This window comes from Mercenaria mercenaria, chromosome 19 (genome assembly GCF_021730395.1).
Source record: "Mercenaria mercenaria strain notata chromosome 19, MADL_Memer_1, whole genome shotgun sequence".
NCBI lineage: Eukaryota > Metazoa > Mollusca > Bivalvia > Venerida > Veneridae > Mercenaria > Mercenaria mercenaria.
Genome location: NC_069379.1, coordinates 44,563,196 through 44,707,374, shown reverse-complemented (window position 1 = coordinate 44,707,374; position 144,179 = coordinate 44,563,196). Strand labels below are relative to the sequence as shown.

The window sequence follows — 144,179 nt, the reverse complement described above, 5'->3', positions numbered from 1 at the left end:
CCTAGCACTGTGGTGCACAGGAAAAAATAAAAAGCTGCAACTTCAGTGAGAAAAGAAAAAACAAACACAACTTGGATTTATAATGAGTTAATATACAGACAGTAATTCACTTTAGTAGGATTTAATCAGTGACTGAAAAAAGAAAAATATTTAGATTTATAAAAGACTGGGATCAATATTTTACATGTTGTAGTGATGAAATATTCTGTTATATTTCTTCAGGAAAATTGCAAACAAACTTTAAATAAATGTTAGATTTCTTTTTGTTAACAAAATCGCAACTAATTTGACAATAAAACGTATTAAATAATGCTAGTTTTAGTCTTTTTTTCAATTTCTTAATCGTTGGGATAGCGTTGGCATCCATCTTTGGCCAACAAAGAAACAGAGTTGGCCCAACGTTGGACCAACCATGAAGGTAAATGATAGACGAAAAATGCTGTTGGCCCAATGGAGGGCCAACGATGAGTGTAGGATATAAGTTGTTGGCCCAATGGAGGGCCAACGATGGGTGTAGGATACCAGTCGTTGGGCCAACGGTGTACCAAACGTTGGGCCAACGTTGCGCCAATTAGCAAAATGGCGTTGGGCCAACGTTGGAAATCTTCGTTGGGCCAACGAAGAGTCTGCCGTTGGCCCAACGTTGGGCCAACGCATGTCTGCTATCTGGGGACTACACTCGTCAATTGCCGTCCTGGGGAGTCCAGATAACGCGCTTATAGTCGCATATCGACGCTACAGGGGTAGAAAATATGACGACTATAGTCGCATATCGGCCCCAGGGAGTTAACTTAGTTGGCCAAAACTTCATTTGCACAAGTGTCAACTGCTATCTCATATCAAATTCGAAACCAAACTTATTAAATAAACTTATTGTGGTAAACTTCGTATCCTTGTTATAACATTTTAGAAATTTTTTAATTCACCACAAGACTTTTGTTCAGGCTGCGACCCAGCACATCTTGTGTTACATTATAAAAGATAATATGTAAGCCTTAGGGTAGATTTTAGAGCACTAAAACACAGCCTCAGAGCCACGCATTTGCAAAGTGGGCCCACAACAAAAAGAAGCTGTAACGGATGAATATTACAGACATGATGCTTCAAAGATCCAACAAGTACATTTGAAATTGATACAAAATATATACATAGGGGGCAGAAGGGGTAAGGGATAGAAAGGGGGTGGGGAGGAGGGTGAAGGGGAAAGTAGACCATGGATGAATATACACAGGAAATGCTATGTTCCTTAATCACAGTTACACTACAACGCAAACCAAATTAGCGCAGACGTTCATGTACCAAAGATAAATACAAACAACCACATCCAGCTAACCAATATACATAAACAAACAAGTTAGATACAACAACCTCGGTAGCCTACTGATATAGCGTCCGCTTCGAGTGCGGAAGGTCGTGGGTTCGATCCCCGACCGCGTCATACCAAAGTGGTACTAGCAGCTTCCTTGCTCAGCATTAAGAGGGTAGTGCTAGGACTGGTCAGTCCGGTATCAGTATAATGTGACTGGGTGGGGTATCATGTCACGTGTCTACGGCGTGATATTCCAGTGAGGCAGCTGTATAAAGTTGAGCATTGTGCTCGTTGCTATAAGTAGACACCGTCGTTTATATGACTAAAACATTGTTGAAAAAGACGTTAAACCCGAACACACACAACAACAATCGTGTAACGCCTTAGGATTCCGGCAGCCAAAATAAAGATGGGTACGACACCTTGCTCATAGTTAAAGGGGAGATAATGTCAAAACAAGGGAGCGCAATTGGCAGGGGGGAGGATGGGGGCAATGGAGGGTGGGGCGGGTGAGGTGTAAAAAGAAAAATGCTAACAACAAACAAGACAACCTACGCCACACAAAATACAAAACAGATATACAAAACAGACAGAAAACCAGTTGCAAATAGGTTCATCACTTTGGAACAGTCAGTAACCTATACAAAGGAAATTTGAGTGTGTGTGTGTTCGGGGTGGCGGGGGGAAGGTGTTAAAAGCGTTTACGGCATGTCAATCTCGCACATACCCTATATCGTGAAAGCCGGTAATATGGCGCAGCCGGTAATATAGCGCAACTGACGTCGTGAAAATACGTGTAAATACGCGGGACGTTTACGTTTTTAACGCACCTGCTGAACAAAACACGTTCAGCTATGTTAACAAGTCTATCTGCGCAGGCGAGAAGTCACGAAAAATATCAACTAACCTTGCACAACATTTATAACAATTTTGGGAAAAATAGTAACCATAAAACAATATTCGTTAGTAAGCATCTTTTGCATTTTTTATTGGTCATTTAAACTGAGGAAATCCAGAATCTTTCTCCGAGATCGGCCATTTGTATGCATGTACACAACAAATGATGAAATGTTTTTACGTCATACATGTCACACCTCTATCGATACGCGCATCGGTTGTTTTTGAACCGCGTATAAAAAGCAATAGGCCTAGACCTATAGTGGGAGTAATGAAATATTAAAAGTATCCTGTGTGTTTCATTTATTTTTAACGTCATCACATGGTATCAGCTGCCAAAACTTATTGCCAAGTCCTACGACAAAGCTTTGTCTGCAACCGCTTATAGAGTGCTTTTAGAACTACCGGAATATGTCCGTTTTCTCCCGATGCAGTAATTAACAAGCTTCCTAAGAAAACAGCAGATACTGACGAAAATACCAAACAGCTTTCTAGAAAACAAAGAAAAGAATTTAAAAAAGTAAAATAGATCTTTATTTAGAAGGCAATACATCTGTTAAGTACTTAGACTTGAAGAGACACTTTTAAAGGAAATAGACCCTAACAAGACTAATTAACAATACCACAACAAGAAAACTGTTTATTCCTAAACGTGTCATGTCGAAAAGGAACTAGTCAAGAAGAGGACCTAATGCCAAGTCAAATGTTGTGTGTTTACCAAATGATTTAAGTATTGAGGACGAAGATGTAGATGATGAAGTTTGTATTATATGTATTCAGAGGGTACCCGGCGCATTTAATTTGAGGAAAACAATTAAAATTTTACAGTGGGGACAGTGTAACAGATATGATGGATGTGTTCACTTAGAGCATTGTACAAATATCATAAGTCTTGGGTAAAAGCTTACTTAAGTCGGTAAAAAATTCTGGCGGAAATTCTGAATAAATTTAGAATTAAAAATTACAGGGTGTCTTCAGTCAGTACTTACGATTTTCCCACTCTTTATACTACTTTACCTCATAACTTAATAAAGAAACAACTTACTGCCCTAATTCAAAAGACTTTTGCCAGGGAAAATGCTACTTTTCTCGCTTGCAATTTCGATAAAGCATTTTTTACTAGCTGCATTGTAAAGAATTTTACTATGTGGACCTGTGACAAAGTTTGTAAAGACCTTTCCTTTTTATTGAACAATATTTAGGACAGGCTACCTCATTAGTATAAATTATGTTAAAATTGCTTCTGCAATATAAACGATAAACGTATGTACCATTACTATGACTTTACGTAAAGGTGGAACAATTGCGGTATGGTAAATGTGTATGTTACCGAATGTGACCAATTGAAAAACTGCATTCTGACACCACATTAATACATTTGCTGTAGGGTTCCCGAGAATTATAACTCCCAAAATATGTAAAAGGACGGGATATGATAAGGACCAAAAATGGCCCCCATTAAATATGCATTTAAAACAACACCATTCCATTGGTAATTAACTATATTTTTCAAAATCTACTAAGATATAATGACCATGTTTAGGGGGGTTGCGGGTGTCCGACCACAGCTGATGATTCAGAATGCCTCATGAGGGCCCCGTGCCAAGTTTGAGGTAACCTCATGGGTTTAATCTCACCCGACTCTTTAACGTGTATTTTAATAATATATATCCCTGTATGTATGCATACCGCTGACACGTTATTATATATTGTAATTTAAATTTTTGCGGTATTTGCAATGTCAATTAATGACGTATTTTTGTCAATTGCTGACGTATTTTTTTTCCATAGTATGAGCAGTTGTATCGTTTTATAATTGATACACTGGTATAGGATTGGAAGATTTTACCAGGAAAACAATATCCTGACGCTAAAGCGCTTTCGACCCGAAGGTCTTCTTCAGTTGCTATAAAATCTAAATCCTACGTTAGTAGAATCTTATGGATTTGTATTAATATTTGCATTCATTTTTCATTTAAAATTATTAATCAATATATTACGTGGATTCACGTTAGATTTTATTAAAGCCTGTTATTGTGTTAATGCTCTGTCAGGGTAGGTTCCTGAATATCCAGGTGAAACCTGGTGTAAGTGAGCTCCGCTACGAGGTAGGTTCTCGTTATTTTGTATAGCGTGTAAAAACGAAATAGTAATGCAGGCTTTTTTTGCATTGTTAGTAAAATCTAACAAACAATAGATTTACTATCTCCAAGGTATGCTATAAAGAATAATGTTAGCCAAAATAATTTAGCTGGTACACAGTCTACATTAAAATATAGAACTGATTAATAATACATCGTATTCTACCCATATAGCTCTTTAGCTAGGGACTACGTGTGAGCGGTATGTCGAATTTCAATCACACACGTAAAACACTTGGGGTGAGATTAAACCCCGTGGGGCAACCCCAAACTGGGCACGGGACCCTCATGAGGCATTTTGAACCACCAACTGTGGTCGGACACCCGCAAACCCCCATACTATGTTGTTTCAGGGACCCAGATTATCCCGAGGGCGGGCACCCCTTAACCTGTTACGCAGGGGTTGATGGACCTCAAAATGCTGTCCTTTCAAGCTCATACAATACACAAGAGCTGAAGAATAATTATTACAAACCTATGATTAATGAATACAAGGAAAAGAGCAAGAAGCAGACTACTGCATATCACCACAAAGCAATGCTATCGGAATTTCAATCAAAAAATCTAACACCTGACGGCATTTTTACTCCGATTATGCACACACTAAGACAGAACATTCACGCTCCTTTTAAATATAATGCCGATTTCTCCGAAAAGCTATCTATAATCGCGCAAGGCTGCGCATCTGAAGTAAGAGATTTACTCTTACAGCACTGGACAATAGAAACCAATAAACTTAGAGATGAAACTGTCGAAATTCGGGCCAAATTAAAAGAAAAAGAAAGTTTCTTACAAGAAAACGATCGATATAACTATCAAGAGGAACGGCGCTTAGCCGACACTGAAATTAAAAATAAAAAAAATTCACTATGGCGGACTAGAGAAAACAAATTTAATAAAAATGGGAAAAGGCAATCAGAAACAGATCTTAATTCACTACCTACGAAAAAAAGAATGAAACAAGATGGTGTTAAATTATGCACACAACAGGTTTCTACTACAACAAAGATCTCGCCGCAAAAATACCCATATGGTACAGATAATCTACGTGTAAATAGAACACCGACAGCAACCTGGTCGGACGATAAAATGAGATCACATAACGACAGAAAAACTACATGTAAAGAGCACACATGCTGTGAAAACCACACGGAACTTGACAGCTTACCGGTGGAATTCTTAAATGAGCATTTGCTCTCGCCATTTCCTGATGAAAATACATTACTTACCAATATTTCTAAACCAAATGAAAAACCGCAGTATAACAAACGGAAATTATCATTAATTCTAAATGATAATGCAAAGAGACCAAAACACAACATTGTATGCAATGAATCGCCAAACAAAAATACAGAAAATAAAGCTCAAATTACGATCAGTACAGAAGCAAACCAAATAACTCACAATGACAGTCTAAGCTTTCCGGATGCATCATCATCGGAAAGTGACATAGACGAGGACCCTTATCAAACAAATTGTGAAATAATCTATAAAAATGTAAAAAACACAGACTCAGAACACCTGTACACAAACGATCTGATCTCGAACTCACAAATTGCTAAAATTGTGAAACAGGTATTACAAGAGGATAACGATAGCTGACTAGGTACAAACATATTAAATATTAGTGAAAAACACCAAGTTGACGTGACATTACACAATGACTGCAATTGTCCAATCAAGAACATAAAACTAGACAAGTACAGTCGAAAAAAAGCGCACAACCGCAGGTACAGTCTAAACAAAAGACTTCAAAGAAAACATAAACAAATCAATTTAAAGAAATTTATGGCGGTTGATAAAGCGAAATCGTACATAACGAACTTATCTGGGTATCATTTAAATGATGATGAAATACTAGTGTTAGGAAAAAATCTGAAATTTGTCCCTACACCGGACCCTCCAAGAACACGTGAATTGATGCGAAATTTTGATGATTTTGCTCAAAAAATGAGAATAAAATTATGGGCTTATGAAAACAAACACAGACTTAAGAAACAGCAGGCCCTATTCATAAATAAACCAGAGAAAACAAACACTCTTTCGGACAATAACACTCTAGAAAACTTTCTTACGGCTACAAAAATAGAAATATCCGATTTACATCAGCTGAAATTTAAAAAAGACAAAGCAAATGCCGTGAGAGCAAAATACAATATAATTACAAACAGAAAGTTTAAGAAAAGAACAAAGGGGAATTTCTCTCCTCAGTTAAGATCTGCCTTAAAATCCCTAAGAAATAATAAGGACCTAGTTATTAAAAAGAGCGACAAAGGAAATTCTACTGTCATTATTAGTAGAGAAAAATATATAACGGAAGGAATGAGACAATTAAATTCTAGTGTACACTACACAAAAATGACGAGGGATATTACACCCACAATTATCAAAGAAGTACATAACGTACTTATAGAACTTGTCAGGAAAAACGAAATTTCTGAAAAACAGTTCTATCACCTAAATCCAAATTACAATCCTACGAAAACAGCAGAACTTTATTTATTAAATAAAATACACGCAGACCCACCCACTAAAGGAAGACCAATTATATCGGCAAATGAGTGTCCTGTTGAAAAAATATCTCAATTTGTTGATCACTTTCTGCAACCATTCGTGCTTCAACAGGAGACCTATATTAAGGACACATCCGATTTTATTAGAAAAATTGAAAAAATCAGAGTACTTAAAGACTCCTTAATAATCACCCTCGACTACGAAAGTATGTATACGAACATTATACATGACGAAGCGGTTGACTTAGTTAGACGCACACTGTCACAAAACGACAGTAAATACACAATGATTAAATGTATTAAAAGACCGTCATTGGAGTCCTTCACGAAACTGTTAGAATTATCTATCAAATGAAACAAGTTTAAATTCAATGGAGAAAATTTCTATCAGTGCAGAGGCGTAGCCATGGGCCATCGCGCCTCTCCAAATATTTGCGACATTGTCATATATCACCTTGAGAAAAAAATGCTTCATATGGCCAACGGTAAAATATTTACGTGGTTAAGATTTAGAGATGACGTATTTGCTATATTTACGGGAAACATACACGAGGCGAAATCCTTCTTTGAAAATGCAAATAAGCTACACAACACGCTTAAATTCAAATATAACGTGTCTTACACAGAAGGCATCTTTTTAGACGTCATTGTGTTTAAAGAAAAACGCTTTAACTCCGAGAACATATTAGACTTTAAACCGTATACAAAACCGAGTGATAAGTTCCAATACATACACCGTCAATCGTCACACCCAGAAAATGTATTTACCGGCCTAATCAAGGGCGAACTCTTACGTTTTGTGAGAACCTCTACAAATAAAGAAGATTACGAAATTAGAGCGCAACTATTTAAAGAAAAACTTATGAGTAGAGGGTACAGCAAGCACGAATTTAATTCAATATATGAACAAATAAACCATTCTGACAGACAAGAATATCTTAAAGAGAAACCGAAATCGATCAAAAAAGTCATACCCCCAATACTTGTCACAAAATACAACCCGCACGTATACGGATTACGGGCGAGCTTGATCAAACACTGGGAAATAATTGAGAAGGATCCATACTTAAAAAATGTCTTCCCAGATAAACCAATGATCGCATTCAAAAGAGAGAAAAATTTAAAAGACTCTCTAGTAAGAGCGAAATTATCTGATACACAGTCAGATTCAGATGACTTAGAACAACTGATAAGTATTATTTCAAAAGATAGCAAATAAATAACCTCTATGAAACAGATCAGTGACTGACTTGTTTACCGATTGATCGACTGAGTGATTGACTGACTGATCAATCAATGGTGTAACTGACTGATTGATGACTGTCTTACTGTCTGACTTCTTGAGTGATTGATTTATTGATCTATTGATCGACTCTGTATGATGCAGACATGGTGGTTGACTTTTTAGACTCTAATACGAGGGCTGATTGATTGACTGAATGAGTACTGACTGACTGATTGAATATATATACGTATGCATTAAATCTACTGATTTACTGAATAAATGAGCATTCTGTTAATGTGTGTTAAAAAAACGGAATGAAGGGAAATTACTTAAACGAGGAATAATCTGATTGATAAATGGGCTGATTTGCTGATTGATTAGTTGATTGACTGACTGATTGAGTTGCTGATGTAAGAACGAACAAATACCAACAAATGACATTATGTGAATGAACTAAACGGTTATACACTGCAGTGACACCTGCATTTCTGCTTACGCATTTAATATCTAAATGAAAAAATGATGATTGATTAAAGCCTAACCGACTGATTAATCATGTATTTGATTGATTGATTGATTGAATGAATAAGGATGATATCTAAATTAAACAATCATCAAGTACTTGTTCGAGCATAAGTGAATGATCCTTCACTGACTGCTTGATTGAGTGATGAAGTGATTGACTGTTTGGTTGATTGATGGACTGATGATTGAGTAATTGATTGATTGATTGATTGATTGATTGATTGATTGATTGGCTGTTGAATTGATTGATTGACTGACTGTTTGGTGGTTCTGTTTGTTATTTGATTGATTGATTGATTGATTTAATGATTGATTAGTCGATTGATTGACTGACTGATTGACTAATTGATTGATGTGCGGATTGATTGATTACATCAGCAAATAAATGCTCACGAATCTCAAGAAATGAAACATAAACAAATTAACAAAGTATTGACTCATTCCTGTGGAACAGAATTAATAAAATACAAACAACATAAACAATAAAAATGAAATCTGATTAAAAATTAAATAAATCATAATCAACGAAAAGATGAAAAGGGAATAAACGAAAAATGTGTTTAAACCTTTCAAAATGCGATTTTATTCAAAGTGAAGTATAAGTGACTGAATTGATAAAGTCTGCTTATTACGGACAAAAATTATTAACCTATATAGTTATTCGATACTATATCTAAATATGATACATAATGAGCACATGCCTATTCCTAAATGCTATTTTAGTGATATTACAAAATCGGTATAGAATTGATGCTTATAACCTTCCAAACTACATACTACTTTAATATGTTTAAAAAGTTCAATAAAACTTTTTAATTTAAGCAAAAGGGAAAAGAAATTAAAGTTAATAAGAAACATGAATTTAATGAATTAAAAATGTGTCTCCGCCTATTTTGGCACATTAACATCTGGATAATATGATAAAAGGGATATTGACGGATATTCCCTACTGTGTTATCCAATGATTTTTAAGCTAGGGCAGAAAACTGGGATCAGATACCAAAGATATGCTCTGATTGGCTAATCACGTTGACCAGTCGAGATGGACCATACAAGACAAGTTTACTTTTAAAAGGAGTAATTATCTTGTTTGTTCAAACATCTTACAAACAACTGATTAAAATGCACTCGCAAAGACGTTCGTTCAGAGCCAGAGGCAACGCTAGCCGTAGAGGTAGACCGACACCTTACTCCAGAGACCTTGGACTGCATCTTCCTAAGGCTACTCCGCCAGAACTCTTAAACCATGATGGCACGGACAGAGAAAAAGTGGTTGCAAAAGCGATCGATGACCAACGCCTTGCCAGAGACTGGAAGACGTACTTCCAAAAGTCACTTGAGAAACGATTTTTCTTTCCACGACCGACTAACTGCCATCTTGCGCCAAATAAGGAGGCTCTCTGCAGTAAAATCGATGAGGTTTTAGAAGAAACGAAGACTAAATGTAGGGAAATTATTGACCTACATCTACAGGCGTTCGAAATGGAAGCCAAGGAAAGAGAAAACAACCCTACGGAAGAAAAAGACTTGGTCCGTGATATGGCGAAAATGATCCAAGAAAAGCAGGACGAAAATATGACGACAATGGTTGCTTTGATAGCCAGGACTCTGAAGGAAACAATGGCGCAACAGACGCCACAAAAATAGCCGCCAGAAACTGAAATTTCTTACCCAGCCCTTTTCAGGGCTACCCACACAGATCGAAAGTGGGCCTCTCAGAATATTGTCACACAATAAAATACTGAAAACATAGTCCAGACCTTGATAAACAGTCCAGTAATAAATAAATAAATAAACAAATTAATAAACAAATAAATAAATAAGCAAATAAATAAATAAACAAATAAACAAATAAATAAACAAATAAACAAATAAATAAATAAATAAATAAATAAATGAATGAATGAATGAATGAATGAATGAATGAATGAATGAAATCTGAATGGACAAAGAAAAAAGGTCGGAATAAATAAAGTCTGACTATTAAACAAAAGCTAAAATGATTATGTAAAAAAAAACGAAGAAATATAAAAACCAAAAAAGACAAAATAATTTAAACATATAAACGGAGATAGATTATTTAAAGACATGCTAAAATAAAACAAACTAATTGGGTGTAAAAACATCTCCAGATTAATTAAACCAATAGACATAATTATAGAGACGGGGCGAAATATATTTTGTTGGTGGTATAAAACATAAACAAGTGAATTTAAATAGTTTGACAAACACATATAAATCTTCAAAAGAAAACAATTAAATTTACGGGTCTTGTCATATGCTAGTGCATTACAAAGCTTACTCAGGATTGTCTTATTACCTAACAGACTGTTCAACAATATTTAATATGTTAATCCGAAAGCCGTAACATACAAAGTTTGCTGAAAATTAACGCAATATAGACGTTTCACGTGGGATAATTTGATTAGGCGAATGTTATTTATTTAATCAACCGCGCCTTAGAAAGAATTCTTGAAATCCTTTCACCAGTATACACTTACGAAACAACGACTGATCAATTAGTCTATCAGTGGCGGCCGCCTTTGAGAATCACCGTCACGGGTGTTCATCTAATACATCAATTAGTCTGCATTTATACCATATGATCTTGAAAGAATAAATCTCACCATGACTAATAATACATCACTAATATCGATTTATGTGGTGTCCGCAAGAAATACTTAAAATAGCCTCACAGTCTTATTGATTCAGAAGAACTGTGCATTTGCCAAACATACTTGGCATTCTTTTGTTCTAGAAATACATACCTACGGAATAGATCTCTAACGTTTCTTAAAACCTTTTTTTTGTAATTTGTTTATTCTCCAACTCACTATATTTATACGAGAACCTACCTCGCTTATAGTGATTACAAATTATCCCAGAAATTTTCTTTTTTCTGGGTTTTCAGGAACCTACCCTGATTTATCTTAAGTGCATTTATTTAAAGTGCATGTGCATACAAGCCATTTTAGGCTTGCTCTAGAAATTTAATCTAGAGCGAAGGAACCTACCCTTCAAAATTATATAAACCTTACGCCACACCAGCGTAAACAGTTATATGCACTTACACATATACAACAAATTGTAGAAAAGGCTATAATAAATCGGAACCCACATAAAAGTACCGATATTTGATATATACTGAAAATATCTCATACAATTTAGGATTCAGATTTTATAGCAACTGAAGAAGACCTTCGGGTCGAAAGCGCTTTTGCGTCAGGATATTGTTTTCCTGGTAAAATCAGTAAATCCTACTTGATTTTAAGTGTAAAACTAACCCAGGCTGGGGGTATATGATACACTTTTTACTGACTTTAAACCGCAAATATATTTAAAACTTATTCAGTGAGAACCAGCTTGTCTTATACGATTAATAATACATCGTATTCTACCCATATAGCTCTTTAGCTAGGGACTACGTGTGAGCGGTATGTCGAATTTCAATCACACACGTAAAACACTTGGGGTGAGATTAAACCCCGTGGGGCAACCCCAAACTGGGCACGGGACCCTCATGAGGCATTTTGAACCACCAACTGTGGTCGGACACCCGCAAACCCCCATACCAGACGTCGGTAATAAACCAAAAATAATTGATTATTACACCTATCTAAGACTTACGCTGAAAAGATATTTGATCATTTAGAATGGGGGTATAGAAAACTATTTTGCAATATATTTTATTTTATATTGCTGAACCCTATAAATTGTATGTCGTCACAATACACAGTGATCCAACTTCTTGAAACAAATTTTTATTTTGTATTCTAAGACAGAATAATCGTGCAAAAACAAGGAAAACAAGGGAGATAACTCTTTCATGTAAGGACGACCGAAAACTCTTTAAAGAAATAAGATTTTTTTTTATTTTATACATCTACATAGGCATATTCTCTACTTATTATGTCTGTTTCGTTTTATTTCGTATCAAGAAAATTTCTAAAACTAAAATCCAAAACTTTCATTTCATATGCGTTACCATAGCAACATAGAAACAGTTTTGCATTTTTTGGATTTACAGTATACATGATGAAATATTAACTTTTAAAAAACATTTTTGCTTCTATATCTCCTTACATATTTAGTGGGGTTTTTTTTTGTTTCGTATACGGAATGGTCTTCTTGTGTGACATTCGTATAAAACAAAACCTTCGTCGAATAAATCAGGAGGCAGGACTTTGTCTTACAAGTTTACATTTTTCATATTTTCGGTGATTTTTTATTTAAATATGTAATGAAGTATATTCATCAAGTAAGTTGAAAAAACGACAGTGTTCATTTTACTTGAATAAATAATATACGAGTTGAATATCATTAAATCCTTACCACATAATTCAAACACGTACCCGCAGAAATGTCGCCGGAAACGAGTTAGATCGGTATTACAACTATGGAAGCATATCTATGTAGTTTATTCCAATTAATTTCTTGGATTAAATCAAAAACGTTTCCTTTGACACGAAACTATAATATCAATATGAGAAGCACCAAATATAAATTAGCGTATGTAAGATCATTACGAAGGAGTTACATGAAAGGCACGTGCAGTTTCCCGCCAAAATGCTCTTATATATGTAACGTAAATGCTTCCGATTTCCTGCAAAAGATTTTGGATTATAGATGAAAGAAAATTATTTGATTTTAGTCCATTATGTTATATTCCAATTACAATTGTTGCATTTATATTATATATTGCGTTTATATTAAAATCAGTTTACAAGACGACCTGGGATATACCCAAGTAGTAACATTTGTATGCGCGCATGAAGACATTTGATTTTATTCTAATGGTATCGAACACTGAATTCATTAGAGCGGAAGGTATAAATTGTTTACAAAATAACAATAGGTCATGGTTGCACAGTGAGAAGCAGATGACCTGGCTTTCCTCTGGATTACCGCTTTTCCTTTCCTCGAATAGAAAGACAGACAGATTCGAGACAAAACGGCTGCAGCGATAAAGAACTGGCATAGTTGCTCAGTACGCACGTGTTAGTCTAAGAAAACATCTGCGCACGTGCCCACGTATAAGCTAATAAGTGATGTCTATAGTAAGCTTTCAATCATGCCGAGTGATATGTGCGCAGATGTATTTTTTATACTAATACGTGCGCAGATGTTTAATACAATTACGTGCGCACGTAACACGTAACGTAATTCTTATTACGTGCGCAAGTAATAGATATTACGTGAACACGAAGTAACTAATACATGCGCACGTTTTAGCATGACAAAACATCCATTCCCCCCTCTGTGATACCTTAACTACATGTATATACATTCCTCGGTTTTTTAAAAATCATTACTGTTATTCTAGAAAAGAAAGAGAAAAAACGCAACAGCTGTATATGTGCCTTCATTTCAAAAGCGTATTCATTAACAGTGCAGAGAGCCTAGCTAGTCCGGGCCCGCTTCGATGAATGGATTCATCAGGAATGAAATGTCGAAATTGATTTATATAAGTTGAAGAACTTGCTTCGCAAGCTCAATAAGGACACCGCAGATTTGAGGATCGCAGGATCGCGAGTGCGATCCCCGGGCGAGGCTTTCTTTTCTTCTCCGTGACGATTTGATAGGGGGTATTGTGACTATAATCATTCGTCCTCCATCTCATAATCATGTGGGGAAGTTGACAACTACTTGCGGAGAACAGGTTTTTACTGGTACGGAATTCAGGAACTCTGATTAAGTTAATTGTCCGTTACTGTTAAAAAACGGCGTTAAAACGCAAAACAAAACAAATCACAATCAACCTGCAATAAATTATTAAAACAATAATAAGATGACGCGTCTTTCGATATTTAGACATTTTTAAACACAAATATAGCTTAGCTATTGTGTTTTAAAAATGGTTATATAGGGATTTTATCTTTTATTCATAAAATAAAATATTTCACACCGGAAATGACATGTCAGTGACATTGATTGACTCAACATACATTTATTTATGAAACTTCGTACGGCGATGAAAAGGAGTATGTTAAAATTGATGAAACAATTCTGAGTTGTTGACTTACTATTTTTCATACGTCATAAAAAAGAGGTATAAAAACACATGTTTATAACTTTATCACAGACATACAGTAAAAGAATAATTGACTAATTATAGAAATAACGTGGTTAAATAGTTTAAAATATTTTAACTCGGGGCTAAAAATATAAAATCTAAATATGGTCTGCAACTCATCATCAAAGAATAGTACTTTCTGTCGTTTTTGATAGAAAAAAAGTTTAACTGGATTTGTTGGGAATCGATCTCGCATACCACTGACACTAGGCATAAAATTTCATTTCAACCGTCGTGCGTACCGTTTGCGTCAAACTACCTCATAATTTTTCATTACTGTAAAGAACTATCTACCTGTGTCTACTAGTTGCGGTGTGCATGAGGTATCTTTCTTGTCTCTATAACATTTATGTAAACAATAACAATTTTCTTTTTAAACAACTTTAATTACACTTTATTCTTTCTTTTAAAATGCCGCTTGAACAAAATCAACTTGAATATAATCCCGAAATACAGTTCAAGTAGTTCTAAAACATGTAACTGATCATTAAAATGTCTAGATCTACTTTCAGTTTCACTTTTGCATTAAACTCGTCTCTAAACATTTAATTTTCTTATAAAAACAACTCTTGGTTATCAGTTTCATGATTATAGAACAAAACTCCCGCGTATCTGTTTGATGCTCGATTGCTTAGAGATGAGCACGTTATCCTGTTTCCTTCAAAGAAAAGTGAGGCTAAAAATTGCGAAAAAAGTGGAAATTCAATATGAGCCGGACCGAGTGTCAAGCTGATTTTTTCTGAAAATGTATATTTTAGTAACCTTATTTCCTCAGCAAAACTTCAGCTTGACACCAGCTCCGGCTCACAATGAAATTCGAGCATGTAATGTGTAAATCGTGTGTAAAAACGGTAAAAGTCACGGATCTCGAGTATTTTAAATGTCTGAGTCGTACAAATAACTTGGTTTTGAAGTTTTTAAAAGTCATAGTTTTAACGATTATGATCTTCTTTTTTGTTTTAGACAGTTAAAATTTCAATTATGGAGTTTTCATGTTCTAATTACTTAGGGGGGCCATTTCGCATTATCTTATCATATCCCGTCCTTTGACTGAATATTTCAAGTAGTAGTTACAAGATATACATCACCATCGTGTTTGTGCCGACTGAAAATTTGCAAAAAGAAATTTTCTAATTTCTGGTCTAGAGCTGAGAACTTTTTGTTCCATTGCTCCTCGAGAATATCGTATCGCGAACGTCTTTTACCCGACGACGATGTTTTCTCATGTCTGTTCTTCGGCGTGGAAAGACTCTCCGCGTCCGAAATCAATTTACCTTCCTCATGAAGTTTATTCTGCACTTCCACGTTAGCCATAAACACTAAACACAGGAGCAAACTAAAAAATCAACCGGCCTGATCGCCGAAAAAAGGAAAGTGAGGACACATGTTTATTACCGGAAGTTGAACGAAAGGTTTACTTCCGGAATAAGGGGAGCGAATTTTTACAAGCCGAAACTAGAAATCAATACCGTACTGTCAGGTAAGATTATTTACGAAATAAAATCTATATTTTGGTTTGAAATACATGATTTTATTTAAAGCGCGTGTGAAGACTGCCGCCTTCTGTTAGCTAAACACGTCCATATGTTTCATACCCAGATGTGAACCACTAAATCACAGTCTATTTCTTAATGAAAGGGAATGTAAGACAGAAAGCATTTTACACAACTTAGTCCTCTTAAACGATTGCATTTGATTAAATGATCAGAAATGAAATAAATAGTTCTACGGAAGTTAATTGGCTTTCCAAAACGGGGCTACAAATATCAGAACGTTTGGTTGTACGATTGCTTACAGACGTCGCGTCGTCATTCTTTCGTGATTACACTAGACATTAATCATAAGACACTTCCATGATGATGCATGCTAGTATAAATATATGACGTAAGTTGAAAAGTTTATCTATAAAAGCTTAAAAAACAGTTAAAGTAATGCAAAACTGAATCAGTGTAAGCAATGACAAATACAAAATGTGCTTATATGATATAAATAGGAAATTAGCAGTTTCCATTTTGGTATGTACTACATTGATGCGTTCGAAATACACACCACTTAACATTTAAAACACGAATATATTTAGCTGTTTTATTTCACACTATGGCCATAGACCTTTAGGATAATAGGTCAATAAAAACTCTGTAAGACTTTTTCGTGCTTTGTGTGATTAAATTATGTTCTGATGTCAATTTTCTTTCAATCTAAAATATTCATTTGTCAGATATAAAACAGTTTGATTAACGTAAGAAATAAATCGCGACTTATTACTGTTCATTTGAGTATATCTTTAATTACGTTAGATTGCAAAAATATACAGAATGATACACAACATGCCATTACAAAGAGTAAAACAGCTTTGTTAGATTTATAGAAACAGTTCACTTAAAATATCACACCCATGTCATTATATAAATCACGCTGTTAAAAATATCGCATTTTAATTAGATATATAAAAATTTTAGTTCGATTCCTGCGCATCTGAGCTCTGAATTGTGATAAATCAGGTGAAAATTGCTCGACGGTCTTCTTTATTTTTATTCTTACATGGTCATTGAAATTTCATGATAAAATTTTGCTGGGCGTCATTTCTCCAAGTAGTAATAAACCGGACATCATGCCACCATTTGACGTCATAATGGACTTCATAATGCTGTCTTACCCGTTCGCGCGTCAACCGTTGTTTATCGCAGATTTTAACACAACCGAATTCATTTTTTCTAGCTGATTAATATGTATTTTTATATATCAATACATTTTCCTGACGTCACAATTATTACGTCAGTCGCACAGGAAAAGAAATCAACACATATTAGAAAATAGACAAATACTAGTATTTGGTGGATGTCGTCAAGTATGTTCTTTAAAGTCCTTCGTAACGTGTTAGAATCGAAATAATATATCAAATTTAGTGATTTGCTCTTGTTTGTCATCTGATGCGTATAATTATATCACTCGAGCTACGCCCACGTGATATTAATTCTTATTTCTTAAATATACAGATTGACTACTTTCTTCTTTGTTTAACATGCTATAGCTATGTCAGAATGTGCACTTTATTTTATGGTAAATCGCCATGCATTATTCCACTCAATTATTCTTTTTGAGACCACGAACCTTTTAATTCAAATACATAAGTGCCTGGATACTTGTAACTAACCAATGCGACAAATATGCACAATCTATTTCTACTTACCGATTACCTCCCTTCTAATTGCGTTAACTGATTGTTTTTCAGGTAAATGATATATTCGATTGCGTATAATGTCACAAAAGTGTAATAAGTGATGTTTTAAGGGTTTGTATTGAAAAATGAGTATTATATTACAAACATTTTATGGTAATTTTGATAAAAAAGAAGGACCGGTAGCTGTTTATAAAACACAATGAATATGTTTGTCTTTTTCTGAAATATATTATTCATTTACATTATTTCAATTTTGCATTCCTATAAAGATAAATAATACAACAATTTTGTCAAGATTCATTAAAAGATATAACTACTAAGAGCATTTTTATCAAAATAATGGAAGTCGTTGCGCATGGATAAACATGATAGTAAACCTGCGTTTAATACTACAAATAGCAAGATATTAACACAATACACTTAAATCCCAAAAATCTTTATTAAAAATTGAGCGAAATATGACGATTTAAACAGAAATTTGCTGAAAATATCCTTTACATATGAGTTGTCTGCCCCTGAAGGTGCGAAAAGTCAGTGTTCCATATCCAGATTTCTATTTGACATAACCTTCAATCATTTTATGTTCATGGCTGGTCTCTACTAAAAAGTGCAAGATCGAATGACTTATAAGCCGGGCTATATAGTTTACGAATACGGATGTACAGTATGGGTACGGTACGGGATTAGAGGATTAGAAACAGCTGTGACTCATTGCAGAGTTGGAGCACCGGTATAAATTACAGACCGATTGAAGCAATTTGAAATAAAAGTACTTTAAATGAATATAGTTTGTAGCCATGGTGATACTTGCCCTAGCCGTTAGTAAGTATATTATACATACATGTATTATACATTAAATGCATGCGAACATACAATAATTTGCGAATTTTTGCCGTACGCGACATTAGGTAAACACTTCCGAGCATGTACAGAAGGCCTATCCAACTCTGCAATGAGCTACATCGATTAGAAACACAACCAAATTGGCACGCTGTTAGGGTAAATATCGACCCGTCCGGAAAAAAACTGTAGCGAGCGCCTTTAAAGTTCCAATAACAGTGTCTAATAGAACATACCTCTAGACACCGAGCTATATTGAAAACACCGGATAATTATGATAAATAAGATATATCATCGCATACAATCATCATTAAATACCGAATTTTCATAAGCCTTAACATTTTACAGCAAGTATACGCCACTTTGCTTCTGGTTCTCACTTTAAAAGCATGAGCTGCTTACATCACAACAAACAATATTATTTCATTAAGCAATGGACTACTTACGTCAATCCGAAAATTTTGCATATGGCCCATGCTGCACCGAACGACAAGTAAGAAAAATCATCACATACTGTTCCCCATGTACCATTGACTTTAAGTTCAACACGTCCATGGTATGGTCCATTAGTACCAGCTAGTCTTATATCCGTTATGTCTAACTGATATCCTGCGGGAAAAATGTTTTGTGTAACTGCAATATGGATGTTGCACTTTGCATAACTTTTACAACTTCAAAAGGTAGTTTTCCAACCAGAATATCTATTTTGATATATTTATCTTACCAAATTCATTGCTTCCATTTTTTGAACACTAAAGACATGAAGTCACAGGCGCTGCTTTTTGTATTATTAGTTATTATCTACGCAAAAGGAGATGCCAAATTTTCATTGTTAAACTGACTGATATGCTTTACATACAAGGTAAATTTGGGCATTGTGTTACAAGTTTGTTTTTCCTGTCTGTGATTTACTGTAAGACATTTTAGTACTACATTTCGAGCGGAGTTTTTTTTATAGATTTGTTCAATGTTCTTTTTAGTCTGGCCGAAAGAATGCCGCGCGATTAGGCACAATCAGTCGAGTAACAACAATATATTTGCACGTAACAAACGTTTTGATGATAATCAATTGTAAGATAAGCACTTTCGGTTTAGAAATTATGTTTAAAAAATCCATGTCAAAATTGTTCCTGAAATTTTCAGTGGCTGTACCGGATACTGTTACTCGTTGTTTCTCCCATATATAATTGATAATTTATCTAAGATTGTGACAATAAACCTAAAAATTGTTTGCTCTGTTGTTCAATATCTGAAGATGGTTACTTCCTTTATTTTCAAAGAAATGAATAGTAGTATAATTTCGAAAACAAAATGTTTTTTTCAATTCTTGTAATTTTTATGGTCAAACTGTAGTACGAGGATTTTGATCAGATCAGTAATATAAAATAATATCGATGTACAAGCCACTGTCAAAACACTTCTTACTCTTCTTACAGTACAAAGCAATCCTGACAATATAGTAACATAACGGTAAAAGTATCCTTAAAATAAGGCTCTCACCGGATTATGCGGTTTGTGAATAGTTTGTCACCGTGATGATTATAAATAAAGGTAAAAGTTTACTGTTGAAGGCCAGTTTATGACTCGGAGATTACCACTCGGGAGTAGAGGGATGACATCCAATAATAGTTGAGTGAAAAAAAAACAATCTTGCCGCTAAGACTATTCATATAATAGAAAACACAGAAATCTACAGTAAGATAACTTTCAACACAAAGCTAGAGAAAAGTCAACACTTATGCTTTAAATGTACTGTCTCTACATGCCACAGTTCCATTACACAGTACACAATGACGTAAGGTTAATTCTGTATGTTGTACAAGTATAATTAGCTTTCCAATTAATTCTAATTACCACAAATATTGTTCATACAGAAATCCATTGACAGTTCGATAGGAAAAATTGACGAGAAGATTAGAATACCGAGAGATGTTAAAGCAGACGGATATTGAAAATGAAGTTAATGAATAAAGGTAAACGATAATGCTACTGGCAAAGCACACATATTGCTTTTTATTTTTGATATTCTTTGAAAACCTAAATTATTTCTAATATAAATAAATGCGTTTAAGCAATTGCGTTTCATTATGTATTGAAACAAGACACTTATCGCACATTTAAGACTTCACAAAAAAGATAAAATTTTAATAGAAACATATTAGACTTAGTACGAAACTTAAAAGACTCAAAAGCTTGAGTCCATACTTTTTGCAATTTGCTAAACATGCAAGTCTAACGCGTTTGTAGCGCTTTATTAACTAATTTGCACTTAATATTACTGCATGAAATAATGTCATTTAATAATATAGGTTAAATGTTTTTTTCCTTGGAGTAAGCGTATGTCGTATGAAAACTACGTATAAAGGCCATTTTTATTGAATGGTTAATTGGAAATACGATTTGAATTAATCAAAATGCACTAAAATATAACAATTATACTATTTTCTAAATGCAATAAAAACCGATGTTGTAATAGCAATACCATCATCAGCGATTCATGCTTTATATTACTTTGGACACGCTGTCACAAGTTTCAGCTTTTTGTAACACATTTTAACTACATTAATTTAACAATGATGAACACTGTATACATAACTGATTAAGCCTACACTGTGTTTCTAAGATCAAACCTATTACATCTATGTCGATGTCATGCATTCCCAATAGTATAACTTGCTTAATGAACTGTTTTAACTCTATACCTGTACAAACAACAGCTACATCGTCATAATGCGTACAGTGGTTTGAAACTTCATAACTGCAAAGGTTTATGTGAGTTTCTGTACCCATGCAGTTCAACTTGTCGACGTATATTGGACCGTTTCCTCTACCGCTGCGATGCTTGGCCTTTGTGTAAAAGCTGCTATATCTGTTCAAGTATAAATATACATACATACATACTGAGTACTGTAAATGATTTCCAAACCTTTTCATAAACATACATTACCAGAAGAGAAATCTTTATTCCTGCACAAATGTTTACAAAAAAAATAAACAGAGGAAATTTACATAATTATAATTAATTTATTGTCGATTTTAAGGTTTGTAATTTGCAGCATGTACATCATACACGAGTCACCCTAGCTACATGCTTGATTTTCTCAGCTGCCAGAGATAGCATATGTGCTTAGCATATAAAAAAATTACACTAAACTTATTATAATACTATTTAAGGTATCTTATATATAATATTCAAAGTATTATCCGGTAGATTTATATTTTTATTTAGATTTTATCTCACAAAATTTGTTCATTTAATGACATTGTACATTTTTGGAAGAGGTCAAATCTTATCAAAATTAACTATTTACATTTTACTAGTATTGAATATGTGTTCCTATTTACATTATCAGCAGATAATCTACTAATGTACCGTTAAATTCGTGTATGTTAAAAAGAGTAATAAAAATGAGCTTTAATATTAAGTCAGATAGTCGTCTAGAAAAATCCATAATTATATATTGTTTCCAGAACTATACACAAAATTAAAAGATGAAATAAGAAATAAATACTTACTCCAGTCCAAACATTTTGCAAATAACTGTTGCCTCTGCAGAAGCGAAATTTGTGTCACAAATTGTTCCCCAAGTTCCATTAACTAGAATTTCAACACGTCCTTCGGAAGGTCTTCTACCATTTTTTAACTGAATTTCACTAATATTGAGTGGAAAAACTGTAATGAATATGAACTGAAATTTACATAGGACGTTTAATAACTGTCAACAACGACCAGAGGCAAATGGGTTTGTAAACCCCAACCTTTTGCACCAAGAAAAACAAAAAGAAATGACTATGACCAATCATCAGTTTCTGTTTAAAGACCACTGCATCACTGCGACCTTGACCATAGAGGTACCGATTTAATGCAAAAAACACCCACCGCCATACACACACAAACACGCAGTATAGGGTAAACGCAGTTTTTTTCGTGCCACAACATCTGCAGAATTCCGAGTAAGTCTGCAGATGTTGTTTTACAAAACAATTGTACGTTTTTGCTCTACAAAACTAAAGAAAAACAACAAGACTATTTTTGCGATATTTTTATCGAAATCGGCCTTTTCAGTTTGATATGGACACATGTTTTATTTATACAGTTCCAGGGCTTACAGTAATAGTGCATTTTTATACATAACGATTTTTCATTTATATGTGTAGCATGCCTTGACATGTTTTTCTTTTTAAATATTACATATATGTAAGTAGTATAAAAGTGTGTATGTGTGTGTGGGGATGGGGGGGGGAAGCTTCGGGTCCCGAAGATTTGCCCTTTGAAGCACCAAGATTCCTAAAAGTCTGCGAGTATGCCAGAAACAGTCGCAGACCAGTGCAGTTGACTCGGGAGGGTCCCAAAATGCCAAACCTAGTCTTAACTCGATTGACACCAAGATTCCTGAAAGTCTGTGAGTTTGCCAGAAACACTCGCAGGCCAGTGCAATGGACTCCGGAGGGACCCAAAATGCCAAACCTAGTCTTAACTCGATTGGCACTAAGATTCCTGAAAGTCTATGAGTTTACCAGAAACACTCGCAGGCCAGTGAAATGGACTCGGGAGGGTCCAAAATGCCAAACATAGTCTGCGAGTATACCAGAAACAGTCGCAGACCAGTGCAATGGACTCGGGAGGGACCCTAGATTTCAAAACTGGTCTTAACTCGATTGGCACTAAGATTCCCGAAAGTCTGCGAGTATATTAGAAACAGTCGCAGACTAGTGGAATGGACTCGGGAGGGTCCCAAAATGCCAAACCTAGTCTTAACTCGATTGGCACTAAGATTCCTGAAAGTCCGTGAGTTTGCCAGAAATACTCGCAGACCAGTGCAATGGACTCCGGAGGGTCCCAAAATGCCAAACCTAGTCTTAACTCGATTGGCACTAAGATTCCTGAAAGTCTGTGAGTTTGCCAGAAACACTCGCACACCAGTGCAATGGACTCCGGAGGGTCCCAAAATGTTAAACCTAGTCTTCACTCGATTGGCACCAAGATTCCTGAAAGTCTGCGAGTATACCAGAAACAGTCGCAGGCCAGTGCAATGGACTCGGAAGGGACCCTAGATTTCAAAACTTTTCTTAACTCGGTTGGCATCAAGCTTCCTGAAAGTCTGCGAGTGTGCCAGAAACTGTCGCTGAATAGTGCAATGGATTCGGGAGGACCCCAAAATGCCAAACCTAGTCTTAACTCGATTGGCACCAATATTCCTGAAAGTCTGCGTGTATAGCAGAAACAGTCGCAGACGAGTGCAATGGACTCGGGAGAGACCCTAGATTTCAAAACTGGTCTTAACTCGATTGGCACCAATATTCCTGAAAGACTGCGAGTATGCCAGAAACAGTCGCAGACTAGTGCAATGGACTCGGCAGGTTCCAAAATGCTAAAACTAGTCTATTTTAAAGGTTTTAGTGTTTAAATTTAATTTTGAGAAAAAAAAAATCACGAACAACTCTGATTGATAAATATTTTATTTCCAACAATTATTTTCACCTTCTTCTTATTCGGTTGTAATCATCTCAATGTGCATTGTATTTAATTTAACTTTATATGTTAGTTAATATTATTGAAAGTGCACTTTTTGTATAAATAGTTACAGTTACAATCTGATACCCTGTACACAATTGATCGCTCCATGCTTCACTTCTCTAAATCTGCTTTTCTCCTGTTTCAGAATCTTGCTCCGAATCTAAGTCGTCTTCTTCATCCAACTGAGGTATATTGAAAGTGCGAAGAATGTTATCAAACAGAAATCTCCTCTTAAGAATTGCGTACTTTAGTGCCTCATCATCTCATAACCTTCTGTTTCAATAAGCTGATGTATGGTGCCCATTATAGCTTTATAAAGGGCATCATTTTTCATGGCGTTGAACCAAAGTAGCTTCTTGCCAAATGCATTCATAAGGGCTTTTCTGTATGTACTTTTCATGTCCTGGAAAACTGTTTCTTTTGCATCATTTTCGCTGATTTCTAAATCTTCTTTTAAAAGTTCAGCGACTTTAGAATCATACTGCCACTGGCATTTTGAAAACGCCTCTTCCACAACTTCGTCCCATGGATCAATTTCCATAGACTCCTCCTCAGTTTTCATAGAGGTATCATCACCCTGATCATAATCGTTTCCAACTGGCCCAAAAATGTCTTCTTTGTCAGAAATACCTGACATGGATACTCATAATTCCTCACTACCTCCTCATACCTCCTCATTGCCTCCTCACTGCCTCATCATACCTCCTCATACCTCCTCACTTCATCCTCACTGCCTCCTCATTGCCTCCTCGTACCTCCTCACTACCTCCTCATTGCCTCCTCACTGCATCCTCATACCTCCTCACTGCCTCCTCATACCTCCTCACTACCTCCTCACTGTCTCCTCATTGCCTCCTCATACCTCCTCACTACCTCCTCATTGCCTTCTCACTGCCTCCTCATTGACACATAGTTGAAATTGGTCAGTAGCACGTATAACATGAAATCATTGAATCGTGAAATTGTAAACATCATGAAATTAAAGTGTTGAAAGGGCTGTATTTATACAGCTTATTGAAACAGAAGGTTATGAGAGTGATGAGGCACTAAAGTACGCAATCCTTAAGAGGAGATTTCTGTTTGATAAAATTCTTCGCACTTTCAATATACCTCAGTTGGATGAAGAAGACGACTTAGATTCGGAGAAAGATTCTGAAGCAGGAAAAAAAGCAGATTTAGAGAAGTGAAGCATGGAGCGATCAATTGTGTACAGGATATCAGATTGTTACTGTAACTATTTACACAAAAAGTGCACTTTCAATAATATTGACTAATATATAAAGTTAAATTAAATACAATGCACATTGAGATGATTACAACCCAGGCCTAAATCTAGACGCTTAAACGGCACCTCTCTCAGCAAAATCCTCGTTCTGAGATGTATATTCGAATGGTTCTTCCGGCAGAACAGACAACAGCTATAGAGAAGAGCATGCTTGAGCGTCAATTGAAACCAGAGAGAACTCTCGTCGATCTGGAATTGCAACGAATAGAGGAAGTCAAGGAAAAGAGCAAGCATCATATTTCAACACAAAAGACAGATTTCTTATTCTTACGACCAGTGCAGTCTGTCTTTTGTGTTAACCCTAACCCTAACCCTCAGAAGAATATTTGCTCGAAGATCTCCTTTTTAACTTTCTCGATTTCCTATCCATTGTACCGAAGAATTCCTATCCATTGTACCGAAGAATTCCATTTTTAGTGAATGCTCGCCCGTATCTCTTGCTAGCTGAGCTGTGAATGTCTTTAAATATAAAGTGAGACCGTGTATTTATCTATCAGTCACTTGTTTCAGAACTTTTATGTTTATGATCCAAGAGTCTCCTTTTTCAGATGCTTGAGAAATGCCTGACGGTTTTCAAACACGTAGTCGCAAAATTCATAGATATTAGAATGATACGCGCATGTATGCCATACTCTAAAATGGTTTAATATGTTTCTCTAACACAAGAAAAAGTAATCGCATTTCTTGCATTGAAATATAACGTTCTCGTTTCCTTTACTTCCCATAGTGAGGATAACGGTCTCGCTTTATAAACAACTGACTACACTGTCTAAACCAATCAAATTGTACCCTGTCTCACAGCTGCTTCTTTTATACACCTTCAAGTCGCATTTAATGCCTCATTGCCTCCTCACTGCCTCCTCACTGTCTCCTCAAACCTCCTCACTGCCTCCTCACACCTTCTCACTGCCTCCTCACTGTCTCCTCATACCTCCTCATTGCCTCCTCATTCCTCCCCACTGCCTCCTCACTACCTCCTCATTGCCTCATCACTGCCTCTGAGCACCAGCGTACGCGGTAGGATTTTTTGCATTGAAATAATATCGCTGTAAAATTTCCTCCTTCTCTTTATTATCCATGAGTAAAGTGACACATGTTAAAGCGCCCCAGCAAATGGTAAGTTTAGCATGGAAATGTGTCTTTCAAAGGCAATAAACAAAAGATCCGCTTCACCAGTGATTGGTGGAAAACTTGCAAAAATTAAAATTGTTGAAATACAATATCACTTCATAAAATGTCACATTGCTCTCCCCTTAAGGTTTTCTTCTACATACAACAAACTCGTATAAGCAAATATTACCATGAGCAAAAACATCTACATGGGCAAACATATCGGTATGTGTAAAAACAACGGTATATGCAAAATTTCGGTATGTGTAAAATTTCGGTATGTGCAAAATTTCGGGATGTGCAAAATTTCGGTATGTACCAATTTTCGGGATGTGCTAAATATCGGTATGTGCAAAAATATCGGTATGTGCAAAATTTCGGGATTAGCAAACTCCTCAAATAGGCAACATCCTCAAAATGTGCAAAATCCTCAAAATGGGCAAAATCCTCGCCCTCGACCACTCCATTTATACCTACTTATGTATAAGAAATGTAACCTCCCCTTTCTTATATAATCAATATACATATATAATGTAAACTTTTGATTTACATGACACTATTTCTCTACACAACATGCATGTGTAGTGAGTTGCTGAAAGAACAAAACGTCGGCCAGAAATATTCATACCTATTTATTTTGTAACCAAACCTAGAAAACCTATGATTTGCACCCCGCCCCGCCGCATCAAAACTTGATTAACACGAACATTATTGTTTCCAACATCCATATAAGCAACAAAAATATATTTATAAACATATATATATATATATATATATATATGTGTGTGTGTGTGTGTGTGTTTGGTGAGATATACAAATAGACGAAGACATATCAAAATATACCTTCTGTTCATCAAATGTAAAATAACTGTGGAAAAATCTTTCTAACTTAAAAGTTTGTAGTTCATACCCTTTCCGCTTCGATATGTGTATGCTTAACACAGCATCAGTAGGCTGCATAGTCCAAAACTACTATAAATCTTGACAGATGTGTGAATTTCATCCTAAAAATTGACAGCTGTACACCAAAGCGGGTGTTATTGCATAGAAAACGTTTTCAGTATCAAGGTTATGCAGACCATGACATTTAACCCATAAAACCAAAGCAATAGGCATAAATAGTTAAACCTTTATTTAAAAAGAAGGTATGTGTAAGTACTTTTTATCATACACATTCATTGGTTTATCATTATCGAAACCTCATATCAATTGCTACATATTGTCCTTTTGCTTTGTTGTCTGAGAAGATGTTCAATAAATGGAATTTAGCAATTACACATAATTGTATAAGATTTATTTTAAACACACTTTCGTCATACTACGGTGCAATAACTGTTAAAAAGCAAATACTCTAAACATTTATATGTAATTGTACAAAAGGATACTCACTTAACACAGACTTTTCTAAATAATATTTCTTTTTCGTTCAAGATTTAAACTCATAACCAAAAGGATAGTACTTTTGGGCTCAACCCAACTAAGCTAATACTATTTGTATTATTGGAACCACTTACCTTCTACAATCCGAGCTACAAAATATCTCACAGACGCTGTGTGTGTTTTGTTGTAAATCTGTAGACAGTTATATTTTTAATCGAAACAAGTTACTAACACTGACAAATATTCAGTCAGTTGAAATGTAATATTGAACACGCATACAGTTAGAATACATACGCTTCTAAAAACGAACAAATTATAATAAAATAATGACAGAAATATATTATGCTCCATACCATAAATTGGAGTGCATCTTTGTTTCTCGGACCAACTATTATTGTTCAGACATTTCATTTTTATCTGGAATGGGTAGAATCCTGTATGACAAGTTACTGTTAATTCGGTTCCATTGAATGCTACTGGATATCCATTATAAATGTCTGGTAAACCACAAGCTGACCAAAAAAGAAAATACAAAGCAGAACATCGCCACATATTGTAAAAGATATACTACAGAAACGCAAATGAAAACCTTACAACATTCTCATAGCAAAAATGTTGTATTAAATAATTACAATAAAATAAATTCTGTGTTAAGAATCTGAACGATCTGTTCTTCAGATTAATTCAAATATATAAGCTGATAAACACCCTGTAGTATTTTAATCAATCGCTGAATGCGTTTGTAAGTGTAAAAATGTTTTTCTGTATTTTTTGTTTGTTTGTTTGTTTGTTTGTTTTCTTAAGTAAATAAGACTTGTAAGACTTAAGGTTTTGTTTATTATTGGTTTGTTAAGAATTCATGGTCATATCAACCAGTATAGAACAACAGTGTTATCTGTCGGACCTAATCTTTTTAAACTGACATAGCATCATTACAGAACAAGAGCCTGAATATTCACAACATCAAATAGTATACATGCAATATTTACTCGTACCTGAATATTTACAACTTCAAATAGTATGCATGCAATATTTACTCGTACCTGAATATTTACAACTTCAAATAGTATGCATGCAATATTTACTCGTACCTGAATATTTACAACTTCAAATAGTATACATGCAATATTTACTCGCACATGTACATGGAGGCTCAAAATGTTACTTCAAAGCTCTTGTCGCTAAAATAACGCTAAAATATATGTACGTAATTATACATCACTTTTATACAACCATTGTCTGAGAAAAACGTCTTTACTTTCCCATTATTTTCATTTATTATGCTATTTGAAGGTCGTCTGCTTTTGATGAAACTGTTACAAAACAACGAAATAGTATGTACATTTATTTACTTACGTGTACAAGCTATGGATAAGTCGTACAGGTGAGAGCTTGAAGGACGATGTGGTGCATATAAATAACAGCTATTTACGTTATCCTTTTCTGCGTTGCAGGCTATTTGAGATATCAGTATCGGCCCAGTTCCTTCCCCATATACTGCTGTGTCAAAATACATGGCTAAGCTGTAACAAAACAAATCACTGTATGACTATATATTTTCCGTTTATTGTGCATAGTGATAAACAATTTCCACACACACAGTATCATATAAACACTATATCAGGCAAGAGTAAGTCAAGAAAGATATAAAATAATCGAATCTTTCCGATTTTAGATGTTTAGAGTTTCTGTCTTCTGACCTATTTCGTCCGGCCTTTAAAGATGTTTCACTGATAGTCTGTTTTTCGCAAAGGTATTGAAGTACTTGCGTTTTGGTACAAGCGTTTATATATATTTTACATGACATGCCTTTTATTGTCACTACATGTTTCAGCGATTCACCTGGCGGGAAGTACATTTTACACTGTCCCGTGACTTTGGAACATGTTTGGGAAAAGGGAAAGGTTAGGTTCGCCCCATAAACCGGTTGAAGCTCCACAGCCGTGTTTTTGCCGATGTCCGTTCTATGACGATGTCCAACTGCATTTATTTATTTGTTTGTTTTGCCCTCTTGTGTTTTCCTTGTATGTGTGTATGTTTTTGTGCTGGTCTTGTTTACGTCTGTATAAAGTGAGTTGTGATTGAGGGAGGCTGCAGTTTTGGGACGTAAGATATTCATCCTTGTTTTTCTTTTGTGGTAAACAAAGAACATCTTATTCAACAATGTACCTTTTCAATACAAAGTCATGTTTTCCCGTACAACCGGATAATAGAAATACCTCAAAAAGTTGCCCCCGTTGAAAGTGAATGTCATTTGAGAAAAAAGAAAATAAACACCTGCTGAAGACTACGTTTGATTTAATTATGCTATATATTTTAGTATTGAGACAATATTGCAAATGCATCAAAACGAAGGTATGTAACAGTTCTCTGAACAATGTGAGATTTCAAAGGCGATGAGCAAATACGAAAATGCAATCCCTCCTTTATGCAGTTCTTTTCTGGGATTCAGTACAAATATATTTCAAGTGAAAACCGTTTTGTAGAGAAATATACATGTTTAAAAGCTGTTCAGTTTTACTTTTGATGGTGTTAGGCCTTAGATGGCGGTTTTTGGAAGCCCTGGCGATTTTTTTTTACGCTGTACTTTTACCAACGTTGTCTTTTAATCTGTCAGCAGTGTCAGTCAATCAATAAGTATAAGTATTTTTCGAATGTATTGCTACGAAACGATGAACATTCTTCAGACAGCGATACTTTATTATCTATTTTTTCGTACCTTTCGCCATCGAACATTCAAGTGTCACAGTGTCATTTCGACCCAGATGAGAGATGTATAAAAGTTCTACACTAATACTTTCTTAAACCAAATACAGGTACAATACTGTTTTGTTATCTGCTTGCAAGCGGCGACAAATCCAGGACCCTGTGAACCAGTTCAACCAATTAGTAATTTTGATCAGGCTCCAGCCAAGCAAAATAAAAAATCAAGAACTCCAAAATTGCCATGTACAATTTGTAACAGAGGTGTAATATCAACAAATAAAGCAATGCTGTGCTCAGTGTGCAATGCAAAGTCACATTTGAAATGTATTGCCAGTGATTCTAGTGAAAATAAAATGTTTCGACCAGATACTAAGAGTGTTCAATATATTATTTTGCAGAATGTGTTGTTTAAATGAAATGCCTTTTAGCTGTGCTACACAGACAGATAAATCCTTTATAAACCTCTCTGGGGATACATCATCTTCGACATACGCTACATTACCTGGATCTTTTTCAAGATCTCTTCCATCTTCAGCATCAAAGGACCACTTCCAGTGTTTTACTGAGAGAGGACTTCATTTCATTCATATTAATGTCAGGTCAATCTTACCTTAAATGTCTGAACTGAGAATTCTTGCCTTGAAAACCGAAGCTGATGTTATATGTATTCATGTATCAGAAACATGGTTAGACAATTCTGTAACTAATTCAGAGATAAACATTGACACCTACACAGTGGTTAGATGTGACAGGGACAGACATAGGGGTGGTGTATGTTGTTATGTCAGGAATGATATTGCATTTACTACTAGACATGAGTTGAATACTTTACATGGTGAATTTGTTTCTATTGAACTTCTTTTACCCAAAACTAAACCAATGGTGATAGGGACATTTTATAGACCACCAAATCAGTCAAATTTTACTGAGTATTTTGAAAATGTTTTAAATAATCTTAGATCTGATTGTGAATGTAATCTTCTAGGGGACGCCAATATATGTTTTAAACAGAAATCTAGTTCAATATATAAGTGTTACTCCAATATTTTGAGGATATTTGACCTCCAGTATTATTATTGATCATATTTGTATAAATTCAAAGGACAAATTGAGTCAGTGTGCTACAATTTCTATTGACTTTAGTAACCATTTCATGATATTTTGCACAAGGAAAATTATCAAACCATTTTTTTCAAAACATTATTTTTCAAAAGTTAGATGTATTAAGAATTACAGTAAGGAATTATTTATTGAAAGTTACAAAAGACTGATTGGAGTAAGTGCTTTTATTCTGAAATAGTGCTTGGATAGCTTTTAAAGATATTTTTATGTCAGTTCTGAATTCAGTTGCTCTTGTTTAAGAAGTCCGATTCAAACGAGAACAGAACCTTGGATGTCAGTTGAGATTTTACATTCCATAAGGCTCAGGGATTCTTATCTTTATAAATTTAGAAAGCATGGCCTACATGAGGACTGTTCTATGTATTGTAAATACAGACATATTGTTCAAAGGGAAGTTAGAAGTGCAAAAATTTCATATTTTTCCGAACAAATTGCTGAAAACAGAAATAAACCTAAAAGTGTGTGGGAAAACTTAAAATAGCTAGGATACAAATCTTTTAAAGGTGCTAATGAAAATGTTGTGTTGATCATTGATGGTGAAAATTGTCATAGTTCTAAAAATTGCAGATCATTTCAATGAATTTTTCACAACTGTTGCATCCAAACTTGTTGATAAATTACCATGTCCTAGTCATTTATTTGATATAGATGCTGAAGCTCTGATTGAATTTTATAATGTTAGAAATACTCAAACTAGTGTTTTTGTCTTAAAACATGTATCTGAGTTCTTTGTATTAAACGAACTTAAGAACCTGAAAGCATCAAAGAGTACTGGTTTAGATGAAATACCTGCCATATTTATGAAAGATGCTGCTGTATTTTTGAAAATTCCGGTTACTTTTATTGTTAACATATATATTTCTGAAAACTGTGTACCTGATGACATGAAAGTAGCTAAGGTAAAACCTTTGTACAAGAAAAATAGCTATTTGGAAGTTGGTAGTTACAGGCCAGTTAGTATTTTAAGTATTGTGTCAAAAAATCAATGTATACAAAACTTGAAAATGTTTTAGTTGAAAACAGTATGTTTTACGAGATGCAGTCTGAATTCAGAAACTCGTATTCTATAGATTCGTGTCTAATTCACCTTATGGATCACATTAGAAGTAATAATGTCAAACGCCTATTCACAGGAAGGGTCATGTTAGATCTACAGAAAGCTTTTGACACCGTTGATTTTGAAATTCTATGTGGCAAGTTGAAATTAACGAGTGTCAAAAGTACTTACTGGTTTATATTATACCTGTCTAGTAGAAAACAAGCTGTATGTGTCAATATGGTTTTCTCCGAATACAAACCTGTTACATGTGGTGTACCTCAGGGCAGTACATAAGGCCCTCTCCTTTTCCTATGTTATGTTAATGATATGGTTATCAGTATTGACCCTGAATGTAAATTATTTTTATATGCTGATGAGAGTGCTATATTTTTTGCGCATAAAGATCCAAAGGTAATTTCTTTAAATTTAGGGAAAGATCTAGAGTCTTGATCAAACTGGCTGGTGGATAACAAACTATCTCTTCTTCTTGACAAAACTGAATGCATTATCTTTGGCTCAAAACGCAAATTAAAACTAGTAAATAAGTTTAACATTGTTTGTAGTGGATATCAGATTGAGACCTCTGAATCTGTGAAATATTTAGGTGTCACTACTGACAGCTCATTATCAGGAGAAAGCATTGTTAATAATATAATGTGTAAGGTAAATTCACCTCTTAGATTTTTGTATCGACAAGCTAAATGTTTAGAAAGTTTTTAAGCTCTGCTTTGATTCAATGCCATTTAGATTATGCTTGAACAACCTGGTATCCAAACTTAAACAAGGGTCTTAGAGGTAAGATACAAGTTTGACAAAACAAGATTGTTAGATTCATAAATGGCATGGGACCGAGGGAAAGCGTAAATCAACTTAGCCTGGCTAAACTCCTTTGAGCAAAGATCGCAACCAAGCAAATAAATAACAAACTCAGTTGGATCATGCATGTTTATGAGAGGTAACGAAGTGTGAAAAACACCATACGCCCCCTAGCACTGGCTTAAGAGGAATTCTATTTTAGTTAGTATGGCCCAAAACTGCCAGAAAATCTAAACCATCATATGGCACTTAAAGACTTGTAAAGGGATAGCAAGGATAGCCAATTGTTTTTAAGATCATTCTTTGGAAGCATAACAACACAATCGAGCAAAATAATAGCTGACTTGATTTGAGTATGTCTGTTTGTTAGATGTAGTGAAATGTGAAACTGCCCTCATAGCACTAGCACTAGATTAAACAATGTTCTGTTAAAGTAAAATCTTATGAATTACTTAAAATGTGCACTTAAAATCAGATGAAATGTCTGAAAAATATGGAATGCACACTATGTGAGGCAGTAGTGCTACAGGAATCAAGTTCTGCACGTCTTGATTAAGGTGTTACTTACGATGTTTTCAGTTTAATGTTACCTAATACAGCATATTTGCTCTCTTGTTGGCTATCTGTTATGAATAATATGTTGCTTTATAGCACATCATTTATAAATTAGAAAGCAAATGACAAAAGAAGATCATAGGCTCTCAAAAATATTTTTTTATGAATGACATTTGATTACACTTTGATTCGGAAGCAATTTGTATCGTACTTTCGAGTTTCTTGCTACAGTTTGAACTTTGGACAAAGAGAGGTCATGCCTTTGCCATAACCTTTGGTATGTAACTTAATTGATAATCAAACTTTTTTGTTATGATTGATGCATAATTATTCTTAGTAGTGTATTTCTTAATGTTATGATATATCAAGGATTATTCCATTATATACAGTCAAACCTGTCTATAAAGACCACCCTTGGGAGAGCCAAAATACGGTCTTTATTAGAAAAGGCCTCATCCAGATATCTGACTCAGGTCCCTATGATTAATCCTATAAAGCTAGAGTTAGTTTTGTTTTATGTTCTTTTCATGCTACTTTTTCTAAAATTCAAAAGGTCCTTTTCATAAACTTTGACTTTTACTCACAGGGAAAGTGAAAATATCAGCTGTATGATTATAATATTACGGATGCACAGATAGATAATATTGCATGTTTTATTGAAATTACATCCAAAATTAGAGTTACAAATAACAGAAGAAAACCTTCTTTAAACTAACAGCCAACAGTTTGAATTAATCAGTATGCGACAATTTGGGCTTCAACTTCTTCTTAAATATCTTTTTAAAAAACAATGGCAGTGGTAACGTATTTTAAAGTGTGTTACGGAAAAGTATCACACTCTCTGACTAGCAAGCAAAGAAAAATATTGTATTATTACGATACAAAATAAGTATTATTTATCATGTTTCTGGAATATTTTTTTAATAATTTATGTAATACAACAAGGTTGTTCAAATGGTAACGTAACATGTGTAATGTATGTTACATCTTTATTCTTCCTTTAATATAACATTAATTCTATGTCTGCAAACAGAAAAGACCAAATAGAAATTGGTTTTTCTTTGATAACAATTAATTATATCCTTTTATTCAGTTTTAGAGGTTTCAGAATTTCATTCGTTGTTTGTGACACTGAGTCATTTTATGCAAATTATCTGAGCTCATCCAGTTTTAAGTAAACAAAATGGCCATAAAAGTAACAAAATGATACATCAAAAAGCACTGACAGACTTTACGAGCAGAACAAAGCTGTTTCGTACATTTAAATTGATTTGAAACTTAGAAAATGCCATTTTTACAAAATACTGTTATTTTTTAATATTCTCATTAATATTTACGAATATGCAAATAAGCTAACTAATACAAAATTAATGCTATTTAAAGGCCAATGTCCTGGCTCCATTTTGCCAACATTTTTGTATCGCTAAAACTGACCAAGATATGACTGATTATCATCTATGTGGCCGTAGTTTTCCAAAATGAACGGTTGCAATGGAAATAGTGAAATTATAAAAATAGTTTTTTCGTGGGAACATTTTTTATTTTGAAAGATTTTGTCCTGCCGAACAATTTGGTACTATGAGAAAAGTCTAGGTGGGGTGCATGGTAGACCTCATTGGCCCACGTACTAAAAGCAGTTTGCAAATATTTCTGAAAAAAAAGTGTTCGGACATGGAAAAGGTCCGCTCCAGATGCGTACCTCATTTGCTCACAACGCCTAAAATGTGACCGGAAACTTGAAGACAGACAAAGGCTGTGATAGTAGAGTTATTTCTAACTTGATAACAGGTGACGAAACCTCGGCGGTGCAAATGTTTGAGCCACAGAGAAGGGCTGGTGATAAGCAATGGAAGCGAAAACATAAAAGCCAAGAGAACCATAAGTTAGAAAAAGATGTTGCACGCAAATCTTCAATTCCAATGGGCCAGACATTCAAGTGCCTTGTACACCTGGGCCCAGTTGTTCGAAACTTTAACAGACTGTTAAACTAATCGCCTGTTAAAGTTTGATTCAAAATACTAGTCTCGGTGGGAAACACTAGAATGATGTTTTAATTTTACTGTAAAGAGATTTTAGTGTTCATAATCCTTAAGTCATTTGTTTTTTTTAAGTGTTCTAAAATGTTGAAATATTACTTTCAAAGTTAATCGACTGTTAGCTTAATCAACTGTTAAAGTTTCGAACAACTAGGCTCTGGTCATACAATCACTGGACGATTCTACAAGAACCCTTTACTGAAGAAAGTGTTTTACAATTAAAAACGTCCAGGCAACGGATGGTCATGAATCCATAGTATACGCGACAAAGCCTCATCTCACAAATGCGAGGTTGTTAAGTCTTTTTGGCTTTTGAGAAGGTGGAAGTTGTAAACTATTCTCCTTAATCACCTGACCTTAGTCCCTGTATTTTGTTTTTATTTCCAAGGCATAAAAATGCATTCAGAAAATGAATGTAAGTCCAAAAGTTTTCTTGACAGCGCCATTTATCAGTGCCTCCTACTGAAACCAAAAGAAGACTATTTATCTGCTTTTCGTGATTGGGTAGGGTAAAAAGGTGAAAAATTTGTTTCGGTAAAGGGTGAATACATTTAAGGTCTGTATTTTTTATAAAACGTAATAAATCCGAACACCAAGACAGAAATCTTTGCAGGACCCTCGTAAATGTTCTTTCTCTAAGTACTCCGTTGTATGCGCAAAACACATTCAACCAGAGGGAACCGATCACAAAGGAACACGCGATATATCATAGGTTTATTCAAAGTAGCTGTACACTTACACAGTTTCAGCATACTGTAATGGCATTTAAGATATATTGTTGTCATCGCAGTTATTAGGTCGCGTTGGGACACAATTGTTGAAAATCCCGTTAAAAAATATGCAATGTTGTTTACAAACTAGTATCCCCTGACTCCTCTCAACATATTACAACGTCTTCAAGAGTATTTATAGGTGTAACTACGTATTTTAAAAAGAATCTTACGACTCAGGTGCATCTAGGCATCTTTTGGCGTCTCCAGCTGTACATGATGTGTTTTCGTACTCTGTTACGGCCGTCTTTTATTGCTAAATTAAATTATCTCTCTTTATGGGATTAACTAAGTAAAAAGGTTGCACAATACCTTCTGTTTTTAGTAATTTGTGGCTATGCCTTATTCTCAGCGTTCTGAGTGTGTGCATACACTGCACTAAGTTGATGACAAATATCCATAAGATGGAGGCTATTCCGGGATGTACCACATATGAATGAGGGAATTATTCAATTTCAGAACGAACTTTATATCATCAAATAGACTTCTTCAAAGTAGGGTGTGATACAGCGGTCTTCTGTTCTTAAGTTGAATTACCCACCTTTAAAGGATTAATAAGTAAAAAAGGTTGCAAAATACGTACGTTTTTGGCTGTTATAAGTAAAAATGTAACAAGTTAATTTAAAGAGACAAATTTTCTCAACACTGATAGCCACTTAAAAGTGTAGTGTATGCAGATTTTCAGACACGTTGAAATGTCATGCGCGGGTTTCCTACATATGTGTTGTTGAAACATTGGAATGTGGAGGCATCGCATTATATAGGTTGCCGGCATGATTGGCTAATAGGCGAAGGTGCCGTATTCTCAGGGTTTTGGGAGCGTGCATACGCTGCGCTCCGTTGCGGATAAATGTTCATAAAATCTATTGCATGAAACGAAAACTGTTCATCAACAAATGATGTCAATTATTTAGAATTTAGCGGTATATGTTGACAGTATATTAAAACAGTCTGAAAACGGGTTGTTGTGGTTTTTATAGTATTGCGTTACTCACATGTATCGGACCTGAATAAAAACTAAAAAAAACTTGCTTTGCAAAATTATTTCATGATAAATCATGTAAAGTTTATTAGAAATAGACAAAAAGTGCATGTGTGAAAGATCATTGCAATCGGGCGTCAAAAGGTATTCCAAGAGTCTACGATATATTGGTACAACCCTTGTTTGATTTATTTGACTTGATTCATGTGAATACGATCGGTTAAAATATGCCATCAGATACATTGGTCATGGTGATTGCTTGGTTTTCATCATAAAAACATGCACTATCATTATATTTTAAGATCTGGAAATGGAATATTCTTAGCATTAGATGATTAATATGATAAACTTTGAATCATTCATGTACGTGAGACCATGTAATTATTATAATGCATATGACTATCGTATTTGCAATTACCACAAAAAGGTTTTATAGTGAAAACGCTTGGTGAAACGGACAATAACTCCTCCAGAGCGATTGTCTACGATTTTAGCTTTCTGCACTTAAATGAAGTAGTATTGCATATGGAATGGAATGAAATTGTCGAAATGTTTACCTTTTTTTCTGTCACGCGGCGTTATGGCATGTACAAATTTAAGTCACGTCCAACGTTTGCTTAACTGAAATAAGTATCTGACTCTAAACTGAAGTTCGGATCAAAAGGTTAAGGAATAGTTTCTTGTTTAACGCGTGAATGGATGGAACAACTTATTTCCAGCCGAGCCCACGTCAGGTGTCATATTTACCTCCCCAGCATCAAATCTAGGCCGGTACTGCTGGAAACAGTACCAATGTAAGCATATTACCAGTACTAAACAACAGTCGGGATATTAGCCGCTACCAGGAATCGAACCCGGACCGCTGGCGAAGTAGTCCAACCTGCTGACCACTGCGCCACTGACTCCATTTCTGATAAAACGTCACTTGGCAGCAAATTGAAATTTGTCATTCCTGTTCAGCAGTACAAATTTGGGTACAAAACACAAGGCAAGCCTTTTTTGTCGCTTTCATCTTTTAATGTTTGGGATTTTTAAGAGCCATTTCAATGCAGATTATGTTTGTAATTAAGAGGGCATATTAAGTTTTAAATTGATGGTAGATTTAATTAAAAATGATTGATTATTATCAAAAGGTACGATAAGTAGAACTTTAATATTTTGTTTTTGTGACTTTAAATTTATTTGGGTCGTCTGCGAAAAATAAACGTTTAGACGTTTATATCTTCCTTGCCTAATAAAATAAATTTTATAAAATCTGGAAAATAGATCCTTCGGAAGCACCGAGAACAAGGCAAAAAGTGAAAATTGCAGACTCGATTTGATTGAGTCTGTTCATGAGCAGTAATGGAAAATGCAACACTGCCCACGCCTCCTAGCACCAGCTTAAGCAGTATTCAATCTTCAAATCTAAATGAATTGAAATCAATGATCCCGAAGGACCAGAAAATATAACAACACTGAGATGAAGTCGGGGCGACTTTTTACGGCCGCCACACAGCACTTAACACCCGCTGTTTTGAAGTAAATAAAGTCTGGAAAATAGATCCCTCGGAAGCACCGAGAACAAGGCAAAAAGTGAAAATTGCAGACTCGGTTTGATTAAGTCTGTTCATGAGCAGTAATGGAAAATGCAACACTGCCCACGCCTCCTAGCACCTGCTTAAGCAGTATTCAATCTTCAAATCTAAATGAATTGAAATCAATGATCCCGAAGGACCAGAAAGTATAACAACACTAAGATGAAGTCGGGGCGACTTTTTACGGCCGCCACACAGAGTTTAACACCCGTTGTTGTGAAGTAAATAAAATCTGGAAAATAGATCTCTCGGAAGCACCGAGAACAAGACAAAAAAGTGAAAATTGCAGACTCGGTTTGATTGAGTCTGTTCATGAGCTGTTATAAGACTAACCTAATATTCTCTATGTATTTACCTTGCGTCATAAGTATTGCAGATTGTTTGGGCATCATACATATCTACATATCTTCTATCTATTGTTCCCCAGTGACCATCAACGTGTAACTCGATACGACCGTCGTACAGTCCAGTGCCATTTACAAGTCGTGTGCCGGTAATATTTAAAGGACGCACTATAAAAAAACAACATTGAAGGTCTGTTAAAATATATACTCGATCTTAAGAGGATTTCAATGTTATCTTTTGTTTCAGTTACAGTGAAGATTATGTCGTGAATACTAGTCCTGGTTGCGCTTTATTTGACTTCATGTGCGTTAAAATCATTATTATTATTACAATTTACCAGATTTTTATAGCGCTCTTTTCATCTAAAAAATAGACGTTCGAAATCGCTATGCAGACTATATACCACAGAATGATATTGACACACAATACAACACAACATTATATCAACATTAAAAGGTAGTTAGCCTGAATTAGGTTTGACACTCCACATTAGAGAGTTTGAGATTTCAACCTTCGCCTTCCCCTTCAACGTCTCTCATATATATTTGGGGTAAAACGTCACCAATATGCGTGTATTTTATTTATATCAAACGTTGCTACTAAAGTTTTCCATGTAATTTCAAGTCAAGTTAAGACTTCGTTTTATTACTATGTGAAATAAAAAGCTTAGTTTCAGGATTTCTGCTTATTAAGTTATTCGATTATCCATATGTATAACTGGACTAAATTTGATGTGAAACACTATCAATAAGTATAAGAATATTGAAGTTTTTTCTGGCTAATGATTTTAACCAAATACATTGAATTGAACCTGGAAGTATGAAGTTATCAAATGATTTTGAAAAACTTTGAGATTTTGTTCAAACTTTAACTTCTACGGCATATTTGTGTCCTCAGGCGGTATTGATTATACCAAATGGGCCTTTTTGTCGTAAGAAGTGAAGTTTTGAACGTCCGAAGATGTGATATCACGAAAGTCAAAACTGCAGTCTTTGTACATCTACTCTGTCCACAAACACGACATCAAAGACTGAAATCTGGATGGAGACACATGGCATGACAGTCATTTTACTTGAAAAATGAATAATAACGCGCGATTATCATTTAGTGGAACATTTTATTTTAACTTCCAAATAGAATCAATCCGTTTCTGCCGGACACTTAATAAGACAATTGCGTTTTAATTATAAACATAAAATGGTACTAGTAAGACGGATTTTTTTGAAGTATCAGACAATTTTTAGATCTATGATATCATGATGCAAGAGGTTTCCTGTTAGCCGTGTGGGATAGCTCCATTCTTTACATGCACGGACCCAGAACATGGCATAGGGGCATTTGGGTCAATCCCCCTTTGATTCTTTACAAAGAAAATCGGTCTTGAAACTCGGTGTGACTACCCGCCACCGCCACCCACCCCTGAATGGGTGGCCCCCCTCACCCACCCCTGAATGGGTGACCCCGCTCTTAAAGTTGGTGTCCCTCTAACCAAAATTCCTTGATCTGCACATGGTGACTTGGCACGATTATATTGTGCTGTCTGAGAGTTTGGCATTATACAGAGTCAAACTGAGTGTCATGATGCCAAAACGTATGATATCACGAGAGTATCTTACATTTGTTTTAAATCGCTTGTTAAATGTATTCATAAATTGTGTTTATTGGCTCATGTTATCAACATATCTTTTAAAAGGTTAGATTTTCAACAGGAACAGTCTACAAGTAAACGCGTCTTTTAAGGAATTCGGTGTACAAAGTACCAATTCAAAGTAAAAAAAAACTTTAACAAAAACTATGAAATACTAGTCAACATCCTTTTGTGTTTGCTTCATCTCATATATTTAACTTCAAAGTATATCGAGAAATGCATTTGTTGTAGTTGATGTCTCATGCATGTTTTGTTTAAAAATATTAACTGTAATATCTTTCAAGAACACCATCAACAATAGAATACGTTGATATGATTATCATTTCTATTTCTTCTCATGTATGATTTACAATCATGCATTGTATACCGACATCATTTTATATAAAATGTTTTTTTTTTTTTTTGTAATCGCACTAATATCCATGCGATGATTATGTTAATTGAAATGTTTTTATTTATTTTTCATTTCTAAAACCTCTTGTAAAAGTCCTGCACTTTCGGACAATTGATATCAAAATTCACGAGAAAAACGATCATAATTACAGTTAAATTGAATGGGCGGATTAAAAGAGGTAAGGTTCATTCTAAAGTTTGAAATCTCAAGGAATTTTAATCGAACTTCAACTTCATACGTTAACTTCGCAAGAGACGTTGAAGGGGAAGGCGAAGGTTGAAATCTCAAACTCTCTATTAATTGGTTGGGTTTAACGTCGAACCGACGCAATTATTGGTCATATGGCGACTTTCTAGCTTAGACGGTAGAGGAGGACCCCAGGTGCCCCTCCGTGCATTATTTCAGCACGAGCGGGCAAATGGGTAGAACCACCGACCTTCCGTAAGCTATCTGGATGGCTTCCTCACATGGAGAATTCAATGCCCCGAATGAGGCTCACATCGATGAGGAGTAAGTGATTTTAAGTCAGCGACTTTAACCACTCGGCAAAGGAGGCCCCCACATATTAATTGTACTAGATATTTAAAGAACAATAAACAACAGTAAATATATTTTACTGCAAAGTCAAACTACAGTTTGTTTTCCAGTGCAAAGTTAGTTTCAATAGCCCTTGAAGAAAACGTGTGTTTTAATGATCTTTTGAAAGCATCCAAACGTTTAGTGTCTCCAATAGTGGTTTCCATGCGATACCAAAGTGGTCGTGGAAGCGATGCAATAGTATCTTGATTTCCTTAACGAGCAAGATTTAAAGATAAGTTAAATAGAAATGGATACTATTCCTTATTTCCTATTTTTGATACAACGACTAGACATGAGGAAGTTAAAAGTGTGCATATCTCTATATATATTAAACGAAAACAATTAAATCGTTTTAAAGACATAATCATATCTTTTAGACAAAAAATCTAACATAAACAAGATTATCAAACTCCACTCATGATTTCAGCGCTCTCATATGTCCACTTTTTTAACCGTCACGAGAGAGAGAGACAGAGACAGAGAAATATATATCTCCTTCCATCTAACGTGATTTAATTTGTAACTACCCTTGTGACAAGGTTAAAACATCGGATATCTTTTAAACCTAGAAATACTTGATCTTTGCAAATCTGGCTTGCTTCGGAGAAATTGCGCTCGTACTAACGACTGGTGATAAAGCCAAACCCTGTAAAGCAAGGCAATGTAAACAGGTTATTCCGTATAACAAGAATACTAGTAATAATACAATAACCCTTTACCATTACAAGCAACAGCCGCATCCCGGCTATGATCTGTACATGATACATCTAGGCTATATGTACACTCATTAAAATCTCTCTCCGCCCATTTACAGTCAAGATTGTCTATATGAATAGGACCTTTTCCTTCTCCATAGTAGTTGGAACTCCTTTGAAAGTCTCTCCAACTCGACCTGAACGTATACAAAATTCGTCTACTGCATTTCAGTATATTGAATTATATTCTAGCATGGCTCAATTTGATCGCCAGTTAAATAAGGAAGCAGTTCAAGCTCAATTATAACCTCAAACTACTACATGACGTCTGGTTCTCAAAAGTACAATGAACGTGTAAAAATGAAAACAATCAAGACATTTCTTTGGTTTTTCGTCCAATTTACCACGGTTCCCCGTTCAGATTCTTATATATTAAACCGATTCCAGCATATCTGAACTCTAACTCGTGATAAATTTGATGACAAAATCCTCGAAGACAATGAGTATCTGTTAAGACAATCCTAATATTGTATAATTTGGCAGGAACATTTTATGATACCGATGAATCTCAAAGATTTTATATACTATTGACCATTTATGCATACATATACATTATTTTGAAATGTTGAACTATAACATATTTTGTAGCTGTTTATAGACCATGTTGTTCAATACCTCTGTATATTTGAGTTATACGTAGATTGACTAATAGATTTACAGTCTGTACTTCCTCAGTCATGGATAGTCATGTCAACAAAATTGCTAGAATATATTTTAGATGAAAACAACGCAAACAAGCACAAGGATATTAGACACTCTTTGAGTGAATCTGTTTATAAGAGGAAATGAAATATACAACACACCACCTTAAGAAGACCCTTTGGAAGCATGGAAACCAACCAAGCAATATCATAGCAGACCCAATTTGATTGTGTCTATTTATGAGAGGTAATGGAAGTACAACATCTCTCACGCCCCATAGCACCGGCTTATTATCTATTACATGTTTTGTAATTTGAATCCATGATATGAAACAAATCGAAAAAAAAACAACAGAAAAAGTAACAACACTGAATCCAAGTTATCTTATACGTACTTAAGACACGCATGCAACGGTTAGTTATATGTTTAATATTAATTCATGTAGATACTGCGCGTCTGTTTGCAATACCGATATGTGATGTCGGCATATATTGATTCAAATTTTATTCAGCGGATCTTTGTTAAGATTCCTTAAATAATGTTCAAACACAAATTGATATATAATAAGCTAGTGTTATTTATCGAAAATTTAAACATTAATAAAGGTATCACATTTATTTTCACTTTCAAAACTATTTTAGGATTTGCTTACTTTAATAAATTAAATTATAAAACATACATACCTTGAACCAAATAGTAAATTACATATAGCCCCAGCCTCGCCCCAACTAAAGGATGCACTACAGATTGTTCCCCAAGTTCCATTCATCAGTAACTCAACTCTACCATCATACAGTCCAGTACCATTAGAGAGCCGAATGTCTGTGATATCTGATTAACGAACAGTAAACTAATCACCGAATACCTGTGATATCTCCTAAACGAGTTACGAAATAATCACCAAATACCTGTGTTATCTGGTAATGGAATAAAGATAAAATCATTGTAACTTTACAGTTACTATACAGTCGATTTTTTGTTTGTTTTTTTTACCAATTAAATTAATAATGGTACCAAATATTGCTTATTTATATGTCATGTTATCAGACGTGTACCTTATTTATAAGTGAATAACCTGCTTATTATTCTAATGAAAATATAAAGAGAAATGACTCCTATATGTACACTATGCATTGTTTTAAACACTTTTAAATATGTTTAAATAAACTGCATGATTTCAGTACAAGACTGCAACGGTTAATTTTTAAAACTGCATATTGTTTACAGTAGAAGTTAAAATGGGAACGGGATACGAGCTTTAGCGAGCATCCACCGCCTCCTACTTGTTTACGACCATACTACCCTTATATTGCCGGGTTAGTATATACCTTTCTTTTGTTAAATCATTTATTTTAGATGTAAAACTATGTAGGCGAATTTTAATCATGTCTTAGAACAAAAGCGATAAATTGTAAATCTGTGGTTGTAAACAAAAACGAACTCACTACAGGTGAACAACACCATACTTCTGGTTAGCCTTTAAGTAAAATTAGAAAATGTTCATAAACTATATTGCAATCGAGAAACAAACAGCAGGTGTATAAAAATGTATTTCATGTTTACAACATTAAACATAAACTTTAAGCCCATAGCAAGATACAATTTCAAGTAGACTCTTAATATTGTCAATGATTAGTTCCAATTTTATCAACCGAAATATATGAAAGAAAAAGTAAGCATATTACATGATACTCAAACGATGATATAAACATCTATAGATGACATTTTATTATTCATACTTATTGCATATATGTCATACAATGACAACAATAGTGCACGCAGACATAAAAGTAGCCTTTTTTCTTTATTTTAAATCACTTTCTGTTTATGTGCGACTAAATATTAAAGAAAAGTAAAGAAATCGGTTGAAAATATATCAGTTAAATGTAGTACAAAACTGCCGTAAGGATAGCCACCTGCGGTTTATTTCACTATTCATACGGGAAGTTACGGACGTATCCGAATGATGGCGGTTGGTTCACTGAAACCGAAAGAAACATTTTTATATCCGTCTGCATCGGTGGAATCTATCAATTTACAAGTAAATATTCCAGCCAATGTCTTCGTGAACGAATATTTTATGCGTTGCTGTAGAAAAATGACCTTCCTATTAATTTCGCTTCAAAATCTTGTCTGGCCAGTATTATAACTTTAAAGTGTCAGTCTTTAACAGTAAACACACAAATTTGTAGGAATCAACAGTCTGTTATTCACTGTGAAGTTCGTCAAAATAAGAATAGTTCGCTAGAATTTATTAAGTGTTTAACGTCTTTTCATTTGACGTTGATTTTGTTATACTTATTATAATTGTTCTTCTAATAAAATTAAACTTAAATAACGCTGTGTAATTTTCTTTCTTTTCTGCACCAATTTGATCAACGAACGATATTTACTAAATTTTGGACGGTGTTTGTATATATATTGAAAGCAAATAATACAATTTTAGACCTTATTTATCAAAGGTAAAACACTAAAATGATGAATATGATGAGTAGTCGTTTCGTACAATGGACAAATAGTAACAGTCTTACATGGCGTCCAAAATTGTGGATTTTCATTAGGAAGTTATGCTTTATATCATTATTTTAAATATTAAATTAGAAACATCAAATATGTTACTTTTATACCTGATGTACAAGATATTGATGATACAGACCACGTTTCTGCTTCACAGACACTTGTATCAATATTTGACCTGAACCCAGGTTTACATGCTGCAGTAAACACCCTTCCATCTTCTGATATTGACTTGACATATCCGTAAGATATATAAATTTCGCCACATTCTATATCAAATATATCAATTACTAGTCTGTCATACATTTAAAGTCTAACAGTCGAGCAGTATCTCCAAAGCTAAGCATTTTCTATTTTCTCTAAATGAAAATATTTGAATATTGAATCATTCACAAAAACAACAAGAAATTAAGAAACAGTTTCTTTTTTGTGAGATTATATACTGTTAATAATGTCATAGCAAAATGGAACCTATGTGAACTTTATTCTCAAACAGGATTCCTGTGTGGCCGATGAATAGCATCTTAAGTTTGTTCAGTCGAAAAAGATCAGTAGCATCACACTCATAAGTTTATCTCATAATGAATGTTTTGTAAAGCTTATAAGATAGACAACGATAATTTACAGTGGTTCGATGCATACAGTATATTAATCAATACAATAAAATTATTCTAAATCACACATGTATCAGCTACATACCTGTGCAAACAATGCTTATATCCCTTGCATGTGTGCACTCTACATTTACAACAAATTTGCAGTCCTTGATATGCTGCTCGTTTCCATTGCATTTAAACTCTTGAGCAAATATTGGGCCAATTCCCTGTCCGTAAAAGGCTCTCCTAACATATGCTGTGGCTCTGATGAATGGAATATAAAGCCGAGTGAAACTGATACATGACAGAAAACATATACATATGTATCAGTAAGTGATATAACGTAACAGATGAAAGACTCGAAGGGTGATACAAAGTTAATAGACTCAATCAAGCCGAGTCTGCTAGGTTATCTACTATGCTTCAAAAGGATCTGTCAAAGAACTGGGTTTGGTTTATAGCAAAATAGTATGTCGTATTGTTAATAAAAAATACATTGGAATTTTGATCTGTAATCTGTTCGTTTATATTGCTTTCATCCAAACAGATATCGAATACCCAAAACCTTCGGCTTTGTGACCTTTATCGATTATGTAAATGCATTTTTAAAAATGCTTAGGGTCCGAAACGTTAATGACAATAATGAAATAAAGTACACTGTAGGGTAGAAAAATTGTTGTTATATACTTATAAAAAAAGAGAAAAAACACTTTATTTTAAGAATAACGAATATTTTGAGTAGAATTAGAAATAAGATAAAATAACGAAAATCAATTTAAATACTTGAGATTCATCATTCTACACATGACTTTTGCATCATTCATGTCAAATGAGTCATCACAGACCGTTCCCCAAACCCCATTTATACTGACTTCTACACGACCACCAAATGGCCCTGTACCGTTTGCAAGCCGAATGCCATTGATGTCCAGATAATCGCTTCCTTTGAAAAAAAGGTAGAATAACATATCAACTGTGCCAGTGCTGAACACCTTTTTAAAACATGTATTTTTTTCATCACGCAAATATTTGGCAAATTCAGTCTAACATTCCTAAACATTTTTACGAACTGAAAACTGTTTTAAAATATTTTATGGTTCAACTATTTTCCATCAAACAAGTTATTTAGGACAAGAGAAAATAGTTAAAAAAATGTTAAGTATCAACTAAAATATAAAAAAGTGTTAGATAGTAAATTGATTATAACAACTTTTGACGCGGGTAGAAAAAAAATAGATGACAAATTGTGGAATACAGATAACTTAATACAAATAAAAAAAGACTAATGTTACGCAAATTATTTTTATATTAAAACAAAGAGAAATATCAAACAGGGAATGCCACGCACCAAAAGCGCAGCCTCCTCAAACCGAACCCCCCAGCACGCAAACGCGTGCACCACACACACACACACACACACACACACACACACACACACACACTCAAAGCTTACACATCAAGACAAAACGAACAACACACACACACACACACACTCAAAGCCAACACATAAGGACAAGACGAACAATAAGCATACACACACGCGCGCACACAAAGTCAACACACAAGGACAAAACGAACAAACAAAGCAACACAGTGGGGCACCGCCTTGGAACGGTCAGTGGCAAAAACACCACGGGGGAGCTTAAACCGGTTTATGGTGCGCACCCAACCTCACTCTTACCCCCACCATGTTTCAAAGACATGGGACAGTGTAAATAAAAGTAATCCCCTCCAGGTGAATCTCTAACACACGTAATGGAAACAAAAAGGCATGGCATGTAAAACACAAAAATGCTCGTGTATAAATATATAAAAAGCAAACCTTAAGAACCAAAAACGTATGTACTCAATGCCTTTTCAGAAGACAGAGCAACAAGAGAAACACCCTTAAGGGCCCGACGAAACAGGTCAGAAGACAAATATCAAAACAGTTCAGTCCTGGTAGGATTTAAAAACTGCTCATCATAGAGTCCTCCCCCTCTTCCGTCAGACGCAATCAAAGAGGGAAGCGTAGTGTCCAACTGTAAACGGGTTGAACACTAAACATGCGGTATGTCTCAAAACAGTTGGGTCGTAACCTCTTTTAATGAAACGTTTGATAATCTTTCCAAATACATTTGGAAAATTACCATGACCCAAGATCTTACGAAGTTTGTAAAAAAAAACAAAGAAAAATATCAAACAGGGAATGCCACGCACCAAAAACGTAGCCTCCTCAAAACGAAACCCCCATCACGCAGACGCGTGCACCACACACACATGTAAACCACATCCCCATAAAAAACGGGTTTAGAAATACCTTCTCGCAGAAGTGTCTTTAAATTACTATTGAATCTTAAAACTAAATCAGAATTACGATAATAAAATTTAGTAAAATATTTACGCAATTTGTAATAACGGTAGCCTTGCTGAAGAAGTTTACTTGTAATATATTGATTACGTTCATTGAAATGCTTGACATGACTACACGCTCTGGCAAACCGAATTAATTGAGAAATATATACCCCATAAGATGTAGCCTGAGGTACATCCCCATCCAAATGGGGAAAATTTACAATACTTAAATTAAAATCATCCCTCTTGTCATAAATTTTGGTATGTATAATATTGTCATAAATAGAGAGATGTAAATCTAAAAATGAAGCATCAGTATCCGAATTGTTAGTTTTAATTAACTGAAGCTCCCTAGGATAAATAGTACCCAACAAATGACCAAAAAACGGATTATCCATATTAAGAATATCATCCAGATATCGTGATGTATTATTAAATGCAGTTATAATATCTGCTTGCGTATCTGGAGAAGACAAGTATTGCTTTAGAAAACGATCGTCTTACCTGTTGCAATGCCGATTATGACATGAATCAACAATACCACAAATACCACGTGCATACTTATGTGTTTCTCGAATGCCATCTGATCTCTTCGTTCCTACAAACAAACAAAAAACAACATAAAAACATTTTCAATGACTTTAACTTCATCTTTCATCTTTTTTGCAAAAACATCTTAGTTTGCATTTAGCTTTAAATAATTCTTGGACAAAATGTTAAGGAAGCTTCCTGACCATTGCGATTTTCAAATGTTTTTTTTTTTTTTTTTTTTTTTTTTTCGTTTATTTAACACTTTACAAATGTAGCTTCAAAGGTGAGTAACTCGGAAATGCAAAAATACCTGTTTAGTTACAAGATTGCATGTTTCCATTTTACATTCCCAAAGTACCTACTTATAGAGTTGATAAGTGATCAAGTTAGCAGCATTTTCAACTGCGAAGTGGCAACCATTCAGATCACTTCACTTAGATTTGAACGTTTTTGTCTTTCTATTGCAAAGGAAACATGAACTACCACACAGTCGTGTATTCTTCTTTTCGTAATACAATATGTTAAAAAATGTTAAAAGTTTTGAAACGTTGGATACATTATTAAAACAGCTGCGCAAAAGATCTTTAAGGTATGAAAAGATCAGTTATTGTCGATCCCTGTAAACGAAATCTAAACAAGACGCTTTAAAATTTCATGGATTAAGATATTATTCAAAACGCACTCTTAAAAATGTGAAAACGTTGTAATGCGTTTAACTTTATTCTTAAAGTAGATTTAAATTACATAATTATGATGTAAGGTTAAGCTATATTTCTTTTTAGTATCTGCGCGAAAACTAAGTGAAGTCGTGAGGTACATGTAAAAAAGCGAATACATTCAACCAAGCCAGTGAATAATGTGTATTTACTTTTATATTTACATGTTATGATGCTCAAAAGTAACTCCTATGTGAAAAAAAACAATCATTTCACGAGATAAATAATTTATTATTATTTGTCCTTTAATTATATATTCATAAAGATTTTCCTTTTATACATATTTATGAAATATGAGTAAATACTTTTCTGTGCTACATGAAGCGTGACAACATTTCATGAAGCTCCTACCCGGATTAGTTTCGGATATCTAGATTCTGTCATCGGGAAAAGTTATGTATCCTTTAACATGTTTACGTCGATATTCCGTTAGAAGATAATAAATTAGACAAATGTTTTTAACGATAAATGACTGTGGTAAATTGTCAATTTAGGCGACGTTAACGTAATTTAAAACACTGGTCATGTAACCCGAGATCGTAGCCTGTCAAGTATAATATCAGAAACTCGCTCACGTTATAGCGTTTTAATTCAAACTTGCAAGAAATTCTTTTATGACAAGAATAATAAATGTTGATAATAATTTAAATCAATTAACATTTAATTTCGTAAAGAAAGTTTCTTTTAAAAATGTTGTTCATTTAATTTATCTTTTTTATTTATTTCAACATGTAATAACTTGAGTATTTTATAATTGCACGCTGTGAATTTAGTTTGACATAAATGACGTGTACAACACCATTTTCACGTACACAGATGGGAACGATTACAAATAGCAATACACGTATTGGATCAGATTTAAACAAGAAGAAGAAGTAAAAATCAAAATACGTGCATAAATGTTGAGCGTAATTATAGATAATTTTCCTTTTTCAAAACTACTAGGGCACAGGTACAGCACCGATATAAAGTTATAGATATGCACGTTTTTAACGACTCGATTCACAGTAAGATCAGTTCATCAGGCCCTAATCCTCTTCTTTGCTTCATTTTTGATATTCTTAGAGCTATACAAGCCTACATTTCATTTTGATATGTCTGTAAACGCACGCTTTTATTACAATTTTATTAATAGTACATGTACAGTATGATTGACGTGGTTTGAAAATAAACCATGATATAATGATATATATCTAGCCTATTTGAACTTTCAACAAATCAACAATTCACTGTCATATGAAAATGGAATCATATTTTTCATCATTTTCATTATTTTATTATTGTTTTTATTTTGTTTTAAATATCTAGTATATATATATATATATTTTTTTTAAACCTCAAAGGTGTATTTTAATGTGTCAAATTACATCAAACAATGTATGCAAAATGCCAACTTCCTAATTTACGTTCATATAGCTTACACGATGAAATACATTTTTTATAATATGTAACGTAACTCTGTACATTCAAGCAATTTGATTGATAAAGTCATCATCAAACAACAATAAACCCTTATATCATTTCTGTAATCAGTTACAGTGCCTCTTATTCTATGACCATGTTTCCATTTGACCTAAAACTGATTTTGAATGTTTCGGAACGGATAGTAAAACATTGAAATTAGAAAATCTGTGTGGAAACTGTTAAACCTAAAGTTATGAGGATTCAATCATTTTGTGTTGTTTAAACGGACGCATATGACATGTAGCTCGTTCAGGACTTTACTCAATCACTGCGTTGTTAGGAAGGGTTTACAAACGCACCAACAAACAAAACATCCTATTATAATGTTAATGAAATTGTTGACGCTTATATCATCTATGTCATTTTGCTACAATCTTCATTAAATATTATTTGCTATATTTGTTTTCGTCGTAAGTTCTGTGTTTAAAATCATTGAAACTTCTTACTTTCTTTAACATCTCGAATTATGGAAAATAGATATGGGGACTTTGCCTGCGAAAAGGCATCAATGTGACTTTAAATAAAATGTCTAGTATCATCTACTGTCTCTAATATACACTTAATAAACAAAAATACCGGACTTGAAATTGTTACCAACATATTCAGTTTATTTAAAAGAATCGAAATGTGTTAAGGCTCGTCTACACTATTCAAGAAAACTTGCATCAGATATAAATCATAGCAACTTGTATAGTGTAGACAGTACATTGTGTCCCCCATTAGTGTCTTTTTGAGTGGCAGTTTCCAGATAATTTTCGGCTACAAGATCTTGTAGCGTTTAGAACTCATCCTATTTTTCTTGGATGGTAGTGCTGTCAAATGCTCTGATAAAGGGTTTTTGATGAGGAGCACATGCCCAGTATGGTATTTTGTTTACATTTTTTCATTAAATGTGTATTGAGATCTAATAAAATCATCATTGAATGTTTGGCTTTGATGATTTAACAATAAACATGGCAGTGTGGACAGCAGAAAAAAATGATGTTTTAATTGAATGAAATGCTCAAAAGCCAAGTTTATGTAATTCGGTAATAAAATTATATCTAGTACTCCAGTGGAAGAGTAACATCAGCAAGTTCGGTGTTCTCAAAAAGTATTTTTACATTATCAGTGATGTTTCTCACAAGGTTACATTTTAACAAAATATGACTGTTTTATCATATTTCCTGAAATAATATCTTTTAAATAGCTTTGTTCTTCAACTGGATATGTATCACTTCAACTAGAGTTTTTTCTCAGTCAATGTTTTCACCAGTGATTCATTTTTAGCTCGACTATTCGAAGAATAGGGGAGCTATCCTACTCGCCCCGGCGTGAGCGTGAGCGTTAGCGTGAGCGTGAGCGTCACACAAATGTTAAAGTTTGCGTACCACCCCAAATATTTTCAAAGTCCATTGAGATATTGCTTTCATATTTTGCATATTTGTTTACCATCATGACCCCAGTCTGTAAAAAAGAGGAGGCAACTCTATCAAACATTTTGACTGAATTATGGCCCCTTTTCAACTTAGAATATGCTTATAGTAATGCTAAAGTTTTACTCATTGCTTATATTATACTATCAAGAACTGAGAATAGTCGAGCGCGCTATCCACTGACAGCTCTTTTTCAAATGTACAAATATTTGATCTTTATAAACACTTTGTACCGGTATCATTTCGGCCATCTTTTTTATTTACCTGTCATGATTTCCCTCCATTTAAAATAAATGTGTCTTCCAAGTTCAAGAAATATTGCAAAGCACTAATTGCTTGTACAAGATATAAATTATCTAGTGATTTATGGGCCCTACAAGATTTTCTTGAATAGTGTAGACGAGCCTTTAATCAAATACCGAATGAAGGCGATATATATTCTAAAGTGTTTTTTTTTATATTTTTATAATTTTGATATTTGATATCATATCACCTGTCATACAGCATATGGACAATTGTTTTTCAAATGAGGAAGACAATATCAGATTACCGACAAAACAGTTCTGAAATAAGCGAATATGATAGCTGCCAATAAAAGACAATAATTATTTCAGATGGATTTTTAAGTGTTTAAATTCGCCCGAGGAATAAAATTAATAGTTGAATATTGATATATATGTAACACTATTTTTTAAATCTACAACTGTGCTGTTTGTATAAAGTGCCACTATTTTAATAAAGTAATCTTTCATCTAGAATACCCACACTATTTCAAAATACTTTTGAACTACGATTCACATTTTTAAGAGGAAAAAAAACATCAGGTAATTCATATTAAAATAAAGAAAGTATTTACGTTTCGTTTACGGGTATATGATTAATTAGTACATTGTAGTCAAAACATCTAACCACACATTATACAATAAATAATTAAAATCAATATCAATGTTTAAGTTTGGCTTGATCTTATTACCGAAACGGACATACCTTGTATTATTTATGAATTCGTCTACAAGGAACTATATGTTTGACTATTACTGTCAGAAGAAGCAGGTCTGAATGTTTCCTTCGTCTGAATTAACGTATCATAACGCGACATGTGAGTGAGTTTATGCAACAACGGAACATGTATTTATTTCCCCTGTTCAATGATATTCCTGATTTACACATTATAAACACAGTATCAAACAAATTTTCAGTACAAGTATATGTTTTAACAAACGTCTGACAAATTATAATTTAATTTTTTCTCGACTTGTATACTTGTCTGCCGATTAGGGAAGTCAGCATTATTTAATGGCTGTGACTAAATACAGAGCTGGTGCACCTGTGATATATTACAGACTCCGGTATATACCGGATTAACTAAATTTGAAAGAAAACATCTTAAATGTATCTATTTTGTAACCATGGTGATACTAACCCTAACCTCTAGTCAGTATATTATGCATTTGATACACTAAATGCGTGCGAACATGCAAAAAAATGAGTAATTTTGCCGTGCGCTCCAATGGATAATAATTCCGCGCCTGCGCAGAACGGCTGCACCAACTCTGCAATGAGAAACATTCTTATTTAATATGCCTTTTTTAGGAAAGAACCACTACCGCACTATAGAACATGACATAAATATTTGCTTTGTGTTTTTGTCTTTAGTTTCATGCCGTTTGATCAACAGTATTTCAGTTATGTAACGGAGGGCAGTTAAACTAACCAGTGTTCCTGGATTCTGTACCTGTACAAACCTGTTCTCCGAAAGTAACTGCCAACTTCCCACATGAATCAGAGGTGAAGGACGAATGATTTAAGACACAATGTCTTTTATCAAATCGTAACGGAGAACATACGCCTCATCCCGAGCTCGAACTCACAACCCCGAGGTCCGTTTTCTGCGCTCCCCTTTGCAAATTAACTATCATGGGACAGACGTAAGAAAAAAAGCAAAATAACTCATGCATACAGTCTGCAATTTTTCTGAAGGACATTTAGAGCACATGCACGAAATATAATAATAACGAATCAATTTCGTATCTACTTTTCCGTAACATAATATTTTGCTAAAATCGATTGACATATCAAGTAATTTCATTCTTTGTTGGGGTTGTTCTTGTGGTAGTCAACTGATGATATTAAAATACCCGGCTGTGCAAGATATACGTGTGTAATCTTTGGAGGGAGAACGCTAAATGTTTAGCAAGCAGACAAATTAAATGTTTTACACAGTACCAGGAATGAAACCTGTATTGACACAGCTACACTACAGAGCATTATTGTGACCGCTATTCCAAAAACATTTAAAAGCATAAAACGGAGCACGTTGACAACAACGCTGGATATCAACACTATGATTTTTCTACAGCCGCAACTATTGACCAGTCGCCTATAACGCATACTTCATAATTTCTAAGTCCTACGGATGACTTACTTTCTAACAATAAAAAATTAACATTTCAAGACTGTAGTATTGCAACAAGTAAAATGATTCTTTAGGAAAAGAAGGTTCGCATAAGACAGGAACGTTAAGTTTTCATATTCATTCTTTTACTATTATTGCAATTGTTGCTGGGGCTAACTTCACACTGACAAGCATTTGAATGTGAGAAAAGAACCAAGGTGTTCCTCTCACGGACTTACACTCCACTAGAACCATCAACCGTCCGCAAACGTGCTGGATATCATAACAAGAAGCATTCCAAACCCGAGCAAGGCCTTAACCCATACTGGTAAAGGGGGGGTAATTCTAATCATTTTTCTATTCGACCACGGGTTTATATTCGAGAAAAAATAATTTCGAAAGTATTAACGACAAAACGGAATACTGTTTTTTTGTATTTGTTTGTCCGTCATTTTTAGGAAGACAGCACCAACCCATGTGAGAATGAGAGTGTTATCTTCTGTACTAGTATTTAAATAATACAGATCTTTCGCAGAAAGGAATTTATGTATATATTTGAATAACCAAAAGTAATAGTTCACATTTACTAGAATTCAGAGATATAAAATTCCGTGTTTGTTTTGCTGACATTTAAAATTTGTGTCAACATACGTTAAATTACTCCAACGTTTATTGCTTGTTTATTTGTTTAGCATAATAAATAGCTTAACTAAAGAATGGAAGTTATGATAAGATATCATTTTGATCCAAAGGATTTTCTTCGTTCATTAACTCATGTTAAAATAGAGAAAAGTATAAACTTCACAGGTCGCTCAACACGGCAAAAACGAAAATGTTAAACTCAAGTCATCAACATGTGGTTACGAAGGGGCCCAAACCTTCTAACGGTTGATATTTCACTATTTGTTTATCTGCACGTAAGAGAGGTGTATGTCTATGCATAGAGGACATGACTACTGGCGTCTGGGTAACGTTTTGTTTAAGAAATAATGTATCTCATCCAGTGATTTGTCGTTGAATAAATCATTGTTTGGAGTTCAGATGCGAAGGAATTATATCACGAGGGCGCATCTGAACGACAAACAATGATTTATTCAAGAGCAAATCACTAAATGAGATATATTATTTCGATCCTAACACGTTACCAAGGATTTTTAAGTACATCCTTGACGACATTCATTATAAATTTGCCCGTTTTCAATCGGTTTCTTTTCCAGCGCGCCGCTATGTCGTTTGACGCCATGACGTAATAATTGTGACGTCAGAACAGTGATTTGTTGTATAATAATTCACTGTTTTCTGCCTTCTTTGTTTAATAGGAAAATGAATCGGATCGTGTTAGAATCACGAACAATAAATGCACATGTATCACGCATAAGCTAAACATGTCCCAATTTCTGTCAAGTGGTAAATGTCTCCAAGCATCTGCAATTGTCTTGTAAAAAGTAAAAGATTAGAGTAGATTTCCCAGATACACAGATCTACCAAACACAGCCTGAGAGACAGACACTGCAAAGTATGTCCGCAGAAACAAAACTGTAATGGAAAGATATAACAAACGGATTGCTGAAAAATTCAAAAACAGGTATGTTTAAAATACACGCAAGGTACAAAAATGGATATGAGTTAAAGGGGTGGGGCAGGGGTGTTGGGGAAAGTGGAAATAGACAGAAAATAAACAGATAAGCAGGAAGAAACAACACAGTTGGGCTCGGCTCCTGGACGGCAGGTGGCCAAACTAAAAGGGCGGGGACCTAACCTCATTCATAGTAAAAGAAGAGAGGTGTCAATGCTTGGAGGCGATGAGGGTGTAAAGAAGAGAGGTGTCAATGCTTGGAGGCGATGAGGGTGTAAAGAAAGAACCCAATCAACAAACACGATAATATGCACAACATAAAATACGAAACAGACCGATGAAAAAACAAATTTATAACAGGGATAGCGCATTTTTTGGTGGTCTTCCTTTCTCGACTTATTCAAAATTGTATGAGGCTACGGTATGGAGTACTATCAGTTATGGAGCAGCCATTTGGGGTGATAGACAGTTTTCTTGTATATCAGCAATTCAGAACAGAGCAGCAAGATTTTTTATGGGGGTTGGTAAATACACCCCAAATGTGGCGGTAAATGGGGATATTGGTTGGGTAGATGTATATATTAAACAGTTATCATCAGTTCTCAGTCAATGGTATCGTATTAGATCTATGTCCAGCAGTAGATTGAATTATAAAATCTACCAATGGTCAGTGTCACAAATCAATACCTCATGCAAAAATTGGTCTTTTAGATTAAGAAAATTATTTATGGAAGCGGGTGTTGGAAACATCTTTGATGCGATTGACATTTCAAATATTGATACAGTGGGAATAAAAGATAAAGTATTAGAGAAACAGAATGAGAAACTTATAGACAACTGGAAATGTAATTTAAATGCTGAGAATGCTGTAAGAGGGAATGGAAGGAATAAACTGAGGACATACCGTTTGTTTAAGCAAGATTATAAGACAGAGGCTTATATTAAGTGTATTTTGCCTGGCCACCATAGAAGTGCTTATGCCAAGTTCAGATGTGGGGTTGCCCCCTTACGCCTTGAAACTGGTCGGTTTGAGGGTATTCCCCTAGAGCAAAGAACATGTTCAATTTGTAATAATAATGTAATTGAAAGTGAGAAACATGTTTTAACTGTCTGCCCACTGTATGATGACTTGAGATACAATTTGTTTCAGCATATTTCTAGTTACATACCTACTTTTAACTCATTAGATAACAGGGATAAACTGTTTATGATCCTGGGTTCCAATACTGTAGAAGTGATAAAATTTTCTGCCAAAATCTGCTATGATATTCTCTTAAGGAGAAGATGTTTTATATATTCATAGATCAATGTGCATCGTTTAAATACACACTTTTTACTGGAGATGGCTTTTAAAATGTAAATTTCAACTTTTAACAAGTCTTTGTAGATAATAGTTACTACCTTTTATCTTTTTATAATGGAAATTTTAAATTTCCTTAGTGAGTTAAACACTTTATAGAATGAAGATTGGCTCAATGTTGTTTTTTGAAAAATCTGAATTTAATTAATTATATCAGAGGAAATCACTCTTTGTTGTTGCTGTCTTAGGTCTAGGTCATTGTAGTCAAAAGACTACTGTTTATATATGTATTGGTTTTTCATTTACATTCTGCTGGGTTTAGGGCACTGCGACCTTATCTAGCTGTAAATTAGGAAGCATGCATAGAGAATAATCCTCCTCTATTAAAATAATTACTGTATAGACAGAACAAATGTGGTGTACTATACAAAGGTTAACTGGGTATTTATCAAATAAATTTTTGGTCATATTAAGGTTTGATAGGTGTTACAAGTAGAGTAGGAAGTATTCAGATACTGATAGTTGATTATTTTTGTGTAGGTCATATAAAACCATTTAAGCATTTTATATGATATGATCATCAATCAGGTTCTAGGAAAGTATAACCTTGAATACTAATCTTACAGAGCCATTTAATTAATACATAAATGTTTTATGTTTTAATTTTTATCCATGTATGTTTTAAAATAAATAGTCTCTCATATTTCTTTTAGAAAGGTTTTCATGAATATTTTATGACAATGGATGTATATGTAATGTCATGAAAAGTGAGACTTAAATAAAAAATATTGTATTGTATTGTATTGTATTTGACCGTTCAATAACCTACATCATAAAGAAAACTTTGGGTTCAAACACATTTAGGGCATGCCAACCTTGCACTAACCCTATTTTCAACAGTTAGACTCGACAGTGTAAATAAAATAACCGCCCGTTGAGAGAAGCTGTAACATAAATGACAATATACTAAATTGTATAAAGTAATACATATAAATAGTGTCAATCTAAGCTATAATTAAAGATTAGCCAATATGCGTATATGATACATAATCTGCATCCGCCCTATTCGGACATTTCAAACATGAGTATCTTGTGAACTTAATTTTCCGGAAAATATTAAGTGATAAAATAGTGAAAGATGATCAACAGAAAGATGAAACTTAAAAAACAAAAACGTTTAGGTTCTGAAGTTTATGTTACAACTTATATGGTACATGTAAACGAAACTGTTCTAAAAACAAGGAAGAATATCCAACAGGGAAAACCACATTCTAAAATCATTCTAAGCCATACACCATGCAAACTTGTGTACCACAAAACCTTCATCCTGTAAATAACACATTAAAACATATCAAATGATATCGATTATCGATATCAGTTACACAAAAATGTATTTTCGCATTAAAAAAGGTATAGAACAAGTGAAAATGTATATAAAATACTTTACACAATTCAGTGTTAATTTTTTTCTTCTTCATTCACAAAACTTGTAAAATGTATCAAAATTAATACATTAAGAAGTAAGTTACGGTTTAGTTGTTTAGATTTTTAAATCAAAATCATGTAGGTAATTTATATGTGTAAATGTGAGTTCATTGGGAATTGTAAACATACAGGAGCATAAAAGTTTGCGACGCAGAAACAACATACATATTTAAATGTTCAAAACACTGTCTTGGTCAATTTTCTTCTAATCATTTACATGTCAATAAGATTTTACAAGTCAGTTAGATTGTGCATTAGGCAACTTTCAAGAAATATTAGTTTGAAATGATTTTTAAGATTTTTTGTGCCAATTTTGAAACAGTGTGAAGGCGTCGCCATGCACATTACCTGTGTCAGAAAATATGCACATACTCTAATTTAAAGAAATAATCTGGTAAGTTTAAACGTTTATTTTCTTGTATTTACTAGTTTCTTTTCATAATTATTGATATAAGTTAAAATCAATTAGATTCAATACATGATTAAACTACAAAAATATTAATTTATTTACTTTTTAACCCGACACTCACTTGTATAAAATTGTTGACTATCTCATTAAAATGACTGTCCTGTGTACCATGATGTACCGAAACGCTTAAAACGTGTTTATATTTGATAATAGCTATATTCAGTAACATTGTTATCATTTTTTGTTTCATAAAACGGGTACTAAATGGGTACATAATTATGACTTCTTTTCCCATTAAAATATTACATAACTTAGTTTGTTTGGTGTTAAATATGAGGCTTCACGGCCTGTATCGTTTTCAATCTTTCTAGTTTTACAGTCGGGGACAAAAAATAAAAATAAGACCTTTTTAACGCGCATAGAGATGTATTTTTATATCAAAGTCAATACTATATTTCGAAATGTTTGTTTCAGTTTTACCTTAACACACATTATTACATAGGTCCTGGGAACAGCAATTATTCGAACAGCCACCATTCCCTGAAAATATAAAGATTTTAGTTTCAGAATCATGTCAACGTAATTTGTAAAACAAAATGAGACGTCAATGTATTGTGGTAAATTCTAAATATTTTTTTTTTCTCTCAGCATTACATTAGTAAAATAGTTAATAATATTTTGTCTTTGTAATATTTAATCATTAAATTTTAAAATATAAAAACAAGAGGGCCAAGATGGCCCTAGGTCGCTCACCTGAGAAACACACCATAACAGTGTAAACATGTTTGACCTACTGATTTCATGGAAAAAAATATTCTGACCAATTATCATTAAAATTGGAGCAAAAATCTTGAGTATAAATAAGTATTTTCTTTGATTTGACCTAGTGATCTAGTTTTTGACCCCAGATGACCCATATTCGAACTTCATCAAGGCTATCATTCTGACCAAATTTCATAAAGATCAATTGAAAAATACAGCCTCTATCGCATACAGAAGGGTTTTCTTTGATCTGACCTAGTGCCTACTTTTTGATCCAAGACGACCCATAATCAAACTTAAAGTAGATTTTATAAAGGTAATCATTCTGACCAAATTTCATGAAGATCAATTGAAAAATACAGCCTCTATCGCATACACAAGGTTTTTCTTTGATTTGACCTAGTGATCTACTTTCTGACCCTAGATGACCCATATTCAAACTAGACCTAGATTTCACCAAGTCAATCATTCTGACTTAATTTCAGAAATATCAACTGGAAAATATAGCCTCTATTGTATACACAATGTTTTTCTTTGATTTGACCTAGTGACCTAATTTTTGAACCCAATTGACCCATTTTCAAATTCGGCCTAGATTTCATTGAGGTTATCATTTTGACTTAATTTCAGGAAGATTAATTGAAAAATACAGCCTCTATCGCATATACAATATTTTCCTTTAATTTGACCTGTTGTCCTACTTTTTGTCCCCAGATGACTCATATTCGAACTTGACCTAGATTTCATCTAGTTAATCATTCTGACCAAAATTCATGAAGATTAATTGAAAAATACAGCATCTATCGTATACACAATGTTTTTCTTTGATTTGACCTAGTGACCTAGTTTTTGACCCCAGATGACCTGTTTTCAAACTCGGCCTAGATATCATTAAGGTTATCATTCTGACCAAAATTCATGAAGATTATTTGAAAAATACAGCTTCTATCGCATACACAATGTTTTTCTTTGATTTGATCTAGTGACCTAGTTTTTGACCCCAGATCACCCATTTTCAAATTCGGCCTAGATTTTATCAAGGTAATCATTCTGACCAAACTTCATGAAGATTAATTGAAAAATACAGCCTCTATAGCATACACAATGTTTTTCTTTGATTTGACCTAGTGACCTAGTTTTTAATCCCATATAAACCATTTTCAACTCGGCCTAGATTTCATCAAGGTTATTATTCTGACCAAATTTTATGAAGATCAGTTGAAAAATACAGCCTCTATTGCATACACAAGCTAAATGTTGACAGACGACAGACAGATGACGGACGCCGGACATCGAGTGATCAGAAAAACTCACCTGAGCATTGCTCAGGTGAGCTAATTAGTAGCGAAAACTATATACCTGAGTTAGAACTGATTACACCAGTGTGTTGACATGTCTAAAACATATAAAAACCGCAGTAAATTGCTGTTATATAATTTGGAATATTCTTTATATGCTTACATGTTCAAATTGTTACTAATAATAGATTATTACAAAACCTGACATTTTGCTGACGTCATTATAAAAGTGACGTGCATTATGTCACAACTGACAATACAACTGATACTATGTACACAGAGAGGTCTTTAACCTTTAGTCTGCTAAATTTCTAAAAAATGGACTGTCCCATTATTCAATTTGGGCAGTACCATTTAACACTCGAAGGGGTGTTCACGGAAAATATACTGACTGAATAACGAACAGTGCAGGCTGCTCGAAAGAACAGGTTGACCTTGGTCTGCTATGGTCGCAAAAGCAGAATCAATTGCCGCCAGCAAGCTATAGTATAAGCGATTGTTTTAAATCACTATTTTTATGTTGAGTTTCATTTCTTATTTAATAAATCATAATTAAGTTATTAGAAAATAACTGGTAAATTGAAGTTTTATATACATCATGTGTTACTGCTGTTTTATTTAAGTTTAGCACTACTAAATGCTAAAATTTTCTGAGAATTTTAAATGTTTACAATCCCTTACTACTTAAAGGTCAATTAATAAGTGATCAAATTACCGATTTTTTCTGGCAATCCGATTTCCATAGCATCTGGTGACTCGTCCCAACTGATGTCGTATTCAGCATACATACCTTGAAACGAACATTTCACTGTTAACGTTTTTCTAATTTTAAATTGTGTTAAGAAATCAAATCGTGGATGTAAAATATGCAAACCTAATATAAAACAAACACCCCGTAAATAATGCAGATATATACATTAAGAACATGGCAGTATTCAATTGATGTTTTGGCCTCTACAATCCACATAAACGACCGAGTACTCTGCAGCAAACCAAAATCTAGATTATTAAAAAATTCAAACCGGCGCAATGCTTGTATTCAACAAGCAAACTTAAAAACAAATATCTAACTGCGCATCTATTGTGTAGATTTGTCTTGAATAATACTAGATTTTATTTTTCTTTTTTTTTTTGTAAGATAATGTATTCAAACTATGCATTATAAAAGAAAAAAGTTCAAAGATAACGTTACCTCATCCCGACCGCAGATTCTGATTTTATTGCAGTCGTTTGGACTACTTTGCTGCTCACATTTAAAGCAAATTGGCCCCCTTTGTCCAGAAGTAAATGATTGAAAACCTAAAACAAGATAATATTCAAGGTAGTGGCATTTACTCGGAAACTGTGGACTGTGTGTCAAAGATATAACCACTATCCGAAATATTTGCAGTTTATCCAGGGCTCGAACCCGGGACCTCTCGTTTACAAGTGCCCTACCGACTGAGCTAACCGGCTATCTCTCATCTTTTGACATAAAAATTGTTGATATCAAAAACCAAGGCTTACAGAATGTTGTAAGGTAGCTTTTGATTGGCTAGCGGAAGGGTTGTCAGAACGAGGCCATCAATAGCTCGTTGTCAGATCCTATGCGTAGCGTAATAGGAGATGTACTTTAGTCAGATTGAGTCACTGTGGGACATATCATTCAAACCGCTAGCTATATATTTTTTGAAACAAATCGTACATTTATAAAAGTTTATTTTTAAATCATATTTAAACATAATCAAGTAATGTTATGAAATAAGTTTACACATTTTACGAACTTGTACCTAAATTCAAGAGCATAGAAATATTCAAAAATGTCTAGAATTTTCGCTTTGTTTAAGCAGGGAAGAAGTTTATTGTAATAAAATTTGAAAAAAGCGAAATCAGATTCTCTCAAGCTGGCTTTAAAGGCTCTGGAGAGACGCATTTTTGAAACATGTCCTTCCCTGATGGCTATTCGTTCTTGTTTTTGCCTCTTTTCATTTGATCATGCTCAAAATGTATCGACTTGAACGGCGTAATTTAATCAATATAGCTTGCTTTCAATATAAATTTTGTTAAAATATTCATCTATTTGCATGCCCTTTAAAAACAATACAACTCAATAAAAGTAACGACCTTGTTCCCGCATCCTCCGCTATTACATAAACTGTTTCTGCAACATTCTGTGCATACGTAGAGCTGCGGGGTGTCAGCAGCCTGTCCACTGGCAGTATTTTGTGAGTCACCTCTTTGCATGACGTCACATTGCTTTAAAATAAATTGCACAGTTATACATACAATGACTATTAGTGCAACAACATTTCTGCAGCATTGTATGTAGACACCTAACAACAAACTCGAATAATACTAGAGTGATTGTTGGACTATCCTCTAAACGCTTAAAAGAACTAAATATCTACGAGAAGGCCTCAGCCTTAACATATAACCCATACAAGCATGCCATATTTTTTCTCGGCGATATATGACCATTTTGGGTCGATTCGCCGTAAAACCTAACTCACTCACTATATTGGTTTTATACAGAATTTACAAAAAGGAAGCAAACTTACTGGAGGTATATTTATTTCACTAAAACAGACAGAGAACATTACTTTTGTAGTTATTTTATAAGTAAGTAAAATTTCAGTTGCAAACCTATGTCAAATATTTAAAGTATTCTTTACAAAGCGGAAACCTACCGCCTTGTCACGACATCCTAGGTTAAATCTGAAACTGCCAATGCTGTTAACGAACTGGTCCACGTAACAAACCTGTCGAAACAAAGATATCTGAGAGTGGCTGCGCATGCGCAAAACCCCGAAATTATGGCTTTGCGACAAGTAAAGATTCAGATCTGTGAACATATACCAGTGTCCATACTGTTCGTTTATCAATTTCATCATTTGCAGGAGCGAACAATATGAATCAATATCAGTGCAATATGATCTGGACCCATACAAGTCTCAAAACCCTTACGTTGGTATTCGCAAAACGGCGCTCAATTATGTTAATCAACTGTTACTCATAGTACCGTATATTTTCGCTTATGAGGCGCATTATTAGAAGTCATATTTCCAGTTCAAGAGTGGGGAGCGTCTTATAAGCGTATATTACAAGAGAATTAAAAGAAAAAGAAACCCCAGATTGAATGTCCGATGTCTGGGTGCGTCTTATAACCGAGTGCGTCTTATAAGCAAAAATATATGGTAGGTGAAAACACATTAACCGGATCTTTAATATGTATTTATGCTTATATGCAAACATCCAAAGACTTTGTTTCCCCGCTTGTTTCCCAGCATGGAGTTCTGAAACAAAACATTATTGGTAGTATATTCAGTCTTAAAATCCTATGCTGTATCTGAAGTTACAAACGACATAAAACAAGAAGTCTTTCGAAAGGAAATATTTCTACACTTCCATCATACTTATAAATACCTAGACATTTTTTTTAGCTCACCTGTCACAAAGTTACAAGGTGAGCTTTTGTGATCGCGCTTTTGTCCGTCGTCTGTGCGTCCGTGCGTCCGTGCGTGCGTCCGTAAACTTTTGCTTGTGACCACTCTAGAGGTCACATTTTTCATGGGATCATTATGAAAGTTTGTCAGAATGTTTATCTTGATGATATCTAGGTCAAGTTCGAAACTGGATTACGTGCGGTCCAAAACTAGGTCAGTAGGTCTAAAAATAGAAAAACCTTGCGACCTCTCTAGAGGCCATACTTTTCAATGGATCTTCATGAAAATTGGTCAGAAAGTTTATCTTGGTGATATCTAGATCAAGTTTGAAACTGGGTTACGTGCCATCAAAAACTAGGTCAGTAGATCAAATAATATAAAAACCTTGTGACCTCTATAGAGGCCATCTTTTTCATGGGATCTATATGAAAGTTTGTCTGTTTATATATCTTGATAATATCTAGGTTAAGTTTGAAATTGGGTCAACTGTGGTCAAAAACTAGGTCAGTAGATATAAAAATAGAAAAACCTTGTGACCTCTTTAGAGGCCATATTTTTCAGTGGATCTTCATTTAAATTGGTCAGAATGTTCACCTTGATGGTATTTAAGTGAAGTTTGAAACTGGGCCACATGCGGTCAAAAACTAGGTCAGTAGATATAAAAATAGAAAAACCTTGTGACCTCTCTAGAGGCCATATTTTTCATGAGATCTTCATGAAAATTGGTGAGAATGTTCAACTTGATGATATCTAGGTCAAGTTCGAAACTGGATCACGTGCCTTCAAAAACTAGGTCATTATGTCAAATAATAGAAAAACCTTGTTACCTCTCTAAAGCCATATTTTTCAATGGATCTTCATGAAAATTGGTCAGAATTTTTATCTTGATGATATCTAGGTAAAGTTCAAAACTGGGTCACATGAGCTCAAAAACTAGGTCACTATGTCAAATAATAGAAAAAACGATGTCATACCCAGTTCAAAACTGGGTCATGTGGGGACAGGTGAGCGATTCTGGACCATCATGGTCCTCTTGTTTATTTATTCCCAGTTCTGCGATATCCAGGTTTAAAAACATTGGCTTCGTTCTAAATATATGTAAAAAGTAACAGAGAGCATTTTGCATTAATTTTAAAATAATGTGTCGCTCCATTACACTTGATCTCGGTAGTAAAATCGTTTTGTTTAGTCAGAAGTTATATTTATGGCCGAACCTTTGCCTGGATATAGAAAGGATACTTTCTATCCAGCCTGAAATTGACTGTGGACATTTAGCAAACAAAATCGATATCCCGGTTTTCATTACGGGGATAGCCGTCATTTTGAGGTGTTCATATAAAAAAGCTGTTTAACATTGGGACACAATACTGTAAACTTTTAAAGCAGAAATTTTCGCGAGGGTTTAATTTTCGCTATATTCGCGAGGCTCTTTATCTCGAGAAAATGATTCCTTGTGTAAATATACACCATTTAATTTATTACAATTCAAATTTAAGTATGATACCATTTTTACAATTTCCCGAATATTTAACCTCACAAACATACACAAAATTTCAAATTCGCAAAATACTGACCCAACGAAAATATCTGCTTTTACAGTAATCCATCATCAAGACTACATGTATTAAAGAAATCAATATAAATGTTTTTAAGGTTCCTAGTAAGATTTGACAAATGTAGTTAAATCTGAATATATTTATCAAACGTTTTGCTTTTAGTATAGTTACATGTAACATAAAATTCTCGTACATGTAGATCCTCTATAGTGACTTGATAAAGGAGGCAGCAGAATATTTTCCAAAATGCAAAATCATAAAAAAATGGTATGCGATCATGTCAAGTCATTTACTGTAAACTCATTTAATTTCGTGGGCATGAAATTTCGTGGTTTTGGTCAAAACGGCAATTTCGTGAGGATATGAATTCGTGGACTTCAACTTTTCAACCTAAAATGCATGTGAATTTTAATTGTTCGATGGGATTAAATTTCGTGGATTGACTCAACCACAAAATGCACGAAAATTAGTCCTCAAGGAATATTAATGATTTCACGGTATTTTCTCCTACTTTACAATATGTATATACATGTACCTCGTGGATTCCACACTGGACAATATTTTCACATGTATCAGGTGATACCACATTACTACAAGCCAAGCAGGTAGGGCCTGAAAATACAAGCATAGTTTTCAGTAAGCATTTAGATAGATACTTATACTTTTCTAATTGAGCCACAGCATAAGAAAACCAACATAGTGGCTTTGCGACCAGCATGGTTCCAGACAAGCCTGCGCATCCGCTGGTCACTTTAAAAGCCTACTGCAGTTAGACAAACCGTTAGCGAACAGCATAGATCCTGACCAGACTGCGCGGATGCGCAGGCTGGTCTGGATCCATGCAAAGCCACTGTGTTGGTTTTCTCTTGGTGCGGCTCATATGATACATCTTTGAAAATATCAAACTAAGCAAGTAGGGCCTGAAAATGCAGGCATGGTTTATTCGGCTAGCAGTTTGATAGATATGTATAAATTATGTGATACAACTTTGAGAAAAAAAATCAAAACAAGATGTCTGTTCAAGGATGTGACTGGAATTGCCAAAAATCAAGTACTAGTAAGTGTAGTTGTTTGTTCGTATTGTATTGGTTGTATTGTACGCCTTTTATTGATTTGAAAATGTATTGTAAGAAAGTTGTGGGAAAAAAATTAACGAGGTTATTAATGAAAGAAAAACAGACATTGCTGTACGGCACGTTCTTATATTTCATTACTTTAAGAAATAAGAAATGTTTCTTTTTGTTAGCAATTGTAAATGAAATTACTTGATTTTAAAATGTGATCTTATATATTCTGTGAAGTTACAGGAGAGCCCATGGGAGATACAAATATTGACTGTTATGTAGAGGTTGTTGTTCCGGAGAGGTAAATTTGATAGTATATTTCAGTTTAGGGAAATTTTGATGAATCAGATGTTTTTATAGAAAGGTTTTTGCTTAAGAGAGGGCCACTCTGGAGAGGTTGTACTGTAATGCATGTTTTCTAAAATAATGATATATGGCATAGTTATTAAGGAAAAGGTACAACGCTTCTAGTGCAGGATAGCACTTTGTCTAATGATTCGACTGAAATAGTGAGTATAATCAAGGCTCTTCCGTATTTGGTACCATTTTGCACTTTTTTGCTATAATTTTTTTTATGTCAGATACTAATTCATGTTTATAAGTAGAAGCAAATGTTTTCTGCAAACAAATATATGAGCCGCGCCATGAGAAAACCAACAAAGTGGGTTTGCGACCAGCATGGATCCAGACCAGCTTGCGCATCCGCGCAGTCTGGTCAGGACCCATGCTGTTCGCTTTCAAAGCCTATTGGAATTAGAGAAACTGTTAGCGAACAGCATGGATTCTGACCAGACTGCGCGGATGCGCAGGCTGGTCTGGATCCATGCTGGTCGCAACCCACTATGTTGGTTTTCTCATGGCGCGGCTCATTTATGTTGCAAGGGTTGTCAGTTTAATCATTAGAGTTACGTTAATTTTGACATATTGTTATGAACTGATGTAAAATTAATGACTTTGCAAAACCAAAATCAGCCTGCACTTCCAAGCAGGTTGAACATGGTATGCACTACTCGCTATTCAGTTAGCAAATTTTCTATGAACAACCCTTTTATAATAAATGGTGTTGCCCAAGTTGAAGGATGAACCAGTCCATTTTAGACATTAAGCAGGCTAAATATTATTGTCACTATAACAGTTCTAGTTAGATAATAATCACCCTGTATTATTCACATGTATTGATACGTCTGATGAGATGTAGAGGTAACTCTTTATCTCGAAATGCTTTCAAATTTTTGGAATTTTCCCCTTTTAAATCAAGGTAGTGGACCCGGAATTACGTTCGGCAAATTACGTATACTCCGTATGCGCTTCCGGCATTCTCCGAAAGCTATGTGCGCGATGAGCAAGTCTTCCGTCCGGAAAATGCCGAACATAAATCCGAAATGACATGGAAATTGCCGAATGTCATTACGAGACAATACCTCAAATTTTTAAAACATATGCTCGCTACTCGTCGACAATTTATTTCATTTGTACGTTGTTTTTTTTTTAGTTTTTCGGTGAGGCCTACAGAAAATCTATGAAAATATGATATATACGTTTAAGTGTCCTAAAGCGGTACAAAGTGTCTGAGAAAAAACCATAATTATATTAGCTATTTATTTTAATTTTAATTGTTATTCAGTGATGTTTAGTTTTACTGTTTATAAAGATTTTGTTCGATATTGAAGAGTAGTTTTAATCCAATTGAAACGGAAAATTATCTAGGTCATGTCGTCACTTGAAGTTCTTGAACAAAGAAAATCTAAATAATAAAAAAAGGATCAACTTTTGGGCTGGTTATCGACTCCAAAACTTTCGCAGATACCACCGTCTACATGCATGATCACATGTTTGATTTTGGAGCACTTTTAACGCACTCGCGATTGACTGATCAAATGTATAAAAAAACGCATTTCCCTATCATAAATAAAATAGTTCTCACCGGTGTTAATTGTTGCTACTGCTGGTTTGGCTGTTGTCGCTGAAGGCGGAACTCTGTCTGTAAGGCAATAATTAACCATGCGTCAATATGATTAAAACACTTTTAACGCACTCGCGATTTACTGATTAAATAAAACTCCCTATCATATATAAAATAGTTCTCACCGGTGTTAATTGTTGCTACTGCTGGTTTGGCTGATGTCGCTGAAGGCGGAACTCTGTCTGTAAGGCAATAATTAACCATGCGTCAATATGATTAAAACACTTTTAACGCACTCGCGATTTACTGATTAAATGTATAAAAATCCCTATCATATATAAAATAGTTCTCACCGGTGTTAATTGTTGCTACTGCTGGTTTGGCTGTCGTCGCTGAAGGCGGAACTCTGTCTGTAAGGCAATAATTAACCATGCGTCAATATGATTAAAACACTTTTAACGCACTCGCGATTTACTGATTAAATGTATAAAAATCCCTATCAAAATCCCTATCATATATAAACTAGTTATCACCGGTGTTAATTGTTGCTACTGCTGGTTTGGCTGTTGTCGTTGAAGGCGGAACTCTGTCTGTAAGGCAATAATTAACCATGCGTCAGTATGATTAAAACACTCGCTCGAAACTACAAGAGGTTCTTTTCCTGCGCGCGTGCGGGGAGGGGGGTAGGGAGGGGGAGATTGAGCAAGTACACTTCTTCTAGAATGACTTTAGGTAGAACTGCAAAAATACGAGTGCACTGAAAATCATATATACATTTTTTCTCATAAATTAAAGTAGTAAATTTCAGAGAGGTAATTATCATTGTGTCATTATGAACGATACGTTTAATTTATGCTTAAATTGTAGTATTGCAACTTCTAATTTTGTTAAGAGAATGAATCTTACTTCAGTTTTCTTCATTGTTCTCATGACTTTGAACTAGATTTAACAAATGATAGTTTTTAATTACGTAGGCAGCTTGTTCCCTGAAATCCTGGTAAGCAACTGCAAGTATGGAATGGTGAATGAACAGTGGGTCTACAAGTTCCTCCATGGTAGCATCTCACTTCTTTGCAGCTTTCATCTGTAAAACAAATCGAAATTCCATAAGGCTGTAATAACAATTCTAGCATAAAACTGCTTTTCTTGTCACTTTCAGGGGTTATTATATTATTAAATTTATTTATATATATAAGTTTGTTATTGACAAGACCCCGGTTTTTTTATTTTGTTGTTCTTTTTTCCCAAATGTAGTACATGTTAATGCAATTTAATTGCATCTTTTTTTATACTCTTACATCTGTCTGTACACTGACAATTCACAAATATGTTTGTCTGTGGGATAACGCATGTTTTTTCGTGTTATAACGTCTAACTGCCAGAGCCCATAGGGCGAGGGTACCAACGTATCCAGAGGGATTCTGAATGTGTTAAAACACGGAAATATCATGCGCTAACACTATTCTAGCATAAAACGCGAATAAAAATATGAATAAATGAATACATTATCCCTCAACGTCATCAAATTTCCATGAAATGCGCGGGAATATCCGAGTTGTTGTTTCACGTTGACGTCATTTTCATTTGAATTATCCGTTTTGGGGCCGTAATACGTTTACGCTCTGTCACGGAACGCGCATATATAAAAAGATGTTATAACAGCACGTGAGTGCGAGAATCTCTGTTAACACACGTTTTCTCTCCTGTTAAAACACCCCTCCCCACCCCAAAGTGACAAGAACAGAGGTTTTATGCTAGAAGATATAAGTACACATGTACTCGTTTTTATTTTTTCATGTTCTTTTTTTCCCAAATGTAGTACATGTTAATGAACATTAATTGCATCATTTTTACTCTTACATCTATCTATACATTGCCACTAGTCACAAATGTGTTTGTTTATATAAGTACACACGTACTTGTACCTTATACATATTTCAACTCTTTTTTTTCTTTCCTTTTTGTAGCTGTAATATTGTAAACTTATTATTTACCACACATGTACTTAATTAGTTGTCATTGCTGTAAATTAAATATGTAAATATTTGCATTAGGGAAGACCCGTTACAAATCTTGCGAGAACTTGTGGGTCGACCCTTTTGCCTATTATATGTACAATTAACGTAGTTTTCTCACTTACCGGACAGAAAAATCTCTATTTTTAGAAATGCTGGAAAATCTTATCTCACATGGGTTATCCCACACTCCTGTGACGGACTACTTTATGTACTAAATATACATATTATTTATGTAAAATAATTAAAAATCAGGTACCTTTATCTTTTCTCTCCGTTCCTTATAGTGTATTTCTCGAATCAAAATTCGTTACTTTATGATAATAACATACCGTTACGCTGCAAACGATAAAACTAAAGCGGAACTTTGTTATTGCGCGTCACTGAAATGTCATGACGTCACTTCTGCTTACGGACGTCAGTTACCCGCGTTTTAAATAGTTCCATATTTTCATGCTTGTTCTTATTGTTTCTGTTGTGGTAAGTAAGAAATATAATCTATCATTGGTGTTCGGTGAAGATCGGAAATCCCAAACCTCGGGCGCACCGCTCAAGTCTTAAACTCGACATTGAATGAAATCATTGTTTGGAGTTTAGATGAGAAGGAATTTTATCACAAGGGTGCAACCAAGGTGATATAATAATAGATTTACGCATCTAAACGGCAAACAATGATTTTATTCATGAGCAAAACCACTGTATGAGATGTATTATTTCGATTCTAACAGGTTATCAAGGATTATTATGTAGATCTACGTTCTTGACAATATCCATCAAACACTTGCCTAATTTCTGTTGATTTTATTTCCAGCCCGCAGCTATGTCGTCTAACGCCATGACGTAATAATTATGATATCAAGATGAATTGTTGGATAATAGCACACAGGTTTCAGCCTTCTTTCATAAATAGGGAAACAAATCGGGGCGTGTTAGAATTAATATCTAAAGTATTCTGTACATATATTACCTTGAATTATAATTTGATAAATTTACTGGGATAGTGGCGGAAAGATATGAATTATAAAAAAATTGAAAACCTTGCAATATTATGCTGATATTAAAATAATTTATTGCGGAAAGAAAATTTAACTGACATATCCACTATCAACAACTGGATGTAAAGAAATTTGTCAATGACCTATTTTACTTTAAGGTGGAGTAATGACCTATTTCACATAAAGTAAGCGGCGTAATTGGTATCGAAAATAGGATTAAACAACATATTTATAGTCCTTGTATTTATTGCAGGAAATGTGGCAGCCACATTTCAAATAAAAAAGCATTATAAGCCTTAAAAACAGAACACTTACATTGACAATGGAGTCCATGGTAACCAGTGAAGCAGCTGCAAGCAAAGTGGGGACTGGTAGCCGTTCTATAGCAAGTACCATTATTGCAGGGATGTCTTTCGCATTCGTGAGCTGGAGAAATGAAATTAATAGTGACATTTTAGGCTACTTAATTAAGTAAATTAACTGGACTGGTTAGATAAAAAGAATGCAGTCACACGTAGTGTATTCTATGGTGTGCGACTGTCTGGTGCGTGAACTGGTGAAAGAGGCCAAATGTTGCTAAAGGATGAAAGGTTCATCATTACGAGGTGAAAATCAATTTAGAATTATCACAATAGTTCTAACTAAATCTAAATCCGCCGCCAACTGCCTATGTGGCATATCACGAGATGGACACATTGGGGAGACAATGTTTTACGTAATAATTTGACAAAACGTTTCAAGTCATATATCTATAGGAAATGACTGTGTGTAATCATGAATATGTAGAGTTAACTCTACAGCATCTATTATAATACTAAAACGTGATAACGCTACAACGTTTACTGCAATACTGAAACGTGATAACGCTATACCGTTTATTGCAATACTTTATTGTGGTAAAGCTACAGCTTTTATTATAATACTTAAACATGATAACGCTACAACGTTTATTACAATACTTAACGCTACAACGTCTGTTACAATACTGAAACGTGATAACGCTACAACGTTTATTACAATACTTAAACGTGATAACGCTACAATGTTTATTACAATACTTAAACGTGATAACGCTACAACGTTTATTGCAATACTTAACGCTACAACGTTTATTACAATACTGAAACGTGATCACGCTACAACGTTAACTGCAATACTTGAACGTGATAACGCTACAACGTTTACTGCAATACTTAAACGTGATAACGCTACAACGTTTATTACAATACTTAACGCTACAACGTTTATTACAATACTGAAACGTGATAACGCTACAACGTTTATTACAATACTTAAACGTGATAACGCTACAACGTTTATTACAATACTTAAACGTGATAACGCTACAACGTTTATTACAATACTGAAACGTGATAACGCTACAACGTTTACTGCAATACTTGAACGTGATAACGCTACAACGTTTACTGAAATACTTGAACGTGATAACGCTACAACGTTTACTGCAATACTTAAACGTGATAACGCTACAGCTTTTACTGCAATACTGAAACGTGATAACGCTACAGCTTTTACTGCAATACTTAAACGTGATAACGCTACAACATTTATTGCAATACTGAAACGTGATAACGCTACAGCTTTTACTGCAATACTTAAACGGGATAACGCTACAACATTTATTGCAATACTGAAACGTGATAACGCTACAGCGTTTATTACAATACTGAAACGTGACAACTCTACAACCTTTATTACAATACTGAAACGTCGCAACGCTTCAACTTTTATTAAATACTAACATAACATCATTGTGATGATTAAAGCATTGTTAGCCATATTAGAATACAATACTGAAACGTGATAACGCTACAACGTTTATTACAATACTGAAACGTGATAACGCTACAACATATATTACAATACTAAAAAAAGAAAACGCTACAACATTTATTACAATACTAGAAATGATAACGCTACAACTTTTATTATAATACTGCAACAAAAGACACATGTCAAGATAAAGTATCGAACTTACACGAAAACATAGTATAGTCATTATTATTACATACACGTTTCTACTCCCCGTTAAGTTACACTTGTACCGGAAACGTCAATATTTTTCCATACACTCGCGCCTAAATTTCATATCGAGTACGTGACGTAATTCGGTGTTTGTTCTTGCACTATTTTTCTATTACTTCAGTAATGTTAATCCTATATATGCAGGCTATTGAACAAATTTATGATATTTACATTATATTTATACATGTATGTGTGTATGTAATAAAAACGTTATTAACTTTGCATCGGGAAATATGCACTGAAGAACTCGTACATATTTCCCGATATAAAGCTAATAACCTATAAATAGACCTTTCTAACGTAAACGTAATTACGAAACGGAATGCTGAATCCGTAAAATTTTAAGCTAATTTGTGGTCTATGGGAGACAATTTCATCCAATAGTAATGCAATAGTATCTCCCTTAGACCATTATTTGCAAATAACATTTACGGATTCAGTAATCCGTTTCCGATTAAAGTTTACGTTAGAAATGTCTAGTACACACTGCTAAATAAATTTAACAAACTTTTAAGTAAGATTAAGAAGTTATTTACTTTCGCAATGGGTCCCTGAATATCCCGCTGGACACCTGCATGCATAAAATGGATGTGTGGTAGTAGGATGACACAAGCCGTTGTTCCGGCAAGGTTGCTGGTCACACTTGTTTACTGTATAATAAATGGTTATACGGAAGATCATTTTTATACTTTCCATGACATGTGGCATATCATTACTCCAGGTAAACGTCTAACTTACGTAATGGTAAGAGATGCACGAAATATAAAACACAGAGGGTATACATACGTGTTCAGTCTTCTAGCAGCGTGTACATGGCGTGAACTTGGGTGTTATTTTTTGTTTTACAAAAATTTAATGCGGTTTTGATGACATATTTGTATATAGGAAAATATCAACAGAATCTTAGAATGGATTTTTTCCCAATCATATGGCCAAACGAAGTGTATAGGTCCATGTGCATAACTTTTCACAATTCGCTAAATATCCATTGAAGCCTGGATATTGCTGCAATTGTTAGTTTGTTATTTTTTAAATTATTCGTCATCAAAATCTGTTTAACCCTTACCATACTGGACACGATTGATTCTGCCTTTCCGATCAGTGCAGATCATGATCAACCTGCACATACGTGCAGTCTGATCATGATCTTCACTGTTTGCTATTCAGCCAATATCTTTTTAGTAAAAAAAACCAACCTTTTTTACAGTTAATGGAACTGTCCAAAGGTACAGGTGGACAAGTTCATTATAGAAATGCAGCGATTTTAACAGTAAATGGAACTGACCAAAGTTACAAGTGGACAAGTTCATTATAGAAATGCAGCGATTTTTACAGTTTATGGAACTGTCCAAAGTTACAGGTGGACAAGTCTATTATAGAAATGCAGCGATTTTTACAGTTAATGGAACTGTCCAAAGTTACAGGTGGACAGGTTCATTTTAGAAATGCAGCGATTTTTACAGTAAATGGAACTGTCCAAAGTTACAGGTGGACAAGTTCATTATAGAAATGCAGCGATTTTTACAGTTAATGGAACTGTCCAAATTGACAGGTGGACAAGTTCATTATAGAAATGCAGCGATTTTTACAGTTAATGGAACTGTCCAAATTTACAGGTGGACAAGATCATTATAGAAATGCAGCGATTTTTACAGTTAATGGAACTGTCCAAAGTTACAGGTGGACAAGTTCATTATAGACATGCAGCGATTTTTACGGTTAATGGAACTGTCCAAATTTACAGGTGGAGAAGTTCATTATAGAAATGCAGCGATTTTTACAGTTAGGGAACTGTCCAAATTGCGGTGGACAAGTTCATTATAGAAATGCAGCGATTTTTACAGTTAATGGAACTGTCCAAATTCACAGGTGGACAAGTTCATTATAGAAATGCAGCTATTTTTACAGTTAATGGAACTGTCCAGATTCACAGGTGGACAAGATCATTATAGACATGCAGCGATTTTTACTGTTAATGGAACTGTCCAAATTTACAGGTGGACAAGTTCATTATAGAAATGCAGCGATTTTTACAGTTAATGGAACTGTCCAAATTGCGGTGGACAAGTTCATTATAGAAATGCAGCGATTTTTACAGTTAATGGAACTGTCCAAATTCACAGGTGGACAAGTTCATTATAGAAATGCAGCTATTTTTACAGTTAATGGAACTGTCCAGATTTACAGGTGGACAAGTTCATTATAGAAATGCAGCGATTTTTTACAGTTAATGGAACTTCTAAGTTACAGGTGGACAAGTTCATTATAGAAATGCAGCGATTTTTACAGTTAATGGAACTGTCCAAATTTACAGGTGGACAAGTTCATTATAGACATGCAGCGATTTTTACAGTTAATAGAACTGTCCAAATTCACAGGTGGACAAGTTCATTATAGAAATGCAGCGATTTTTACAGTTAATGGAACTGTCCAAAGTTACAGGTGGACAAGTTCATTATAGAAATGCAGCGGTTTTTACAGTTAATGGAACTGTCCAAATTTACAGATGGACAAGTTCATTATAGAAATGCAGCAGGACAAGGGTTAAACTGCTCAATATTTCCACTACTTGCATCATTTCCAGCTGATCTAACACTTACATTCACAAACGTCCCCGTGATATCCTCTCGGGCACGTGCACTTGTAGTATGGGAAATGCCTATCCGCATGACATGTTCCGTGGTTTCGGCAAGGATTTTTAATACAGTATGTACCGACTGAAAAAAATGCAAAATTTAAATCCTGGCGGCGAGTGATACTGCCATTGCGACCTGTGCAGACCAAGATCAACCTTCACATCCGTGCAGGCTTATCATGGCCTGTACTGTTTGCTGTTCAGTAAATTTTCAGTGAACACTCCTTCATGTACCGATATCCACGGTGTATGATCAAAACGGCTTCTATACGAAACTTTTTGCGTTCCGTCGCTTCTATACGAAAATGTAACGGTTTCTATACGTATATAAACACCTGTCAACAATGGATGAGACGGAGAAAATTGTAAATGATAGTCAGAAAAAACAAGTAAATTGCCAAGTAAATTGCCAGTTATAGTATTTCACGGAACACTATGAAGCATAAGGTGTAGTATTTTGCTCTTTTTCTTTGGAATTACCTTGAAGTTAACCAAAACTAAGGAAAAGAAGTAACTCACTGCAAACTTACGTGATTCAAATGTGTAAATAAAAGATTTGTTTTAGGTTTATAAAAGACTTTTACTAGTCAAGCCTCATTGTAATCGATGCAAACTCACATGTGCTTTTTCTGTGATGAAAAAAAAATTCTTACAAGGTTCCAAATGCGTTTATACAACCGTAAACAATAATCGCATGGGCTACGGTTAATATACGATATTTTGTTTTGTTCTAAAATTGTAGCAACGGCTAACACACGTAAACTTTGCACCGGACAGTATACGTAGCATGTCAACTCTTTTTAGAATTATTATCTAATATCACGGTGTATGATCAATCCTCATGATCCTGTATTGCTGGCACAAAACTTGCGGTACCTTCACTTTTTGGCATAAGCAGCGAACTTTTGTGTACACAAATAGTAAACATGGCATGAAGCTAGAACCAAATACGCCGAACAATAAGGCTTTAGATACGTCATTTGATTTTATTGATGTTATCACGGAACATAAGTAACTTCCAAGCGTCCACTTGCATGAAAACAAAATGAAAATCTTCAGCAGTTTTCGCAAAAAAATCGTTACAGTTTGTGTACTGCTGTACAAATGCAGCAATTTTTAAAGATCTGTGATGTTTTGAGCATAGTTTTTACAAATATATTCAATTCTTATCCATAGAAACAGTAAAAGCAAAGAAACTTTAAAAAAAAATCAATTTCTACTCTTAAAACACGATTTCATCAAAATATATAGCACCTATATTTTACGTATAACACTGAACTGAGGCACAAAAGGGCAAAACAAAGAGCAGGAACGTACATTAAATGATGGGGCTCTACGGAACATATCGGCGTTTGATCCTTTCGTGTGCCTTTTAAAAGTGATAATTATAAATGCTTATTACTTTCGTACCTCTATGTGTGTCTTTATTTAAATGATTAATTACTACATAATTTCTCCGCCCCTTTGTTTATAAGTTAATAGGCTTAAATGGTTCCAACTGTTTTTTTAAACGTATAACCTTTTTATTCTGTATAACCTTTTTATTATCAGGCAGTGTATAATAGGTGTGAAAGAAAATAAAATTTCAAAAGATTTACCCACAATTGACATCATCTAGCAAAATTTTAATATGATTTTCAATATAACGAACTACAACAATTCATTAAAATATATATTTTAAGAATTTATAAACATGCTGATCAATGACAATAACGACACTCTAATCATAACAAAATATCGGCCGATATAATATGAGTGTGTGAATCATAAATATAAAATTATAAATCAAAACTGTAATTTATTTCACTAATATAATGATCCTTTGTAACACAGTATATAAAAGCTGACTAGCTTGACTTACATATTCATACACGATATAATACTTAGTCCTTAATTCAGTCTCAGTCAATGTACCATTGCTCTCTAATTCGTACCAGCACTTTTCAATGCCTTTCTTTTGATTTTCGTTTTTATGCCCGAGAGAGATTTAACTAGTTTTAAGCTGAAACCGCCGCAAAACTTTATATATAGATATCATTTCGCATTGAAACCGATGCCAACAGTTTCGTTACATCTCCGGTGCCTGAATCGTATATTATCCGCCGCCTTAAAAATCTTCCTGATTAACACGAATATCAAGAATATAATCCATTTTGTTATCTTCTGTGACCAACTACCGATAAAAAAATGTTAACGCTATCATACATAGTACAGTTTCATTCCAAAACATTCAAGAACGAGGAATTTTCACTCTTCAGCGATCACTCGCACACAATCTCGGTCACAATTGTTGGCTATTTTTTAGTTATGGATGCTAACTTCGGGTAAATATTTGTTGGAAGATGTGTATAAATGTTCAACATGTTCTGTGAAATTGCATTTGAAGAAAAAATATAAATACCTTTGAAATAATCCAACACTTCTTTAAGTGAATGGTCCGGATGTTTACGTTTAAATACGTTTAGAAACCGGTCTAGTTTCTTATAGAAGCTACGGAACGCAAAGACCAGACGACCCAATATCGAACTCGTCCAAGATTTTATTGAGGGTGACATTCTTTCTTTTGTTATTAAAATTTTTACTGCAGTATAAATTACGATAAATTAAAAAATAATAAACAAGAGCTGTCTCCATAGGATGACACATGCCCCCGATGGCACTTTGAATGAATAGTTATGGCCGATGTTAGAGTTTAGGACCTTTGACCTACGGACCTGGGTCTTGCGCGCGACACGTCGTCTTACTGTGGTACACATTCATGCCCAATAACTTTAAAATCCATGCGTGAATGACAAAGATATGGACCGGACACGCCCATCAATGCACTATCATGAAATATGACCTTTAACGTCAAAGTGTGACCTTGACCTTTAAGCTACGGACCTGGGTCTTGCGCATGACATGTCGTCTTACTGTGGTACACATTCATGCCTAGTTATTTGAAAATCCATCCATGGATGACAAAGATATGGACCGGACACGAATGCACTATCATGAAAAATGACCTTTAACATCTAAGTGTGACCTTGACCTTTGAGCTACGGACCTGGGTCTTGCACGCGACACGTCGTCTTACTGTGGTACACATTCATGCCAAGTTATTTGAAAATCCATCCATGGATGACAAAGATATGGACCGGACACGGATGCACTATCATGAAAAATGACCTTCAACGTCTAAGTGTGAGCTTGACCTTTGAGCTACGGACCTGGGTCTTGCGCGCGACACGTCTTACTGTGGTACACATTCATGCCAAGTTATTTGAAAATCCATCCATGGATGACAAAGATATGGACCGGACACGAATGCACTATCATGAAAAGTGACCTTTAACGTCTAAGTGTGACCTTGACCTTTGAGCTACGGACCTGGGTCTTGCGCGCGACACGTCTTACTGTGGTACACATTCATGCCAAGTTATTTGAAAATCCATCCATCGATGACAAAGATATGGACCGGACACGAAAATTGCGGACAGACTGACAGACCGACAGATGGTTCAAAAACTATATGCCTCCCTTCGGGGGCATAAAAATATCACAAATGTGGAGGGCCTTAAATCTACAGGCACAATTATAAATTTCATTTCTGTCATTTTAATTACAGTAACTAGTTTTTGAATTAATCTTTGAACAAGCATGCCAAAATGACTGATTCATTGGTCTTAACTCTAGAATTCAGACATTTGCCTTGAAAAAATTAAGCAAGAGAAAGAAAAGAACTTGAGACTGACAATATACAATTATTTGAAAAAAGAAAAATATTTCCAAGATAAATACCACTAATAGGTTTAGCCAGGCAGAATATGCAAATATATGAAAACTCAACACAGTTATATCCCTTATACAGACTAAACAGTCTTAAATCCACTTAAACACCTTGAAACTTAATCCCATTAAAAGATCTTGCCACTGTATTTTACAAATCAAACCCACTAAAAGTCATTGCCACTGTGTTACAAACTGAACTAACTAAAATACCTTGCCACTGTATTTTATAAATTAAACCAACTAAAAGACCTTGTCAGTATTAATTAAACCTACTAAAAGAACTTTCCACAATGTATGTTACAAAATAAACCTGCTTATAAATTTAATCAAATTTCAATTGTAACTCCTGTGACAACAAAATCTAATACTGCCACTGTTTTACAATATCACTGCTTTAACTACAGTCTGTCCATTGTTTAAAAAGCAATTTTGAATTTAGTATTCAAACACTGTGTTTTACAAGGTAATTCATTCACCATTCACTCATGGTGTTTTACAAGATAATTCATTCAACATTCATCCACCCCTTTTGCTCAGTAATTCAATCATCATTCATTCACTGAACATTCATTCACTATATTTAACAGTGTTATTATAAAAAATCAGTTACCATTTATTCTATGATCCTTTATACTTGAAACATGTCAAAATTTACCTACATATTGATATTTTAATAAAAATTCAATCACTGACATTAAACTTTATTCTACCATGTCATCCCTACTTTTTGAAATTTAGATAAAAAATGTTCAAAAATCCAGGCAGTGCAGCTACTGAAAATAAAATAAGAATGTTTAAAGCACCGCGAGGCCAAAACGTCCCTTGAAATATTGTGATATGGTAGATTTCTGAAACCAGTTGCCAGTATTTCTTTATCCTACCATATCACTAACATAAGATTATTAAATGCAAGAAGTGGTAGTTTTACATGTAGACCTGTAGCCAGTTACTATCCTTATGATTAAATAACTGCCCCATTCTACCACAGACCTATAGAATGATTTTTATATGATAAATGATAAAATAACTCAATAATTAACAACAATGGTTTAAACTAAAATGCTGAAAAATATGACAGCTAAACTCGTGTCATTCTTTAACTTGCTAGTAAACTTACAATTTGTGGATTTTCTCCAAACTTCAATGGCTTAACTTGCTACATTATCATGTGCAAGCACTATGACATGGTAGTATTGCATCCTTAAGACTGTCAAGTTTGACAGTGGCTAGAATAAAAAAAATGTATACTACACGTCCAAGGTCAGCTGCCAGTCTCTATACAAGCCAAAAAGCCAAAATTTCTGGCAGTCTTTTTGCAAAAGTATCTCATCAGCAGTCAGGAACACACGCAAAATTTCTTGCACACAGCTCAAACACACTTTATTTGTTTATATACAACTTACAAAAATAATTAATATGTTAATTTTCCTATTTTTTTCTACAGCAACTATATTATTCCTATCTCTGAAATTTAGTACAAAAATGAATAAATGTTGCCAAAATTGCCCTTATAAGTGAAATGTGGTGATATGGTACTTTTCATGAAAAACCTGTAGCCAGTATTAAAAACTTAGCATTATTCTACCACATCCCTAACAGCTAAGATTATCAAAATATTATAAAGCATACAAGAAACACAAAGAAATATTATTCTATTTTTAACCAGTTTATTCATAACCAACTTTAATGTTACCAGTATCAAAGTCGTAATATTTAAGCAGTGTCAAAAAAAACTTTAATATTGTATAAACATGTAAGAATGATGTGACCAGAGATGCAGCCCTCTCTAACTGATAGATTTTCACCAAACTTTGTGAACAGCCTGGCTACAATTGTTGCACACATACAATGATATGACAATTTCTGTTACCTTGTTATGTGATCAGGGCTGACTTAAACACAATCATACAATGCACATTCATACAAACAGTGGCAGTTATAACCTTATGCTATTATCATCCCTATCTACTGAAATTTAGTCCAAAAATACATGGCCAAAACCATCCTTAAAATGTGGGGATATGGCAGTTTTCTGAAACCAATAGCCAGTTTTTTTTCTTTTAGCCTTATCCTACCATATCCCTAACATTTGAATATTTACTAAATGCAATAAGTAACCTGTACTCTGTTGCTCATGGATTTTGTTGAAACCAACCTGGCTACAAGCATTAACAAAATAAACTAGAGTTGTCACTGAAAGTGATGAATGTTGAGGCTACAAACATTGGCAGACAGCTTTCTTTATAAATCTCTTAGTATAAGTATTACATACACCTTACAACAGATTCAGAGTCTGCACATGGAAGAAAAGCTATGCAAGGAGGCCATCCCTATGAAGTATGAGCTAGTTAATGAAAATGTATTATATATATATGTAGCAACAATGGCTGATATTTCCTTTCAGTTTGTTAAACGAAGATTACAGTGGCGGAAAACTACATACTGACACTTTTTCATTGCCTGACACTTTTAACATGGCAATTCTTAAAATAGAATTGTATCAAATGTCACTTCAATTAACCAAATTTACTGAAGCATTACTCACTAGGTAATGAAAATCAATTAAGAAGTACCATGAAAGATCTAGTAATTAATGAAATAAAATTATTATAGAGCACGAAATTCATCCTATAATATTATTATAAACTCTTTTTATGCCCCCTACCTCCCTAGACACAGACCACAACAACAAGATTTTATTGCAACCACTATCCTGCTCATCATATTAATTTTACATAATCTGCCATGGTGAATCTATCTCATATGCTCGGATATTTTTCTTCGACATTGTCTTTATTTTATTTGGGTTTTACGGCGCACCAACACAGTATAGGTTATATGGCGCCAAACAGGACTACAAATTTTGGTTTCACATCTCATTGTCAAACAAAGGTAATTTCGTACCATTACATTTTATTTCTAATGATGGCTGTACTTCTAGAGCTAAGATAAAAATTTCTTGTCCCACAAATCAAAAATCTTGCACTGACTGCAAAAGAAAGCTTTAACATTCGGCATAAAGTCTGTTCCTAATTATATATATGGTCATAAATGTGGCCTCTAGAGTGTAGAGTGTTAACTAGCTTTTCCTTCGATTTGACCTAGTGAACTAGTTTTTGACCCTACATGACTCAGATTCAAACTGGACCTTGAGATTATCAAGAATAACATTCTATGTTTCATGAAGATACAGTCATAAATCTGGCCTCTACAGTGTTAAAAACCTTTTCCTTTGATTTAACCTGATCACCTATATTTTGACCCTAGATGATCCAATATCAAACTTCCAAGATTTTATTGTGGGTAACATTCTGACCAAGTTTCATTAAGATTGGGCCAATATTGTGACCTTTTGAGTGTTAACAAGATTTTCCTTTGATCTGACCTGGTGACCTAGTTTTTGACCCCAGATGACCCAATATCGAACTTGTTCAAGGTTTTATTGAGGGTAAAATTCTGACCGAGTTTCATTAAGATTGGGCCAAAATTGTGACCTCTAGAGTGTTAACAAGCTTTTCCTTTGATTTGACCTGGCGACCTAGTTTTTGGCCCAAGATGACCCGATATCGAACTCTCCAAGCTTTTATTGAGGGTAACATTTTGACCAAGTTTCATTAAGATTGGGCCAAAATTGTGACCTCTATAGTGTTGACAAGCTTTTCGTTTGATTTGACCAGGTGACCTAGTTTTTTATCCCAGATGACCCAATATCGAACTCGTCTAAGATTTTATTGCAGGTAACATTCTGACCAAGTTTCATTAAGATTAGGTCAAAACTGTTACCTCTAGAGTGTTAACAGTCAAACTGTTGATGACTGACGAAAGGATGACAACGGACACAGGGCGATCACAAAAGCTCACCTTGAGCACTTTGTGCTCATGTGAGCTAAAAACCCAACAGAGGTCCTTGTGTACATCATCAGGAACGACAACTGTTACTGGCATAAACGATAAGCTGTACAAGAGTTACCTAACTAATATCACAGTTACATTCTGACATTCCTTAACACAACACAAAGCAGGAATATTCCACACCTTATTATAAAACAATATGATACAATTAATAAAAAATAAAATCTGATTACTTAGCAATTTTCATTCATTAAATGAGCTCCATTTTGACTGTTTTCTTTTTAAGTTTTATGTTATCAGGAAGGCTATTCCAGTAAGGCCTAAAAAATAAATTCTTTGTTTCCAGTAACATGCAAAAAAGGTTAGGGTAGGTAGGTTGGAAAAACTTTTTTTTGGATTTTTCTTTGATTATTAAGGGAGACTTTTAGGAAATTATTTTTGTGTCAAAAAATGTATACAAATAGGGGTTATGCCTCTAGAGCATCAGTAAGTTGATTTATAACATCACTGACTATGTTTAAAGCATAAAAAGTGCAGTTTTGCAACTTTTTGTCAAAAAAATTGAAAAAAAAAAAAAAAATGTTCTCCAAGGTCAAAAACATTTAGGGTTGGGCCAGAAATTTAGGGTACGTTGGGATACCGGAAACAAACAATTTTTTTTTTACAACTAAATGATAGCTTGATAATAAAAAGTAGCAGACGGGGAAACTGAGGTACATGAAATCTGTTAACACTGTCTACAATTATAAGACTTTCTTAGAGACAAGAAGAAAATTATTATGCAAACAAGCTGGACAACTTTTTCAAAGATTTTGTGAACATGATTCAGTCTTAAATGTTTAACTCTGTTTTCAATATTTAGCCAGCCAGTATAAAAAACTGACTTTTCAGTATCTTTGATATAACCACAAATAAACCCGACAACTTTGTTTTGAGTCACTTGTAACCTATTTCTCAACTGTTTTAAAATTTGTAACCACTGTACAAAGATGAAGAATTATAGACAAAATGACATTGTATTAAAGATTACTAGTACATGTATAGAGTTACGTAACACAATTTAAATTTCCAATCACAATTATTATTTTCTACTCAAGATAATGAAAATTTTGGTACCAAATTTGTCATGAGTATTAAAGGATAGGATTTTCACATTTTAAACAAAAAGCTACAACTTTACTTCATAACGTAAGTCATTGCTTGAAAAATGCCTCCATCTTCTAATATCCTCTTAACGTATGTAACCTTTCGCAGGCCGTCCCAGTTTTTCATAATAAATATGTCTGTCAGCTATAGGCATTGTACCAGATACCAAGTAGTATCATAGCAAGAATTTATTGTTAGTGTGACTGGTTTAGGGAACAATTTCCAGAACACTGGTAAAAGAATACACTAAGAAACACCGCTGAAGTGTTTATTTTTGTGCATGGTGATGCTGAGACAAGAACTGGAAAATCAAGCTGTCTTCCATTTTGGAAAATCACTTTAGGATCTTTTCAAGCCAAATACACAATTTCTGTAACTACCGACTGAATACCAGGTACCGATGTGTTGGACTATTGTGCTTTTTACAGTCATAGTGTCTGAATCTTCCATGCAATCCCAGTGATCCTTTGTGCCGCTGGTGAAATTTCCTTTTAGTCATGACACAGATATCTATGTTACAGCAATTTGTGTATTATGCAGCTTTGTGTGGGATGTTTGTGGCATACTCCAATTTCAAACTAAATAAAGAAAAAATATTTCAATTTATTACATGACTGTATTCTATTGTTTCTCTGATTGGCTGAAAACGGTTCGAAAAGTAATTAGTACATATCATATCAACTTATCTTGGGTTATAAATAGTACGAAAATAAAAATAGATCGAAGTAGGTGCTTGGAAAACCAATATCAACCTGATTTGGTCTAAATTTATTCCTTATTTCTTTATTATAATAAAGTTACAATTGTAATAACAAGACTGACTTTACATTTATTCATGTAATAAAACAATTATTGACTTTTTCATAGGTTGATATCAAGATTTATCAACCCTCAAAAAGTTATATTCACCTCGCCTTTGGCTTGGTGAATATAACTCTTTTCGGGTTGATAAATCCTGATATCAACCTATGAAAAAGTCGATAATTGTATATTACTGTATATCACCCTATTGTACGAGTAAAACTGACCAGTACTTTGACAGTGTATAAAATTCAAACTAGACTGATATCTTTAAAAGTAGAAACAATAATTATTTTTATTTCTTTAATTTGTTGAAAACCAATGAATTTCTGTCAACTGAAAATCAATTATAATTATATGTACTAGACTGCCCTGAAACAAAATATTACATGTTATCTCCACCAAAACACAGATAATGCTACTGAACTTGTAAAAGTATAAGCCCTTTATAGAGAAAGCTCAAAGGGAAGGTTTGCTAAACTGTACAAATTCTTTAAATAAAGTTATTATTTTTATTATCATTATTAATGTGTATGGCAAATGCAACTGGAGTCTCACTCTGCGTATCAATTCACTTGATACTGTAATGGATGTAATAGTATAAAAGAAAGCATTAAAAGCAACTTACTTAGGTCACTAGTTTCTAGGTTAATAGTGGTAATTGTTGCCCCCTCCTATAGTACTGTAGGTTTGAAGTTGCCACAAGGAACTGCATCTGGCAATTTCTCAACATCAACCTCCTTTTCATGGCCTATTCCTGTAAAGGAGATAGAAGAAAATAAACTTTGTTGCAACTACCAGTTTCTGTATGTTTACCAGCTGATATCTTAAGTTAGTTGCAATCTTTATTTTGTAAAAAAAAAGCCTAAGAAAAGATGATACAGATCTACTTCAGAGAAATCTGCCCTTTGCAGAGATCAGTTTTCTCTACATGGATGTTGTTAACACTGGTGATACTATAACACCAGCCCTTACATAAAGTGTAGGTCAATAGTTTAATGTTGTATGACCAGTCTGTATTCATTACATGAATACTGGGCTAATCTGTCAAAACTTGTCAAAAAAAAAAAAATGTAAAATTTATTTCTGAAAATAATTTTGACTATTGACTGGCAACCATTAACTAAGTGTAAACTATCATTCTCCTTATATTTATCATAGGTCAACAGTTTATAGAAAAAAATATGAAAACATTTTTCTGAAGTCATTTGATAAAACATTTAATGAGTGGCTTGGCAGTCAATAGTTGCCCTCAGTCCTTCAAACTTGACTATTGACCAGCCAGCCATTAACCCTTATCCTGCTGGGCACAAATCTGATTTGCGACCAGTGTACATCATGATCAGCCTGCATATATGTGCAGTCTGATCAAGATCTGCACTGGTCGGCATTCAGTCAGCAACGTTTTGGTTAGCACCCTTTTTATCAGTAAGTAGCACTGTTCAAACTAAAAAATGGACAAGTTCATTATAGAAATTTAGCAGGGTAACGGTTAAACAAATATGTATTGTATTTTCAGTTGTCCAACATTCCTCTTGTTACTGATCTCTCCTCATGTAGAACATTCCCATCTTAATTTTAAAAGTTGATTTACACCTAACATTTGTACAATGATGTAAGAAAGTATTAAAGAGCTGTCCGTAAGACTGTCAATGCTTGACTATTCGAAATACTGTCTCAGAAGCAGGAAAATATTACCCAAAATGATAAAATATCTAGAGTTTTAAGCTCAGAGTTATGAGACTTGATGCTTTCACCTAGTTTTATAACCCGAAGATACATGTGAAGTTTCAACTTAATGTGAATATTTTTCTACAGATAGTAACTTGCAAACAAAACTTTAACCAGAATTTTCTATGTCCAAAAGGGGACATAATTTGCCCAAAATACATGTCAGAGTTATGGCACTTGACCAAGTGAGATCGATTATTGACCTAGAAAAAGAAAAAGTAAGTTTCAGATCTATATGTCTTATAGTAATAGCTGTATATACTTGCACGCAAAACTTTAACCAGGATTTTTTAAGTCCAAAAGGGGGCAAAATTTGGCCAAAATGCAGGTTAGAGTTACGGGATTTGATGCTGTCAACTAGTTTTATAACCCTGAAAACACATGTGAAGTTTCAATTCAATATCTGCAATAGTTTTGGAGATAGTAACTTGCATGTAAAACTTGAACCAGGAAGTCCAAAAGGGGCCATAATTTGCTCAAAATACATGTCAGAGTTATGGAACTTGACCCAGTGAGGTTGGTAATTGACCTAGAAAAAGAAAAAAATAAGTTTCATAGCTATATGCCTTTAAGTGATAGCTATATGTACTTGCAAGCAAAACTTTTACCAAGGTGTGAAGAATAGTCTAATAGTCTTCGAATAGTTTAGTTAAAAATCACCAGGCTGATAAGAAATTTCTTCGAAAGCCAACTGTGTGCCCTAGTAATCCTCTCTATTTCATTTTTTCCCCCCAAATCTAACAGTGAAAGTCCTGCTTTAAAATTAACCTAAGAGACAAATGAGTAAATGTCAACAGAAACTGAAAATTTGAGTACTAAATTGAATTATAAAACTATTATGCATAAATGAGCCACGCCATGTGAAAACCAACATAGTGGGTTTGCGACCAGCATCCGCGCAGTCTGGTCAGGATCCATGCTGTTCGCTAACAGTTTCTCAATTGCATTAGGGTTTTACAGCGAACAGCATGGATCCTGACCAGACTGCACTGATCTGGATCAATGCTGGTTGCAAACCCACTATGTTGGTTTTCTCATGGCACGGCTCAAATATTACTTGTCTTTACTTTCCTCCTATCATGAATCCTGAATGAACAACCAGTCTGCATGATGCTATCTCATGATGGTAATACCACTTAATTCTTCTACACATAGTAATGACAGTACTGTTTAACTTTTTAAGATACATGTACCTCAACAATAACTTTGGAAGAATAACTTCAGGAACTGCTACAGACTGCAGTATAAAACTGGAACAAATTGCTGGAACAAACTGCTGAACAAAACTCATCAGTAACACCTGTCAAAACAAGAAAAAGAAAAAACCTGAACAGATAACAAAAACAAAAAATAAAGTAACAAAATTGAGACTAACAATAACATGTGAAAATATTTTGCCTGGCATCAAGTTTACATTATATTTTTTAACCATATTTGGACATTATAAATGAAGGTAGCTCAGCTGCCAAAATTCTGCACCAGTACTTATTCTACATAACTTTGCTACATTATAGAATTACTCAGGTAAGGCCTAAAAAAAAATTCTTTGTTTCCGGTAACATGCTCAAAAAAAAATTAGGGTAGGTAGGTCGGAAAATTTTTTTTTGGAGAATTTCTTTTTATTAAGGGAGACTTTTCGGAAATTATTTTTTTGTCAAAAAATGATTACAAATAAGGGGGTTATGCCTTTAGAGCATCAGTAAGTTGATTTCTAACATCAATGGCCATGTTTAAAGCATAACAAGAGGGCCATGATGGCCCTATATCGCTCACCTGTTGTCATTGCACTTGAGGACCAAGAAGGTCCTCAGAAAAAATATCTAAGTCCAAAGGACAGGAACAACAAAGGAAAGAAATTTAACCAAAAAGAAAAAAAAATTCTTACAAGGTATAGAATGATATGTCAAAATACACCTAAAAATTAGAGGTACCATCCATGTTGTACCACAGAAAAGTGGTCTCGGTTTTTCCCTACGGCCAATAATAAAAAAGTTACTAAATAAGCTATTTATAGTAACGTAAAAGGGAAGTAATTAAAAAGAAAATTATTGAAATTGAACAAAAAAAAGGAACTTCATTAGTTACGGAGATATAACCATTTTAATTTGAAACAAAGGGAGGTAATTTGACATAAAATCAGTCCATAGTTATCTACCCTGATTGACTCAGTCCAACTAATGACAATAATTAAATTTCAAATAAGTCCTATAAGTACTTACAGATATAAATCCATTTTGATTACAATAAGGGGAGGTAATAAGATATAAAATAACTCTGGAACCTACGATTGGATCTGATTTGTCATGGAATCCAAAATTTATTGTTGTTGAAGATATTTTGGAAGTTTGTATCAAATCAAACCATAAATGAAGTCTCCATATGGCTGCGAAAGCCAAAATAGCCAATTTTGGACATTAAAGGGGCCATAACTCTGGAACCCATGAGGAATCTAGCCAGTTCAAGAAAGGAACCAAGATCTTGTGGTGATACAAGTTGTGTGCAAGTTTGATTAAAATCAAATCATAAATGAAGCTGCTATTGTGCAGACAAGGTCAAAATAGCTAATTTTGGCCCTTTCAGGGGCCATCACTCTGGAACCCATAATGGAATCTAGCCAGTTCAAGAAAGGAACCAAGATCTTATAGTGATACAAGTTGTGTGCAAGATTGGTTAAAATAAAATCATAAATGAAGCTGCTATTGTGCAGACAAGGTCAAAATAGCTAATTCTGGTCCTTTCAGGGGCCACAACTCTGGAACCCATAAAGGAATCTGGCCAGTTCAAGAAAGGAACCAAGATCTTATGGTGATACAAGTTGTGTGCAAGTTTGGTAAAAATCAAATTATAAATAAAGCTGATATTGTGCAGACAAGGCCAAAATAGCTGATTTTGGCCCTTTCAGGGGCCATAACTCTGGAACCCATAATGGGATCTGGCCAGATCAAGAAAGGAATCGAGATCTTATGGTGATACAAGTTGTGTGCAAGTTTGGTTAAAACTAGAGCTATCACTAAAGGTGATGAATGTACCCCCCGCATGCACTGACACAGTACATTGCAATTTGACGCACACAAGACTGCATAATTATGTGGACTGTATGTATATAGACTGTATGTATACAGTATAGTAACAAAAAACAAAGTCCCATAACTATGCAGAATATTTATCTAAAAGAATGTAACATGCACCATGCACAACTAGAGTTGGTACTGATCACTTGTGTGAAGTTTCATTAAATTGTGTGCAAGGGTTTGGTAGATTAGGCACACACAAGATTGCATATGCAGACTGTATGTACATAGTATGTTAACAAGAAACAAAGTCCCATAACTCTGCAATTTTTGTCGCTGAAAGAACCTAACATGCCCCATGCACAACTACTGTTGGTACTGATCACTTGTGTGAAGTTTCATTAAATTGTGTCAAGGGGATGAGGAGATGGTGCGCACAAGATTGTGTCTATGTATATAGTATAGTAACAAAAAAACAAAGTCCCATAACTCTGCAAATTTTTTTCCTGAAAGAACCTAACATGCCCCATGCACAACTACTGTTGTTACTGATCACTTGTGTGAAGTTTCATTAAACTGTGTCAAGGGGATGAGGAGAGATGGTGCGCACAAGATTGTGTCTATGTATATAGTATAGTAACAAAAAAACAAAGTCCCATAACTCTGCAATTTTTTTTTGGAAAAGAACCTTACATGCCCCATGCACAACTACTGTTGATACTGATCACTTGTGTGAAGTTTCATTAAATTGTGTCAAGGGGATGAGGAGAGATGGTGTGCACAAGATTGTGTCTATGTGTATAGTATAGTAACAAAAAAACAAAGTCCCATAACTCTGCAAATTTTTTTTCTAAAAGAACCTAACATGCCCCATGCACAACTACTGTTGGTACTGATCACTTGTGTGAAGTTTCATTAAATTCTGTCAAGGGGATAAGGACAGATGGTGCGCACAAGATTGCGTCTACGGACAGACGGACAGACAGACGGACAGACAGACAGACAACCTGAAACCAGTATACCCCCCCCTTACAACTTCGTTGTCGGGGGGTACAATAAAATCATTAATGAAACCACTATCGTGCAGACAAGAAATTGTTGACGCACGGACTGACGACGGACGAAGGGTGATCACAAAAGCTCACCTTGTCACTATGTGACAGGTGAGCTAAAAAGTACAATTTTGCATTTTTTTGTTAAAAAGTTGAAAAAAATATTCTCCAAGGCCATAAAAACATTTCGGGTCGGGCCAAAAATTTAGGGTAGGTCGGGATACCGGAAACAAACAATTTTTTTTTTTTATGCCTAAAGAATTAATAACTTCATTCAGATTGTTTGTTTGCAGGCTGAAAGCTGAACTGTCACATTAACCCTTATCATGCTTGACACAACTGATTCTGTCTTTGCCATCAGTGTAGATCATGATCAGCTTTCACATCCACGCAGTCTGATCAAGATCTGCACTGTTTGCCATCCATTTAAGCTGTTACTAGTACCGTCCAAACATGGACAAGTTCATTTTAGAAATGTCAGCAAGGTAAGTGTAACTGTGTTCCAGAATCCAACTCAACACCTCTTGGTGGAAAGGCAGGTTCAAAAAGGAACCAAGATCTTATGGTGATACGAAGGGTGATCACAAAAGCTCACCTTGTCACTATGTGACAGGTGAGCTAAAAACAGGGATACAAGATACAAGTACCGAGTACTAAGTACTTTGATTATAAAATGAATAACACTACTTTCTCTTTTTTAGAAAAGCTAATGTATATTTAATCTACTTAAGAAAGAGATGCCCAAAACTTGCGAAGACTTTATTCTTTCCCACAAATATCTTTTAAATTCGATTAATTTTGCTTCACTGGACTTTAAGTCACCTTTGAAACAATTCAAGTGGTCTGGAAGCTTTTTGGTGGAGGAAGAACCTAGGTGCTTCTCCATACATTATTTCAGACTAGAGCAGATATCTAGACAGAACCATCAAACGTCTACAACCCAGCTTGATGGGCTTATCATATAAAAGAAATATCCTCTTACTAGAGTTTCAAAACTCTCAATGGTAAAGGCCAAGTGATTCATGGTTGGTAACTGGTAAGTGATTTTGTATGTAGATATTAAGTTATACCTGACTATTAAGCTGCTGTATATTGTCAATGTTGAGTTTGAGTCAGTTATGAAGATCCTCTATAGTAGCCATCTTGCTTGACATTTCCTCATCTTTCCATTCTGAATACATAATGATAAAATATTTTACTGAAAAACGTGCATGACATGTCTTTAAACTTTTTGAAAAATCATTCTAAAATCATATATAAACATTCAGTGATATAAATTGTACCTAAAATAATCATGAGAAAATGGGAAACACTGTATGATTAATTTCTATTCAGAGAACAGCACTGATGCAACTCTATAGATCTTTACCAAATATAGCCTCTTATTTCTTTTACCTGTTCTGTGCACATAACTACCAGTTTCTCAACATTTATTTAACGTTGAAAGATGAAATAACTTCACACACAAAATCTTTTATCTAAATGTCATGGATAACATACACAACATCTTATGATAAAATTCACAACCTTGTGATCCATAGATCAGTGCTCTCCCTACTAAGCTAAGCACTTGGGCTCTTTTCAGTCTTTGTCCTCTTACTGAGTCCCTAAAACCCTACACAGTAAAAAAACTTACTTATGTTCCTCTAGCCTGGACCTGATCTGGTTGAGAACTTGTTGGTGTGCGCTGTGGTTCTGTAGAGCTTTAAATTCTCTGCCTCATTATGTCTCTCGTCCAGCTCAATCTTCATCTTGTTGTTCTGTTTCTGATACTTGCTGATCTGTTCCAACATTTGTCTGTAACATACGATGTTCAGTCATGCTTGATACATTTTGTAATAACATAATTGAGCTGTGCCATGAGAAAATCAACATAGTGGCTTTTGTGACCAGCATGGATCCAGACCAGCCTGCGCATCTGCGCAGTCTGGTCAGGATCCATGTTGTTCGCTAACGGTTTCTCTAATTGCAGTAGGCTTTAACAAGAGCACCGCCTTGCGGGTGCTGACGCTCATCTGATTTTTTTTTTTTGTATAATAGAAAAATAGAAATATTGTCCTACCCATGATTTTCTAAGTCTAAAAAGGGCCATCATTCTTGCAAAAAGCAGGATAGAGTTATGTTTCTTGATGTACAGTGTCCACTTATGATGGTGAAAAACTGTTGCAAGTTTTAAAGCAATTATTATAGCTTTGATAGTTTATGAGAAAAGCTGACTTAAACATAATACTCAACCAAGAAAATGATTTTCTAAGTCCAAAAGGGGAAATAATTATTGCAAAAAGCAGGATGGAGTTATGTTGCTTGCTGTACAGGGTCAGCTTATGATGGTGAACAATTGCTGCAAGTTTCAAAGCAATAGCTTTGATAGTTTAAGAGAAAAAGTTGACCTAAACATAAAACTTAACCAAGAAATCTGATATTTTCTATGTCCAAAAGGGGCCATAAATCTTGCAAAAAGCAGGATAGAGTTATGTTTCTTGATGTACAGGGTCAGCTTATGATGGTGAACAAGTGTTGCAAGTTTCAAAGCAATAGCTTTGATAGTTTAAGAGAAAAAGTTGACCTATGCGCAGGCTGGTCTAGATCCATGCTGGTCGCAAACCCAGTATGTTGATTTTCCCATGGCGCGGCTCATTTTTTTCAAAATCATGCTTGTAAATTTTATAATAACAAATTTTCAAATGCAGTTTCCATAAAAATGCTATGTAAACAAAATGACATTATGAATATTTTGTTTTACCTATTATATTAAAACAACATGTATCAATATTTGATGTTCAACAAATGCAGAGAGTTACACAAAGTATAGTGAAACAAGGCTCCTTTAACCACGGACAGCTCATGCACCCGTGCTCACTGAAGCCTTTCCTGTAATCCCAACCAGTTTCATTATATCTTCCAGTGATTGGAAACCCAGGAAAACTCAACACTCCCATTGCCACTTTTAAGTGGTGTTTTAATACAAAGTAACCTTGCTGAGAAACCATGTCCATCAACAGAACATTTGTTTTTAAAGACCATCTCCTCATTTATTTTATGTGTTGTTTAAGAATAAATTGTTATATTAAGAGACCGTTTGTGTTAAGGCACGATCGTTTGATCTTACCTTAGGAGGTCTCTTAATGCAAGTCATACTATACTTTTATATGTAGATAAATAAGTAGCTTACTCTTTTTCAGCTGTGAGCTGCATGATGGCTTTACTTTGTTCTCTGATTTTGTTCCCCAATTTCTCTTGGCATGTCTGAAAATAATATATAGATGTATAACAAAACACTTGAAAACTAAGTTTCTGAACATTTCAAATATATACTGTAATAACAATACTGTGAAATCATTAATATTCGTGGGGGACTAATTTTCATGGATTTCGTGGTTGAGTCAATCCACGAAATTTAATTTATTTATTTATTTTGTTGGGTTTAACGTCGCACCGACACAATTTAAGGTCATATGGCGACTTTCCAGCTTTATTGGTGGAGGAAGACCCCAGGTGCCCCTCCGTGCACTATTTCATCACGAGCGGGCACCCGGGTAGAACCACCGACCTTCCGTAAGCCAGCTGGATGGCTTCCTCACGTGAAGAATTCTACACCCCAAATGAGGTTTCGAACCCACATCGATGAGGGGCAAATGGTTTGAAGTCAGCGACTCTAACCACTCGGCCACGGAGGCCCCTACGAAATTTAATACCATCGAACAAGTAAAATTCCCATTCATTTTATGTTAAAAAGTTGAAATCCACAAATTCATATCCCCACGAAATTGCTGTTTTGACCAAAACCACGAAATTTCATGCCCATGAAATAAAACAATTTTACAGTGGAGTAAAGGACCTGTTTTAAGACATGTCAAGACAAAATCTTAGTAATAATTATTACAATCTCTATGTGTCCTAACTTCGACATGGCATTACAGAGTACTAGACAACTTTTGGGGACAGGTACCCATACCCTCAGGAAGGGGAATTTTTCGACATTTTAAGATGAAAAGGGGAAGTTTAAGTCATGTATATGTAACTACTTTTCACACTTATTAATACTGTTTTCCATCGTTTCTAACTAATGTGACTATATTGCAACAGTATTCTTCCTTAGAGGCACTATATAATATTAAAAGAAAGAGTTAATATCTATTTGTGTCGAACAACCTATTTTCAGGAGAATTTTCTTTTGAGAAAGGGGAAAAAAAACATTATTTTAGGAGGGGAATGGTACCCATATTCGGCCCCAAAAATGGCCAAACGAGTGCCCTGCATTAGAGAAAATAATTATTTCCCGCGCATTTCATTTAGTGTAGCTGTTATACAAGTTCAATTTGATAACGCAATACTTGACTGACTTACGTCCACGTTGGGTTCACTATTTCGACAGGGGGGGTCGTAAATTCGACATCCTAAGGGAGTTTAAAAAAAAAATATGGAACACAAGGAATTAAAACAGTTTTAACAACATTTTGTTTGTTTAAACATATAAATGAACAATAAGCGCATTTAAATAAGTGTATGCTAAACAAGAGCTGTCACAGGAGACAGCGCGCTCGACTATTTCGATGCTGGATAGTGAAACTGAGCACATCTGAGGAAACTAGAGCTATCACTGGAGTGTTTAATGACTCCAATTGTGGATGAAGATATTGCACAATAGCCAGAGTCTATGTCAAAAATATCAACTTAAAGTAATAAGGGAGGTAAAGATAAAATGTATCAAAACACTATATAAGTATATCCTAAGCAAAAAGGGGCATAATTCATTAAATATTTGTGCCAGAGTTATGCAGTTCGTGTCATATAGTGTGGGACCAGGGTGATGATGTTGATAAACTATTTTAAGTTTCACTCAAATCCATTCAGTAATAACAGAGACAGAGTGAAAGTGCATCAAAACTTTAACCTAAAATTCTAAGTAAAAAGGGGGAATAATTAATGAAAAATTGGTGCCAGAGTTATGCACCTTGCATCACATGGTGTGGTTGATGATGTTGAACAAGTATTTTAAGTTTGAATCAAATCCATTCAGTAATAACAGAGACAGAGTGAAAGTGCATCAAAACTTTAACCTAAAATTCTAAGTAAAAAGGGGAAATAATTCATGAAAAATTGGTCCCAGAGTTATGCACCTTGTGTCATATGATAAGGGTCATGATGCTGAACAATTGTTTAAGTTTGAATCAGATACATTCAGTAATAACAGAGATAGAGTGAAAGTGCATAAATTTTTAACCTGAAATTCTAAGTAAAAAGGGGAATAATTCATGAAAAATTGTGCCAGAGTTATGCATCTTGTGTCATATGATGTGAGTGATGATGCTGAACAACTATTTTAAGTTTGAATCAAATCCATTCAGTAATAACAGAGATAGAGTGAAAGTGCATCAAAACTTTAACCTGAAAATCTAAGTGAAAAGGGGGGATAATTCATGAAATATTGGTGCCAGAGTTATGGCCTTTATGTCAGATGATGTGGATGATGAGGAGTAATAGGTATTTCAAGTTTGAATCAAATCCATCAAGTAATTACAGAGATAAGTTGAAAAAAGAGAAAGTGTAAAAAAACTTTAACCAAGGTGGGGATGTGGAAAGACGCCGACGCCGGGGCGAGTAGGATAGATCTCCTTATACTTCGTATAGTTGAGCTTAAAAGATACCTATTAAATATATCTCACAACGCGTTTCGTAGTTATTTAGACAAAGTCAACTGTTCTTGGATTTCTGATTCCGTCTTGCATAATTTACATTTAAGATCTATGTCTTTATGTGTTTAATTTAAAACACACACATGACTTGCATAAATCTCTTCTCCATATAGATAATTACTAGTAATAGGGTTATTATAGCAGCTAGTAGCTAGATCTGGGATGCAGTACATATTCAGTTCAAGTGGATTTTTGCCAGATCAAATCTCATGAGCGCGCAAGCAGCGAGTGTGATCCGACCTTGCAAAATCCACGGCACAAGAGCCGAACACAAAGTCCCAAATCTAGCTACTGTTATAATGATACCTTTACCATTTTGTTTTTATTCTGTTGTTGAACGAAAGGTTCAATGTTTATCGATATTAAAATGGAACTAAAGTTAAGTTTTTTTTATGTGCGCTATTTATAGAACTGCATGTGTCAGCTTATGCATATTAATGAAAGTAGTTCGTAGTTCATACAATACGAAATTTAATTAAAGACATACGGCTTTTTTTTCTGCCTGTTCATATTTAATTGTGAAATACAAGCCGATTTTTTTTTACAGAATTTATAGGTATTATAATAAAAAATATGAACATCTACCATTATTTGCTCATATAACTCATGATTAGTTGCATCAAAATATCAAACGCAATGCATATGTTGCATACTAATCACGAAAAATTTACCGCATAACTTCTAATGACTTGTCTAAACTAGTTTAATAGTCAACAAATAACTAAAGTCCTAAGACTATATGATTTGATAAAATATAGATCTCTTGTTCAGTTCCAGAAATAAAAATATCACAAACAGTAGGGTTTCAACCAACCAATGAAAAAAACAGAAACAAGATATACTGTAATGAACCAATGAACAAAATTTGCGAACAGTGACCTACGACCTCTGCATCAAGACAAAACGGAAAATAAACATGTAGCGGCGCTCTAGACCACTCGCCCAACGGGACTACAGAAATCCTGTATTTGTTTGGTCTATATAAATCTTAATCAAAACATGTCGAAGTTAGGAGCTTGATGATATTTAGACTCCTAATTTCGATATTCCCAGCATCAAGGTCAAATCGGACTGGAGACACGACCTGGACTTTCAATTATCAAAAACAATGTTAGATAAGGTGTTTAAAATATATACAATACAAAATTTAGTAAAACTAAATCCACCCTTTTACCACTTTGTAGGTATGCTCCTTATCAGCTTCTGTAAAAAGGGATTTTTGCATTCTTTGGAATTTTCTGTAAAACTTTTGAACAGTAAAGTTTCAACAAGAAATGCATTTTTGGACAAAGACTTTTTCATGACGTCGCGCGGACAAAGACTTTATCATGATGTCAATGCATTTTTGACATCATCTGGTTGTCAATCAAAGACTTAAGTGAAACAAAGCAATTAGTCAGATTTGTTAATAATTGTACAAGTATGTCGGAGTTACGGACCTGTTGAAATAAGGTGCCATTGCGCTATACTGTAATAACAATATGTCTTTAACAGATGATATAGTAAGCTGCTTGTGAACACAATCCTGACAAAGTTTTAACACTGGATCCAGAATAGCTGCCACATACAAGGCAAACCAGCCAGGCCATCATGTTTTTGATCTGAAGGAATTTGGTAAAGGGTAGGCTATGAAACATTTACATAAAATAAGATTGAAATTCCTATGATGCACTTTCAAAGCAACTTCTTGTCCATGGTGACATTCTGGCTATTAATGTAACATATGCATGGTGTAAAACAACTTACTTTTGTTCCTGTAACCAGGTGTTTACATTCTGCACAACCAGTTCACTCTCTTTGTGCAGTCTGTCCCCATTGGTTCCCGACTCTTCCAGGGCCATTCTCAATCCCTTTATGTCAATCTTTTAATGATAAAATGGGTTTAGGTTAATATTTGAGCCGCGCCATGTGAAAACCAACAAAGTAGCTTTGTGACCAGCATGGGTCCAGACCAGCCTGCACATCTGCGCAGTCTGGTCAGGATCCATGCTGTTCGCTTTCAAAGCCTAATGCAGTTAGAGAAACCATAAGCAAACAGCACTGATCCTCACCAGACTGCGTGGATGCGCATGCTGGTCTGCATCCATGCTTGTCGCAAAGCCACTATGTTGTTTTTCACATGGCGCGGCTCAAATATTAACCTAAACCCATTTTATCATTAAAAGATTGACACTTTTCTATCAATCAGAAAATGAATACATTTCCTTTCATTTCAGAAATCCTTTTTTTCTTTAGGCAAAAAAAAACCAATTGTTCGTCTCCGGTATCCCGACCTACCCTAAATTTTTGGCCCGACCCTAAATGCTTTTATTGCCTTGGAGAAATTTTTTTTTCAACTTTTTGTCAAAAAGTTGCAAAACTGCACTTTTTCTGCTTTGAACATGGTCGGTGATGTTAGAAATCAACTTACTGATGCTCTAAAGGTATAACCCCCTTATTTGTATTCATTTTTTGACACAAAAATAATCTCCGAAAAGTCCCACTTAATTAAAACAAGAGGGCCAAGATGGCCCTAGGTCGCTCACCTAAGAAACACACCATAACAGTATAAAACATGTCTGACCTAGTGATTTCATGGAAACAAATATTCTGACCAATTTTCATTAAGATTGGACCAAAAAATTGGTCTCTTGCGATAAAACAAGCATTTTCTTAGATATGACACAGTTTTTGACCCTAGATGACCCATGTTCAAAATCGACCTAGATTTTATCAAGGCAATCATTCTGACCAAAATTCATGAAGATCAATTGAAAAATACAGCCTCTATCACATACACAAGTTTTTTCTTTGATTTGACCTAGTGACCTAGTTTTTGAACTCAGATGACCCATATTCAAATTCGACCTAGATTTCAATAAGGCAATCATCCTGACCAAATTTCATAAAAATCAATTGAAAAAAAACAGTCTCTATCGCATACACAAGATTTTTCTTTAATTTGACCTAGTGACCTAGTTTTTGACCTCAGATAACCCATATTCAAACTCGACCTAGATTTCATCAAGGCAATCACTGAGACCAAATTTCATGAAGATCAATTGCAAACTACAGTCATCCTCTATTGCATACACAATGTTTTTCTTCGATTTGACCTAGTGACCTAGTTTTTGACCCCAGATGAAACATTTTCGAACTCGGCCTAGATTTTATCAAGGTAATCATTCTGGCTACATTTCATGAAGATCAGTTGAAAAATACAGCCTCTATCGCATACACAAGGTTTTTCCTTGATTTGACCTAGTGACCTAGTTTTTGACCCGAGATGACCCATTTTCGAATTCGGCCTAGATTTCATCAAGGTAATCATTCTGACAAAAATTCATGAAGATCAATTGAAAAATACAGTCTCTATCGCATACACAAGGTTTTTCTTTGATTTGACCTAGTGACCTAGTTTTTGACCCGAGATGACCCATTTTTCAAACTCGGCCTAGATTTCATCAAGGCAATCATTCTGACCAATATTCATGAAGATCAATTGAAAAATACAGCCTCTATCGCATACACAAGGTTTTTCTTTGATTTGACCTAGTGACCTAGTTTTTGACCCGAGATGACCCATTTTCAAACTCGGCCTAGATTTCATCAAGGTTATCATTCTGACCAATACTCATGAAGATTGATTGAAAAATACAGCCTCTATCGCATACACAAGGTTTTTCTTTGATTTGACCTAGTGACCTAGTTTTTGACCCGAGATGACCCATTTTCGAACTCGGCCTAGATTTTATCAAGGTTATCATTCTGACCAAAATTCATGAAGATTAATTGAAAAATACAGCCTCTATCGCCTACACAAGCTAAATGTTGACAGACAGACGACAGACGCCAGACGACGGACGACGGACATTGAGCGATCAGAAAAACTCACCTGAGCATTGCTCAGGTGAGCTAAAAAAAATAAAAAAGTAAAATTTCCGGCCTACCTACCCTAATTTTTTTTGAGCATGTTACTGGAAACAAAGAATTTTGTTTTTAGGCTTTACCTGGTAGTCATTCATACAAATAATTATATTTTCACACACGTACTGCTCTTTTCAAATACACAGTTTTGTAGTTTCTGGTATAAGTACTTGAGCATCTAACTTATCAAGCTTCAAGAAATGTTACTTTTCTGGTAGTTTGTATGATAAGGAAGAAGTTATGAGCAGCTGAAGTTACAAATGTTTACAACACTGACATGTAACAACTCTATATACACGTTCATATTCAAATTCAGAAAATACTGTTTAAAGTTAAAACTCAATAGACTAAACAAATATATACTCACATCATTACACTTGTTTTGTATTTTTCTTGTAAGGCACTGAGTTCCACTTTAACAACAACTAATTCTTCCTCCTTTGCAGAGAGCTCCTGAAGACCTTGGTGGTTCCTGCCCTGTTTGTTTTGGATTTAACGTTGTTTTTCAACAGTATTTCAGTTATGTAACGGCAGGCAGTTAACCTAACCAGCGTTCCTGGATTCTGTACCAGTATACTCCCCGCTTGAGAATCGAACTCGCGATCCCTACTGAGCTAAGTGGGCGGGCTTGGTTCCTTTCCTGGGATGTGATCGCTTCCTGTTTCAGGTCACTGTACTTCATCTAGAAATTTTGGAGCTAAAATTCAATATTTCAAATAATGATGAATAATTTACAAGTGATGTTATTAAATAAGTAACAAATAACACTGACATGGAGTGCCATTATCTTTGAATTAGGATCAAAACCCTGAAATTGGAGGTAAAAACTCAAACTGGGTGAGATACATCTTTTCATACTGTGAAATCATTTTTATTTGCATAGGACGAATTTTCGCATATATCGCACTAGAACCGATGGGCAAATTTAAGACCACGCTATTATTATTTTTTAATTTATTTTTTTCATTTATAAATTGAAAATACGCGAATTAAAGCCCGCACGAAACAGTCCTTTTCACATTTGCGCGAAATTCATGCCAGCGAATTTAAATGATTTCACAGTACTTAACAAGTGAAGATTCATAGCAACACCTTGATAAACTTAAATGTTACAGCTGGGACATGAAGTATTGCTAACTAGCAACTTTACTTAGAGGCAAAGAAAATTTCCTATATAAGTGACACCCCCACCCCCAAATACCAGACTTTTTAATCCCCAATATACAAAATCCTGTCTGGTCCACTCTGGTAAGGGTCCATAAAACAAACCCCTGTAGACTTGACATGTAGCATACATGTCATACGTCCCGGATTATCCCGGAAATCACATACTCGTCCCGGTGTCCTGGACAGTGTTGAAATGTCCCGGAAAATTAAAAATACAGAAAAACAAAAATAACCCCCCAAAAAACTAGTTTTTTTGGCCTATAAATTGTTGAATTTTACATGAATAAAACACAGTAAACAGTCACCGGTGTCACATTGTTTATTCCTTCTTATTCAATAATCAGTTTCATGCCCTCGAGCGGGACACATGTTGATTAAGCTAGCTCCGATCACCACTCATATTGTGCACTGCGATCTTTTGATGACCCAGATTAATTTACAGTCAGCTATTTTGATGACCCTGATTATGAACTGACAAAATTATGCAATCAATAACAGTTTTATGATAATTTAATATTAGGAACAATAGCCGAAAATCTCGTTGTTGTTAGCACGTAGGCGGTGAAGCTACATGTAGCCTTGATTGGAAGAAATGGGTGAAAACGGTCAATTAAACGATAATTATTTTAAAAGGTTGTAATCTTTCAAAATGTAGTATGATTGTCACACATATTCTAAATTAAACTTTTGACTATTGAATGCTTTTGCCGGCCGATCCTTGAAAATTGACCCAACCTGAAATATTTTATATCGATTTTATCTACTTGTAAGATTTATTTCATTCCTTTGAGGATTCCATTTTATTAATGATTCTAGGTAAACTTTTAAGCTTTAAAAAGATACCAAATAAGCTGGATTCTAAATCACGATGACCAGGTTAATTCTTCGTATATAGCAAGTCTCCCAATTCAGTTCACCTCGGGAACGCAACCAATTCACGTGCCGAACTATAGACGTAAATTACCTTATTTACCTCCCTTAGAAAGCTAGACGACATTTGCAACAAATTATTCCTAAGCGAGGGAACAATGTTTATCTCCGGAAACTGCATATGGTTTTTATGATATTTATGCATGAAACAGACGAATACTAATGTCACAGTGTATGTCCCAGAAAAAGGGTAAAAATCCCAGAAATTTTAACTCAGAATCCCGGAAAGGTCCGGAAAAATTATGGCATGTATGCATGTAGCCTAATTATTGTCAGAGAATCATAAATTTTATTGCCTACAGATAAATTGGTTATTTACTGTGTTTTGCATTTTATTGATTGAAATGCTGTTGTTTTTTTCAGAATGTACACAAAATTATTTTAATTGATAATATACTAATTTTGATTGCTCAGTCATGTTGAATAATTTCCTGGCCAATTAAATTATAACTCATATAGCAAAGCAATTCTCACTGACAGTGCAACTACTACAGCTGCATAGATAATAGAAATAGGACTAACTAAATAATGTACAAATCAGACATACAAATTACTGAATTGACAACAAGAATTGAGATACAAGTTATCTAAACATTAATGAAGGAATTAAAAATGTTAAACCCGAAACCAAATATGAAGCAATGTCAATTGGTAGAACTGGAAAAATCTATAGTCACAACAAATGGTTTGTAACCTTGCTCTTGCATCTTCTTTAATTCTTGCTTCAGCTGATGTACTGCTCAACTGTAACAATAAACAACAACCGCCTCGATAGCCTAGTGGTAGAGCATCCGCTCTGAGTGCGGGAGGTCGTGGGTTCAATCCCTGGCTGTGTTATACCAAAGACATACAAAATGGTACCAGTGGCTCCCTTGCTTGGCGCTCAGCATTAAAAGGGCAGAAACTGGCCTCTTCTCTCATATGTTCGTGGCGATGGATTCCATCAGGAATGAGGTGTCGAGAGTGATTAATATAAATTGTAGAACTTCATTCACAATCAACCTGAAATAAATTATGTATAAACTAAACAACACATATTTCAAAAAGTTAAACAGGCAAACAGAAACAGACATCAACGGCTTCAGTCATCTCAATTCCAACATCAACATCTTGATCTATTTTAAACTTTTCTCAAGCAGCCAGATCATAATCTTGAATAACAAGCAGCACTGATATTAATCAAATGAAAGTTTCTTTTGATTCCAAACTGCTGAAAACTTGCAATCAGACAGACTCAAGCAATCTTTAACTTCTGGCTTTGTCCTTAAAAATACTGTCTATTGCTGTCTAAGTCACTTCATCACTTTGAACCCTTGGATAGGACATGCCCGGGCTTCATTAGGTAGCACCCTTGACTTTTAATTTTCAAGTATGGCTCTGGTCAAATTCTTCAATCTTCTATACAAAAATATCTATTACAACTTTATCAAAGGGAGGTAAATCCTTAAAGCTTACATCTTCAGACATTGCCTGGTTCTGTTGCTGTGTTCGAGAGTCCTCAGTCCTCAGCATGGCCACTTGCTGGGACTTGTCCCCAAGCTGTTCAATAGATTCCTTGTGGTTACCCTGCACTGTGGTCAGCTGTACTTTCATGTCATGTAACTGCTCTTCATTGTCCATCAACTGAAAATGTTATACAGAATTAACTCAGAATTTCTCCCGCACAGATGTACTGGCAGTAACACAAAATATAAATCCTGGGAAAAATGCCTAGTTTCAAAATGGTATCAAGACAAGAATTATACATAGCGATTTTCCCCCCATTTTCTTAACAAGAGGGCCATGAAGGCCCTGTATCGCACACCTGATCTATTGACCTAAAGATCATCAAGTTTAATATTCTGACTAAGTTTCATGAAGATACAGTCATAAATGTGGCCTCTAGAGTGTAAACAAGCTTTTCCTTTGATTTGACCTGGTGACCTAGTTTTAGACCCCAGATGACCCAATATCTACAGTGTTAACAAGCTTTTCCTTTGAAATGACATAGTGACCTAGTTTTTGACCTCACATGACTCAGATTCGAACTTGGCCTAAAAATCATCAAGATTAACATTCTGGCTAATTTTCATGAAGATACAGTCATAAATGTGGCCTCAAGTGTTAACAAGGTTTTCCTTTGATTTGACCTAATGAACTCATTTTTGACCCCACCTGACCCACATTTAAACTTGACCTATAGATCATTAAGATTAACATTCTGACCAAGATGAAGATACAGTCATAAATCTGGCCTTTTCAGTGTTAACAACCTTTTCCTTTGATCTGACCTGGTGGCCTAGTTTTTGACCCTGGTTGACCCAATATCAAACTCGTCCAAGATTTTATAAAGGGTAACATTCTGACTAAGTTTCATTAAGATTATTATTATTATTATTATACCAGATTTATAAGATTGGGCCAAACTTGTGACCTCTAGAAATTTAACAAGCTTCTCCTTTGAACTGACCTGGTGACCTAGTTTTTGGCCCCAGATAACCCAATATCAAACTCGTCCAAGATTTTATTGAGGGTAACATTCTGACCACCAAGTTTCATTAAGATTGGGCCAAAATTGTGACCTCTAGAGTGTTAACAAGCCTTTCCTTCGATTCGACCTGGTGACCTAGTTTTTGAACCCAGATGACCCAATATCAAACTTGTCTAAGATTTTATTGGGGGTAACATTCTGACAAAGTTTCATTAAGTTTGAGCCAAAATTGTGACCTCTAGTGTTAACAGTCAAATTGTTGACGACGGACGATAGACACAGGGCGATCACAAAAGCTCACCTTTGAGCACTTCGTAAAAATTGCCTTGCATTCATGGTCTTTTACCAGAAAAAGAAGAGGTATCAACAACAAGCTATGGTTGCAAATAGCAACAATATTTCTAAAAGAGCTGACATTGTCTTTAAAAGCAGAGTACAGCAAAACCTGTCTTAAGCAGCCAGCCAAATGAGAGAAAAAAGTGGCTGCTTAAAGCATGTGGCTGCTTAATGCAGGTAAATAACAGAATGAAAGACTATATTTGAAAATGTGACACTAGCTGCTTAAGACAGGTTGACTGCTTAACAGAGGTGACCACTACAGCAGGTTTTACTGTATGTTAATTTTTACCATGGTAAATGTCCAAGTAAACTTTACATTACAATAATGACCTTTGCAGCATTAACATATACTGTTTATAAAGCATATTTGTCAAAAAGTTGAGGAATCCAAAGAACTCAAGGTGATACATCCTACAGTGGATAATAGCTAGTTAATGCCATGTTTTGAAAATCTGCATTAGCACTAGCGAGGGCTCAGAGCAAAACTAATCAATGCTTATAAATATAAATAGAGTCTAAAGATTTAAAAAAACTTAATGTAAATAGGGCTGGGACGATTTCAAAATTTTGAAACCCCTGTAACCTAATTTTTTGTTTGAAATCGAATCGAACCGGTTTATCGGCCGCCATGTGGAAAATGCTGTTTTTCTTTCCTGACGACCGTATCTTCATACTTCCAACAGCTAACTTCATTAGAAACTTACCGACTATTGTTTGCCAGCTGTGTGACAACTAATAAGTTATATTTTGGTGTATTTTATTTTAGATATATCATGACATGCAAATCTGAGACTATTGACTGCCTTCAGTAGATGTGTTTTAGCCGAAATATAACTTGGATCTATGTGCTGGTCAAAGAAATGTATAAAGATAAAGTACCACTTGTGATATTTATTGTTTGAGATACAAAATTGAAACCGGTTCTACCTAGTAATCGAATCGGATCCGATTAACCAAGTAATCGTCCCAGTCCTAAAGGGCTTGGTTCGGTAAGAGTTGGAAATGGCCCAATATTTTGCAGAAATCTAAAATACATTATTCAGTTATTTGTGTGATGTATACTGGTAAAACAAGTATTGAAACTCACATTGATGCATTTGTTGACATGTTTCCTCGTATGGTAACCACGGCAACAGTTTGCGAAAACACCCCTGATACGGAATTTAGCGTGATTTTTGGATGTTTCCATCCCTTAAAATAGAAATTTAAGTAAGAGCACAGCTCTCGACAACCAAAATATTTTTATAAAAGATTCTTTGATTTGTGTTTGTTGCTCAAGAAAAATCTTATGACTGTCGACAGCTGTGCCGGTGGTAAATATTATAAAAATTAGAGACGAGGGCGTTGGTCCGTGGTCAAAATGGTAGGAATTACATTATTCATTAATTTTGTTCCAGAACGAGTATTTTCTAAAATCTACGTTTCAGTTGTAAAGAAATTAAAAAAAAAATGAATGTCAGTTGTTACGGTTCAAAGATTCTGTGCTGAACCGAATAAATAGCTATTTGTTAGCATAAAAACGACCCGGTTAAAATCTACTTGGACACCGTTTCTGTGACGCAATGTAAACAAGTTGATATGTGTAATCGCTTGGGATTTTCATCCCTACGTGTATTTCTGGGAAGGATTGTGATATAAAAATGGAACAGTAAGTTTGAGAAGTAAGTGACACGTTTTGATGATATATTTGTTTGTTTCAAATGGTCTTTTTTATGATATAAATGTACGAAACAGTAGCGAACCGTTAGCAGCCGACGCAAGTATGTAATCTACACAATGACGTCATCCTTTAGGAAGACAACACTTATATGTATACTTGGATTGAAAATGAAAAGGCAAGTATATCCTAATAATAAAGACAAAAAGCGTTGTAAAAAGTGGAATAATTTACATCCGAAGACGGCTACTGTTTATTTTATATAGATCTACTATGTATAAATATATCCATATCAGGATGTGAACGTGTAGATTGATTAGCATAATGGATAGCAGACTCGCTTGTCACGCCGTCGACCCGAGTTCGAAACCTAGGTGGAATGTCTAATTTTTTTTTATTGTTTCAGTTACAATCTCTTTTTTTGTTTACTCAGAAGAACTGAAATTAACAAAATTTGGAAATTATTAAAATGTATGCATTACTTTTTCTTTGCAGAATGACGAAATATTACAACTGCATTGTTTGCAACAAAAGAACCAAGCCTAAAGAAAGAAGAATTATAAATTCCTCAGTCAGAAAATACTTACAACATCAGTTACTTATTACCAACATTTCAGAGACTGATATTATCTGTAACAAATGTAAACATCGGTATTACAAGGCAGAGGTTAAATCAGCTTGTAAAAATGTAACAGGTCAGGTAAAGGATCCGGACTTTGAGCCGCCATTAAAATTATCAAGACCTACAACAGTTTCCAGTCCACCATCAGTGTCCTTAGGTATACCTGGAGCCCCTAGTACACATTCCAGATGTATTGTATGTAAAAGACCAGGGCCAAAACTCATAGTTGTTTCACAAAATGCTAGGTTTTGGGCATTTATTGACAAAAACATATTGATTCGGGCTGGTTCAAGATGTTGCCCAGTTCATGTCAACAGTGATGGGAATATACTGCCAGAATTGTTAGAAAAAATTCCTGTGACAGAGCAGTCAATGTTGAATAGAACCTCAATAACACAGTTGGTGCAACAAATGAGGCAAGTTTGTCAGCAGCACATGGATAGTTTTTTAAGTTTTGATAACATCAGAGATGAAGACTGTAAACATATGACAGGTTTATCTAGTGCTCAGTTTGAGGATTTGTGCCGGCATATTCTGGATAAAGTTAAAAGTACACCATCCAGATCACCCCGTATGTCTGTTGGACTGTTTTTGTTTAAACTGAAATCAGCTTTGTCAAACCGACTGTTAGCAACTATTTTCAGAATAAGCGTTTCCAGTGTAAGAAGAGCTGTTTCAACCGTGCGCAAGGCATTGATGAGGTCGTTTGTACCATTATACCTGGGTCTTGAATCTGTCACACGTGAGCAGATCATCAACAAGCACACACGTCCCCTGGCAAAGTCACTGTTTGGTGTTGATGACAATAGTATGATACTTGTATTAGATGGCACGTACATTTATATACAAAAAAGTAATAACTTTTATTTCCAGCGCCAGTCATATAGCATACACAAGTCCAGACCCCTGGTCAAACCAATGGTTGTAGTAACTTCAACAGGACACTTTGTGACAATCATGGGTCCTTATATTGCTAAAAACAATGACGCAACGATATTAAATTACATGTTAAAGAAAAATGTGGAAGATATAAAGTCATTCTTGAAAGAAGATGATTTAATTGTTATTGACAGAGGTTTTCGTGACTCGGTGTCCATTCTCGAAGATATGGGCATACGAGCTGCCATGCCAACTTTCATGAAGAAGGGAGAAAAGCAGATGTCAGCGGAAGATGCCAATATGAGCAGATTGGTCACTAAGGTAAGGTGTATGTTGAACTGAGATTCTACCATAGTATTATGCTGTGTTAACCGTTGCTGTCTTTACAAAGGACGTTAATTACTCGAATATGGCCTTTAATACAGGTTAAACTGCATATATTTAGAATAAAGCATAAAAATTAATATGAGCGGTGCCATGAGAAAACCAACATAGTGACTTTGCAACCGGCATCCGCGCAGTCTGGTCAGGACCCATGCTGTTCGTTTTTAAAGCCTGTTGCAAGTAGAAAAACGATTAGCGAACAACATGGATCCTGGTCTGGATCCATGCTGGTCGCAAAGTCACTCTGTTGGTTTTCTCATGGCACATCTCATATTATCATAATTGACAAAAAAAGTTTTGTATATAAGCATTGTTTTTTTCCAAGGATATAAGTCAAAATACGGAATGACTTAGTTGTCGACGAGTGTATGTGTACACCTTAACTTTCAGTGTAATAATCTCAGGTACTTAAAATTTAATTTTAAAATCTGACTTCTTGACTGGGTCATTTTATACTCGCTACAATTACTCAAAGTCACAAGAATTTCACACTGATGTGTGGATTTGCGACCTTGAACTTCATCAAAGTCAAACAGAAAAATTGTCGAGCAATTGGCAAACGCTTTTTGACTGATTAAAATATAAACAAAAATGAGACAAAGTCTATAGTAAGCAGTAATATCACTAGACTAACCACTAGACTGATAATAAAAATATTTCAATATTTTTCCCGTTTTTGTCGAATTCAATTCCATAGAGACATAAACAAGTATATTTTAGAGATTTTCACAGAGGAATGATGTTAAATTATGATATTGGACATATGATATAGACTGGCTCAGATCACTACATTCAATCATAAAAATGTAAAAAGAAAAGATATATCAGTCTAGGAGTTAGTCTATAATATCACAGACCCTCAACAAACACATATATTTATCTTTATCACATGTTTGACGTCGCGGGAGTGTAATAAAGCCATTAAATAAAAATTATAATACACTAGTGTAATAAAGCTTTGACGTTGACGTCATTTACAGTATAGGAGACGTTTGTCAAATTGACTTGTTTATATAGTAAAAGAAAGTAGATTTGTTGATGTTTTGACAGGAAACGATAACATGTGATAAAAAGAATATTACATTTGTGACTTTCCAGATTGAATTTATTAAAGTCGTTGAATAAAATTGATAAAATGCTCGGCAGAACCTCGCATTTTATCATTTTATTCAACTCGTTTAATAAATTCAGTATGAAAAGGCACCCATGTAATATCCTCTATGAACTTATGGAAATGAAATGTTTTTGACTTTTTTGCAGATAAGATGGGTGGTAGAGTCAGCTAATTCCCGCATTAAAAGGTACAAGTACCTTGACAAGGTACTTCCTACTAGTCAAGTTCCTTTTATTGGAGACTTCGTAAAAATAGTATGTGCCATCTCAAACAAGTACTTCCCTGCACTAAGTGGATCAACCAGTGAAGATGAAGATGCAACACTAGCAGACCATATGCGAGAATTATCCATGGAGGTAGGTTTATTATTGTATACGTTGCATTACATGGTGAGTTCACTATCAATTTGATACTAAAATGCAACAGCAAATGATGCATGCCAAAATAGTTCCGACTCAGTGATAGGCAAAATGGAAGCTAACACCGTGTTTTTTTCTAGTAGTAGAGTACTCAGGACTCGCAATCAGGGTATCTTGAGTTCGATCCACGGCACGGCAATGTCTTTTCATGATATTTGCTAATGAACCATCCACAGCCATTTTTAGCTTGAAGAATAGAGGGGCTATCCTACTTGCCCCGGCGTCGGCGTGAGCATAACATAAATGTTATAGTTTGCGTACCACCCCAAATATTTTCAAAGTCCATTGAGATATTGCTTTTATACTTTGCATACTTGTTTACCATCATGACCGCAGTCTGTAAAAAGGAGGAGGCCACTCTATCAAGCATTTTGACTGAGTTATGGCCCCTTTTCGACTTAGAAAAAACGTTAAAGTTTGCTTTCATATTTTGCATACTTGTTTACCATCATGGCCCCAGTCTGTAAAAAAACAATTTTGAATGAATTATGACACCTCGTCGACTTAGAATATGCTTATTGTAAGTTTTACTCATTGCTTATATTATACTATCAAGCACTGAGAAAAGTCGAGCGCGCTGTCCACTGACAGCTCTTGTTCATTCACTACTGAAAATTTTACTGTAGACTGCGGTATGCAAATCGTTTAACATACATTGCATATAATTCATTACTAAGGTGCACTGGCTGCATGTTTTATTCATGGCTGAAATCAAGCTTAAAGTATTTAAAGTCAAACACAATCACAATAAGGACTAAATATCTCAATACAGTCAAACGTGTCTGTAAAGACCACCCATGTTAAAACAGCAAAAATATCTTTGTTCACAGGTAGTCTCTGTTAACAGGTTAAATATCACTGACATGATCTGACTGGAGTTCAGAATAGTGGTCTTTGCAGACAGGCTTTGTGATTGTGGTTATTTTTTATGCAGGTGGTCTTTTTCACAGGTTTGACTGTAGCATGTTATCATCAAATGATTATTATCAGGGAATATTGATTTTTACATAATAAACCACTGTTTTCCTTTCTATGCCTGAAAGTTGAACTGTAAATTCAAATATAACATATTTTCTCTATTTTTTTTAAAGGTAAATACGCTGAAGGAATTTGTTGAGGACAACCACTTGGACCGAAGAAAAACCCAATGGACTGCAATTGATGAAACTGATTTGGAGAATTTTCCTGTGTTGACTGATGAGCAGTTGAGATCATTAACATGTGGTGTTTACCAGCTGAAGTTAAGTTCTTCATATATCCAAGAATACATTGAAGGTGACTCTGTAATACATGCTCACAAGGAGGATAACAATTTGCTGTCAGTTAGAATTCAAAGTCGACATATATCATCAAAGAAGTATATGCTGTGGATAAGATATAACAGTAATGCTGTAACCGCATGGTATTGTAAATGTCGAGCTGGCGCGAGAGTTGTTGGTGTCTGTTCTCACATCGCTGCTATTGTATGGTACCTTAGTAGTGCTAGGCATGATCCGAATCGTGTGTCGTTTGGTGTTAGAAACTGGGGTCAGTACCTGACTGATGCAAATGAATTACCAGAATCAATAGACTCTTCTGATATTGGTTCAGTGGCTAGCAGTTTAGTAGAAGAATGAATGAAAATAGTCTTTGCATAATAGCCATGTATACATATTGATTCGTTTTATCAGTGAAAAAGTATAGGCAGGAGTTTAGGTAATGTCCTATGTACTTTTGATGTAATAATTCGCATCCAAAATACTTCCTATATTTTTTTCACCAATAAAATACAGCAATGTATTTATTATTTAAGTTCTAACACCACAAGTTATTTAAAAATATCCTAACCACATGTATGTTGAAGTACTTCATTACGACATAAAAACAGATAGACATTGGATGCGCTTGTTTCATATGTTATGCTGTGAAGCACATGCGGCACACATTGTTCCCAAAGAAGCGTATTATATTTTATTTAAGAAATAATTTATAGCAAAACAGTGCTTTATCACTATTTATACACAATGGGCGGTTATACGTCAGACGTAATTATTTCGGACGACGTATAACCGCCAGAGTGTATAAATAGTGATAAAGCACTGTTTTGCTGTAAATTATTTCTATTCTAATATGTTCTTTATTGTAAAATTTATATCAAATATGATGGAACTGTTTCTTAGCGCAAGCATGGCGCCATTAGTAGGAATTTGTTGAAACACGCCAAGACCGGAAACGGTAATACGTCTTGCGGCAGAATTCAGTTCGAGCGAAAATTATTGCGAATTATTCAGAAAAGCGAATAACTAATTCAGTATGTGTATAAATTAATCAAAACATATGTGCAATGTGACTATTCGTTTAAAACATGTTATTAAGTAAAATATTCCATGAAATTTGAAAGCGCAATTTCTTGATGCGTACATGGCGCTAAATATCACGTTGTGACGTCAACATAACATCGTTGTGATGATAAAAGCATTGTTAGCCAGATTAGAATGTACAATAATTAATAGGTGATTTTCTTATACTTTTTATAATAAATGTTTCAGGTCGTGTTAGAATAAGTATTAAAATTGCTTTTCAAAATTTAAGAATTCCATTTTGGTTACTACCTGTAAGCTTTGTTGAAGTTATCACTTTACTCTGCTAGTTAAGGTATGTGGGTTCAAATATTTTGTGAGGCAAACAATGTTTCTATTCTACATTGTTTAGATAGAAAATGTTAAGTTTAAAAGTTAAGTCCATGAGAAAAAAGTCCGAACTTCACCAAAGCATAGAAAGAAAGAATTGTTTTACATGAAAATTATACAGTATATAAAGAACTTATATTATTCTACAAAATCATTGTCAATTTATTCATATCTCTATATTGAATTCCGTTAAGGGACTGCATGAAGATACCACACTTCTCGACAGTTCAACACCTTTAAAAACTCACCATTTTTAAAAAAATGTTACATGTCTCCGTTTTGATGCATTTGCAACAATGTACCTGTACTAAAACTTAACCCTTACCATCCTGGACACGGCAGATCTTGCCTATGTGGCCAGTGAAGATCATGGTCAGCCTGCACGTCCGTGCAGTCTGATCATGATCTGCACTGTTAACTATTCAACCAGTATCTTTTTGGTAGACACCCCTTTTAACAGTTTATGGCACTGTCCAAACTGAAAGATGGACAAGTTCATTATAGAAATTTAGCATGGTAAGGGTTAATTGTTTTTTGACAATTGTTTACATTTTTCTTTACAAGTGGCATTCCTTTTTAAAGGGAGCAGTTCATTGAAAATATTTTAAGTATCCAATTATACGGGACAGAAAGGTAAAATATATTTAACAGATAGGTTGTTTCTTAAAGATATTGTTTGTTTTCTAAAAAAATCTGTAGTTTTGTGATACACTGCTAAACTTTAAATGCACATCGCAACTAATAAATGCCATTTTAGAAAGTTATCAGGTCATGTAAGAAAGTTGCTGTGTAATGTTAGAAAGTTATTACTTATCATATTATGTTATAATGTTAGAAAGTGTTCAGTCGTTTGCGGAAAACTTTGGTAGTACTTGGTGGTATTAGACTTTGACTTTGACATTATCCATTTCTTGATAAGAACTACAGAAGTTGAGGTGTTGCACAAATTATTCTCACGTACTGTATATGAAAATTGTCGACATGACTATGGCATATTTTTATGAGATTCAGATTTTATGCTTTTTTATTAAAATGTTATTTAAATCTCGATAGTTGTCATAGTAACAGACTTTGGTATGGCTCAATGTCTATTGAATATATCTAATTGTATATGTATTGAAATAAATAGTAGATTGCTACAAACTACTGTTAAATGGGATATTCAGATACATGTTTCATACCATTTTAATGCTAGTGATTCTATCTATGTAATATATAAGTGGGTGGGGTAATTCATAAGATCAGCCTTTTCTATTTTGCTCTGAAAAGGTAAATTTTGCAAATAACATTAGGTGTTGTAATGAAATAGACATATTTTTATATTTTGTTGCATGTGAATTGCTGTCTTGCCTAAATTAAAAATAATGGACAACAGAGTCTGTCTTGGTTGTATTTTTTAAATACAGATGACGTTATAATACTATAACAATTTGAGTCATCTTTATGACGTCATGCATGTTCCTAACCATAAAACTGTATTTATTATCTGAAATGCAATGCTTCGGAGGGTTCATATCCAAAGTTTTATCTATTTCTGAGGTTGGGCCGTTTTTGACCCTTAGTGAACCAAGCCCTTTAAACAAAGAATTTATCAAAAGTTGAATGATTTCTATTCTGGAAAGTACAACTATTTAGCTAGTAACATTAACAAAGAAATTTAAAAAGGATTATGTTCTGTCTGCTCACAGTCAAACCTTTACTTTTACGGATATTTCAGTGAAATAGATCTGTAATAACTGATGCATTAATATTCTGCATCGGTACGTCTACTTTTTTAATTTTTTTTTTATCAAATATGTATCTGAATAATCCTGGTTTTCTGACTATTTAACAGTCTATTTTCCTGACTATTTACCCAAATGTATTTTCACACTGTGTGTATGGGGTATAGACATAAATGCAGTATGGGGTATAGCCCTTACTCTGCTAAGTTTCTATAATAGACTTATCAATTTTTCATTTGGACTGTGGGTACCCTTAACAGCTTACAGTGATGTTTACCATAACTGAATGGAGAACAGAGCTGAACATCTGTGCAGTCTGATCATGATCTACACTGGTTGTAAAAATAGAATTCATCATATCCAGCATGATACTGTCATCATTTTGTTTTGTTGGCATGAAATTTCGTGGTTTTGGTCAAAATGGTAATTTTGTGGGGATATGAATATGTGGATTTCAACTACTGAACATGAAATGAATGGGAAGTTTAACTGTTCATTGGGTTTAAATTTTGTAGACTGACACAACCATGAAATCCACAATAATCAGTATCTAGACTAGTCACTAGACCGATAATATATTTCTACATTTTCCCTTTTTTGACGAATTTAATTTCCTAGAGACAAAAGCCAGTCTATTTTAGAGATTTTCACAGAGGAATGATGTTGAAATTATGATATTGGACAAAGAATATAGACTGGCTCAGTTCACTACATTTAATCATAAAGATGTAAAAAAGATATATCATCTAGGAGCTAGTCTAATCAGTACCCCACAAATATTATTGATTTCACAGTATCCTTTATGTGTGTATAAAAAAAATGAAGAAAATTGGAATGTACAGGAGGTAATGCTGTTAGAGTAACATTTGATTATACATTTTTTTTTGTCTTTTAAAAGAATTTTTTTTAAAAAGTTATCACTTTTAGATGATTATTTGCAACTTAAGTGGTTGGTTAAAGTAAGATTCATACTATATTTCTGATAAGTAAAAGTCTAGTAAAAAATATATAAGCCCGCCCGCTTAGCTCAGCAGGTAGGAGCATTGGTCTATGGATCACGGGATCGTGAGTTCGATCCTCGGGCGGGGCGTATGTTCTCTGTGACTATTTGATAAACAACATTGTGTCTGAAATCATTAGTCCTCCAACTCTGATTCATGTGGGGAAGTTGGAATTTACTTGCGGAGAACAGGTTTGTACCTGTACAGAATACAGGAACACCGGTTAGGTTAACTGCCCGCCGTTACATGACTGAAATACTGTTGAAAAACAGCGTTAAACCCAAAATAAACAAACAAAAAATATATAAATATCTAAATAAAACTTGCTAAAATATTAAGGCCTAAAAAAAATTTTTGTTTCTGGTAACATGCTCAAAACAATTAGGGTAGGTAGGTCGGAAACTATATTTTTTTTTGTTTGGTGGGTGGGGGGCGGGGCGGGATTTTATTTTTTTTTTAATAAAGGAAGACTTTACGGATTTTATTTTCAAAAATGAATACAAATAAGGGGGTTATGCCTTTACAGCATCAGTTAGTTGATTTCTAACATCACTGTCCATGTTAAAAACATTCTAACATCATTGTCAGTGTTTAAAACATTCTAACATCAATGCCCATGTTTAAAACCTTCTAACATCATTGTCCATGTTTAAAACATTCCAACATCACTGTCCATGTTTAAAACTTAAAAAGTGCAGTTTCACAAATTTTTTTCTGAACAACAATGATGTACAAATGCTTTTATACTGTGAAACATCAATTAATAGGTTTCTTGAAATTATCAAACATTTAATTTTAAACAGATATATTTCATCCATGAAATTAAGAAAGTTAGTCACTGTAAGATTAAAATATTGAATATTTTTTTTTTGTTGGGTTTAACGTCGCACCGACACAATTTTAGGTCATATGGTGACTTTCCAGCTTTAATGGTGCAGGAAGACCCCAGATGCCCCTCCGTGCACAATTTCATCACGAGCGGGCACCTGGGTAGAACCACCGACCTTCCGTAAGCCAGCTGGATGGCTTCCTCACGTAAAGAATTCTACACCCCAAATGAGGTTTCGAACCCACATCGATGAGGGGCAAATGGTTTGAAGTCAACGGCTCTAACCACTCGGCCACGGAGGCCCCAAATAATAAATTAAGTCCCGAGAACTTTGCCGAGAACAAGGATGAACACTTGTTAATTTTGTCGATGAAAATGACATGTTTCTGAACAAAACACAGTTCCAGAAGAAAATCCTTTTTAAGAAATAGTTAAATCTGGCCTTCAAAATGAAGAGGGCATGCTGCGTTAGGGATTTATGGATGAGGATAAATCAGATCTTAATTTGAGTTGAGTTCTGAAAACAGAGTTTTTAAAAGTCTTGTATTGATGTTACCTGATGTTATTAAAGTTTCATTCAACAAACTCCTATTTGAAGGGAAGTTTCCACTTCAATATAGTATTGCTGCTATTATTTAATGTAGTAAAATGGTTACAGAAGTCTTAGAAATTTAACATTAAATCATACAAAAATGATCAACAGATTCATTTAATTAGTTCTAACACCTCATACTTTTCAAAATAAAAATATGTTATTCAAGGTTTTAGCCAAAATCACTATTTCTAACACCATTTCAGACTTTAAACAATATTCAACTGCAAAAATACAAATAGGAAATGTGAAGAAGTTGAGAAAATAGTTTTTGTGTGTTTTGTTTAACATTAAAAATCTGAAAAGAACGCCCATGTATAAAATTTTTAAGAATGTTTTGGCCCAAAGCAAACATAAAAGAAACAACTGAAAATATCGGCAAGGCCTTTAAAGGAAATCATTTTTGTGCTGAAAACTGAATACAAATAAAGGGAAATAAAGGGGTTATGTCTTTAGAGCATCAGCTAGTTTTAAACAAGAGGACCATGATGGTCCTGAATCGCTCACCTCTTCCCACATGACCCAGTTTTGAGTATGACATCGTTTTTGACCAACTTTCATGAAGATCCCATGAAAAATGTGATCTCTAGAGTGGTCACAATGTTTTTCTATTTTTAGACCTACTGACCTAGTTTTTGAAGGCACGTGACCCAGTTTCGAACTTGACCTAGATATCATCAAGATGAACATTCTGACCAACTTTCATAAAGATCCCATGAAAAATGTGACCTCTAGAGTGGTCACAAGGTTTTTCTATTTTTAGACCTACTGACCTAGTTTTTGACCGCACGTGACCAAGTTTCGAACTTGACCTAGATATCATCAAGATGAACATTCTGACCAACATTCATGAAGATCCCATGAAAAATGTGACCTCTAGAGTGGTCACAAGGTTTTTCTATTTTTAGACCTACTGACCTAGTTTTTGAAGGCACGTGACCCAGTTTCGAACTTGACCTAGATATCATCAAGATGAACATTCTGACCAACTTTCATGAAGATCCCATGAAAAATGTGACCTCTAGAGTGGTCACAAGGTTTTTCTATTTTTAGACCTACTGACCTAGTTTTTGACCGCACATGACCCAGTTTCGAACTTGACCTAGATATCATCAAGATGAACATTCTGACCAACTTTCATGAAGTTCCCATGAAAAATGTGATCTCTAGAGTGGTCACAAGGTTTTTCTATTTTTAGACCTACTGACCTAGTTTTTGAAGGCACTTGACCCAGTTTCGAACTTGACCTAGATATCATCAAGATGAACAATCTGAGCAACTTTCATGAAGATCCCATGAAAAATGTGACCTCTAGAGTGGTCACAAGGTTTTTCTATTTTTAGACCTACTGACCTAGTTTTTGATGGCACGTGACCCAGTTTCGAACTTGACCTAGATATGATCAAGATGAACATTCTGACCAACTTTCATGAAGATCCCATGAAAAATGTGACCTCTAGAGTGGTCACAAGGTTTTTCTATTTTTAGACCTACTGACCTAGTTTTTGACTGCATGTGACCCAGTTTCGAACTTGACCTAGATATCATCAAGATGAACATTCTGACCAACTTTCATGAAGATCACATGAAAAATGTGACCTCTAGAGTGGTCACAAGGTTTTTCTATTTTTAGACCTACTGACCTAGTTTTTGACCGCACGTGACCCAGTTTCGAACTTGACCTAGATATCATCAAGATAAACATTCTGACCAATTTTCATAAAGATCCCATGAAAAATGTGACCTCTAGAGTGGTCACAAGCAAAAAGTTTACGGACGGACGCACGGACGGACGGACGGACGACGGACACTGCGCGATCACAAAAGCTCACCTTGTCACTTTGTGACAGGTGAGCTAAAAAAAGTTCTCCAAGGCCAGTAAGGTCAGGCCAAAATTTTAGTGTAGGTCAGGAAACCAGAAACAATTTTGTTTTGCACCGAAGTAGTATACCATTTTTGTATCTTAATGTAGTAGGTACACATGATGTAGTTCTGTTTTTAAACGAAAAAAGAGCAAAATACTTTGTACCAGTAAGCATTAGAACTTTAACCCTTACCATGCTAAATTTCTATAATGGACTGGTCCATCTTCCAATTTGGGCAGTATCATTTATCATTTGAAGGGGTGTTTACTAAAAATTTAATGACTGAATAGCGAACAGTGCAGACCATGATCAGACTGCACTGGTCGCAAAGGCAGAATCACTTGCCGCCCGCAAGCTAAGGGTTAACAGTTAACTTCATCTTTTTTGGCAATGGCAATATGCTTTAACCTTTACCCCTGCTTTTCTTTATAATGGACTGGTCAATCATTTAATTTTGGCAGTACCACTTATGATTCAAAGGGGTGTCCACTTAACATTTACTGACTGAATAGCAAACAGTGCAGACCATGATTATCCTGCACGAAGGTACAGGCTGATCTTGGTCTGCACAGTGGTTGTTTGCCTGCAGCAGACTAAAAGTACTCCCCAACTATCTGCAGAAGTTCAAATGTAAACAGTTATGAAAAAAAATATAAAAAAAATATGAATTTAAGTTTCATTACCTCAACATTCTTGTATGATTTGACCAGCTATATCCGCTCTACGACAGTGAATTTACTGTATGTTGAAATACCATCTGTCTGAGTTGGTGCTGGTGGTTTGTGGGATTCTATGTTTCAAGCTCGGCATTTTTCTTGCAGCATGTGACAATTTTCATCATTCGTCCTCCATTAGGCAGTCTGATTCTTCATCCATGGGCGTTTCTGCAAATAAGAGTGTTAATGTTTTGGAACTTAGGCATCTAAAATCATGGTAAAAGTTACATGGAATACATTAGTTAAAATCCTCTTAGGCTAAAGTCTAAATCAATCATCCTCCACCTGTAATTTGTGCCCAGAAGTTGACATTTACCTGTGTGTAACAGGTAAACATATCAATGAAACATTTTATAAACAACAATACATATCAGTGCCTATCATTTGGTTTGGAAATCAGTCTTGTAGCCTGCTACTTACATTTCCAGCTGTCACATTGAACATCTTTTGTCTTCTTTCTCTAGAAACAGTATAATGTAAGAGACCTGTCATGTTGTTACATTCAATGTTTAAATACCCAATAGCTTTCCCTTACATATTGCTACAAATGTCTTTCCAGGTTTAATATTTATTCTATCTTATATCATGTATGATACTGTATAACTGTATCCATATGTTTGATAAAACTTGTGTAAACTTACAAATTATACTTTCCTGAAACACACTTTAATTTTACACAATAATAAACTAAACTAAGTATCCATTGCATAAATAAAACACATTTTCACACTAACATATTTGGTATTAATATTTTTTATACATTGTCTTTTTTTCAGCTTTTGTGGCCATATTCTATAACACTACTTCAATAACCAATTCCATTCAAATATGCAACAAGTTCTTTTTACAAACACTTCTAGATACAATCAGGAAGGGATGGGCCAGGTCAGGATGGGAAAGACAAAGGGGGGGACCAAAATACACAGCAAAAAGAACCCCACCCACAAAAAAAAAATTTTCCCCGTAAGTACCCTTTTGTTATTCTTTCCTCCTTCAAACACTACAAATAAATACAGCCTTTTAAAAACTTTCCCTTCACCGGGGAAAATCCAAGCTTCAACAATGGCAAAATTCAAAAATATGACTGAAACCAGAAAAGTATTTTAAACCTATCAAAAAATTTCTTTTTCCCATATTTTTCAAAATACAGAAAAGAATGTAATTTCAACAACGAAAGAACCTTCAATTGCCCATACAATGTGGTTCCAGTTTTAATAATCATTTGCCTTTTTGTTTTTTGGGTAAAGACTGTTTCCATAATTTTTTATGAAAGCTCAAAAACAAATTTTTTAAACCCTTTTCTATCAAATTAACACTTAAAAGAAGTGTACTTTTACCACTTCTTACAAAGGGTTAACCATAGAATGTCAATTGCAAATAAAACATAATTATTCATTGATACACATATTTTTCTTTTCCTTTTTTGGCAGCCAACATTAAATCTTAATTTAATATGCTATAATCAATATTTTTTTGTACAATCATACAGGGTTTACCCATCAAAATGGGATGGACCGGGTCAGGATGGTTTAGGAAGGCAGAAGGGGAAAGGGAATTGAAAAGACTGGACTTTTTCCCCCATCCCCCACAAAGTATAAATTTAAATTTATTAACATTTTATTTTTTTTTCCCTTCACTAAACACTTATAAACACAATATAACTTTATACAAAAGTTTTTTCACACAAAAATATTTCATATCAAATTTATCTATTCACATTTTTTCTCTTTTTTTAATAAAACTATTTCTAAATTAATATTTTAATTCGGTAGTTATATTAAATTTTTATTTTTATGAACATACGGGACAACCAATCAGGAATAAAGGGCGGGGTCGGATGGAATCGAAAGGATGTTTGGGGAAAGGACTGGAATAGACGGGACAGTGTTTCCACCCCCCACAAAAATACAATTCTAATAAAAAACTTTTTAATTATGTCACTTTTTACAATTTTAAATGATCTTTCCTTGCTTCATTTTAAACCCCCCTTTCTACTGCATTTTTTAATTTCCTTTTCACTTCATAATAAATCCAATCAGTCGCTACTATACTTTGATGGGACATATAGTCAGTTGCTTGGCACTTTTGACCTTTTCTACCATATATATTTTTTTACAAAGAAATGACTTTTACCACTTCAAAACAAGTTTACTTAAAAAATGTTCTTTGCATTAATAACATATTTTAAAATGAATAATTTTTTTTTCATATTAATTCATTTATACAAATCCATTCTCTGCTTATTTTTTTCCCCAAAACCTCTAAAAGAGTTTTTCCAGACCCTAATTTTCCATATAAGACAAAACTGAATCCGAACATATTAAAAAACGCTCCAAAAACTAACGCTTTCGCCCTTTTCATCAAAATAAATTTTACTTACAAAAATGTATTTTTTTTCAATTCTTATAAATTTTACATTAAGGCAATTGCATGCTAAACATATTTTCATACTAACATATTTCATTTTAAAATTCATCTAACACATCTCTCTGCTTTTTTTTTTGACCAGCACTAATTAAAAATTTTAATTAAAAATATGACAAAACTTTCTACTTCATATCTGGTTTAAAAATCGGGAAAGGGATGGGCCAGGTCAAAATAAAATGGGGTTAGGACGATGGGAAGGCCCCCAACTACAAAGGGCACATATTCCCCCCCCCCCACAAAAATTTTAAAATTTCCCAAATGTTTAAAAATTTTTATGTTCTTTCTTCATTTTAAATACTACAAATGAACACAGTCAATATTTCATATTAAATTCATCTATATACATTTCTCTGCTTATTTTGGGGCCATGCTCTATATTAATATTTAAATTCAAATGATATATATTATTTATACAAATCAGGAATGGGACAGGCCAGGTCAAGATGAAATGGGGTTAGGACGAGGGGGAAAAAACGGACTACAAAGGCACAGATTCCCACCCCCACAAAAAAGAACAATTTCCAATGATTAAAATTTTTTAAAGTTCTTTCTTCATTTTAAAACACAACAAAAACACAGTCACTTTTTCACAACATTCTTCATACTTTTCGGGGGGAAATCTAGTACTGCTTTTTTGGGCTTCCCTTTGACACTTGACACCTTTTTCCGTTTCACCTGCAGCTCAAACGAAGAAAAAAGGACGGAAAAAAAAAGTACTGTAAAAAGCATGGCAACAAGAAATAAAAAGTACCCTTTTTTTCCATAATTATAGTACATGACCAAATAGAATAACATATTACCTGCAAAAAATTTCTTTTTCCAACTTTTCAAAATATCCGGGAGCGAAAAATTTCTGAAAACGTCAATGTGGTTCCGATTGAATCTTTTCCACTTCAGTAATAAACTTTTATAATAATTTAAGAATGTCTAAAAAAAATCATGTTTTAAACCTTTCTATCAAACATACATCTACTTATAAAAAGGTACTCTTAACACTTCAAATAACGTGTAATAAAACGTGTTAAATTTGGGATAAAAAACATAAATTCACACTAACATATTTAATTAAATTGATTTATACACATCTTTTCTCTGCTTACTTTTTGGCCATGCTCCACATTAATATTTAAATTAAAGTATGCTATATTTTATATTATACAATCATATCGGGTAACCAATTAAAATGGATGGGCGGGGTAAAGTGGAATGGATAGGAAAAATTTGGAAAAATGGTATGACAGGCAAGATTCCCACCCCAACAAAAGTATCATTCAAAAAATTAATATTTTAATTATGTCACTTTTTTAACATTTAATTATTTTTCCTTGCTTCATAATAAAGTCCAATCAATCGCTGACTAAACATATAAAGGGGACAAGTCAGTCGTCTTTGGGGCAGCATGACCTTTTCACAATAACTTTTTTCCCAAAGAAAGTACTTTTACAACTTCTAATCAATTTAACTATGCAATGTTCATTGCATTAATAAGATATATTTTCACATGAACACTTATTTCATTTTAAATTCATTTTATAAAATCCATCTCTGCTTATTTTTTTCCCAACCTACAAGATTGGTTCCAGTTTAAATAATAATTGCTTTTTTGTACTTTTAGCATGTTAAAATGTTTGATTTCTCTCAACAGGCGGCTAGAGGCATGGGAGGGTACCCCCTGCAATTTCCACTACCGTCCATGAAAGGCTCAATCAAACCTACCTTGCAAACATTTTTGTTTTTGGTCCCTGACGACCTGTGAATTTTTTTTCCCTTTTTCTCTTTTTCCCAAATAAATAAAAGACTGAATCCAACAATATTATAAACATCTCCAAAAACTCATGCTTTAAACCCTTTTTTCTATCATATACATAGATTTACTTGCAAAGAATTTACTTTATAAATTCTTATAAAGGTTGATTGATGTGCAATTCCATGCATAAACATTTTTCATACTAACATATTTCATATTAAATTCATCTATATACATTTCTCTGCTTATTTTGTGCTCATTTTAATTTTAAATTTAAAATGATATATATTATTTTATACAAATCGGAAAGGGGATGGGCCGGGTCAAGATGAAAGGGGTTTGGGACTGATAGGAAAGAAGGACACAAAGGACACGTTTCCCCCCACCCCCACAAAAAAATCAATTCCAAAGTTTAAAAATTTTTTGTTCTTCTTCATTTTAAAACAACAAATAACACAGTCACTTTTTTCACAGACATTCTTCATACTTTTTGGGGAAAATCCAGTACTGTTTTTTTTGGCGCCTTGAAAACCTTTTTCCCGCTTCAATTTTCAGCCCCAAACTGAGAAAAAAAGAACGGTATAAGACTGAAAAAGCATGGCAACAAGAAATAAAATTTACTCCAAATTTCTGCATATATACTACAGTACCAAAAAGGAAATTTTCCCTTTTTAAAACTTTTCTTTTCCATATTTTTAAAAAAAAACCCCAAAAATGCAATTTCCAAAACAGCTTACAACGGTTCCAGTTTTAAAAAATTTTCTTCTTCAGATAAAACTTACCAAGATAATATTAAAATGTCCCGAAAATTCGTTTTTTTCTTCTATAATACATTAAAATTCATATAAAGGTGAATATAAAAGGGCAATTGGAGAAAAAGACATATTTCACACTAACATATTTCATATTTTAAAATTTAAAAGCTATATTAAAATATTATTTGTACAAAAAATATCTGGGAAAACCCAAACGGAATGGGATGGGCAGGGGCAGGAGAAAAAAGATAGAGAATGGGAAAAATAGATACCAGGACAGGAATTCCCCCCCCCACAAAAAGTATCAATTCCAATGATTTAAAATTTTTATGTTATTTTTTTCTTTTAACACTACAAATGAAAACAGTCACTTTTATGGGTTCTTAACTCAGATCCCCCCTCTTTACTCGAAAAATCCAGTCGCCACGCACTTAAATAAAATCCAAGCATTCACTTTATGTTTTTTTCCTTTCTCCATAATAAAACTGAATTAAGTCACTTTTAGTTTCCCTTTCCCAGTTCTTTCTTTTCTTTCCCGAGAAAATCAGTCAATTAGAAAAGGATTTGTTTCTTTCTGCCTGAAAAAATTTAATTTATAACACTTTTATAATCCTTTCCTTTCTTATGTTAAATCCCTTAAGCACTTTGAATTCCTCTACTGCTTTATAATAATGCAAATTGACACGACTGTACATATGAAGGGACATAAATCAGTTGTCATTGGGGAGTCGTTTAATGGAAAAATGCAAAACCTCACAATCCCTGATTCCTCTCTCAAAACACAGGGAACAACCCTCACTAACATTGCCGGGCCATGTTTAGACCAGTCGCTCCAAAAAACGCCACAATCTAGCGGGCTATAGACACCGGATGCCTCGAAGGCAACGTTTGCATGTCTCAATTTAAATATAAGGAATCGTCAGGGTTTGCACCTGTACAAAAAAGCAACTATGCCAATTTTTGAAGCAACATCTTCTCCCAATAGTCCCAGTCCATTTCACTTGATGTCTCTTCCCTTTTTTCAAATAAAATTCCCAAACACTGTTCTTTGATGTTTTCCTTTCTTTGCCATAATTCAACCATCCTCGCACTTATTCTTTCTTGATTATAATAAAATCCAACCACTCACTTTTAAAGTCCCATATTGCTTCATAATGAATTTCCCCCTTTCGCTGCAAATAATGCCTTTTCATACAAAGGATATAACATTTAAGTTCAATGGGCTTCTTTTTGCTGTTTAAACATTTTTTTGTTTTCCACTTTAAACCTGCAAATGAACAAGTCACTTTTTTCACAGACATTCTTTTAACTTTTCCAAGGAAAATCCTGGACTGCATCTTTTGGGTTGCCCTTTAAACTTGATACCATTTTCCCTTTACCTTGCGCTCAAAATGAAGAAAAAGAATTGGGATAAGTACTGTAAATCAGCAGGCAACAACAAATATAAATTACTCTTGTAAAACAGCAAATTTGTAAAAAAGAGAAAAACAAATTACCTTTAAAAAAAAAAATTTTTTTTAAAATACGCGAGAGTGAAACTTCCGCAAAAAAAGGAACAATCGTGGGTTTAAGATTTAAAACCTACCAAATAAATTATAATGTCCGAAAAATTTAAGTTTTCACCTTTTTTTATCATAACATACATTTTCTTATAAAATGGCCTTTTTCCACTTCAAATATCTACATATAAAATTTTAATTGCTGAAAAGACATGATTTCACACCCCCAATTTCATATTAAAATTTATTTAACACATCTTTTCTCTTTTTATCTTGTGGCCAGCTCTACATTTATTTTTTAATTTTAAATATATACTATATTATTGTACAACAATCGGGTAAACCAAACAGGATGGGATGGGCAGGTCGGATAAAAAAAAGGTGAATGGGAAAAAAAGGAAAACCGGGGCGAGATTTCCCACCCCCACAAAAAATACAGATCCAATATTTAAAATTTTTGGTTTTTTTTTCACTTTTTAACATTACAAATAATAAGTCTTTTATGGGTCAATTTAAAATCAAGAAAACCTCTTTTCCCCCGAAAAATCCAGTCCGTCCACTGCACTTAATAAAACCAGGTCGATTTCACTTTGAGTTTTTTTTCCCTTTTTCCATGATAAAATTGAATTAATTGCACTTTTATTTCCTTTCCTCTTCCTCATGTTTCTTTCTTTTCTTCCTAAAAATCCGCAATTAGAATTTGATGCGTTTTCTCATCCTGTCCTGAAAAAAATTTTAATTTATAACACTTTTAAATCCCCTCGCTTTAGTTTTAAATTTCCCGTTATTGACTTTGATATTCCCCACCTTAATAAAAAGTTTTTGATCAATCCCTACGTACATATGAACGGGCATAAACATTGTCATTGGCATCTGCTGATAGAAAAAATGCAAATCCCAAATCCCTGATTTCCCCTCTCAAAACAAAAAGGGGAAAAACCATCATCTTAACATTGCCGGGACAATGTTCAGACCATCGCCCAAAGACCCACAATCTAGCGGACATATAACACCCTTGTCCCCCGAAGCAACGTTAGATGTCTCAAACAACAGTAAAGAATCGTCCGGGCTTTGCACCGTAGCCAAAAGCAACTATGCCAACTTTTGAACAACATCTTCCCCTAGTCTCCAGCCATTTCACTTTGATGTTTTTTCCCTTTCCATAATACAATTCCATTCCTGTACTTGATGTTTCCCTTTCCTTTGGTCATAATTCAATCCATCCTCTGCACTTTAATATTCATTTTTTGATTCATAAAAAAATCCTGTCCACGCACTTTATGTCCCCCCTTTATGCTTGTTGAATTCCACCTCACGCTAATAATGCCCTTCATACAAAGTGATATAATCTATTAAGTTCATGGTCTTCTTTTTCTCCCTAACTTTTTTGTTTTTCTTCATTTAAAAAACTGCAATGAACCAGTCACTTTTTTTCACAGACATTTTTTCATAATTTTTTAAGGAAAATCCGGGGCTGCATCTTTGGCTTGCCTTCAAAAATTGACAACCATTTTCCTGCTTTACCTTTCAGCTCAAACGAAAAGAAAAAAAAAATGGCATAAGTACTGTAAATAAGCATGGCAACAACAAATAAAAATTACTCTTGTATTCAGCAAATAAAGAAAGAGAAAAACAAATTACCTTTTAAAAAAAATTTTTTTCGAAATATTTCAAGTGTAATTCCCAAAAAAAAAACTGTACAAGCGTGGGTTCCAGATTTTTAAAAAAATTCCCCTTTACATAATAAGACTCTATCCATAATAAATTTTGAATGTCTTGAAAAGTTTAAGTTTTCGACTTTTTTTATCATATACATACATCTGCTTTAAAAAGTGTACTCTACCCCTTCATAAGCCTGAAAATAAAAGTGTCAATTGATGAAAGACTGATTTCACACCAAAAATATTTCATATTAAATTAATTTATACACACCTTTCCTGTTTATTTCATGCCATGCTCACATTTATATTTTAATTTAAAAAAGCACATTAATATAAATGTACAAATATCTGGGAACCTATCAGGGATGGGGTGGCCAAGGGCAGGGTGAAATAAGATAGGGTGAATGGGGAAAAAATGGTATACACAGGGCAGAGATTTCCCCCCCCCACAAAAAGTATCAATTTTCCCTGATTAACATTTTTTTGTTTAATTTTTTTACTTTTAAACTACAAAGAATAAGTCACTTTTATGGGTCACATTTTCACAAGATTCCTCTCTTCACTCAGAAAATCCAGTCCTCGGCTTCACTTAAATAAATCCAATCATTGCACTTATTTTCTTCCTTCTCCATAAAAAAAACTGAAACAATTTCACTTTTAGTTCCTATCCATTTTTTTCTACCTTCCCCAAAAAAATCCATCAATCAAGTTTTGGGTGTTTTTTCTTCTTGTCCCGAAAAAATTTAATTCATAACACTTTGAAATCCTTCCTTGCTTTATGTCAAATCCAGATAATTTCACTTTTTAATTCCTCACTGCAAAAAGCAACTCTGCCCCTCTTGAAGCAACATCTTCTCCCCCGTAGTCTCCCTCCATTGCAATTTTATGTCTCTTCCTTTCATTTTAAAATAAAAATTCCCTTTTTTCACTTTTATGTTCCCCTTTTCAAATTTATAATTAAACCAGTCCACTGCTTTAATATCCTTCCTTCCTTTAAAAAAATCCCTCCACTTCACTCTGATGTCCCTTTTTTTTCTTCATAAAAAAATCTTGTCCACTGTCTTTTATGTCCCTTTCCCCGCTTCATAACAAATTCAGTTTTTTTCACCTTTCTTGCAGCCTCAAAGGGGCACAATAAATTATTACATTTAAAAACTACAAACAAAAACATGCACAAAGTTTTTTTTTTTTTTTCCTTTTTTTTTTTTTTTTTTTGTATTTTTTTTAAAAACAAAAAACTCACTACACCCAAATACCAACAAAACAACACAACCCTGACTTTTCATAATTCTTTTTCACTCTGGAAAAAAAAAAGTCCCCCGGGAAAAAGAATTTTTCCATTAATTTTATTAAAACAAAATTTTCAGGGTCCTGAAAATTGCTGGTCCTGGGGAAAAACGTACGCATGCAATGTTTGCTTTATTAAAAAAGCCTCCTTGGGTAATATAGTATTTCTTTAAAATTTTTAGACACAAGTTTACTGGAACTATAACAAAGCTTTCAAACCCAAATACACAAACAACATACACATACAACAAAAACAACAACCCCCCACACAAACCATCAAAACAAGCACCGGGACTTTTTACACTCTTTTTATCACTCCTGGAAAAAAAACCATACCGTCAAAGAAGTAGTTACCATAAATACTAATTTTTGCAGGGTCCTGGAAATTTCTGGTTCCTGGGGCAATCCAGTACGCAGAAAGTTTGCCTTATTAACAAAGTTCCTTTTCTAACAAGTTTGTCTTAAGTATTTTTAGTACACATAGTGTTACTGGGAAAATATAACACAAGCTTTCAAACTCCACAACCAAACAAAATACAATACAACAACAAGCAACCACACACACACCCTACAAAACAAGCCACTGACTTTTCACACTTCTTCTTTTTACTTCCGGGAAAAAAAACAGTACCGGATGAAGATAGTTTCCATAAATACTAATTTGCGGGGCCCCGAAATTGCTGGTCCGGGCAATCCTCGCAGCAATTTTCCATTATTTAAAAAACCTCCTTTGCTAATTTGTATTGTCTTTAAAATTTAAGTACCATAGTACACATACGTTACTGAAAAAATTAACAAACTTTTAAAATCCCCCCCCCAGACAAACAACATACACAAAACAACAAACACACCACTTAACTACGAAATGGTTTCAAAGAACTGGAAGAAAAACTGACTGTTTTGGTATACATTTAAAACCTTGAATAAATGTAGTTTGATGTAAGAGATGATAAAGATAATGGGAAGGAAATGAGATAAAATGGATAAAACAGAAGATGAGGGGGAGGAAGAGAAGGAAGTGGAGGATAATGATAATGACGAGATGGGATGATGAGAGTTAAAAAATGATGAAATTAGTTTGTAAAGAAAATGAAATGATTAAATGGACATTGAAGATAAGGGGTTTGTAAAGACTAAAGATTATGGGACGATATAACATGATCCAAATTTGTTTCCTTGAAAGTCCCCCTACACCAGTGGGTTTGCCCAACTCCCCTCCAAGACCCTGACAAAATCAGGGGTTTGTTTTTTAAACTGCTGACAAATGGGATGGGCAAGAGGGGAAGGGGGAAAATTGGGACTAACCAACAAGTGTCTGCAGAAAAATCAAGTACGAGACTAAACAGATGATTACGATGGATAGAGAAAAAGATGATAATAGAGATAATGGTGATGACTAACGATATGATGATGAATAATATGATAGATGATGATGATATAATGATGAAAGGAGATAATGAAGATGATGATGAATGGAGAGATGAATGGGGAAAGGATGATGATAAGATAATGGTAAATGGAAGATGAAAGAATGAAGATTTTTATATGATTGATAATGATATATTGATGGACATGAAGATAACAGTGATGCCGTTTCCTTTGGGAAAATCCACATTCACCGGTGGGGTTTGCCCAACTCCCCCCAAGACCCGACAATATCGCAAACTTTTAGTCTTTTAAATAAACTGAAAATGTTTTTGATTTTAAAACAGGTATATTCAAATTTATTATTTTAGTATATATTTGGTTATCAAGATAGCTTCATTTCAGTCATGTTTTTGCAAAGCTACCGGCTAAGGGTTGGTCTAAGGGTGTTTTTTTTTGTCTGGGCCCCCGATTCCTTCCCTCAATCTAATTTCTCTTTTAAAAGAAAAAAACAGCCCCAAAGGGAAGGAAACAGCAGCCCTGACTAAAAAAATGCAAAAATACCATAACAAAGCCTACTCGCCAACGCAGAACATGATGGGGAAAAAAAAGTACTCTTTTATCATGTTCTAAATCTTTATGCTGACAAATGGCTGGGGCCCGCAAAGGGGGGGGGGGATTGGGGCTAACCAACAAGTGCTGTAGAAAAATCAAGTACTGATGACTAAAAAAGAGTGATGATAATGGGAAAATGATGATGAATAAGATGATGGGAGAAAAGATGATAACGATGAAAGAATGACAAGATGAGAAAGATGTATGAAAAAGAGATGAAAGGATGAGGATGAATTTTTATGAAATGAGAACAGATAATAGTAGATATGATAAATGGATGATGAGAGAATGGATGATGAACGAAGATTGGAGATGATGAAAAAGATATAAAAGAATGGATAGGATAAGATGAAAAGGGTAATAAAATGAATGGATGATGATGAACAATGATGATAATGGAAGATGAATACTTAATGTTAAAGTAACAAACACCCTTTTTCCTTCATGTTCCCTCAACCACAAAAGGGGGGGAGGGGGGCCCTTGGCTAATCATAGGGCTTTCCCCCCTGCCCCAAATAACGCATAGGCACTGAGGAAAGGGCCTATTGACCTGCGGGACAAAAACCGTACACAACTCTGGGCCCACCCTCCGATTTCCTCTAATCCCCGAACCCCCCCTCCCAAGACTCCCTGTCTCTGGTGTTCCCTGGAAACCTGGAACCTGGGGCACAAAAGGATCGGGGACCTCTACCTCGGGACAAAAAGAGGTGGGGGGAGGCACCTACCTCTACAAAAGGGAAAGAATCCACCGGGGGACAGGCCAACCCATGCTCCACAGGGTGGCCCCCCTGAGGACCCCTCCCCCAAAACCTTCAACTCAGCGGCGGGGGGATCCCCCTGGATTACCGCAACACTCAACAGACGGACCGGGGCCTGGGTAACGAAGGGGCACCTCATTGACAGCTCCCCCGTCACAGCCAAAGCAATGACCTCATCACTACCGGGAGGAGTGCCCTCATAGCCTCGGCACCTCATACCTGAAAGAGAAAAAAATAATAATAAGAAAAAAGCAGACTGGATTTTGTATACAAAGCTCTAGCGAAATTTACCCTGAAACTTTAAAAATGTTGTAAAAGACTTTTAAACCAACATCTCTTAAAATCTTTTATAATGAAACATTCAGAGCACAAATTTTTTAAAACCATACCCCCTTAACCAAAATAAAGAAAACATTGTAAATTTTCACAAAAGCACAAAAACCCTTTAGCAAAAAAAAACAACAACATCATCTAAACAATATACTGTAAATAAATCCACATTTTACAATCTTTGGCCCAAAATTTTATACTAAACAGGTAATACCTGGTTATTAATGATAGGAATCAAAGCCATTAAAACACTACAGCAACAATACCATCCCAATTCCACATTTTAAACTTTTTTAAAAATATTTTCACTTTTAAATTGCACCTTTAAATTAAACAGAAATTTGTTTAAGTATTATCACAGCATCACCACAGAAAAATTACACAGAACTGCATCATCACAGCAGCACACATTAAAATTTCGAAAAAATCTTGATATTAAATTGACAATCATGCATAGTAAATTATTTAACATTTTTGACTTTGTTTTCATCAAACATCGATCATCATTTTACCTTTTTAAAAGTGAAATAAAAAGATGAATAATTAAGAATTCAAAACAGCAGTCATCATTACTACCATACAGCCACAGCAATAACAAACAAGCACCAAAATTTTCATCATCACACTACATCACAACAAGACGTCACAGGGGGCAGCATGCCAACTATTTCATGCTTGATATGAAACTGGGCACATTTTAGGAAACTGAAGCCCTCACTCCAATTTGGGGGTGGTGAGTGAGTTTTTTGGGTTTTTTACGGCAACAACAAGACTAGTCATATACAAACCCAGGGGGGATAAGGGAAAAAACTATTTTAAGTTTTAATTAAATCCGAGATATGTGAGTTTTTTCAAAACTTTTTTAAACCGAAATTCTAAGTAACAAGACGTCACTGTTGGTGAAAGCCCCCAAAAATAGGGCCCCAAAAATGCCCCAATTGAACTTGCAAAAAGAAATTCATACATTTTTGTGACCTTGACCCCAAGGCCCCGGCATAAGTGTGACCATCCAAAATGGGTTTAAATTTTTGTCAAATTATTTTTAAATCCCTAAAAAAAGGCACATTTTAAAACCCAAAAAAAACACTTTTTACTTGTAAGTGTGACCCTTTACCCTTGGGGCTGGGGTCGGGGGTTCTCAAACTTTGTTTTATTATGGGGAACATTTAACCAAAAAATTTCAAAAACCTTCACAATGGGAAAAGTTATGGACCCAACCAAAAAAAGAGCATGTTAACCTTTGACCTCTAAGTGTGACCTGACCTTTGGGGCAAGGGGTCTGTTCTTGCCCAAACATTCGCTTTTTATTGTGAACATTTTTCCAAGCAATTTTAAAATCCCTTTTTCAATGGGAGAGTTTGGACCGGGCAAGAAACAAGTATTTTAAAACCTTTTTACTTTTAAATGTGATCTTGACCTTGGAGCTAGGGGTCTGTGTCTTGCTCATGACACGTCGTCTCATGGCGAACATTTATGCCAAGTAATTTCAAAATGCTTTAATAAATGACAGAGTTATGGACTGGACATGAAACATATCCTGTTAACTTTTGACTTATAAGTGTGACCTTGACCTTGGAGCCAGGGACCTGGGTCTTGTGCATTTATGCCAAGTTCTTTCAAAGTCCCTTCATGGATGGCAGAGTTATGGACCTGACCCGAAACAGACCATGTTAACCTTTGACCTCTAAGTGTGACCTTCACCTTGGTGCAAGGGTCTGGGTCTTGCACATGACATGTTGTCCCATTATGGTGAACATTTAGACCAAGTTACAGTGAAAGCTGGTAAATAAGCATATACGCTTATAATAATTTTAGTGACACTTTTATGCGCCTATTTTTGATATGCGCTAGGGCTGTAACGAGTATCTGAGTTTGACCAAAAGTTCGAGTACGGATATTCGCCATTGTCAAGATTGTTGGATCGCGATCTTTTTCATTAATGCATGTAATTTGTAAAATTTTATCAATAAAACTAAATTAAAGCCACATTAAACGTCCTCAATGAATTTTCTTGCACATCTAAGACGATTACGCGTTGTCAGATTCTAAACTGGGTGTAAACAAATGTCTTAGGTAGAGTTAGCATCGGTCTTATTTTCAAACTAAAATTAGTATGAAATCTGTCAAAACAGTGAATAAACATTTATCATTTAAGTAATTAAATTCAATAAAAAGTTAGATTCAAAATTTCTGTCCAACAAATAAAATTTTCTTATCAAAAAATGCGGTTACTAAATATTGTGACATTACAGAAGTCCACCCGCTAAACCTAACTTTATTCAAAGAACTAAAAATACACAGAATGGCAACTGGGTATTATAAATCCCGTGTCATCTCGTGTTAGAGCGTTATCTTATTTCAAAGCGTTTGCCGACTTGATCAATCTCGATCAAATCAACAGACGCTTACTGAAGTATAAAACTGGCGGTACGCCCGGCGCGTAATAAACCGAATCGAGTCCTTTTTTCAAACGATAACTGTTGATTTGTTAGACTTTCAATCATAAATTCATTCCTTCCCCGTGTAGAAAATACTAATAACATTAAAAAAGCACCATTATCATTATAAACAATCGATCCAAAAGTAACCTTATTTAAAAGCGTTTGCCGACTTGATCAATCGTGATCAACAGACGCTTACAACAAGATCTCATTTAGTTGTCACGGGATGTTGGCGAGATTTGCTCTATGCCTTTCAAGTTGCCGATCTATTTATTTTTATAGCTCTTTGCTTTAATTAATGAGCAAAACAATAAACATAGGTAAAAACTATTAAACTGAGCACTATGGGAACTGCAAAGTTTAGATTCCTTGAAGAAAACAGTACAAAAATAACAGGCTTGTATTTTTGTATCATTATATAAGTTGTTGCTGGTGATCCGTGGTTCGATCTGTGAATCGTCAGCCCCGACTCGTGGATCGGATCGCCACTTGTCAGATGATCCACAGCCCTAATATGCGCTTATATTGAGTCAATGACAGTGCTTGCCATGGTTGAGAAAACAAAAGTAAAACTTTGCCATGCATCGGCCTACAGTATTTATAAATAATGAAAGCATAATGAACTACATTATTTGCAAATGATGTTCAATCTCTGGGACCATTATATTAACACTAAGATTGTAGCATTTTATCCATATTCTTTTCACAGATTTACGAAAGATTATGACAAACTCACAGTTATGACAACGAAAACAACTTTTCTGGTATTCAAACTTTTACCTTCATTTACTGAAAACATTTTCTATTCAAAAAGCATGATTATCGTAAACAATTATCGTTTGATCAGACAATAGACTTTAACATCTTTTAACACCCATCAGCTATTCAACAGGTAAGAACACTTGTCACCTGTATTTATGATAAACAATTATCACGGTATAATACTGTTAATTATGTCTTTTTGCTGCATCTGTTGTTTGTTTACCAATAATCGGATATGCGCCTACTTTTGAGGCAAAATTATGGTAAGGGCATGACATGCGCTTATTATCCCATACGGAATAACAGTAAGCGCATGCGCTTACTTTTGATATGCGCTTATATTAGAATATGCGCTTATTTAGCAGATTCTACAGTATTTCAAGATCCCTTTATGGATGGAAGAGACTACAGCCTGAACAAGAATACCTGACGGATGGACAGACAGTGCGATTTTAATATACCCACCTTCTGGGGGGGTGGGGGGGGGCATAAAAAGTGGAGTAATTCATGGGAGCCGCGTCATGGGAAAACCAACATAGTGGGTTTGCAACCAGCATGGATCTAGACCAGCCTGCGCATCCGCGCAGTCTAGTCAGGATCCATGCTGTTCGCTTTCAAAGCCTATAGCAATTAGAGAAACCGTTAGCGAACAGCATGGATCCTGACCAGATTGCTCGGATGCGGAGGCTGGTCTGTATCCATGCTGGTCGCAATACCACTATGTCGGTTTTCTCATGGCACGGCTCATGGATTATTTGTGCCCTTGTGTATTCTAAGTTTGAATCAAAACATTTATTAATAACTGCTTCGAAACTTTAACCTGAAATTCTAAGTAAACGGGGTATAATTCATTAAATATTGGTACCAGGCCTGGTGCACAGTAAAGTGCCCAATTCAGCAAAAAATCATGTACATAGCTCCATCTTTCAAACAATACATGGTAGAACTATGAAATAAAGTTTATAAGTAAGGTATGATACAGATGTAGATGTGGAGATGAACATTTATCATGAAAATTTAGAAATCAAGTAGTGCACCAAGTTTAAGTAGGCAAAAATTAGCCATTTTTGCATGTAACGGGTTAGCATCTAAAATTTCATCATTTTTGTAAGCTGTCTCACAGAAATTCTGTTCTTTTTTACATATTCACTATTAAATTTTATGAAAGAAAAATATCTTAGCTTTCATTTGATATATAACATCATGTACTTCTGTAATTCTTGTTCTGAGAATCATGGTTTGAACCAAAGTTGTATGGATGTAACGCCCTAGAAATCTGAAAAAGCTATACTTAAAAAAGTGTAGAGAAAAGTAGTATCTTTTGGTGCTAGAACATGTGAGATAGCCTTGAAAAGTTTGAAAAATATTTAAGTTGAAATAGTCAAAGTATCATTTCTGTAAATCAAGTCTATATATAAATATGGCCGAATATCTCATCAAAAGTTAGTTTGTGACTAAAAATCTGTAATGTCCGTCCCCCTACCATAAACTTCATAAAGTGTTATAAAACTAGAAATTTACAGCATATTTTTATTACATATGATGACATGAGTAACATTTCCAAAAATTGTTGAAATCCATCAAGCAGTTTTTTAGATATTGACAAAAGTGTAAAAGTTATCTGTAATGTCCGTCCCCGTAATGTCCGTCCCACTTATCATTGATTTTGAATGTTGTATATATATTATTATTTTCTATCAAATTCAATTCCTTTTCTTTCTGTTTTACCAATAAGAACTGAAATTTGAAGAAAATGCATTGAAAATCAGTAATATACATTATTTTGTGACATTTTTTCTTAAAAACACTGTGTAAAAAAAATGTCAAAATTTGTTGAAATTTTCAGCAAAATGAATCAGTTTCATACATGAATTTTACTTTCATACAAAGAATTCATGCAAAAACATGAAAAAAGACTAATGAGTATATATATATATATATATAAAGTAAAACTTTGCCAAACATTATCTATAAGCACATTTAAAGTGTTGGGGGACGGACATTACATTTTTGGACTAAAACTACATGTTGAAAAAGTGGATTTTCAGTCCTCATTCTGCTTGAAATTCATAGTTCTGTACTTTATATGTTTTAACATCATATCCAGAAAACTCTGCCCCTCTTTTGTCCCTAATTAAAATAAACTTTTTGAAATGCTACCATAAACACTTGATCCCCCTCCCCTAGTGCCCTATTGTATATTTCGAGGGGTGAATGCGACAAAGTGCTAAGTGCATTTCATGAAATTTTACAGGAGAAGGAAAAAACATTCCTGTTGCTTTTTTATTCTGACAGCTGTTGTAATATTTTTAAATCTGATTAAAATCAACTTTATTTTTTTTAATCTAGTGGAATTTTTAAAGAAATGTCTGACAGAAAAGAAATTTTAATCAAAATGTCACTTAGAACTTTTTCGCACTCCAAATAGATACAAATTTGCAAAAAAGTTAAGCGCGACAAAATTCTAAGTGATTTTATATTTTATTATTAAAGGGACATAAAATTCATCTTTTTGTACCCAGTTTTTTGTAGTGTTTGAAATCATTTAATAAAATGAACCTTACAAAAACCATGTCACTTAAAACTTTTTCGCAGTCATTTTTGTGTACTATTCTAAAACTTTGTGACTTTGAAAAGAGTCTAAGTGACATTATAAGTAAGCCCTTACAATGTATAGGTCATCCAAAGTTTTTGCTTTTGAGCTTATTTTTCTTTAGAAGGAAATATTTTTCATGTATCTAGTAAAACAACATGGTGTTTGATGGCTGGACACAAGAAGTGGGCCCTTTAATTTCTTTCACAGTAATCAAAAGTAGTGTTCACTGTACAGAGCATAGCATGACGAATGAAACTGCTTTATCTGCTGATTATCTTTTCAATAATACATGAAAATATTTATCACACATAGAAACAACACATAATTGTTTTCCATTTTATTTATATAAAGCTTTTAAACTTCAGTAATTTCTCAGACTCACAATTACACAACAAAAATGGCTAGCCAATCACAATGGTTCTTTATAAATTATATTCTTTGGCTAAGTTAGTGTATCAGTTTTAAGAGAATTATAAAAACTGTATTTCAGACATGTTTTTTTCCTCAGAGTTAAAAATTCATGCATTCTAATATGACTAGCAATGCATTATTCATCACAACGTTATTATGTTAACATCATGTCAACATGATATTTAGCACCATGTGGTGCTTTCAAATTTAATTCAGTATTTTACCTTAGATAGCATTTTTAAAACGAAATGTAACACTGCACAACTGTCTAGATTAATTTACGCACATACTAATCTGGTATATTTGCTTTACAAAATAATTTGCCATCATTTTCGCCCAAATTGAACTCTTCCGCAAGACGTATTAGCATTTCCAGTCTGGTGTGTATAAACAAAGGAGCGTGATGACACGCCATGCATACACGAGGAAACAGTTCCATAATACTGATCTAAATTTTACAACAAAGACATATTAGAAAGGAAATTTTCTATATAGCAAAATTATTTATACAATCTGGCAGTAATAATCGTTCGAAATAATTTCACTTGAGCTGCGCCCTCGTGAAATTATTACGCCTGATGTATAACCACCTATCATGCATAAATAATGTTAAAACACTGCTTTGGTGTAAATTATTTCTTAATTACTGTATCACTAGAATTAAATATTTCTAGACAGCTGGTATTGTTCAGTATAATGCTTTGATTCAGTAAAACAGTTCTCTTTCAATAGCAAAATGTTTTTTTCCTATAAAAAAAACTGTTTACAATAAATAATGTTTAAATCATCATGCATTTTCCTATTCTGTACTTAGATTAATGTTGAGTACAGAAAACAGTGTTTCAATTTATTTTTTGTCCAATGAAGCTTCAATACTTTAATTATTGAGAAATATACATATAAGTTGGAAAGCTTGTTTCAAGATCTAGCATCTCAAAACAGTATAAATAAATAACTTAACCTGACTAAATAATCTATTATAAGAGTTTGAGTCTCAGTTACACTACACCGTATAGCGTTAACGGACGTTTAACATATAACAAAATTTTCAATCCATTTGTGTCCATCCGCATGTGTTTCTTTTCCGTTTCTCATGCAGCACCTGCACTCCTTGTTCTGCGAAATTCGTTCTATCCAGTGGAATGTTTTGAGCATGTTCAAAATTTAGAACATACACCACCGGACAAAGTTGTCTGTTAGATGTATGGTAGCAATGCACTGAAATGCATTTTGTTCGTTACTCATGCGTTCCCTATTCTGAACTTAACTGGTTCGCATCCATTCTTGTCAGGTTCGCATTCGTTCTTGTACGGTGGACCTGATTCACGGCCGGACCACCACCGGATTATGCAAAGGATGTAACGTATGTTCAACAGTCGATAACTGACAAGAACATTTTGTCAGTTTCTCATGCGTTGCGCTTTTGTTTTACACGGTACAAGTCTGTTACTAGTACGGTGATATCCGTTAATTGAACGTTGTTCATCCTGTATATATGCGTAAATCTTGCGGTCATTGTGTGTTTTATGCGCCCAGTACATCGATCGCGAGAGCATCGAGCAGCAGTGGGGAATGCCTTTCGTCACCGAATAACTTTCTGTCACAGTTTTTATATACATTTGGCATCCGTTAACGCTATACGGTGTAGTGTGACTTACACATAAGGAGTTAATGTCAATCTACGCCACATTGCCATTTCTTTGCAGTGTAGGTCATGCATACTAATAACATACACTACAAATCAGACTGTCATTGTATAACATAGATTCCACTTTAATATTAGGTTTAGATGTTTCTTCAAGATATATTAATGATTTTGAGTTTTTATTTGGTTACAAATATGAAACAGTTTCCAGAGATAAAGCTTTATTTTCAGTGCGGAATTGTCAATCATATTCTCTATGGCATGCTGGCATTAATCAACCTAATAATTTGCTGAAAACCATGGTCATGCAGTCATTTCAGTTTCATCATTATAGCAGTTACTGTAATGACTGTGTTAAATGTCATTGAACACTACTGATGTAAAAGTTGTATTATACTGTACTGTTTGTAATCTAAAATGCTACAGTACAATTGTATACTGTGATTCACATTAAACAAGAACTGTACAACTGTACAAACAGTCATAACTTGCTGATCGGTCACACATTAAACCGGAATCCACCTAAAAACTGGAATACACTTTCCATAACTGGAATACACCTGTATCTTTTTAATTAGAGGTATTTTTGAAGGTTTTTTGAAATAATTCAATCATATTTATCATAAATAATTAACGTATGAAAGTAAAATAAAATACGTTCACTCAAAACGGTAACTGTGCGGGAAATTATCATAACCGAAATACACCGGTATTTTATGAATAAATGGTACTTTTGTAGGGTTTATTGCAGAACTCATTTGTATATAATATAAATAATTTATTTACAAAAGGAAAATAAAATATGATGATTTGTCAGTTTCCGCATATTAGTTGTGTGCTAAATTACACGATTGTTCTTAGTATTCATATATTACAATGTAGTTAAGTACTTTTTGTTTTGTGTGGTAGCAGCACATAAAACACATGACATGCTGCTGAAATAAGAATAAGGTCATTGTATTTGACAGGCTTCGTGGGATCAGATTCTCCCTAAGCTGTTGCAACCGGGTATACTGCTTGGATCAGGGGGTGTTTCATTTGTACACCTGACCCAAGAGGCAAGATTTACAACACGTTAGGCAGAACTAGTGCAGTTGTACATATAGAAACACTTCTCGAGTTCAAATAATTATATTTCAC

General features: G+C 34.5%; 3 protein-coding genes and 6 long non-coding RNA genes across 10 annotated transcripts in view; 2 read left to right on the top strand and 7 right to left on the bottom strand.

Moving 5' to 3' along the window:
* LOC128551223 (uncharacterized) overlaps positions 1 to 287 on the top strand; it is an 825-nt gene extending 538 nt beyond the window's left edge. Inside the window, exon 2 of the long non-coding RNA XR_008368720.1 lies at positions 1 to 287. This exon is cut by the window's left edge and continues 30 nt beyond it. This is a non-coding gene — a long non-coding RNA (uncharacterized LOC128551223).
* An 18,859-nt stretch (positions 288 to 19,146) lies between these two features.
* LOC123542050 (neurotrypsin-like) lies at positions 19,147 to 40,114 on the bottom strand. The gene is made up of 6 exons (XM_053531337.1): positions 39,956 to 40,114; positions 29,354 to 29,520; positions 28,351 to 28,509; positions 22,221 to 22,377; positions 21,407 to 21,573; positions 19,147 to 19,313 (listed from the first exon to the last, which is right to left on the bottom strand). The coding sequence occupies exons 1-6, from the start codon at positions 39,994 to 39,996 to the stop codon at positions 19,147 to 19,149; spliced, it is 858 nt and encodes a 285-aa protein (XP_053387312.1). The 5' UTR covers positions 39,997 to 40,114.
* Positions 40,115 to 60,016: 19,902 nt separating this feature from the next.
* On the bottom strand, positions 60,017 to 64,396 carry LOC128551221 (uncharacterized). The gene is made up of 5 exons (XR_008368715.1): positions 63,954 to 64,396; positions 63,477 to 63,551; positions 62,823 to 62,859; positions 61,182 to 61,241; positions 60,017 to 60,134 (listed from the first exon to the last, which is right to left on the bottom strand). It is a non-coding gene; the product is annotated as an uncharacterized LOC128551221 (long non-coding RNA).
* Positions 64,397 to 64,831: 435 nt separating this feature from the next.
* LOC128551046 (neurogenic locus notch homolog protein 1-like) lies at positions 64,832 to 79,741 on the bottom strand. Its single transcript, XM_053531336.1, has 11 exons — positions 79,663 to 79,741; positions 78,363 to 78,479; positions 76,299 to 76,412; positions 74,032 to 74,142; positions 71,677 to 71,790; positions 71,240 to 71,296; positions 70,892 to 70,948; positions 70,728 to 70,784; positions 68,275 to 68,351; positions 65,428 to 65,499; positions 64,832 to 64,996 (listed from the first exon to the last, which is right to left on the bottom strand). The coding sequence occupies exons 1-11, from the start codon at positions 79,739 to 79,741 to the stop codon at positions 64,832 to 64,834; spliced, it is 1,020 nt and encodes a 339-aa protein (XP_053387311.1).
* Positions 79,742 to 81,007: 1,266 nt separating this feature from the next.
* On the bottom strand, positions 81,008 to 84,279 carry LOC128551222 (uncharacterized). The gene is made up of 2 exons (XR_008368718.1): positions 81,607 to 84,279; positions 81,008 to 81,111 (listed from the first exon to the last, which is right to left on the bottom strand). It is a non-coding gene; the product is annotated as an uncharacterized LOC128551222 (long non-coding RNA).
* A 9-nt stretch (positions 84,280 to 84,288) lies between these two features.
* Positions 84,289 to 101,316, bottom strand: LOC123542231 (uncharacterized). Its single transcript, XR_008368719.1, has 3 exons — positions 101,204 to 101,316; positions 88,596 to 88,724; positions 84,289 to 87,744 (listed from the first exon to the last, which is right to left on the bottom strand). It is a non-coding gene; the product is annotated as an uncharacterized LOC123542231 (long non-coding RNA).
* LOC128551224 (uncharacterized) lies at positions 90,893 to 95,550 on the bottom strand. The gene is made up of 3 exons (XR_008368721.1): positions 95,398 to 95,550; positions 94,832 to 94,932; positions 90,893 to 90,998 (listed from the first exon to the last, which is right to left on the bottom strand). It is a non-coding gene; the product is annotated as an uncharacterized LOC128551224 (long non-coding RNA).
* A 2,420-nt stretch (positions 101,317 to 103,736) lies between the features above and the next one.
* On the bottom strand, positions 103,737 to 123,578 carry LOC123542230 (uncharacterized). Of its 2 annotated transcripts, none has more exons than XR_008368716.1 (4): positions 122,708 to 123,578; positions 106,916 to 107,083; positions 106,155 to 106,462; positions 103,737 to 104,045 (listed from the first exon to the last, which is right to left on the bottom strand). It is a non-coding gene; the product is annotated as an uncharacterized LOC123542230 (long non-coding RNA). The 2 variants fall into 2 exon arrangements; XR_008368717.1 differs by having other exon boundaries at positions 106,322 to 106,462.
* LOC128551219 (uncharacterized) lies at positions 109,294 to 117,389 on the top strand. The gene is made up of 4 exons (XM_053531897.1): positions 109,294 to 109,930; positions 110,422 to 111,748; positions 113,072 to 113,281; positions 114,436 to 117,389. Exons 2-4 carry the CDS (start codon positions 110,423 to 110,425, stop codon positions 114,958 to 114,960), a joined length of 2,061 nt encoding a protein of 686 aa, XP_053387872.1. The 5' UTR covers positions 109,294 to 109,930; position 110,422; the 3' UTR covers positions 114,961 to 117,389.
* Positions 123,579 to 144,179: the final 20,601 nt, after the last annotated feature.

What these genes read in the sequence shown, in the direction of transcription:
- LOC128551046 (XM_053531336.1), bottom strand. Translation starts at nt 79,741, where the DNA reads ATGTTCCGTAGAGCCCCATCATTTAATGTACGTTCCTGCTCTTTGTTT. An exon ending in GCCTCAGTTCAGTGTTATAC is followed by an intron (nt 78,480 to 79,662) that starts GTAAAATATAGG and finishes CATTTTTTTCAG; the next exon opens with TCGGTACATACTGTATTAAA. An exon ending in TTCAGGGACCCATTGCGAAA is followed by an intron (nt 74,143 to 76,298) that starts GTAAATAACTTC and finishes TCATTTCTCCAG; the next exon opens with CTCACGAATGCGAAAGACAT.
- LOC123542050 (XM_053531337.1), bottom strand. Translation starts at nt 39,996, where the DNA reads ATGTATGATGCCCAAACAATCTGCAATACTTATGACGCAAG. An exon ending in TGCAATACTTATGACGCAAG is followed by an intron (nt 29,521 to 39,955) that starts GTAAATACATAG and finishes GTTTTGTTACAG; the next exon opens with CTTAGCCATGTATTTTGACA. An exon ending in AAGATGCACTCCAATTTATG is followed by an intron (nt 22,378 to 28,350) that starts GTATGGAGCATA and finishes TATTCATTACAG; the next exon opens with TTTTTCCACTCAATATTAGT.
- LOC128551219 (XM_053531897.1), top strand. Translation starts at nt 110,423, where the DNA reads ATGACGAAATATTACAACTGCATTGTTTGCAACAAAAGAACCAAGCCT. An exon ending in TGAGCAGATTGGTCACTAAG is followed by an intron (nt 111,749 to 113,071) that starts GTAAGGTGTATG and finishes ACTTTTTTGCAG; the next exon opens with ATAAGATGGGTGGTAGAGTC. An exon ending in TGCGAGAATTATCCATGGAG is followed by an intron (nt 113,282 to 114,435) that starts GTAGGTTTATTA and finishes TTTTTTTTAAAG; the next exon opens with GTAAATACGCTGAAGGAATT.